This window comes from Peromyscus californicus, unplaced genomic scaffold, assembly GCF_007827085.1.
Source record: "Peromyscus californicus insignis strain IS unplaced genomic scaffold, ASM782708v3 Scaffold_3__1_contigs__length_106647218, whole genome shotgun sequence".
In the NCBI taxonomy this organism is placed as follows: domain Eukaryota; kingdom Metazoa; phylum Chordata; class Mammalia; order Rodentia; family Cricetidae; genus Peromyscus; species Peromyscus californicus.
The window spans coordinates 23,672,233-23,791,262 of record NW_026294551.1 but is presented as its reverse complement, the minus strand read 5'-3'; the positions used below and the strand labels follow the sequence as shown (position 1 = coordinate 23,791,262).

Genomic DNA, 119,030 nt, shown 5'->3' with positions numbered 1-119,030 from the left:
CAGGGTCACACAGTGGCAGTGGGGGGAGGGGGATCCGCACTCAGGGTTTCTCCTTAACCCAGGGTTCTTGACTGGGTTCCTGAGGCTCCAGAAGCATCACATACCCCAAGGTGATGGGGCTTGGAGGTGGGTTCCCACCCGCTCCCTCCCCAGCCTTAGCAAGGGAGAGTCAAAGGGAGCTTTCCCTGGAGGCCCTAGCCACTTCTAGGGCAGCCGCTAGGTGGCAGCAGCTGCTCACTTATCTCCCTGTCTCAGAGCGGGGCCTTGGCCCACACCTCTTCCCTAGTAATTTTCTAACATGGTTACTTAGTTGAATAAATGTAACATACTTGTACATAGGCTCCCAAGAACCAATATATGCACCTGGGAGGCAGAGGCAGGAGAATTACCCCCAAGTTCAAGGTCAGCCTAGCCTACAAACACAGCAAGTTCCAGGCTAGCCTGGGCTATATAGTAAAACTTTGCCCTAAAAACCAAAAACTAGGTTATTGTCACATGGCAATGTAGAGCAGGAACAAAGAGAAGGGCAAGTTCAGTACATTAATAAATACTTTAAGAGAAGAAACCCAGGGAGGGGGCTGCATTAACAGTGCCAGAGTACTTGTCCAGCATATATTGGTCCTGGAATCTCTCTGTCCCCAACACAAAACAAACAAAACCCAGGAAAATTAGAGTGTGGGTAGATGTAAAAACTGACATATCAACGTCCAAAAAATAAAACAGAACATTGTTTCACACACAAAATAGGTAAACTGACAATGTTACACTTTTTATTTTTATTTATGTGTCGGTGTGTCTTTGTGTATGCAGATACCTCCAGAAGTTAGAAGATGGCGGGTCCCCTGGGGACGGGGTTAGGTGCAGCTGTGACTCCTGACGTGGGTACTGGGAACAGAGCTTGAGCCCTCTGGAAGAACGATGCATCCTGAACTACCCGGCCATCTCCCCAGCCGCTCAAAGTGGTTCTCCACTGTGTAAATGTCAACAGGACATTCCAAACGTCGTATGTGCTGAGATGGCTGGTGAGATGGTGGAACCAGGAAAGGAGCTTGCCACCATGCGGGCAACCTGAGTGTGAGCCCCAGGACCCACGTGACGGGAGGAGAGAACTGACTTCCACAAGTTGTCCTCTGGCCTCCACATTCATATTGTGGACACTTAGATATCCTGTAACAAAATATTTTTAAAGCTTTGTCTGACAATTTTGTGTCTATTTGAAGTCTTCAGCTTCTTTCTACCTCGATTTTTTGTTTGAGAATTTCATACTTGCAGCTAGGCGATGGTGGCACACGCCTTTGCCTTTGATCCCAGCACTCGGGAGGCTGAGGCAGAGGCAGGTGGATCTCTGAGTTTGAGGTCAGCCTGGTCTACAGAGTGAGTTCTAGAACAGCCAGGGCTACACAGAGAAACAACTGTCTCACAAAACAAAACAACAAAAAAGAGAGAACTTCATACTTGCATATAATGAATTTTGATAAAATCCACCCCATTCCCACCCCTTTCAGCTCCTTCCCTTACCCCACCCCAGCACCCCTCCCTCAACTTCATGTGTTCTTTTTAAAACCCACTGAGTTTACTTTGTCCTGCCTGGATGAGCATGGGTGTAGGACCACCTGCTGGAGCATCCCTGAAGAAAACTCACTCCCTCTCCAAGGAGCTAGGCACTCCTCAAGCACTCCAGCAAACTGAACCTCTCAGCTAGGGGTGGGACTTGGTGAGCCCCCCTCCCCAACCCATGCTGGGATTTTTTCTGGATTGACTTGAGTCTACCTTATCTTTTCGGCTGGGTCTCTCTCTCACTGAGCCTGAAACTCACAAATGTGGCTAGACAGGCTGGCCAGCAAGCCACAGGAATCCCCCTGCCTCTGTATCCCAGCACGGGGATTGCAGGCGTGCACCAGTGGGCCCAGCATGCTTAGGTGGATGCTGAGGATCTGAATGCAGATTCTTCTGCCCACATGCCAAACGCTTTACCAGAGACTACACCATCTCCCCAGCACTTACTTGCGACTTTTTTTTTTAAACTGCGAGATGATTGATCTTGAGGTTCCTAGTCCCTTTCTACAAAATGCTAACAGGATGTCATCACCATGACAATCTGGAAGAGACCCCTATATTGATGAGGAACTACAGAGTATCTTCCCTGTGGAGAAATGCTGGTCATGGACTGTCTTTACTGATCCACAGTTCATCTCTGTGAAACAGTTTCTCAAGCTGTGGCACCAATGATATTTTTTTTTCTTTCTTTTTTTGAGACAGATTTCTCGACGTAGTCCTGACTGGTTTAGACTCTCCTCACAGAGCTCCACTGTGTCTCCCAAGTTCTGGGACTAAAGGTGTGCATCACCACCTCTGGACTTTTAAATTTGTTGTTGTTTTTTGAGACAGGGTTTCTCTGTGAAACAGTCCTGGCTGTCCTGGAACTCACAGAGATCCTCCTGCGTCTGCCCACTGAGTGCTGGGATTAAAGGCACGTGTCACTACCTCCTGGCCTTAGTTTTTTTTTGAGACATTGTCTCTCCATGTAACCTAGGTCTAGTAGTGACATTTTGGGTGGGATTTTTTTTTTCCTGTGAGAGTTTGTCCTGAGCCTCACAATGGTTAACAGCTATGTTCTATGTTGGTTTTGCTGTGTAGCCCAGGCAAGGGAAGGGGGATTTAAGCTGGCAAGACAGGTCTTTAGAGGGAGCTAGCAGGGCCTGAACAGAGGCTGTGGGGGAGGGAGCTCTAGGCACAGCTGACCCTGGGCGCCTTCTGCAGGGCCACAGGGGAGCCGGTGACACAGGTGACTGAGGAGCTGAAGATGGCGGGGGACGGCAGCTGGTGGAGGTGGCCCCACCGGGTGGTAGGGCCAGCCGTGGAGCGGAACAACTAAGGAAGGCAGAACTGGTTCTAGGTCGCTGGTTACCCCCACCACACAGCCACTGCTCGCCACTCCAGCCACATTAGTCTCTTTGGTGGCCCTGGCACGTCTCCACCTCAGGGCTCTGGCACTTGCCACCTCAAGGCTTTTCTCGGAAACAGCTTCGTGACTGACCCCTGAAGGGTCACCTCCTCAGGGACATCACTCTCCCCTTATCTTTTTTTTTTTTTTGATGTCTTTCCCCCCAGAGTTGCAGCAGCCCAATAGCCCAACATCTGGATCAGTGCTGCAGCCCAACATCTGGATCTGTGCTGCGTGTGGCCGCCACTAAGCCACGTGTGCTGGATGGGCTGGTTTGAGCGTGTAAAGTTCACACAAGATCCGTGTGAGAGGAAGAACGGGACGCCTCTCTGTGATGCTTCTGAACACCGACGACGCGTGGAAATGGAGCGGTTTGGGGTAAAGCCGTTTAAAGAAACTACCACTGACATCAGTCTCGGCTCTTTCCATTCGCTTTTTTTAATGGCTAAAGGAAAATGCGAATTACATTGTAAATTGGACGCAGTGGCACAGGCCTTTCATCCCAGCACTTGGGAGACAGAGGCAGGCAGATCTTCGTGGGTTCCAGGACAGCCTGGCCTATGTAGAGAGACTCTGTCTTGAAAACCAAAACCAAACAAAAAAAAATTAACATTGTGCCTCACGTACAATTGTACTGAATGACGCTGACCTTGAACCAGTATTGGCTGAGGGACTTATCTTTGGAAAACGGCTGGACGCCCACATCTATGCTTGTGTGGAGGGGTCCAGGCTGTAGCCAGACATGTCCACCGGGATCGTGGACATGAGCGGGGTGATGGTCACCTGACAACCCTTCATTTTCTCTCCCCAAATATCTACTATATGCCGTGCCCAGGAGACAGTGCAACCATGCAGCAGAACGGTGGGGGATGGGGTGCCTGACTCCAGCTGAGGGCAAGGAAAGCCCCTGCTGGGGGGGGGGTGCGCTTGTTTTCTTCCAATGAGACCAAAGGCAAAGGCAGGCAGCGGGGGTCAGAGCTTCGGAGAGTGAGACTGTACCGGAGGGCATGTCTAAAACTGGCATCAGAAGTGGGCACGGTGTTTGTGAGGAGCAGAAACTTTAGCCTGGTGTGACAGATGGCGGCGGTGGAGGCCTCGCCAAGGCAGTGCAGGAAGCCTGGGGGAAGGGCTGGTTGTACCCCAAGGACAGGGACCTCCCAAGGGCTAAGTAAGGCTTGGAAGAAAGCCCTCAGGAGGGGGATGGGTACATGAAGGACAGAGGGAAAGCAATTTGGGGTGTGCAGGGCCTGGGCAACAGATCTGACAGAGCCTGAGGTCAGGATTGATCCCTTGGTCCTGGTGAATTCAGAGTGGCCACCCAGGCGATGAAGGAGGAAGGCGGGTGAGGTAAGGACAGAAAGGGATGAGGTATGGACTGGAGAGACGGCTCAGCAGTTTAGAGCACTGGCTGCTCTTCCGGAGGACCCGGGTTCAATTCCCAGCACCCACATGGCAGCTCACAGCTGTCCGGAACTCCAGTTCCAGGGGATCCAGCACCCTTACACCAATGAACATAAAACTAAATTAAATCTTTAAGAAAAAAGGAGGGGGGTGAAGTAGCCATGTGGCTACTCTTCCAAAGTCTGTGCTAGAAGAATGGCTAGTTGTAAGGGAAAGGGGACCTAGGAACCTATCAGTCTCAGGGGCAGCTTTCCCTAAGGATGGAAAGGCCTCAACCATGTTTGTTTACAGAGTATGGCGGGTGGGAAGAGAGAAGATGTAAGCCAAAAGAACACACTGCCTGTCTTTATCTTCCGACTCTCCTCCCACTCCGTTCCTGTGGGGGAACACCGCTGCCCTCACAGGCGGCAGGGTTAGGTCAGTAGGGAGGAAGCCATTATGGCTACCACTAGCATTGGGTTCTGGTAGTGAATGACAGTGTTAGCAGATGCACACACAGAATGTGTGTGTACAGGTGTGTACACAGAGCTTACGCAGGATGCATGCATCCATGCACGTGCACAGAGCCCACAAGGACATCCATGGGCATGTCTGTGCACACATGCACGAACACAGGTCTGTACCTCCTCTTACTTGGAAGGTGTACACTTGTGTGCACATGCATGTGTGGACCCCTCAGAGGGGGGTACACATGCAAGCATACACACACAGCCCACAGAGGTTTAATGTGCACGAGCGTATCCAGGTGTGCATGTATGTGTGCACAGAGAGCCCACAGAGAAGTGAGCTTCTCTGAACAAGCAGGGGACCTGGGAATGCTGCCATCACTGCTGATTTCACCCCTCGATACAACCATCAGGTCACCCACTGCCCTTGGCCCGTCCGCTTCCTCTCCAGGCTCCTGGCATCCTCCCTTTCCGGCTGGGAACACAGCACAGAGGAGCCTCCCTGATGCAAAGCACCCCCCAGCACGCTGCTGCAACCAGCGCTAGGAAGTGCGACGCCACCCCGACCCGAAGCCCGGCGGTCCCTCATCTTCTGCTGGCGGGTGGGGCGGGAGGTCCCCTCTGCTCATCTTCAGCTCAGGCAGGGTCCTACGCAGAAGCCACTTCTCGCTTCTGCCTCCACCGACCCCCGCCCCGGTGCTGAAGGTTCGGCCTGGGACCTCGCCGCTAGATGGCCAGGTCCTGCCGCACGGTGGCCAGCGACGCCTTGCTGTGACCGCTGCCGCCCTCGCCCTCGCTGTCGCCGGCCGGTGCGCGGTGAGCGTAGGCGGGCGGGCCGAAGGGGTCGGGGTCGGCTCGGGACGAGGGCAGGGCGGCCGGGGCCGGGGCCGGGGGCAGCTTGGCGCGCTGGCGACCCTTCCAGAGCAGGTGGCCCAGCTCGGCCACGCTGAGCAGCGCCGAGAGCAGCCCCACGGCGAAGTAGAAGACCACGAAGACCGTCTTCTCGGTGGGCCGGCTCACGAAGCAGTCGACGGTGTGCGGGCAAGGCGGGCCGGCGCACGCGTAGTGCGGGGCCACGCGGAAGCCGTAGAGCAGCGCCTGGCCCCCCAGGAAGGCCAGCTCGGCGAGCAGGCGCAGAGCCACGCTCAGCAGGTAGCAGCGGCGCGCGCGGCGGGCGCGCAGGGAGCACGGGGCGCACGGGGCCTCGGGGCGCCCGCGCGTGCACGCCGGGGCCGGCTGCGCGCCTCCCGCCTCCTTGCTGGCCTGGTGCATGGAGTAGATGACGAACAGCACCGGCGGCGCCGACAACAGCAAGATGTGGAAGAGCCAGAAGCGGTAGTGGGACACCGGGAAGGCGCGGTCGTAGCAGGTCTGGCGGCAGCCCGGCTGCAGCGTGTTACACACGAACTCCTCCTGCTCGTCCTCGAACACGGCACCTCCCACCGTGGCCAGCACCAGGATGCGGAAGATCAGCATGATCACCAGCCAGAGGCGACCCACGAGCGGCGACTGCAGCTGCACGGCGTCCAGCAGGGAGCCTAGGAACGCCCACTCTCCCATGACGCTGGGGACAAGGGAGAGGGGTAGTCAGGGGCCGGGGTGGACTGGACCCCTGCCTCCCCCCCCTCCACGCCCGCCGCAATCTCTAACCTTGGAGGGCACCCGGGGTCAGAGATTTTGTGGGGTTCAATGAGTTAATATCCGAGTGTGAGGATAGTAGGTGAGTCCATCCTCGGCTATGCCATCCCTTCATCTGGGCATAGAGAGGTGTTGAGGAGGGCTTCCTCCCCACCCCGCCCGGGCCTGCTTGGCTGGACCCTATGATCTCTCAGATTCTAGGCTCTTCTGCAGGGCCAGCCCCTCACCCCGCCCCCGCCCCCCTGGCTCTTGGCGCCAGGATGATTTCTAGGAGCGAGAGCGGCTGCTGGAGTCCGGAATGCCTCCTTCCATTTGAGACTCCTGGGAGCAAGGGGAGGGCCGGGCCGGGCGAGCCCCCACCGGCTCCTTTCTCTCCCTCCTCACCGTGAGAACTCCTTTCAGCGTTGGAGGCTGACACAAGAAGCCTGTTCTTAGGAATCTCCCCGCGCCTGATCCTCCCTTTCCTCTCCTACCTCCGGCCAAGGGGAATGGGAACAGCCCCCTCGCACCTCCTCGCTGACAGCGGTTGTCAAGCATCTCCTGTAAACCTCCGCTGACACACGGAACACACCATGTCCCTGTAGACCCTTGGTGGCCTCTCGATCCTCCGACCCCACTTACCCTGGGGCCTGTGCTTAGAGCTGAGCGTAGGACCTTGGGAGACAGCTGGGACCTGTTCCTCTTGGTCCCTCTTTCATTTTCCTTTTTGGATTTGGCTGGGATGGATGACAGGACAGGATGGCTGAGAGGGGCTAGCTCTCCCCCTTCTCTTAAAGGGACAGGGTGACCCTGCTGTCTGGCTCCACCCTGGGAACAGACCCAGGGCCACACCCCTTGCTGGGTTCTTCCAACCCTCCCTTTCAGCCTTCACCGCCCCCCCCCATGCCCATCTCATAGTCATCTGGTGATGGACTGAGGTTAACTAGAACCACACCTTTTATTGAGGGGGCCAGGGGAATCATGGAACCTTTCCCCCGACAGACTCCCCAAATTGAGGACTAGGTCCACACAACTGACTGACCCCTTTTGAAGGAACCAGAGGCAGATATCTCAGTTTTGGGGAGGCAACAAACATCTGATGGTTTTTGGCTCTGGCTCTACCACACTCCACCATGGATGAGCCATTTGGGTTGTTTGGGTCAGGAGCTCTGGGTTGGTCACCTGAGCCAGCTAAGCTCCAAGGTTCATCCTTTTTTGTTTGCTCTGAGACAGAATCTCACTGTGTAGTTCAAGCTGGCCTGGACCCTACTATACAGGCCAGGCTGCCCTGGAAGAGTTGATCCTCCTGCCTCAGCCTCCTAAGTGTCAGGACATTAGGTATGTACCACCACACCCAGCTGCCCATCTTAATGCTCAGGTCTCAAGTATGTTACAGAAACCCGAAGCCCCGAGCCTGGAAGAACTCCGTGTGGACAGCAGGAAGGTGTGGAGAGTGCCCGGCTCCCGTGGTTAAGCAAAGGCTCTGGTCTCTCCAGCAATTTCTAGATTGCCTGTGAGGAGCATGGCGCTTCATAAGGTCAGCAGCAGTCAGAGCTTCCACCACGGGTTCTCCATTGAGTGTCTCCCAACATCTAGGATTGGGGATATGCTGCCAACGTAATTAGGAAGATCCGTGACAGGGGGCCTGAGTGGGCAGGAGGAGAGATGTTTTCTTTGTCCCTCTGGTCTAGCACAGTCGTTCAGTCTTCAGCACTCAGGTGGGGGGCACTGTTCACAGCTGGGGAAGCAGAGACTTAGCGAGTCACAGATGTGCAGTCAGGGAATGGCAGATCCTGGCCTCACACTCAGCCTGAAGAGTTTTCTGGAGCGCGTGCTCATAGCACGCCAGGGACCTGTCCTCTCTAGCCGGGCTGGACTTCCCCAGGGTCTTGTGGGGGCTGAGGGGCCAGCACTGGGGGAGGCTGTGCTTCTTCCTGGAAGGGGAAGGTCTCTGAGTCCTCACATCCTCTGTACCGTTTCTCCCCGAGTCAGTCACAAAGACCTGCGTGGGTTTCTGTCGGTTAACGGGGGTCCCTAATGGAAAATGTCCTCTCTCCCATTGGTTCGGTCAGGGGTCCATCCCAGCCTGGAAAAACTTTCGGTTAACTCCAGCTTGGGTGTGCCCTTGGACATTTCCACCCTCCTGCAGGGTCCCTTAGAAATAGGCCTGGGGGTGGGGGCGCTACCCTGGATAAAATCCAAGCAAATAGCACGTGCTGGAGCCCCACATTCTGAAAACAGGATGTGAGGTGGGGCACTGTTGACCTCTGCCACTGGCTTCTGGCAGAGCCGCTGTCTGCCCTGTCCTCAGCCGTGGAGGCTCAGGGTCACGTCTCATCTCTCCTTGCTGCCCGTGATGGGCCCAGCCCAGCCCTGCCGGTCCTGCTTCGTCAGCCTGGAAAAAGCCCACCAGACCCCACCCCACCCCACCCTGTGTGCCTGCAGGGGGTGGAAAAGTGCCACAGTGGTGGCTAGGGTGGGACAGGAGGTGGAGGGCCCCTGGTCACCCTGCCCTGTCCCCCCGCTAGCTCCTGATGCCAGAGGAGACGCTACAGTAATCTGCAGGACCCAGTCCCCTGCCCAGATAGCACTGGGCAGCTTGGGAGGTGTTGCTGACAATCCCCAGAACTGGCAGCACTGGCCCTTCCCGGCCCTGCTTGAAGAAGGGCTGGGCTGAGAGGGTCCTCCCCTGTGTGTCTGTGTCCCAGACACCTCCATCTGGCTATCGGGCTGTGGAGCCACAGCCCTGTATCAGTCACACGTGGACATACACAGGGGCATGTCTGTGTTTGTATCTAGGAAGTTCATAACGGTGCTGTACCTGACACATGGCCGCACTTTGGAAATGAAACAAGCCACAAATGGCTGTATAAAATCATCATTCCTGGCCACGACGAGGCCGACTCAGTGGTATTACTGTATTTGAACTTAATTCCTACTTCCTTTCCCTCCCTGCCTTCCTCCTCGACACCAGCCGTTAGATATTTTGTCTGGTCAGCTCAGCATTGTAAGCGATACAAGCGGTGGGCGCTGGGGTGCTACCTTCTGTGTCACCCCCAGCACCTAGAACACTTGGGACCGTGGCAGATGCTCTGAGCTATCCACTGGGTGGATAAAGGGCAGTGTGAGGGATGGCGGCATGCTTGGAGTATCCCTGACCCTGCCAGATGCTCACCCCGTTCTCCTGGGCTTCGGTCCAGTAAGCGCGCCATTCGGTATCAGATTAGCACACAAAATGTACAGGCCTGGGCAGAAGGCCGGCTCCCAAGTGGGGTCAGGGGTTTGGGTGGGGAAGGGGCGGGTGTTCCCTGGTTCTTCGGTAGCCCCCTTCCAACCTGCACAGCTCCTGAGCCTTTGACCCCTTTCCACAGCCTTACGTCCCCTCCTCCCAGGGTACCTCATGCTTGACCTTGGCTTCTACACTCTACACCTTCTGAAAGTTCTTAGAGTTAGAACCCATCTCTCTCTCCTGCCTGGATACCTCCTTTGGCTCTGGAATTCTTTCTTTCTTTTTGTTTTGTGAGACAAAGTTTCTCTGTGTGGCCCTGGCTGTCCTGGAACTTGCTTTGTAGACCAGGCTGGCCTCGAACTCACAGATCCCCTGCCTCTGCCTCCCTAGTGCTGGGATTAAAGGTGTACGTATGCCCAGCTGGCTCTGGAATTCTTTACTGTTTGGTTTGGCTGTAGCAACAAGAATGCCAACCAACGGCTTAGTTAACCGGAAGCTAGTGTCTTCCTTACTAAGAGGGCAGAGGACTGCACTGCCATGCGGTAGACACCTCACCTAAACCCTGCTCCACACGGTGTCTCGGAGAGTCCAGGACTGCCCTGTATCCATTCTTCTGACACATCTTTAGCCAGAATGGGCTCCTATGTCCACTTTTACAGGCAAATGGAGGATGGGAAATGTATTTTAGGGGACTGTACATTCAGGAGGGGGAATATAACCCTCAGACTCATGGGTCTGCTGGTGCTGGCTTTCCACACTGGAGCGGGCACTGGGGTCACTTGGTGTCCCCAGTCTCTGTCCTCACCAGCTGAGGAAGAGGAGCTTTCTTGGTCCGTCTGGTTGTTACCTTGTTCTAGACCCTTCCAAACCACTGCACTTCTGGGCCTTTCTTCATGTGCAGCTGAAGGCCCCGACCCCTCTCCCTCATTAACTCCAGTGAAGGCTCGGCCTCTCTCATCCCTTCACCCCACGCTGGGAATGCAGCCTTTCTCCACACGGGCCCATCTGAGTGAGCAGAGAGCTTAGAGTTGGAGGTAGCGCTCTGAGATTGGGGTGAGGAAGGGCTTGAATGTTTCCTTTCCTAAGATTAAAAAAAAACATTTTAAGGCCAGGTGGTGACGCACACTTTTAATCCCAGCACTTAGGAGGCAGATTTCGGAGGATCTCTGAGTTTGAGGCCAGCCTGGTCTACAGAGTGAGTTCCAGGACAGCCAGGGCTACACAGAGAAACCTTGTCTTGAAATACAAAAGACAAAAACAGAAAAAGACTTAAAAGGTATGTATGTGTGTGTGCTCTCATGGGTGGGTGCACATGTGTGCAGGTGCCTGCAGAAGCCAGAGGATCCCCTGGAGTGGAGTTACAGCTGTTGTGGGGTGCCCTGGGGGAGGGGTGGTTGGTGCTGGAAGCAGAACTTGAGGCCTCTAGAAGAGCTTAACCACTGAGCCACCTCTCCAGCCCCTTGGCTTTTAAAATCATTATTATTATTGTGTGTGTGCCATCACATCTATGTGGAGATCAGAGGACAACTTTGGGGAGTCGGTTATCTTCTTCCTCAATGGTTCTGGGGTGCAAACTCAGATGGTCAGGCTGGCTTGCATGGCAAGTGCTTGTACCCTGAGCCATCTTGTCGCCTGACCACTTTTAAGTTTTTGTTTTTAGCCAGGTGTGGTGGCTAAAATGCCACTTGACCCTGTAGGAGGCTGTCATAAGTTCAAGGCCAGCTCAGGCTACCTGTGAGCCTGTCTTTTTAAAAAAAGATGAGCCAAAAAAGGAGGAAAGCGAGAAGGAGAAAAGGAAGGAATATAGGTAAAAGATAGATAGATAGATAGATAGATAGATAGATAGATAGATAGATAGATAGATAGATAGATGAGCCAGGCATGCCTTTAATCCCAGCACTCAGGAGGCAGAAGCAGGCGGATCTCTGTGAGTTCGAGGCCAGCCTGGTCTACAGAGAGTTTCAGGACAGACAGGGCTACAGAGAAACTCTGTCTCAAAAAAAAGAAAAACCAAAACCAAAAAATTGTTTTTATACTTACAGGTGTGTGTGTGTATGTGTGTGTGTGTGTGTGTACACGCATGCATGCACACGCGCACACACTACAGTATGCACGTGGAGTCACAGGACAACTTGACCACTTTTGGGAATTATTTCTTGTAGTGGATAGCCATTCCAGCTTTGATCTGGAAGTTCCAACCCCTATTGAGGCTTCGGTAACTGTCACACCTACAAGGCGGGGCCGAGAGAGGACCCTGAAGACCCGAGATCTGGATGCGCCAGCGCTCTTGGTTCCTGGACCCTGGACACAGGAGGTAGACCGAGCAGAGTTCTCCGGAGAACACTGCCGGACTGTGCCACACCTTTCCCAGACCCTGTTACCTATCCCTTCACTTGTGAGTTACCCCACAAAATAAACCTCCCTTTTAATTACGTGGAGTGACCTTAATAATTTCACCAATATCTTCTCTCCTTGCAGCACATGGGTCCCAAGGATTGAACTCAGGTCATCAACTGAGTCATCTCAATACCTACACTCCATCTTTTTAAATTTTTCTTTTTTTTTCTTTTCGCTTTTTTTTGTTTTTTTTAGACAGGGTTTCTCTGTGTAGCTTAGGAGCCTGTCCTGGAACTCACTTGGTAGCCCAGGCTGGCCTCGAACTCACAGAGATCCACCTGCCTCTGCCTCCCGAGTGCTGGGATTAAAGGCGTGCACCACCACTGCCCGGCTATTTTCTTTCTTTCTTTTTTGTTTTTTTTTTTTTTTTTTGAGACAAGATATCTCTACATGTCCCTGACTGTCCTAGAACTCACTCTGTAGACCAGGCTGGTCTCGAACTCACAGAGATCCACCTGGCTCTGCCTCCTGAGTGCTGGGATTAAAGGCATATGACACCATGCCTGGCTCATCTATCTATCTATCTATCTATCTATCTATCTATCTATCTATCTATCTTCTATCTCTCTGTCTCTCTCTCTCTTCTATCATCTACCTATATTCCTTCCTCCCTTCCTTCCTTTTCTCCTTTTCCTCCTTTTTTGGCTCATCTTTTTTTAAAAAGACAGGCTCACAGGTAGCCTGAGTTGGCCTTGAACTTATGACAAGCCTCCTACAGGGTCAAGTGGCATTGGTGTGTGTGTGTGTGTGTGTGTGTTATTAGGGGTTGAATCAGGTCTTCATTCAGACTACGGAAGCACTCTGCCAGTGAGCTATATCCAGCTTGGGACTAGAGAGATGGCTCAGGTATTAAGAGAACCTGCAGAGGACCCGGGTTTGGGTCCCAGCACCCACATGTCAACTCGCATCTGTAACCCCAGTTCTAGGGATCCAGTGCCTTCTGTCTTCCTCAGGCAGGCACCAGGCACACATGTGATGCACAGACATATATGCAGGCAGAACACCCAGACACATAACATTTAAGGAAAAACAGACAAACAGAAGAGAAGCATCTTTCAAAGCCCCTCCCCTCGAAGTTGGTCTGAGGGACTGATGTTGGGAAAGGTCAAAGTACAGGGATCCAGGTGGTAGTGCAAATGGGTAATTCCTATACTCTGGATGTTGAAACAGGAGGGTTGCAAGTTCTAGGCCAGTCTGGACTATAGAGCAAGACTGTCTCAAACAAAACAAAACAAAACCCCTGCATCTCTAATTGTACCTATATGTATACAAGCAGCCACAGTCGCTGCACACTGCCTGGTCCTGGCTTTCATTGCCCCAGGCTTGCGCTCCTGTAGTTGATGTGGTCTTGAGAGCACACTGAGGTCTTCTCCAGCATCTGTCTAGGAGGATGCAGGCAGACTGAAATCTGGTCAGCCTCAAACCAATGACAGCCATGCCCTCCCTGAAAGCAGTTCTCTATCCAAAGGACTGAGCTTGAAACTTTCTGGAAAGTTCTCGAGAGTCACTGGGGTCAGAAGGCAAGATCACCTGTAGACTGAGCATCCTTTCCTCTAGCCAAAATGACGTTTACTGGTCTACCTTTTGATTTGAACTGGGGCGATCTGAGGTAAGAGAGTGTAACATTCACACCAAAGAAACACATCTGATTCTCCAGGAAGAATGTAAGGGGAGTCTAAATGAACCTTGTGTTTGGAAAGACAGCTCTTCAGTTTGTAGAGTTAAACATGGGACTCGGTGATCCCATTGCCAGGAATTCCACCCACTATGAAAAAAGAAAAAAAGCGTGGAATGGATACTACTATACAATTCACATCAGCTTTACACATAACAGGCCCAAACTGGAAACAATCCAAACGTCCATCAACAGGTGAATGGATCAACAAACCCATACAATGGAATAATACTCAGCAATAATAAAACTATTTTTTGTCTGTTTTGAAAAAGGAACCACTGATACATGCAATGTGGGTACATTCTAAATTTTATTTAAATTTTTTATTTCATTTTATTTTGAAGGCTTGGCATTCGTCACCATGCTTGGTATATATTTGTAATATTTTTTGTTGTTCTTGTTGTTGTTGAGACAGTTTTACTATGTAGACCAGGCTGTCCTAGAACTCACAGAGATCCGCCTGCCTCTGCCTTCCCAGTGCTGGGATAAAGGCACGCACCACCACCGCCTGGCTGTTCTGTAGTTTTAATTTTATGTATATGAGTGTTTTGCCTGCATGTATGTCTGTGCTCCACATGAGTGCTTGGTGTCTGAGGAGGGCAGAGAAGGTATTTGATCCCATGGAACCACCATGTAGGTGCTGGGAATTGAACCCTGGTCCTTTGCAAGAGCAACAAATGTTCTTAACCATTAAGCCTTCTCTCTAGCCCTTAATGTTCATTTTTAAAAATCATTATTGTGGGGTGTGAGGGTACATGTGCCATGGCAAACATGTGGAGGTCAGGGGACAATTTTGTGGAGTTGGTTCTTTCCTTCCTCCATCTTTATTCGGGTTTGGGGGATCAAATTACATTTTTAAGTTTGTACAGCAAGCTCCTTTACCCACTGAGCCATCCCCAGCCCCTGACAATATGAATAAAATTCAAAACATCATACTAAATAAAAGAAGCTAAGCACAAAAACGTTGACTGTGTTATTCCATTCCTGGGAGGTTGTGGAGCAGGAAAAACTGACCTGTAGTTCTGGAAAGCAGAGCCATGGTTGGGTCCAGAGGTTGTTTGAAGAGCATGTTAGCAAAGCCTTTGTCCCAGGCGAACATGGTGGCACATGCCTGAGATATGAAGATCAAAGCCTATCGGGGCTAAAAAGCAGAAGCCCATCACAACAAACAAGAAGCCACCTCGTTTTCAGTTCCTAAGCATGTGATCAGTTCTCAAGTTCTCTCCAGCCCCAGGGTGCTGTTAAAAGTGCAGACATGGTGGTGCGCGCCTTTAATGCCGGCACTAGAGAGGCAGAGGCAGTGGGTCTCTGGGAGTCTGAGGACAGCCTGATCTACAGAGAGTTCCAGGACAGCTAAGGCTACACAACACAGTGAAACCCTGTCTCGGAAAAAAAACCTCCCCATCCCCTAAAATGTTTCTGAGCCCCACAGTTCTGGGGTGTGCTCAACACTCTGTAGTTTCTTTCTTTAAAAAACAAAAACTAGCTGGGTGGTGGTGGTGCACGCCTTTAATCCCAGCACTCGGGAGGCAGAGGCCAGCCTGGTCTACGAGCAGATCCAGGAAAGGTGCAAAGCTACACAGAGAAACCCTGTCTCAAAAACAAACAAACAAACAAAAAAAACCCAAAAGAACCCCACCACGACCAACAACAAAAGCTATGTGTATGGGTGTGTTGCTTGCATGTCTGTGCACCATGTTTGAGCAGTGCTGGCGGAGGCCAGAAGGCATCAGATCCCCTGGAAGTGGAGAACTGGGGTCCTGTGGAGGAGAACAATGTGCCATCCCTCCAGCCCTAAAACTCTGTATTTCTAAGAGGCTCCTAGGTGATGCTGTGACTGCTGGTCTAAGCACCACACACTGAGAAGGTTTCCAGAAGGTAATTATGCTGGGTGTGGTGTTGCTTGTTTGTAATTCCAGCCTTAGGGAGGTAGAGGGAGGAGGATCAAGGAGTTCAAGTTCATCTCTGGCTACTGTGTTACCTAGTTTGTCAGTTTAACACCTAGGAAGAAGGAACCTCAACTGCCTGTAGGCAAGTCTGTGGGCGATTTTTCTTTTTTTGATTAATGACTGATATGGGAGGGTCCAGCCAACTACGAGCGGTGCCATCCCTGAGAAGGGGCCCTTTGTGGTATAAAAAAGGTAGCTGAATGTGGGCCTAAGAGCAAGTCAGTAAGCAGCACTCCTCCATTGTCTCTGCTTCAGTTCTTGCCTCCAGGTCCCTGCCTTGTCTTCCTTCAGTGATGACTGTAATCAGGAAACCAAACAAGGGTTGGGATACACTGTTTTTTTTCCACCCCACCAACCCCATTGGGATACATTTCGTGTGTGTGTGTATGTGTGTGTGTGTGTGTGTGTGTGTGTGTGTGTGTGTGTGTCTTTTTTTTTTTTCAGAGCTGAGGACCTAACCCAGGGCCTTGCGCTTGCTAGGCAAGTACTCTACCACTGAGCTAAATCCCCAACCCCTGGGATACATTTCTAAACATTTTCTCTTTATTCTTTTAATGATTTGTGTGTGTTGAGGGGAGTATGTCCAGGAGTGCAGGGATCCCCGGAGGCCAGAGGTGTTAGATTTCCTGGACCTGGAGCTCCAGGTGCTCGTGAGTCACCTGATAAAGGTGCTGGGAATTGAACAGGTCTCCGTAAGAGTTTAAACTCTTAACTGCTGTGTTCTCTAGAACCCGTTTTTGTTGTTCATCTATTTTTGAGATGGGCTAGGCTCATAGAGCCTCTTGGCGCTGCCGACTAGGTGCTAGGATCCCAGGCATCCCCCATCACACGTAGCTCTTGCTCAGACAGTTTACCTAAGTGGAATTACTAAGAAAGTGTTATAACTGGATAGGTCCAAGTAGCTCACCTATCACTGTCTGTGTTTGCTTTTAGGGTGCACGTTATATGCATGAGTTCGGGTGGGGGCATTCACCTGTACAGATGTTAGAGGTGGTCAGACTTTACTGGCCATCTCGGCCCACTGGAAACACATTTTCTTATCTTTTGACATTAAATATTTAGTCTTGGGTGGATTGGTAGCTTTGGTACAATACCCAGAACACACACCAGGCTCTGGGTATGAAAAGTAAAACTCAAGTGTATCTGGAGTCAATTTTGATATAAGAGGTTAAGAAAACAATTGGATCTATCACTTTTCTAAACAGATTTACCAGTTTCTCCAATAGAATTTTACTTATTTTATCAAGTAGTTGACTAAGCTATCAAAATGGCTAAAATGGGCATCTTTTTAAGATACATGACTTTTTTTTTTTTTTTTGAGACAGGGTCTCATGTATCCCAGGCTGGTCTGGTGAATGCCTTCAAGTCCCAGCACTCAGGTGGCAGAGGCAGGAAGATCTCTGTGAGTTCAAGGCCAGCCTGGTCTACATACTGAGTTCCAGGACAGCCAAGAAAGAAACCCTATCTCAAAAAACAACAAAACAAAACAAACCCAAATAGCTCAAACTTAACAGAGAATGGCCTTGAACTCCAGACCCTCTTGCTTCTACCTCCCTTGTGCTGGGATTACAGGCAGATGTTACCATACCATATTTACATGGTGATAGGGACTGAATCCAGGGTCTCGTGCACATTCAGCAAGCACCCTACCAATGGAACTACATCCCTAGCATGATACTTGCATTTTTATAATTAACTCCCTGAGTGCAGAGGACATGGACAACTCAGCAGCCATGTATAAGATTCTGAGTAAAACTGGACCAAGCTGGGTGGTGGTGGCGCACGCCTTTAGTCCCAGCACTCTGGAGGCAGAGGCAGGTGGATCTCTGTGTGTTTGAGGCCAGCCTGGTCTATAAGAAACCCTGTTTTGAAAAACCAAAAACCAAACCAAACCAAACAAAAAACCCAAAACAACAACAACAACAAAAAAAAACTGGATCCAACTACGTCACACTGCCACTCTTTTGGATACTTCACCCAGCCAAAGACTGTCAGTTTTGGCAGAACATGGCTGTAACCGTTCTAAAAGGGAAGTGAAGAAGCTGTATTTGCCTGGAGAGGATGTAACGTGGGTTAAGATAAGAAGAATGAATGGCTTACAATGTTTAGAACATTTATTAAAGTACAAAACTGGTGGAATTAAACTGAATAGAAAGACATATTAAATATTTACAAAAAACATTGACAATAGCACTTAAGTAACATATACAGTAGCATAGAGAGGTCTCGGCATTCACAAGCTGGAATTCTGGAGACTTGCACTGGACCACACTTCACGACTGAGCATGTAGATGTAAGCCTGAGCAGCTCTGCCTCCTCCCTGTGATCTCATGTTTAAGAGGCATCAAAAGGAAAGTCAGGATGCCATGTAACTGGCCTAACTTTCTTCTCCCTGCTACTTGTGCTGAGGTCATGGAGACATGGTCAAGGTGACTTTCTCCAGCCTTTGATGATGTTTAAAAGGGTATGAGTAATTTCTCATGGCTTAAACAAAAATGCATCAAGGTTGAGCACCGTATCTGTACTAGAACTATCCAGTTCTATGTGATGGACTTCTTACCTATACAACAGAAACAGAAACACTCATATCCAGTGGAAACAGGAAAAGAGGCAGAGGGGCACTTTTGAAAACATACCCATTTTAGCTTAATATACGATCAATAAATTCTGTTAGGCCGAAGTGACCATATAATTATGTGGAATTCAAAAGAATTTCAAGCCAAGATTTTAGAGACCAAAGAAATAGACACAAAACATAGACAAGTCAGAGAAGAAACCACGTCATGAGATGGTTGGTTACCATTGAGACAGTATGTAGAGTACAAAATTAAAGGCCACATGGGCCCTACTCACTAGGATAGTCTTAGAAAAAAGTCTTCCCAAAACTAAATTCAGAGGGGGTTAGGGAAGAACTTCAAGTAACTTTAAAACTAACCGGGCTCAGTAAAACCATTCCTAAAACAATCCCCTCACCCATCAGAAAAGGTCATCCTCATCCGACTCCTCCAGGTACTTAATAGGCTTCCTTGCTCGTCCAGATTTGGCTCGAGGAGCCACAGTCTCATCTAAGTCCACATGGAAATCCTGAGTCTCTCCCTTGAGTTTCTAAAAAGAGAAGATGCAAGTAATTTGCATATGGTTAATGCACTAGGGTCATTCCCCACTGCTCCAGAGTACTTCACCATCTCCAACTAAGTAGTAAGAAAAAGGCCCAAAGCAAATGTCTCACTGACTGACAGATTTAACTTTCCTACAGCTAAATTATACCAGTAATGAATTCTGAGGGTTAAGTTTACTACCTTAAAAATATCTCAAAGTCTCAGGGCAAACGGATTAAGCAGCAATACCTTGCTCGTGGCAGCCTTGGAAACTACTTTCTCAAAATCAGAGTCTGAATCATCAGAAGAAGACTGCTTCCTTTTGCGGTTGCTCTTGGCTTTGGCAGGATCAGGCTTTTCAGGGCCGTGAACACTCAAGGCTGAATCGGATTTGGTTGCCTTTGGTACAGCTCTCTTTTTGGTACCAGCAGTGCAGGTTGAAGACTGGCCTGTAAGTCAACATGGGTACTGGTCATAATCACTCTTTGGTGAGTTTTCTCATAGAGAACTCTCTTGACCATCATCTTCTTTTTTGAGACAAGGTCTCTCAATGGCCTGGAGGTCCTAATTAAGCTGGACTGGCCAGCAAGAAAGCCCCAGGGACATATACCACTTACACCCGGTTTATGCTGGTCTGGGGATTGATTCTAAGGCTTATATATTCTAGGCCAGCAATCTACCAACTGGCCACATCCCCAGCCTTGATTTCTAAGTTATCTTACATGGATTACTTCCAACTGCTCATAAATTCTTTCCTTACGTCATAGAAATGAGCTAGATAATGTTTGGAATCTGAGTAATGTACTGATTTTAAACTATTTTTTATTTTGTTTTTCTTTCCTTCCTTCCTTCTTTCTTTTTTTCTTTCTTTCTTTCGAGACAGAGTTTCTCTGTGTAGCTTTGGTGCCTATCCTGGATTTTCCTCTGTAGCCAGGCTGGCCTCGAACTCAAAAAGATCCTCTTGGTTCTGCCTCCTGAGTGCTGGGATTAAAACTATCACCTGGCTATTTATTTTTATTTGTGTGTATTGATGTCTTGCCTTCATGAAGGCATTGGATCCCCTGGAACTGGAGTTACAGACAGTTGTGAGCTGCCATGTGGGTGGCTGAGAATTGGACCCTGGTCTTTTGAAAGAATAGCCAGTGCTCTTAAGCATGGAGCCATCTCTCCAGACCCTACTTTCTATTTTTTACTTGATAATAAAGATGTAAAAGACACCACTCCCATTAGGATACCATTAATTTCATCATCAATAGATATTTTCAGAATAGAAATTAACACTGATTTGGAAAAGCTGGTTAACACTGGTGGTCAACCTTCTAACAGACTCAGGCTTACTTTTGGTCACTGTCTTCTTTGCTGCCGCAGTCTGTTTGGAAGCAGTCTGTTTGGAAGACGGCTTTAACTGTTCCTTTTCAGCTGGGACGTCAGCGGCAGGAGGGCTTGGAGAAGCTGGCACACTGTCCTGAACATCACTTTCAAGGTCAGCTACTCCAAACAGGAAGGGAAATGGTCATAACATTAAAAAATTCCGCCTACTCCTCTGTCCCTGACATGTATTCCCATTTTAACTACCTTTCTTAGAATATTTTAAATACTCTTAGAACTTAGCTGAATTTTAAATTTTTAGTTTTTGGGAGACAGCGTTTTGCTATATAGTACAGGTTGGCCTTGAACTTGTAATCCTTCTGCCTCTGAGTATTGGACAACAGGTGTATGTTTGTTTATGTGGGTGCTGTGGCCTGAACTCAGGTCCACACATTTGCTTAGCACACACTTTACTGAGACATCTCCCAGTCTCCCATGAACCCAGTCACTTTACTTCAATACACACCAGACGTGGTACTCTTCTGTGCCTTCAGTGTCTTTGTCCTATTTCTAAAAAAGAACACACAGAGAGAAGGCGTCCTGAGAACCAGTTCTACACGTGTCAAATAGATCAACAAACACACCAACACTATTATAATAGCTATGATCAAAGTCTGTGATAGATACAATTCTTACTTTGGGGGAATTTTGGTCTTAGGTGGACTAGTATCTAATGGGAAAAAATCTTCATCTTCATCCTTTTCCTCAAAACCTGAGAAATCTTCATCTGAATCCAAATCCACTGTGAATTTGGCTTTTGCTGTTAGGAACCAAAGAAGATACAGACATTAAAACATAGGATGACTAACATTTTATTTATTTTTTATTTTTTTACTTTTTTGGTTTTTCAAGATAGGGTATCTCTGTGTAACAGTCCTGGCTATCCTGGAACTCATTCGGTAGCCCAGGCTGGCCTCGAACTCACAGAGATCCACCTGCCTCTGCCTCTCAAGTGCTGGGATTAAAGGCATGTGCTGCTACCACCACCCAGCCATTTTATTTTTTTAATTTGTGTTTTTTGTGTGTACTTGTGTATTACCATAGCACTAATTTTCTTTTATATGCATGAGTGTTTTGCCTGCATGTATATTTGTATACTATGTGCATGCCTGATTCCTGTGAAGGCCAGAAGAGGGAGTTAGATCCCCGGGAACTGGAGTTATGGTCTGTAGTGAGCTGCCACATGGGTGCTGGGAATTGAACCCAGGTCCTCTGGAAGAGCAGCCAGTGCTCCTAACCACTATGCCATCCCTCCAGCTTGACTTAACATTTCATGAATATATATAAACTTCAGTTTAACTACATTTCTTTTCTTCTGGTTTTTCAAGACAGGGTTTCTCTGTGTAACTCTGGCTGTCCTGGAACTCGCTCTGTAGACCAGGCTGGCCTCGAACTCACAGAGATCTGCTGCCTCTGCCTCCTGAGTGCTGGGATTAAAGCTGAGCACCATCACCGCCCACCTCAGCTTCAGTTTAATATTCTAAAAGATGCTTCAATTTTTCAAAATTTGACTCACTGTTCTAACAGGCAATAATTTTTGGAATGAAGTACCCTGAAGTTAATTGGTCATTCAAATTTTACAGCATAGCTAGCATGTTCTATGTTTTTCCTTACTTGCAGCTCTTCTTGGATCTTTTTCTCGTGGAGGGACATCAAAATTACTTTCATTACTGCTCATATCTGATTCAGAATCAGACCAGGGGTTTCTCTTTTTCCCTTTTTTGATGGGCTTAAATGGCAACGTAGTTTGCTTCTTTGCCATGGTATCTACAAAAGAGATAGGGATTTTATTTACACTTTAAAAAAAGTTTTATATTATTACATTTATTTGTGTGTATGTATGTGTGTGAGAGTGCACTTGAGTGAAGGTCAGACCAACAGCTTATGGGAATTGACTCTCTCCTTCTGCCATATGGGTTCTTGGGATCAAACTCAAGTTGTCAGTCTTGATGGCAAGCTCCTGTACATGCTAAGCTATCTCACTGGCCCAGAAATTAACTATGTTGATATACTGGTTTCTTCATTACTATCTACATACTATAACGGTGCTAAGGGTACAATAGTGAGTAGAAACACACATTTTCTGTTCCTATAGAGTACAGAGTTTGGTCCTTTAATCCCATAAATAAATGATGTTTTTATAGTAAATAATGTGATACAAATGACCGACCATGAAAGTTCCTTAAGAACTAGATGCCTGAGCTGAGATCTCAGATCTGGATGGTCACCAGGAGTTAATTAATTCCTGTCATCCATGCTTGCTCACACAGATTATAAGGGCAGTCTCAGGCATTATAATGCTTTTTTTTTTTTTAAAGATTTATTTATTTATTATGTATACAGTGTTCTGCCTGCAGGCCAGAAGAGGGCACCAGATCTCATTACAGATGGTTGTGAGCCACCATGTGGTTGCTGGGAATTGAACTCAGGACCTTTGGAAGAACAAGCAGTGCTCTTAACCTCTGAGCCATCTCTCCAGCCCCCTATAATGCTTTCAATGCTTATGAATTTGCTCTCACATATCCCTTTCGTAGGCTGTTGAAGCCAAGGAAAAACAAGATAAACAAGGTGGAGGGAGGATGGACTACTTTAGATTCCAACTAAGGAATTCAACTCACTAACTCTATGACAAGAGTCTCTTCTAAAATAAATCAAACAAAGACAACATAAGGTTCAAATATAATTCACATACAACCTTCCTTTACAATACTTAATTCAGCTCTACAAAAATACTAAATATCTATGTAGAACATATTAACAACAATTTAGAGTTTGTAACATCTTGCCCAACATGCAATACCTGGCTCTTTCTTCTGCTTCTTTGCTAGTCTCTGTTTTAGGCCTCCTAGTTCCAGACCATCCTCAGCAGGAATGCCCTCAGCGTTTTCACTCTGAAAGAAAGCAACATGTAAGAACCAACAAATCCCAGCAGGACAAAAACACTCAACTTCTCAGCGTTTGGAAGAATAAAGTCAAACATTCATAAACATACATAGATACAGAAACAAATACAGTGAACAAATATATTTTTCTTTGGGTTTTGGTTAAGATATCTAAAATACGCAGGGCAGTGGTGGTGCGCACCTTTAATCCCAGCCCTTGGGAGGCAGAGGCAGGTGGATCTCTGTGAGTTCAATGACAGCCTGGTCTACAGAGTGAGATCCAGAACAGCCAGAGCTACATAGTGAAACTCTAGCTGGGAAAAAAATAAAACAAACAAATCTAAAATCAAGAGCTAGAGAGATGACTCAGTGGTTAAGAGCACTGGCTACTCTTCCAGAGGTCCAGGGTTCAATTCCCAGCACCTACATGGAGGGTCACATCAGTCTATAACTCCAGTTCCAGGAGACCCAATGTCTTCTGGTTTCTATGGGCACTGCATGCATGTGGTACAGACACACATGCAGGCAAAACATCCACAGACATAAAATACTAAAGGAGACCCAAATAAAGGTATAGTTATGATCTTTAATACTTAAGTATTTCAAAACATTGGTGCTTGAGAAAGGAAAGCTCATTAGATACAGGATAAATTCCAAAAAAATAGGTTTTAGAGCACTGGCTGCTCTTCCAGAGGTCCTGAGTTCAATTCCCAGCAACCCCATGGTAGCTCACAACCACCTCTAATGAGATCTGGTGCCCTCTTCTGGCCTGCAGGCATGCATGCAGGTAGAATATTGTATATATAATAAATAAATAAATCTTAAAAAAAAAAAAAGAAAGAAACTTAGATATAATTTGCTCCACTGAAAAAAATATATTACACTACTTATTTATGGTCAGAGGTCAGAGGGCAGCTTGCATAGGTCAGTTCTCTTCTTCCACCATGTGAACTGAACACTGACCTAATCTGTTCCATTTCTAAAGACAAATTTGCTTGAGGTATTACCTTAATCTTCTTCCTAATTTTCTTTTCTGCCTCTGCTTTCATCTCCATGGTGACGTGGGGAATGACTCTCTTTCCCCGGGGAGAAGGCAAGACTTCCGACACTTGTCCTTTCTTCCCCTTGGCTTTCCCCCCCTTTCCAGGAAGTCCTACTTGCTCGTCCTGTTTCTCCTTGGCTTCGACAACCTATGAAAGGGAAGTAGGAGAACAGAGTTGTAGATGAAGACAACATGACACCTAAAGGCAGTTATTAAACAACTTTAAGATTTACAACTTAAGATAAATGTTGATCAGCCTTAGGGACGGTACCACGTGGCTGACTTTGGGAGGGCAGAGACAGAAGAATTAGGTGCCTATGACTAATGTCTTCACTTAATCTTCTGACGACAAGATGGAAACCGTGCTACAGGATAAACTATGCATAGACATAGTTGTTGTATCAAGAAACTAAGGATTGCTAAGGAGACTGTAGTAACAAAGGAGATTCTGAAACTGAGTGGCCACCTCTAAGCGTGAGTTAACTCTAGCGCTTTCTTCTGTAAAAGTATGAATTTTGGTCTATTTCTTACCATCATTTACTTTATGCTAAGTAGAATTTACTAATTTACTGTTCCTGTCCTTCTCTCTTTAAAGACATATTATCATTACTGCATGTGTGTGCATGTGCTTGCCACAGGCAGCATGTAGAACCGGGAACCCCTTTGTGGAGTGGGTTCTCTCCTCCTCCCACCTAGTCTGGGGATTGAACTGGGGTGCCAGGCTCGTACAGCAAGTGCTTCCCCTGCGGAGCCATCCTGGCTGCCCTCTGCTTCTGTTTCCTTGTTGTGCAGGATGATGGCCTCCATGTCCTTGTGTCTGAGGATGACCTTCAACCCATCTTCCTCTCAAACGCTAGGATTACAGGCATGTGCACCACGCTCTGCTTAGTATGTTCTTTTTTGTTTGTTTTTTTCGAGACAGGGTTGGCCTGGAACTCACAGAGATCCGCCTGCCTCTGCCTCCTGAGTGCTGGGATCAAAGGCGTGCACCACTACCGCCCAGCTTAGGTGAGTGTGTTCTTCCATGTTACTATTTTTTGAAGTGCTACCCATAGAGGGCAAAAGTTTGCACATGTGTGGCAAGTGCTCTACAATTGTATGGTATTCCTAGTACTTGGATTTTGATAGGATCTTACAACATATACAGTTCAAGCTGGCCTTGAACATGTTGGGTAGCCCAGGCTGGCCTCAAACTTGTGATGTTCCTGCATTAGTCTGAGATTACAGGTTTATTGTCTATGTGGCTACTATATCTAGCCTTTTCATTATTTTGGATGTCTTCCTCCTCCTCCAATATTTATTTCTTCTTTTATCAAATGTGAAGTTTCTTGATAAAAAGGCTTGCTGCTTGAGCTGGACAGATGGTTCAGTGATTAGGAGACCTCACTGCTCTTGCTGAGGATGAATTCAGTTCTCAGAACCCAGACTGGGTGACTCACAACTGCCTGTAACTACAGCTCCAGGGGATTGGCACCTTGGGTCTTTGTGCACCTGCACTTACCCAACCCCCCTCCAACACACAAACACACATAAGAAAGTGAGTTCCAGGACAGGCACCAAAACTACACAGAGAAACCCTGTCTTGAAAAACCAAAAAAAAAAAAAAAAAAAAAAAAAAAAAAAGAAAAGGCATGTTGCTGGTCTCTAAGTATTAATATATAGCCTTTATAAACACATACCTCCAGTTCTTCAATGAAAACAGCCAGATCTTCCTTCCACAAATCTGATGGACTCTTTTTCTTTAATGTGTTGAGCTCTTGTTCCTTCATAAGATTACCAAAAAATTGAGATAGTAAACATGTACAAATAGTATTTTTAAACAGAACACAGTTTATTTTTCCCCTATCAGAACAATATTAAACATTGGTCATCCCATTGTATCTACAACTCACCTTTTCATTTCTTTGTTTGCACAGTTCATCTTTCTTTTCCTTGGTTAGGTACCAAAGGGGCATATCAAGAAGGTAGTTGAAAGTTGGTCCAGATTCTGCTACGGAGTCACTGTTTTCATTGTCACTTTCTTCATTTTCTTCTTCGTCTGGAACCTAAGGGATGAGTTAAAACATAGACTATGAAATACAAACATACAGGGTCCTTGATTTTTTTTTTACTTGTGACCTCTAAAAATGCAAGAAAACAGATTTTACATTTTTTAATTAAAACTTTCCCACTTTCATTCTATGTGTATGGCTGTTCTGCTTGCATGTGTGTCATAGCCGATAAATAAATAGAATAAACATATTCAGACCTTAGCCAGTGGCTAACAAAGAATTTACCTTTTGCTGAGCTTCTTTCCAGGCCTTCACAGGATCGGAATCATATCCTCTCTGAATGAGAACTTTAATTAACTCTTTCTTAGGTTTATTTTCTATTAAAAAGAGAGAGAGAGATAAGCTTGGAGCAAGATTTTAGAAAAAGGATAAGGTGTTTCTACATTAAGTCAAAAGATTAAACAGGAAATTCCGAGGCAGGCAGTGGTCCACACCTTTAATCCCATACTCAGGAGGCAAAGGCAGGTGGAGCTATGAGTGGAGCCTGGTGTACAAAGAGAGTTCCAGGACAGCCAGGGCTACACAGAGAGACCCTGTCTGAAAAATCAGAAACCAAAACCAAACAAACACAAACACACAAAACTGGAAATTCAACTGTCTATATTTTGCCTATATTTCTGTCCAGATCATAGCCAAATTTCTGTGAACCAGGACAAAGTTGAATTACCTGGGGACATTTAGACTATAGAGAGGCTGAAATCTATGTAACTCTCTAAAGGACAGAAAAGAATCAAAGCCTCCACTTCTGAAGAGGCTGTGACTCAATTATGGTCTCTGGCTTTTATTTCAATGTGTCACTGGTCTAGGCTTTAGCAATCTGCTCAAAGCTTGATGCTCTTAGTCATAGTACCACACAACGTACTCTTTCAGTGTCTGCTCTAGTCAAATATGGTTTGAGGGACAGTCAAAGTCACTAGCAATATAGTTTTGGAGTACCACTGTTCATCACTTAACTTGACAATGGTTACATGTTTGTCGTTTTGGTTTTTTTTTTTTCTGAGACAGGGTTTCTTCATGTAGCCCTGGCTATCCTGGAACTCGATCTGTAGACCAGGCTGGTCTCGAACTCAGAGATGTGTCTGTTTTTGTCTCCCGAGTGCTGGATTAAAGGCGTGTGACACCACTGCCCAGCCTAGGTTTTATTTATTTATTTTAAAGATTTACTTATTCATTTATTATGTACACAGTGTTCTGTCTGCATATATGCCTGCATACCAGAAGAGGGCAACAGATCTCATTATAGATGGTTGTGAGCCACCATGTGGTTGCTGGGATTTGAACTCAGGGTCTCTGGAAGAACAGCCAGTACTCTTAACCTTTGTGCCATTTCTCCAGCACACCCCCCAACACCCCCAAGCCTAGGTTTTATATGTTTTACCTACATTTACGTATGTGCACTACATGTGTGCCTGGTGTCTGTGCAGGCCAGAAAAGGGCATCAGATCTCCTGGGGCTGGATTTATGGATGGTATTGAACTACCATGTGGGTCCTGGGAACTGAACCTGGGTTCTTTGCAAGAGCAACAAGTGCTGTAACCACTTAGCTATCTCTCCAATTCCTTAGATTACATATTTAGACCCTTGGTTTTTTTTTTTTTTTTTTTGGTTATTGTTTCAAGACAGGGTTTCTCTGTGTTGTTTTGGTGCCCATCCTGGATCTCACTCTGTAGACCAGGCTGGCCTCACTCGAACTCATAGAGTTCCACCTGCCCCTGCTTCCCGAGGGCTGGGATTAAAGGTGTGCACCACCGCCACCTGGCAGACCCTCGGTATTTATTCTGCAAGAAGATTGGGCCATCCTAGTATTTCCCAGTTCCAGTCAGCCAAATATAACCCTCCCTTTCTTTTTTTTCATTCAAGTCATGTTTAGTATCATTCATTTTAGCCTTGCCTGAAACAATAGCATCTATGAAATAAGTTGGCTGATATGCTAGTGCTTTTAAGTAGGTATGAAAATAAACATTAACTGTTAAGCTAAACATTTTTGAGTACTATGAGAAAGTTAGTCTTATCACCAGTAACTGGTACTATTATATTTTGGGACTTCCTATAACTTATTAATATTGCTGGCTTTCACTGGGTGGTAGTGCATGCTGTTACACAGAGAAACTCTGCCTTGAAAAACAAAAAACAACAACAACAAAAAATTGCTGGCTTTCTTAGTTGGTTAGGCTAGAATTGGGCTACATCTCTGAGCTTCGTTCTTATACCCAGCTTTAGTGAAGATGCTTTTCTTTCTTTAAACTCTGCTAATTGCTTATGGAATTTCCAATAAAACAAAAATCCCTAAGATTTGTCTCTTTTTCAGTATTCTTTAAAAGATATTTATACCTTTCCTTCATTTTAAGATCAGATCAGTGTCTCTTCTTGTGATCAATTAGTTATACAAGGTCTTTTTCTCAGACAAGGTCCCATGGTCTCCAGGCTGGTTTAAAATTCACTATGTAGCCAAGGATGGCCTTGATCCTCCTGCTTCCTGTCCCCAGTACTGGAATAACAGATGTGCACTACTGGGAAGCTGATGCAGTTGTTGGACCTAGGACCTTGTGGATGTCAGGAAGGCATTCTACACTCTGAGCTACACCCCAGCCCCACACAAGATCTTTTAATTCTCTAGTCTCATCCTGTCTAAACATTCAGTCTTGATTTCTTTAGATGCTCAGTCTGGGGGTGGGGGAGGGGTGAGACTAATACAGAGTACATGCTTAGCAAGTATAAGGCCCTAGATTTGAGCCCCAGTACCACTACACCCCTACAAACAACAATAAACAATCTAGGAAAAACTATCCCGCACTTTAAATATTTAGTAGATGTTTACATACCAATGATTATTTTGCCATCTATTTTCTCTAATATAAAACGAGCTTGATTATTCAGTTTAGCAGATTCTGCACCAAGCATTCCTAGAAGCCATTCTTTTCTTAATCCATAATATTTAAGCCTGAGCTCAAAGAAGTCCTTCAGAATATCCAGCACAGTGTCATATTTCTTTAAGCAACCTACATGGTCAAAAAGCACCTGGAAAAGAAAAGATTCAAGAGATTCAAGCTATGAATCAATAAATTGGGTAACCGATATGCCCTTTAAAAATCAATTATTAATTGAAAAAAAACATTATATACATGGCTGTTTGCCTGTATGTTTGTATTGTAACACGTGCTTGCGTGCTGTCCATGGAGGCCAGAAGAGGACCTTGAATGGCTCAGACGGAGTCACGCAGTTGTGAACTGCCATGTGGATGCTGAGAAGTGAACCCAGGTCCAATGAACAAGCACTCAGCGCTCTTAACTGCCGAGCCACCTCTCCAGCCTTTCTTTTTGAGACAGGGTCTGACTACATAGCCCAGGATAGCTTTGGAATTCATAATGATCCTCCTGTCTCTGTCTTTGGAGTGCTAGGATTACTAGAGGGGATCCATGCCTAACAATACTAGTTTTGAAAGATATATCTCTTACAAAATAAGACATACCATAGAGTTGCAAGTGAGACTAGTCTGCAGTTTGAAGACTTTGTGTAGTCCCACTCTCTCTGCCTCTGCCAATTTTTCTTCAGTCATCTTTATGACAAACTTCACAGTGGTATCTGTATGGTATTCCCTATAATCTGTTATAAGAGGGGGTGTCTTCTCAGTGCCATTCAACATGGGTTCTAGAACCTGTTCTTTGTAAGTCTAAAAACAAAACAAAACACAGTAATCCTTTTGTAAGGAGTCTCTTGAATAGTCAGTCAACAGCAACAATAACATTTTTCAATTGAAAAACCAAGAAATCAACAGTTACTTACCTGGGTCCATGTTCTGACAGGAAGCTCTGAGATTTCAATGGTTGTTGAATTCAGAATAGCTACTTCTCCATTAATCACGTACTGATTTGAAGCCAGTTCTTCGATAGTACCTTTGAAATTCTTGTAGCTTGGGAGCTAAATTAACAACAATGAAAAAGTTTTCTAAATGTTAAATCACAAATATGTTCAACAAACAAATCTAAAGTATGAAATAAATCTCACATTTGTACACTTTATTGTAGAATGCACTCAACTATGCCTGAGGAAAAAACAAAGTTCCTAACCCAGAACACTTACCATGGGCAGAGGCTCTTCTCCATCCAATAGTCGTCTGATATTATTCACGACCTCACGGACATCAAAGTTGGGGATTTTGCAGGACCATCCGGTACCAATTCCCTCAGCACCATTTATCAGCACCATGGGTATAATAGGAATGTACCATTCAGGCTCCACACGCTGGTTGTCATCATATAAAAACTTTAATGTGTGATCATCTTTTGGTGGAAATAACAACCGAGTCAAAGGGCTAAAGAGAGCAGAGAATATCACTTAGTAAAATGGCCTTGGCACTTCTCAGTCAGTCGGGCATGGTGGCACAAGCCTGCACTCGGTGGCAAAGGCAGAGCCAGCTGGATCTATGTGAGTTCCAGGCCCATCAAGGAACATAGTCAGTCCTTGCTCCAAACCCAAACCCAAACCCAAACCCAAACCTGTCAAGCTCATGATTTAGTACAGGTAGATAGATAATGAACATGTATTCTGTAGGGCAGAATGCTAAAAAGGAAATTAGTAGAGCGATTACTCGGGGCACAAAAAATGACTTCGTAGCAACACATCTATAATCCTGGTACCTGGAGATGTAGTGAGAGAGGATTTTGAGTTTGAGGCTTACCTTGGATATATATTAAGACTGCTTCAAAAAACCCAAATCAAAACCATACCAAATAAAAAGAGTGCTGGGCTGGGCAGACAGCTCAATCTATATGCTAGCACAAGGACTTGAGTTTAACCTTAGAACAACCCACATACAAATAATAAGTGGAGTAGCACTCAGTTATAACCCTAGTGCCAGGCAAGTGAAGACAAGTGGACTCCTTGGGGCTTGCTGGCTAGCCTGGCAAGTACTAGGTCAGTGAGAGGTGTCGCCTTAAAAACAAGAAAGGGGGTGATGGCACCCAGGGTTGCCCACACATGCATATACACACACAGAAAAATGCTAACGTGGGTAGGGTGTTACAAAAACCACAACAGAAAGTATGAAGATTCAAAGCATGAGGCACGTGCCTGTGGAAAGCTGATACAGGGATTACTTCAGGCCAGGAGTTAGCTCAACCTGAATAACATATGAGTTCCTATCTTTCTTTTCTCTCCCTCTTGGTGTGTATATGTATGTATGTAATATATATATGTGTGTGGAGAGTGTTAATGTGGACACGTGGAAGTGTGAGGACAACTCTGGGTATCAATCCTTGCCTTCCACCATTGTGGGACAGGGTCTCCTGTTGTTTGCTACTATGTATGCCAGGTTAGCTTTTTGACATTGTCCCCCACAACATCAGCTTACAGGGACTCTCCTGCCTCCACCTTCCATTATGCCATCCGAGCACCAGATTACAGACATGTGCTACTGCACCCAGCTTTAAATGGGCAGCAAGCACTTTATTCATTGTGCCATCTCCTAAGTCCAACAGAGTCTATCTGGAACAGAGATGGTATGAAAAAGGATCAAAAGACATAGGGAGTCCCAGGGCAGACAACACACAAGGTCTGGGTGACTAAATTTACTCTGGGCAAGCAGCAGGAGTGAACCAGTGACCTCGTGTTTAAAACTAATTGGTGCTATGAGCAAAGACAGTGAGATGAATGCTTACTATTTTTCCAAAGCAAAAATCATGGGACTTGCTAATGAATTAGATAAAAAGTGTAAAGAAAAGAGTTAAGGGTGACTTCAAGACTTTTAGTCTAAAAAATGAGAAAGATAGCATGTTTTTTTGTAAAGACAACTAAGGGATTAAAAAAAAAAAGACGGCCTGGAGAGATGGCTCAGCGGTTAAGAGCACTGGCTTCCAGAGGTCCTGAGTTCAATTCCCAGCAACCACATGGTGGCTCACAACCATCCGTAATGAGATCTGGTGCCCTCTTCTGACCTGTAAGCATATATGTAGGCAGAACACTATATACATAATAAATAAATAAATCTTAAAAAAAAGACCTGCTGGGTGAACTGAGGCATGTCTTTAGTTCTAGCACTTGGGGATGCAGAAGCAGGTGGACCTCTGTGAGTTCAAGGCTAACTTGGTTTACATAGTGAGTTCCAGGATAGCCAGAGTTACATAGTGAGACTTGGTCTCAAAAAATAAATATAGACAAATAAATGAACTATTGCTTTTTTTTTTTTTTTGGGTCTTTTGTGTGTAAATGTATATGCATGCATGTAAATATCAGAGGTCATCTTTGGGTGCCACTCCTCAGGAGCCAACCACAAGTTTCTGGTTTTTGAGATAGCATCTCTCACCAATTTGAAGCTCCCTAATTAGACTAGGCTGGCTGGCTAGCAAACCTCCAGGAACCTGCCTGTCTTCACTTTTCCAGTGTTGGGATTACAAATGTGTGCCATTAGATCTCAATTAATAAAAAATAATAATTTTATGCGTACAGGTGTTTCCCTGCCAGGTATGCCTGTGTACCATGTGTGTGGCTTGATGTCCAAGGAGGCCAGTAGAAGGCACTGGATCCCTTGGAACTGGAGTTACAGACATTGGTGAAACAACATGTAGGTGCTAGAAACTGAACATCTTGGAAGAGCAGCAAATGCTCTTAACTGCTGTGCCATCTCTCCAGCCCCTATACCTGACATTTTCTCCACACCCGCCCCGAGACAGGGATTTCCTGCCTAGCCCTGGCTGTCTTGGAATTCAGAGATCTGCCTGCCTTTGCTTCCCAAGTGCTGGGATTAAAGGCGTGTGCCACTGCTGCCCAGCTCCGACACTTTCTTAAAATTCTGAGTTGTGGGAAGGAACGCAGATCTACCTGTTTGTATAGCCAGCACTTTACTGACTAAGCTAGTCTCAGCCCAGGATTTGACTTTGGAAGAGGTGTGTGTGTGTACTGTTTTGGGTTGGGAGTGGCTTTTCTGAGATAGAGGCTCACTCTGTAAGTTGAGACTGGCAGCAAACTCATGAAGCTCCTCCTTCTGCAGGGATTACAGGCTTGTACCACTATGCCCAGCTCGAACTGGTTAGAACACTAATTAATGAGAGAGCAGTCAGACATAAAAGATCAGAATTTATTTGATTATTCGAGAAATGAGTGTAGATAGAGTGATGAAGGAGTCCTTGGGGAGGCCAATGTTTAGGGTGGGAAAGAGGACAGGAACATAGAACAAAGAAAGTGAACAAGCATAGATGCCCAACCATTTCCAGGACAATGGTTGATAATTGCTGAGTGTTGTTGCAATGGTGAAGCTGAGGCTGGAAACTGTTTATAACATTGAATGTTTAATACTTTTGTTTCTTTAATACTTTTGTTTCTTACGCTTCAAAACTGGTAATGTCAAGTCACTAAAAGCAAACTCACCTAAGCATAGTAAAGATGTATCGAGGACTAGCTGAATCCTTGCCACCATGCAGCCTGGTACCAAACTGACCAATGGGTTGCAAGAGGTTCAAATTATTACTACCCACAAAATTCTGAGCCAAATTGATAATGGTCATCATCAGTGACATCTGTGGAGGGAAAAGAAAAATCATCAATCTGATTAAAGATGAAAATAAATGTGGGCTATGTGTGTGTATTCATTATTACAACTAAGTCATATAATAATCTTGTTAAGTTTTGAGGTTTAGATGTTTATACTGATGTTTTCAAGACAAATATATGGTAGAAGAGGTACCCAAACATAAGACTTCTAGGTATCTAAATTTTGATACCATACAAGTCATACTAAATCTTAGTTAAAAATCTATGAACATAACTTTACAGACAAGTATCCTAATAGGAATGTTATTTCTAGAAAGAAACTATTGGTTAAAAGGATAATCATACGTTTTAGTTTGGAAATATTTAACAAGCTTTTCTCTACTTGTACAAAATGTGTTTGGAGAACAACTTTCAATTATTTCTGCTTTAAGGCATTCTGGAACTGTTCAAGATTGTGGGTTTACCTCACCATGATGATAAGAGGACATTTCTGCCACTGACCCAGCTAACTGGGCAACCTTCACTTCTCGCTTGTCATTCCGTTTGAAACAAGTAAACAAAACTTTTCTCTGACCTGGTTTCAAACCTTTAAAGTGAAAGGACAGTCATTAGCATTTGCAATTTAGCAATTTCTGAGCACAAATCATCTTTTATGATAAAAACAGACTAAGACATTGACACTTACCATCTACCATAGATGGGATAGATCTTTCATTATCAGAATTGGAGAACAGGATAAGTTCCTTGTTTATGAAGTCATTATAGGTCAGGTAAGTAGTGGTTTGTCCATACAAATAATCCTAAGGGATCAAAGACTGCATTAGACCATCTGGTTGAAAATAAAGTACTGGTATTAACAACGCTTAATCCAAAAATAAAAACAATCAGAGCTATCATTTGTTCAATAATTCTTCAGTCCTTGAAAAAACGATAGGTGAGCCAGGCAGTGGTGGTGCATGCCTTTAATCCCAGAAGTAGGCAGATCTCTGTGAGTTTAAGGCCAGCCTGATCTACAGATAGAGTTCCAGGACAGGCAGGGCCACACACACAGAAACCCTGTCTCCAAAAACAACCAAAAAAGAACAATAGGTGTATGAGGCTGCTGCTAGAATAATAACATAGCAGTGTATAAAACATTAAACTTTTTTGGGGGAGGGGAGAAGTACTGAGAATTAAACTCCAGGCTTTCTATACACTCAATCTCAGCTGTTAGTCCAGCCTTTAAAGTTTTTTTTTTTTTTGAGACTCATTGTCTAGCCCAGCCTGGCCACTTGTCACTGACTTCATACTACACAGAATGGCACATACTTGTAGATGACTGATCGCATAGTAACTGTTTACAACAGCATCAGCATGAACATGTGAGAAATGCCTTGCTACATAACTTTAAGACTATATTCCCGGATGGTACTGATACAAGCCTTTAATCCCAGCACTAAGGAGGAGCTATGAGTTCAAGGCCAGCCAGGTCCACAGAGTGAGTTCTAGGACAGCAAGGAATACACAGAGAAACACTGTCTCGAAACACCTCCTACCCCAAAAGACCATATTACTAGGTAAGAATTTTCTCAATGCCTTCATAATCTTACAGGACCACTATTGTATACTATAGTTACTATATCAAACTTTTTACTGAAAATACTATTTAGCAATTTTAATTTGGTATAACATCAATTCTAAAGTCAGTTAAATAGCATATTGTATGGGGTATATTTAAAATTCTTACCTCAGGAAGGCCAAGTAACTTCCGCTGTCTTCTGTCTTCCATGAAGTGAGTTAACCATTCCTTTCGATCATCGACCTGTTTCTTACTAAAGGCCTACAGATTACAAGGTGGGAAAGATGTCACTGATGCTTACTGGTTCCAAAGATCTTTTCTTTACAACAAAACATCAAAAGTTCTGGTTTTTTTAATATCTAGTCCTGTCAGTGGGATATGCTTACCAGAAACATTTCATAAAACACTCTTCTGTGGAAATTAAACAGCTATAATTTGACCAGCTTAGTGGTGACTTCTGAAAGCAGAATGTACAAGTACAGTATGATTCAAACTCACCAGGCTGATTGCAGCATCATCTTCAGGCCCAGAGTATTTGAATTGAATACGATGTCTTTTCATATCTGCAAAATATTCCTTAGCTTCCTTTGATGTGCTGGTGCCCAAACCTATAGAGGTGAACAAAACAGGTAAGTCACCCCATATAGCCTTATAAAACACATAACAAAACTGAGAATTTCTATGTGGGTTTCATCACAAACCTTTGTAATATTTGACTTTCCATTTTTTATGATTTGGAGTAGAACTCTTCCATTCTTCAAACTCAGGAAGACTATAGAAAGCAATTTCTTGCTTGTTTTTAGACACCTATGATAAAAAGCACATCTCTATGGCTTTGAACATTGTAGGCTCCTCATATAACAAACATTACATGTCCAGAGTTACAGGTACACCCAGTATTAAGCACGGGCCTTAGAGTCTTTTTACATTCCAGAACGTGCATACCTTTACAATGGGAGTAATAAATTCCTCTAGAAAGCGATGTCTCAGAAGAGAGGGCCAGTTGTGATGGATAAAATTGATCAGCAAGCCTTTGATATGGGAACCATCTTGGTCCTAGAGATATTTGAAAAGCCAAACACAAAGAACTGTTTAGAAATAAAATTATGACTGATTTGGCAATTTTTCAAAAATTCTTCTATGCAAATTAAAAAAAGCCTATTCAAAAGTAAATTTATTTATCTTGTACAAGTGATTTATTATGATGTCAGCATATCTGATTGGATGTTCATTAGCGATAATGAGTAAAGCTCTTTTTATGGCAGGGAAGTAATGTAATAGGAAGACCTGCTTAGTGAGGTACAGTGTATGTGCTTATAGTTCTAGCCACTCTGTGGGCTGCTGAAGGTGCATAGCTGAGCCCACACATTTGATATCAGTTTAAAAATCTAAAAAAATCTGACCTGATCTGTCATAATCATTATTTTCCCATAACGAAGAGTTTTCAATGAATCTTCATCTTCATAGTTTTTCTTGTACTGAAGACCAACAATCTTGATGATATTGTTAATTTCAGCATTTTCCATGATCTGAAACACATATGTTGCTTGAGTGTTTTTGAGCCTCAGTATTTTGAATTATTACTTACACTTTCATAAATCAGATCTATTAAGATAAAACTTCAATGTATCCAAACTCCCATTTCTCATTCTCTCTTTCTGTGTGTATATGTGTATGTTACTAGGGATTGAAACCAGGGTTATGTACATGCCAAGCACACTCAATTTGTTCAAATAACAGTCTACGATATATTTTAAGATGTCCAATGAGTGAAGGCACGAAATACAAGCATGGAGTCCTACATTATAAACTAGATTTAGATCCCATCCCTCCCCTACAGCACTTTTGCAGTGCTGGTGGTTAAACATAGGGCCTTATGCATACCAGACAAGTGCTGCACTACTGAGTTACACTCTATTGGCCCTAGTCTAATTTCAACACTACTATTATAGCCTACCTGTTTATGAGAAGCTTCTCGCACATTGAGTATTTTTCCTCTAAGAGGAAATACCCCATATTTGTCTCTTCCAACTACACCAAGGCCTGAAACTGCCAGAGTTTTGGCTGAGTCTCCCTCAGTCAGGATAAGTGTACATTCAGTGGAGTTTCGACTCCCTAAAATAAAAATATACAAATTAATTTTAGTACATTTAACTCAATCAATCTCAAATATACTGATTTAGACATACTGCCAATAGCCTGCAATAAAGCAAAATAATTTATAACAAATTATCTTAGGAGTAAAGTGGACCCAACAATTATATATGTGTATGAATGTTTTGCCTGCATGTATGTATGTGCACCACAGAGATCAGAAGAGGGTGTTGGAGCCCTGTACTAGAGTTATGGATAATTATGGGCCAACAGGTGGGTGTTGGACCCCTGAACCTGGGTCCTCTGCAAGAACAACAAGTGCTCTTAACTGATGAACCAAATCTCCAACACTGCTTCCCATACACATTTTTTTACAGTTAAGGTTCATAGTAAATTAATACAGTAGTCTACTTTATCTATGGTTTTACTTGGAAAAAATTATTTCTATTATTTTGAATTATGTGTCTGTATGGATTTATGTGTATGTGAGTCCAGGTGCCTGCAGAAGCCATAGGCATTGGACTGCCTGGAATTGGAGTTACAGGCAGTTGTGAGCCATCCAACATGAATTCTGGGAACCTAACTTGGGTCTTTTTTTTTTTTTTGGTTTTTCGAGACAGGGTTTCTCTGTGTAGCTTTGTGCCTTTCCTGGAACTCACTTGGTAGTCCAGGCTGGCCTCGAACTCACAGAGATCCGCCTGGCTCTGCCTCCCAAGTGCTGGGATTAAAGCCGTGCGCCACCACCACCCGGCTCTAACTTGGGTCTTATACAAGAGCAGTATAAGGATTTCACTGCTGATCCAACTCTCTAGGCACCATGGATTTTCTAATTTCCAAATTTTCAATTAACAATAGCCTGAGAATACTAAGTAGAAAATTCAAGCCCAATTATGACAGCTCATGACTGTAATCCTAACACTTTGGAGAATGAGATAAAAAAATCATGAGTTCAAGACCAGTCTGGGTTACATAACACAATTATGTCTAAAAATACACTAAAATAGGGCCAGCTAGATAGCACCTGCCTCCAAACCTGACAATCTAGGACCCACATGGCAGAGAGAAACCACTTTTGTGAGTTGTCCTCTGACCTCCACACATACAAATTAAATCAGTATTTTTTAAAGATTTATTTATCTTATGTATATAAGTGCTCTATCTGCATGTACAACTTTATGTCAGAAGAGGGTATCTGATCCCACTATAGATGGTTGTGAGCCACCATGTGGTTGCTGGGAATGGAACTCAGGACCTCTGAAGAGCAGCCAGTACTCTTTAACTGCTTAGCCATCTCTCCAGACCCTAAATAAATATTTTTTTTAAGGTTCAAGAAATAAACCATTCCCTGGCGGTGGTGGTACATGCTTTTAATCCCGCACTTGGGAGGCAGACGCAGGCCGATCTCTGTGAGTTCCAGGACAGCCAGGACTGTTACACAGAGAAACCCTATTTCAAGAAACCAAAAAAAAAAAAAAAAAAAAAAAGAAATGAAATAAACAATTCATTAGTTTTGTCTGATGTTTCAAAACGTCATGTAATCCTACCTGGGACATCAATTATTACTTTATTCAAAGTGCTCATAAACTATTTGTCTGTTAGTCATTTAGTAGCTCAGTTATCAGATCATCTGTCGTGAATGCAAACTCAGATAATCATTATTTAGTAAAGAAATAAAACATCACAATGCTTATATTGTTTATCTCTCTCATTATATAGCTATGGCTAGCCTATAACTCACTATATAGGCCAGGCTGGCCTTGAACACAGAAATTTGCCTGACTGTGCTAGAGATAAAAATATGTCTGAGCTGGGCAGTGGTGGCGCATGCCTTTAATCCCAGCACTTGGGAGGCAGAGCCAGGTGGATCTCTGAGTTCGAGGCCAGCCTGGTCTACAGAGTGGGATCCAGGACAGACACCAAAACTACACAGAGAAACCCTGTCTCAAAAAACAAAAAAATACAAAAAAAACATGTCTGAACTTATTAATATCTTTTATGACATAACATTTCCCAGAACCTTCATAGGGTGAGTGTAGTACAATAAGACATAGTTATTATAGTACACATCACTTTAACTATTGTACCAGCTACTCTCACTATGCTTTTATCATTAAGTATCATAAGTAAAAGAGAAACATAGCATAATAGAGTTTAGTATTGTTTTTTTGAGACTAAGTTTCATTGTATAGCTCTGGCTGTCCTAGAACTCACTCTGTAGACTAGGCTGGCCTCAAACTCACAGAGATCCACCTGGCTCTGCCTCCCAAGTGCTGGGATTAAAGGTATGCAACACTAACGTCTGACTTAGTACGTTAAACTCTTAGATTAATGCCTTACAATATTTATGCTGCTGTTGGAGATTTGATATTATACTGCAAATGCTTGTTAGGTAGATTACTGTATTCTCTTTAAAATCATCTCAGTATTATTAAAATGACCCAAATTGGAAATAACCTAGGTATTCACTAAGAACTTGGTTAATTTTTTTGTTTTTTTGAGACAGGACTTCTCTGTGTATCAGCTCTGGCTATCCTGGAATCCAGTGTAGATCATACTGGCCTCGAACTCACAGACATACGCCTGCCTCTGACTTCCAAGTACTGGGATTAAAAGCACGCGCCACTATTGCCCAGTATGAAACTGGCTTATATTTTAAGAGAGTTATTCCGCTGAACATTAAGTGTTAAGAGAAACAGATCACAGTATGCTGCTGTTATTGAAGTAAACATTAAATGTGTACCTGCATCGTTGGCATCATCAAGTTTGGGGATTCCCTTGATTCTGTTATGTTTTACAGCTGAACACTTCTTGTTTAACTGGATTTGGGCCTTAAACTTCACCCAGTTCAGTATGCTTTCAACAATACCACAGCCAATTGCCTTCAAAACAGAAACATTCACGTTAGGAAAGATTCAGTCAAACATATAAGTTCCTAGGAAAATAAAATAATTTGAAAGAGAGCTAGGTGTGGTGCCATAAGACTTTGATCCTAGCACTTGGGAGGCAGAGGCAGACGGATTTTAGTTTCAGACCAGCCATGGCTAACCAGTGAGATCCTATCGGAAAACCAACCAAATATACAAAGCAAAACAAAACAAAACTCAAAAAAACTGCAACATTTATAGACTAGTCGAGGTGTGTGTGTGACATAGCAACCCCTGGATCTTTCGATGTTAGGGTCTTATCCCTGAAGAAGCTGATTCCTCTGGACTCATTCACTTAATACTTTTTATGGACTTAGGTTGTGCCAGGCACTGAACTACTTGTTGGAGATACCGGGGTTAAAATAAGTCAGGACTAGGGAGATGGCTCCTTGGTTATAGGTGATTGCTGAGCACTACCTAAGTAAATACCAGATAGGAATGGCAGCCCACTTCTAATCCCAGCCTTGGGGGAAGAGACAGGGATCTCCAGAGCAAACTGGCTAGTGAGGCTAGCCAGCCATATTGCCAGCTCTAAGTTTGATTGAAAGACCCTGCCTCACTCAGTAAGGTGGAAGAGGGATCCAGGATGATTCCTGAGATCAACGTCAGGCTCCACATCCATGCACATCCCTCACACATGTGCCTACACAAACAAAACATGCACACCACATACACATGAAAATACAAACAAAAAAAGAAACCAAACAAGTCATATCTGTGCCCTCATGAGGCTGAAAGATAACGTGGAAGATAGAAACAAAAAATTACAAGTGTGGCTTGGTGGCAGAGTCGCACACCTTTAATCCCAGCACTCACAGGCAGAGGCAGAGGCAGGTAGGATCTCAGTGAGATTGAGGTCAGCCTGGTCTACGGAGCGAAATCCAGGACAGCCCCGACTACTCAAATCCCCCCCCCCAAAAAAAAGAAATTACAAGAGTGATGAGTTATGATTGAGAAGTTTGCTATGTAATAATAATGTAAGTTTAATATTATACTGGAGCTATCTTAGCTGAAAGAGAGAAGAATGTAAAGGCTTTCAACAGAGAAGGGAATCTGCACTTTTCCTCAGTGGAAGATATTAAAGGATTTCAAGAGTGAAACCAGAAATGTCAGGCAAGAGCACTGTGGAGGGGAAGACTGGAAGCAACAGGAAGGTTAAGAAGAAGCTGTCACAGTGATCTGAAGAAGAGAGAACAGTGGGGGCTAATGAGTTATCAACAGATGTTCCTTACTAGTTAGATTAGAGAGAGGAAATAAAGGAGCTCCTACTTTTACTTTGTATTCAATCTAGTGGTTGGTTGGTGCTTTTTAAGTAAGGTAAGTTTTATTTGGTGCAGAGTAGAGTTCCACATACTGGGATGAGGTAATAGTTTAAGTGTATGTTTTTAGGAAATACAGACAAGCTGACGGTAAACTAACACCTAGTTAAGACTGATGAACCTGTCAGATCAGGGCCAGGCATGATGGTATACTGCTTAACTCTAGCACTAGTGGGTGCAAGGCAGGAGGATCTGGAGTTAAGAGGCCAGCCTAGGCTACAAAGCTAGACTGTTGTAAAAACAAAACACAGACTGAAGAGGTCTGAACAAGTATAGTGCAGCAAGCAATTTTTGTTTCTGCAGAGCTGAGGACAAGGAGAAATAAAATAAGACATTTCTAGTTTAATTTTCATGTAAGTACTCACAGCTTTGATGAATTTTTCACTTAATTGACATGTCGATCCAAAGCTCTTGGCTTGTAAAGTCATGTTTTCTTTTGTCTGAGAGTCAAATGTTGGGTTTTCGATCAAGGCATTTACAAAAATCCACATGTGATTTTTCACCTGTAATAAGTTGATATAGTCACCAAAATGTCTTTAAGCCCCACCCCATCTTAGTGCTAGGGACTGAGCCTAGGACCCTGAACATGTAAAGCAAGCGTTCTACCAGCAAGCCACCCCCAGCCCCTCAGTCTTCTTGCGTTAAGAGGAGGAAGCGCAGCGAACTCCGTACGCACCTGGTGTGCTTTCACTGCGACACCACCCTTGTTCTTCTTTTTCACCACATCCACCAGTTTACTCACAATCTGATCAGCTACATAATCAACATGTCTGCCACCCTAACGAAAAAATACCATTTTATAACGCCTCAGAATCAACCATACTTTAGACAAATGTTTTTTATATTATATTTAAAAAAATTAATAAAACTCTCAAAAATTACCTTAGAAGTAGCAATGCTATTGACAAAGCTAATTTGCTGGAAGCCCTTTTCACTCATTGTTAAGCACACTTCCCACCTTGGGTTGACTTGTTCATGCACTACTTTCAGTGCGTTACCGGTTTCATCTAACTTATCCTTCAAGTACATATCCACATAGCTGCGGAACCCTTTTACCTGTATAGGAATTAAAGAAGAGTGGTGTTAAAATAATGGGAAATTCAAACAAACACAGAAAAAACAACAGTGGAAAAATGGAATCACTAACAGACTAGGAGAGGACTGGGGAGATGGTTCAGTGATTAAGAGTGCTTGCTGCTCTTGCAGAGGACCAGCATTCAGATCTCAGCACCCATACAGAGGCTCACAAGGCATCTGATGACCTCCTGTGAACTTGGGTAGCAGGCATACAGAGGATGCACATACACATGTGCAAGCAAGACATTCATACATAAGTAAATACATTTAAAGTTAAATAGAATAAGAGTTGATATTTTTTATTTTAAAACTTTAGCTTATGTGTATGTGAGAAAGGGGTAGAGTAGGGAGAGAGAAATTGGGTATGCACATGCCATGGTATGTACACAGAGATGGAGAACTATCAGGAGTCAGTTCACTCCTATCAATACGGGTTTCTAGAAAACAGAACTGTTGAACCATCTTACTGACTTTAATTAAAAAAACAAGAAAATACAAGCTGGGCAGTGGTGGTGCACACCTTTAATCCCAACATTTGGGAGGCAGAGGCAGAGGCAGAGGCAGATGGATCTCTGTGAGTTCAAGGCCAGCCTGGTCTACAGAGTGAGTTCCAGGATGGCCAGGGCTACACAGAGAAACCCTATCTCAAAAAACAAAAAGCAAAGCCACCAAAAACCAACCCAAACCAAACCAACAAAAAACAAAACCAAAAAAAAAAAAAAAAAAAAATGAGCCTGGTGTGGTGATGAATGCCTTTAATCCTAGCTTTTGGGAGGCAGAGGCAGCCAGAGCTACATAGTTCTTTCACAAAACAAAAACAAACAAACAAACCAAAACCAACAAACAAAACAAAGAAAAACAAAAACTGTGAGCTGTCAACATGGCGCAGCAGGTAAAGGCACTTATGGCTAAGCCTCATAACATTGAGTTCAAGCCCTGGGACCCACCTGGTAGAAGACAACTGATTTGTACAAATTGTCCCCTGACCCCCACACACTTGCTGTGATCTGTGGTATATGCTATACACATACACAAAAGTAAATATAAAAAACCCTCAATAACTTTGTGTACATATGTGTTTATCCATGAAGACATAACTCTGGAGGCCAGAGGTTGACATCTGGATGTCTGCCTCAATCACTTCTCCAACTTATTTTTGGTATAAACTCTCTCACTGAACCTGAAGCTCACCATTTTGGCCAGACCTGAGTGCCAATGAACTCCTTAGATCCACCGGTGTCTGCACAGCCATGTGGCTCCACGCCTGGCTTTGTATGTGGGCCTTGGGATGCAAACTCAGGTCCTCATGCTTACATAGCAAACGCTTTACATACTGAGCTGTCTTCCCAGCCTAGGAGGATTTTTATAAACCACTAAAATGATATTCACTGGAAGGTTGAGAGGATGGTTATTTAAGGAAGAGAGCTGGGCTCACGCCTTTAATCCCAGTGCTCCAGAGGTAGAGCCAGGTGGATCTCTGTGAGTTCAAGGCCAGCCTGGTCTACAGTGTGAGTTCCAGGAAAGGCGCAAAGCTGCATAGAGAAACCCTGTCTCGGGGGGGGGGGGGGGGGGGGGGGGGGGGGGGGGAAGAGAGAAAAGTGAGAGAACAAAAACATTTAAGGGCTGAAGAGAGCAGTTCAGAGCACCAGTTGCTTTCCAGAGGACCTGGGTTTGATTTCCAGGACCCACTTGGTAGCTCACACACTCTTCTGGCCTCCACAGGCACTGCATTCATGTTGTACACATACATACACAGTCTAGGCAAAACACCCACATACATTAAAAATTTGAAATACAGCCAGGCAGTGGTGGCGCACGCCTTTAGTTCTAGCACTGGGGAGGCAGAGACAGACAGATCTCTGTGAGTTCAAGGCCAGTCTGGTCTACTGAGTGAGTTCTAAGATAGTCAGGGCTATGTAGAGAAACCCTATCTCAGAAAAAAAGAAAAATAAGTAAGTAAGTAAGTAAGTAAGTAAATAAGCAAATAAATAAATAAATAAATGGAATGAGATGATTTTTAAAAAGTGTGCTAGTCAAGTCTCTTTTCAGGAACTTATCTGAGAAATTATAAGAAAATGTGGGTGGAACACAAATTGTGTACTTGACAATGCTCACAAATTCCTTTGTAGCCTTATTACCCAGAAAAATACTCACTGGCAGTCTATTTCCATTGAGAAAGACTTTGACATCTTTAGTGGAACCAGCAACATCATATGCTCTTCTAACCATCAGTGCAACAATATCTTTGTCCAGGCTTTGCATTTTAAACTTCGATAAATCAGGCTGGAAGGTAATGCATGTATAATCTTCTCCATTAAAGGGCTTGAGTTCCATTTCACCAGCTCTCCCCATGTTATCCATCCATGTCTATGGCAGTGAAGAACAGGAAAGATGAAAAAGCCAATCCATTTCATAAACAAATGAGAAGCAAATAATTTAAGTGTCTATATTCTGGAAAATAATTTTATGTAGCTTACAAATTGTTAAATTTAACCAAACATTAATGTCATTATAAATGATTGTACTATAACTTAAAGACACATTACAAGATACCTATTGACTTACCTGTTTGAACATTTTCTTGTATTCTCTACTGGCTGTTTCCACAGTAAATTTGGTGCTGAATATGTTACACAGTTTGGCTCCATAGCCATTGCGACCACCTGGGCAAGTAAATACATAACACTACTTTATTATTCAACTACGATTCCTTTCTTATGTTTTATTCACTTTTTGAGTGCTAGAACAGAACTTGGCCTTGCCCATGCCAGGCCAGCAATCCACCACTCAATTTTCTTTAGTATTTTTGAGGTTTTATTTTTTATATATGGGGGTTTTGCCTGCATGTGCGAAAAAGGGTGTCCGATCTCCTAGGACTACAATCAGAGATAGTTGTGAAACACCATCCAAGTCCTGGGAATTGACCCTGGGTTCTTTGAAGAGCAGCAAATTCTCTTATCTGTGGAGCCATTACTCCAAATTCCTTAGCTTTCTTAATTGCTGGCAAAACTATTAAATATATGGCTTATTTTATTTATTAATCAATTTCCTCCTCCTCTCTTCTTTTTTCTTTGGTTTTGAGATAAGGTTTCTCTGTGTAGCCCTGGCTGTCCCGGAACTTGCTCAGTAGAAAAGGTTGGCCTGGAACTCTAAAATTTTTATTATGCTTTACATATATGAGTGTTTTGCCTACATGAATGTCAGTACACCACAGGCATGCCTGGTTCCACAGAGGTCAGAAGAGGGTATCAGATCCCCTGGAACTGGAGTTACATGACATATGTGCTCACAATTGAACTTGGGTTTTCTTTGAGAGTAGTCGATTCTCTTAATCACTGAGCTATCCCTCTAGTCCCCTAATCCCATATTTTTAATCTGCACATTACAGACAATTATTTAAAAGATGTTATTTTTTATAATTGTTTGTTATTATTAAAATAGTTATTTTTCAGCAATAAACATTATTTTCTATCAATACTTTACCTGTTACTTTCTTTTCATCATCGTCATAGTTACTAGAGGTTAAGAGCTGTCCAAATATGAGAGCTGGGACATACATTTTCTCAACTTTGTGTTCAACAACAGGAATTCCTTTTCCATTATTCCATATGCTAATTAAATTATTTTCTCTAAGAAAAGACAGAAAATTTTATTATACAACAAATTTTAAACTATGCTTAACATTTGAAAATAAAATACATAAGTTTCAATTTCATTGTGACTCTCTACACATATACCCTCCAAAAGCTAGCATGGTCAACTTTTTCCACATGCTTAGCTCCTAATATATCTGAAATAGCATCAAGGGGTGGGAAATAGAAACCTTTTCCAACACCTGTGTAGACACTGATAATGCTGAAAAAACACGAAATTTAAAAATACTAGGATAAACAAAAGAAAATGAATTATACTCAATTAAAAGGACAAAATTAGGAAATAATGATACCCTTTCAAGAGGATTATCTGTATATTCCTATTTCCCTCTAGTTTTCCCACCCAATAAAACATACTGAAAAACATTAAAAAGGAAAAAAATTACCAATAGTAAACAAAACTGCCCTGCTTGCTAACAAAATGTTAGTCACTCTTTTTAAAATTATGTATGTGTGTGTGCTTATTTGCACATGAGTGCAAGTGCCCACATAGCTCAAGAGGCACTGGATCCCCCCCACCCAAAATGTGGGTACTGGCAACCAAACTCAGGTTCTCTAAACTGGTGATCCATCTCTCCAGCTCAGTTACTAGGACTTTTATCTTACTTATTTTGGGGTTAATTCTCAGAAATATATATATATGATACAAATAATAATACTGGTTTAATATTATCTGTAAAAAAAAAAACAAAAAAAAACAAAAAACAAAAAAAAACAAAAAAAAGACCAGCTAAAACTAGCTCAACATTCTTTAAAAGATTGTTAATATGTAGTCGTCATTAACATATACCCCACAAGAGCCTTAAGCATAGTTTAGGTCAGCACTGATCAGCCTAATTAAAAAAAACGTGAAATAGGCATCCTGACCACCCCACAAAGGAACATGAGCATTTAAAACCAGAAATGTAAACCCAAATTATTCTCTACTACCACCTGCTGGTTTGCTGTTTCAATAGCATCATCAGAAAAGAAACAAAAAACCAAAAAAAAAAAACCTTTTAGATTTTTAGACAACTGATCAATTATTGCAAATGCTAGCTGAACTACTGCACTATTTAGGTATTAAGCGTTACGTTTATAAATTATTTTGAAATGGTTCAGAGCAAATATGGAAATTTGTTTTGTTTTGAGACAGGGTCTCACCAATTAATTCTAATTGGTCTGTAACTCACAGAGATCTCTCTGATTCTTCCTGAGTGCTGAGGTGAAGGGTGTACACTATCATATGGCAAAGTGTTTTTGTTTTGTGTTTTCTGTAGTACTGGGGCTCAAACCATGGACTGTACATATGCTACCACCAAGCTACACTCTCAGCCTTTTTTAATTTAAAACTTTTATTTGGGACATGGTCTCAGTACATGCCTCAGCCTCCCAAGCAGCGAGGATTATAGGCCTATACCACCAGGCCCAGCAAGGAAAACGGTTTGACGACACTGGGTATGGGGGGTGCTCACCTTTAATGCCAGCACTTGGGAGGCAGAGGCAGGTGGATCTCTGAGTTTGGCCAGCACATTGAGGTTACACAGCAAGTTCCACCTTAGCCAGAGCTACACAGTGAGACCCTGTCTACAAACAAACAAAAAAAACAACAGGAAACAAACAAAACTACTGATAATTGTTAGTTTTAATTGTTGAGTACCCACAGGCTGTTCATTTTAGAATCCTGTCTTTCTGTACTTTTGCAAACCTTATTTTATTTTTTTCCAGACAGGGTTTCTCTGTGTAGCCTTGGCTTTCCTGGAACTCACTTTGTAGAGCAGGATGTGCCTGCCTCTGCCTCCCAAATGTGCTGAGATTAGAGGTGTGATGAGCCACCAAGCCCAGCAGGAACCTTAATTTAAAAAAAGCTATCTTCACTAGTAATCAAAGCAAACACAAATAATCTGAACAAACAAAAAGCTCACACTTACGGATCAATTGTGACTCTAATACAGGACATTTTGGGGTCCTTTGTTTGTTGTCTGCAGCATTAACTGTAAGAAAATGAAATGCACACTTAGAAGACATTAAACTGCTTTAAAACACACTAGTTCTACAATATAGAAAAGTATATTCACAAGTAACAAAAGAATAACAAGGCGTTAGTTTCTATAATTTTTCTTGAGACAGACTCACATGTATTCCATGCTGACTTTGACTTGCTATGTAGTTAAGAAGAGTCTTGAACTTTTGATTTTACCGCATCTACCTCCCCAGTGCTAGAATTACCACCTCACTGTTTTACTATGGAAGTTATATATTTATTTTTATTTTATGTGCATTGGTGTTTTGCCTGAATGTATGTTTGTGTGAGGGTATCAGATCATGGAGTCACAGACAGTTGTGGGCTGCCATGTGGGTGCTGGGAATCGAACCCGGATCCTCTAGAAAAGCAGACAGTGCTCTTAACTGATGAGCTATCTCTCCAGCCTCCTATTACAGCAGTTTTTTGTTCATATTATTGTTTCTAGAGAAAAACTTAATTTTCTGGACTTTATAAGACTTCACTTTTTTTTTGAGGCAGGATCTAGCTGTCCTAGAACTCACTATGTAGAGAGATCTGCCCATCTCTACCTCTAAGTGCTGGGATTAAAGGAGGTGAGCTACTACATCCAGCCTGACTGCCTCACTTTTGACAACTAATTACTTAAAATAAGAGGAGTTATGTCTACAGAGGGGTTTGGTATGAATGATTCTTAAGAACTTGACCAGTACACCTTTATATAAAAATATTTACTTACCTAGAATTTCATCAAAGATTTTATACAAACCAGGAACAAAAGTTACTTCCCTATAGTTAATGCCAACGTCTTCATCGTAAACCCACATTTGCTAAAAACAAAACAAAACAGCAAAATTATTTTTATTTATTTATTGTTTTGTCACTAATCATCTAGTCTTTCCTTTTCTTTTTCCCCTTTTTTTTGAGTCTCACTGTGTAGCACTGGATGGCCAAAAACTGGTTACATAGACCAGGCGGGCCTCGAACTCAGAGGAGATCCACCTGCTTCTGCCTCTTGAGTGCTGAGATTAAAGGCATGCACCAATATATCTGGGAGTAGTCTTCTTAAATAAAGGTTGAAATATATGTGTGTGTGTGTGTGTGTGTGTGTGTGTGTGTGTTACCCTATGTGCACAAATAATAGGTCAGTTCCAGTGACAGTAAGTTATGTACAAACATTAACCTGAAAAAGTCTGTCATCCAACAACAGCTTGGTTTTACCTGGGTGACTAATTCCACAGAGCCAATGTAGGTATCCGGAGCGGAGCAGTATATGCTCCAGTTGTGTTTTTTTCTGATAGATTCTTTCAATAGACATTCTTTTCTTGGCATCTTCATTTTTCTTTTTGTTCATTTGCATATTTTCATTTACAGGCTAGTCATTGGGGGAAGAAAAAGAAAACTGATTTTCAACCACAACTTTATCCGAAATGATCAACAAAAATATCTACGAGAATGATAAACTCAATACGCTATATCAGTTTGACATCTGTTTGTAGGTGCTGGTGAGTTCACAGTTTTGAACAAGCAGTTCCACTAAAATCCTTGTAACTAGGTTCTAAGGTGTGTGTTGTGTGTGTGGTGCCAGGCAAATGCTCTGACCTCTGAGTAAAATTCCCAGACCTTTTTGTGTTTGTTTATTTGTTTTTCCTGTTGCTGACTTTAACAGAGGCGCTTAATTCATCCTCCTGCCTCAGTCCCGGGGGCAGCTGCCATTACAGTCCTGCCCCACTAGGTCCGGCTACAGGGGTCCGTCTAAAACAGGTATTTCACCACGTCTAACAAATATGGCAATCTCCGCCTTGAACAACATCTTTATGTGAAAAATTGCTTTCACCGAATGGGCAAACACTTCCTGATGGCCCACACAGCCTCGGGGAGGTAACTAACAGTCGGTGCTATTCAGCCGGGATGCTAAGCAATGCAAACCCCGGGCCACACGCTGTCACACCCGGCCTCAAACAGGACGTTTTTCCAGCCACTCGGTCGGCCCGCTCCTCGGGGGGGGGGGGACTGTCGGGCTCTGCACCCCCCGAGGTGAGAGTCATCCACATCAAGCGGAGGGCAGAGAAGAAAAGAAAGAGGGCCACTGAATTCAGTGACACGCCGCCTGGAGGTGCCCCGGGGGCCACTGGGCTACAGACCTATCACGGGACGCGTGGGAGCTGCCCCCGCGAACAACAAACACGCCCGGCCCGCAGGAAGTCAGTTTGGACGGTATCGGGTCGCCAGGAACTTCACCCCGTCCACGAGCCCCCAAGGCCTGGGAGACGGGGTTGACGGGATCCCAGGCGGTCGCCGGCCAGCCCGCAGCCCCGGAGCCTCAGCCCTCAGCGGCTGCCACGGAGGCCGCGGAGACCGGCGTCAAGGCTCCGCCACCCGGGACCCCGCCCCCCCCCGCGGGCTGTACCTTGCAGCGGTGACAACTCCATGGTGACGGTCCCGAACCGGGCGCGAGGATCCCGAGAGCGACTGTAACCAGTGGGAAACGCGAGGGCACCCGCGACCAGGACGCTCCGCCACAGACGCGCGTCGTCGGTTAGGATAGCCTTCCTAGTTTCATTCGAACCTTCGCCTAGCCCGCCCAAATCAGAGGAGCCTATCACCGAATCGCTCTCATTAGCTCTGTTTTAGAGGGACCAATCATAGACGGTCTTTTATTCACACCACTGAACAGGCGGCCTGTTCGAATGAACCAATCAGGCGAAGGAGGGCGGGAGCATCTTCAAAATAGACCAATAGTAGTTGTAGTGGAGACTGACAGGAAACCTGACCAATGAGAAAGGCCATGTGCTCCGAGCGGACTGCTCTGAGGAGAGGAGGCTCTTTGGCTGTACAAAGCGGTTTCCTCAGCTATCCGGCTGAGTAAAACGATGTAGAAAAGGCTGTTCATTCTTTATCTCAGATTCGTTGAGATTACAGAAATTCTCCCTTAATCCTTATGTAGGCAGCGAGAGGAATGAGAATTATCCCCACCCCCAGAAAAGAGCACCAGTTGGGTTAAGGCAGCGGTTTCTCAATCTGTGGGTCTCGACCCCCTCGTTTACATCACGATTCATAAACAGTAGCAAAGTTACAGTTACGAGGTAACAACGCAACCATTTTGTGGTTGGGGGTGACCACACATGAGGGACTGTATCAAAGGGGCGCAGCATCAGGAAGGTTGAGAACCACTGGGTTAAGGAAACCGTTTCCGGTGACAGCCCCACCTCCCCTTCGATGTATTTTCAATGAAAAGAAAGTTCTTCCGCTGTGGTCTGAGGCGTCTCTCCATGGAAGGGTGGAGAGACGCCGTGCAAAACCTCTGGGAGCATTTAGCATCTTCTTGTGGAAGTTAAATTTTAGTATTTATTTTCCTTTTTGAGACAGGGTTTCCCTGTGTAGCCCTGGCTGTCCTGGAACCGGCCGGCTCTGTAGACCAGGCTGGCCTCGAACTCCGAGAAGTCCGCCTGCCTCTGCCTCCCGGGTGCTGGGATTAGAGGCGTGCGCCACCAGGGCCTCCGCCACTGCCACCCTCCTTATGTATCATTAGGTATTCCATGTTTATGAGTGCTCTGTCTGCAGGTATGCCTGCACACCAGAAGAGGGCATCAGATCCCATGATAGGGAGGCGTGGGATAGACACCGTGTGGTTGCTGGGAATTGAGTCAAGACCTCTGAAGAGCAGCCGAGTGCTAGGTTTTTGTTTTTGTTTTCAATTTAACTAATTAAATTTATTTATTTATTTATTTGTTATTTATTATTTATTTGTTTGTTTGTTTATTTATTTATTTTTGTTTTTTTTCGAGACAGGGTTTCTCTGTGTAGTTTTGGAGCCTGTCCTGGAACTCGCTTTGTAGCCCAGGCTGGCCTCGAACTCACAGAGATCCGCCTGGCTCTGCCTCCCGAGTGCTGGGATTAAGGGCGTGCGCCACCACTTCCTGGCCCTTAGTGTTCGATTTTTACAGGCAGCTGTAGAGAGACCGAAAGCGGAAAGAAAGAGAGACTTGGTCTGATGGTAGGCAGAAACCATGTTTATTCACGATGAGGGAGCATCTGGGAATGACGGGACCGGAAGGCATCGCACACAAAGTGAATTCCAGGTTTCTGCTAGATGCTAGTTCTTGGAGGACAGGAGTTGGGACTGAGTGATGTGGGGGAGGAGGCTACCATGCCTAAAATGTGCTGATGGAGCTCCTCTAGCCGGAGCAGTAAGGGCGCACGCCTTTAATCCCAGCACTCGGGAGGCAGCGGCAGGTGGATCTCTGTGAGTTCGAGGCCAGCCTGGTCTACGAGAGAGAGAGAGAGAGAGAGAGAGAGAGAGAGAGAGAGAGAGAGAGAGAGAGAGAGAGGGAGGGAGGGAGGGAGGGAGGGAGGGAGGGAGGGAGGGAGGGAGGGAGGGAGGGAGGGAGGGAGGGAGGGAGGGAGGGAGGGAGGGAGGGAGGGAGGGAGAGAGAGAGAGGAGAGAGAGAGAGAGAGAGAGAGAAGAGGAGAGGGGAAAGAGAGAGAGGAGAGGGGAGAGAGGGGGAGAGAGAGGAGAGAGAGGAGAGAGAAGAGAGAGAGAGAAGAGAGAAGAGAGAGAGAATCCTGTTCCTACGGTGAGGAATCACAGATAAAGTGTTCAACAGATAAAGTGTTCAGCGCGCATGACCTAGAAAAGTCCATTGCTTGAAGTGCTTCTTTACCACTACCCTCACCTCCCCACCCCCCCCTTACACACATACCCCCACAACCACCCCCATCCCCCACCCCCCCACCCCCACCCCGGCCTTTCAGGACTGGCTTCCCTGTCCATTCTACAAAACTGCCTTAACATTCCTGTCTCTAGGGAGTCCCCTCTGTCGGTCTTTTTAGATGGAAGCTAGATTCTCTTAGAGTGTATTTGCATTCGCATAAGCACTTCTTTAATAAGCCATCTGGCTGTCTTCTCCCGGGGCTGTGTTGTTTCTGTTTCTCTCCAGAGCAGCAGCAAGAGGTTAAGGGGGTCCTGAAGGCTCCCTGTCTCCATCTTCAGTCTGGGGGCACTCCTGGAGAGGAAGCGTCATTTCTTCCCTGTAGTGGACCGATGGAGTGGGGATTCTGGATCTCTCTGTCTCTCGCTCTCTGTGTATCTGCCCTACCCGCCCCCCCCCCCCCCCCCTTTACTGCGAATAACAGCTAAGTATTCTGTTGGAGTAGACCAGGACATCCCCAGGGCTCCCACAGAGTTCAGCCTCTGGGTGGCTTGTGGCTAAGGGAGGTAGAGGACCACATACCAGAGAGAAGAGTAAAGGAAGTTCCCGGGAGGTGACTCCGGATCATTAGTCCTCAAATCTACTGAGAAGTTCCCTTTGGCAGTATGGACAATCAACAATTAAATATCTAGAAATTATGAATGAAATCCCACAGCGGTGCTGTGTTGGGGGCCGACCCCGGATAGCTGTGTCTTGAATTTTGTGTGACCTTCCTTACTTTATCAAACCTTGCAAAAAACAGGTTCCTGGCCTAACCTCGGGCTGTACAACTTCCGGTAGTACGTGCTAATCAGTTAGCTGCAGGGGCCTGGGACCAAAGCGACCTCACCCTTCCTCAGGAATTTTTCATTCTCTCTCTGCTTTCCCTGCTCCCCCTCCCTGCCTGAAGCCCTGCTTATAAACCTCAATACCCAGTCAATAAACGAGACCTTGACGTGACTCAGACTGACTCTGTCTTCCTTAATGCGCCTGGTCTCCTTTCTCTCTCGCCCCCATTGATCTTTCAGGAGGTGCCTCCTCGGGTCTCCCCAATAACCTGGCCCGCGGGACGGGTCAGTGCTGAGTTGCACAGTTTTTGTTTGTGATTAGATTATTAGTGAAATACCTGTAGAGAGATGGAATGCGGAGAGGGCCTTGGTTTGACCTTGGGTAGGACCATGTTTATTCCCAGCCACAGGGAGGGGGTATCTTTGTCACCTACACGTGAGGATGGCCAAAATGCCTCCTGAGGAAGATAGGATGCGGATGCAGCCCCTTAGGGGGAGAAATGACTTCTGTAGTCCACAAGGGAATCTGGGAAGGGTAGTTTCCAGCAGGAAACCATCCTAACTCTGAAAGGATATAAAAATGCAGGGCAGAGGCATTATAGCTGTTTTCTGCTGAGGAGGATGTTAGAGCATTTGCTCTGAATCCATGGGGTGGGGATGGGATGGGGGGGCTCTGGTCACGTAGCAGGGGTAGAGTCTTAACTATGGGTCAGGTGTTCACTGTTCTGTATTCCTGAAGATAGTGAAAAAATAATTATTAGAGGGCTGTATGATTTGGTTACAGAGTAAAAACTGAGAGATTTTTCTGGGAAGATTTGAGGAGATGGAGGAGCGGCAGCCGCAGCAGTGGAGCGGGCTGGTGATTCAGGGTGACAGTGACAGGTCCCATTGTCAGGGTTGCTGCACTGAAATGAGCCAGCAGAAGTAGCAGCGAGCTACAGAGCATCAAAGGAGAAAACAGGGCCAGGTGGTGGTGGCGCATGCCTTTAATCCCAGCACTCGGGAGGCAGAGGCAGGCGGATCTCTGTGAGTTCGAGGCCAGGCTGGTCTACAGAGCGAGATCCAGGAAAGGCACAAAGCTACACAAAGAAACCTTGTCTCAAAAAACAAACAAACAAAAAAAAAGGAGAAATGCAAAGAATTGCATGGTGGAAGGGATGAAGGTCTCTCCACAGCATATCTAAGAAGACTTTTTGCAGATGTATCAGGAACAAGCTGTTGTGTGTGTGGGGGTGCGGTGCTATTGGGGAGAGCTATTGGGACATTTTGTTTGGGTACAGGGTGAAGTTCAGCAAGCAAAACATTTAAAAGACAGGGTAAGGGGGCTGGGGAGATGGCTCAACAGTTAAGAGCACTGGCTGCTCTTCCAGAGGACTTGGGTTCAATTCCCAGCACCCACATGGCAGCCTCCAGCTGTTTGTAATTCCTGTTCCAGGGGATCCGATGCCCTCACACAGGCACGCATGCAGGAAAAACACCAATGCACATGAAATAGAAATAAATAAATTATTTGCCAGGTGGTGGTGGCAATGCCTTTAATCCCAGCACTCAGGAGGCAGAGGCAGGCGGATCTCTGTGAGTTCTTGGCCAGCCTAGTTCCAGAACAAGCCAGAGCTACACGGAGAAACCCTTGGGGGGTGGGGGGAGACAAGTTAAAAACATAAATATGAGGATAAAGAGGAGGAAAGAGCGATGCACAGGAGAAGGAGCCGGAGGAGGGGGAACCAGAGGTTTTTGTCTGGTCCCTGTGTCTTTAGGGCCCATGTCAAACCAGTTAGAATTTGTTGGTATGAGGCAGTATTAGTCATGAAGGAGGTCACAAATCCCATCCTTAGCAGCAGTCAGAGCTAGTGTTTTGCTGGTGGTGTTTTGTTTTTGTGTGTTTGTTTTGTTTTTGAGTACTTTAACAGTCAAGGAGTCCAGCTGGTCCTGAAGGATGTTAAGCTGATCTGAGCTGGTGAGACAGGAGTGAACTGGTGCAAAGAAGGCTTAAGTCCAGCTGTTTTAGTTCTGAGTCCCCAAAAACAATGTCCAGAGTGGCAAGAAGAGAGAGGGATGAGCTGACTAGTCCATGGCCCATTAGTCTTCCTTCTAGAGGTCACCTGAACTGCTTTCTGTAGACGGATTTTTCTTTTGGGGCCGCCAGCTTACAAAAAATGACGTGGAGACTTATTATTAATTATGAAAGCTTGGCCTTACTTAGGCTTGTTTCTATCTAGCTCTTATAACTTACATTAGCCCATACTTTGAAATCTACATTCTTCCCCATGCTCATGACCTCATCTCCATTTTGCCCATCCTGCTTCCTCTCCATCTGGCTGGCGACTCCGCCTTTCTTCTTTCCAGAGCTCTCTCTGTCCAGTAGTCCCGCCTAATCCCTCCTGCCTGGCTATTGGCCATTTAGCTTTGTATTAAGCCAATCACAGTGGCCCTTCTTCACACAGTGTAAAGGAATAGTCCACAACAGCTTTCAGGGATTTGGGGTGTCAGTCTTTCCAGTAACTTCTTCGAGGCTGACCAAAGGGCAACAGGGGAGCAGCCATGAAGAGTGCCTCAGAAGAGGATCCGTCCGAGGAGGGGCCATAGTAACCCTAACACTTGGCTAAAATCCAGAATGTAAGTCAGGAGGTAACAACCGTACAACTTTGTAGAGAACATCACAAGACAAAGTTACAGGAGGAAAGCTTTTACACCAAGATTAACATCAGTCAGTATAACGTATGGTTAGATATAAAGTTAACATAAGGTTAAAGGCAGTTGTACAACTGACTGGACCGTGACCAGAGTTCTGAGAAGGATACGGTAATCGTAGATAGTTGTTTACATCAGACTCCTGCATAAGGAACACACACCTGGAATCTTTGTAAAAGAAGTTGGTCACCGGGCGGTGGTGGCACAAGCTTTTAATCCAGCACTTGGGAGGCAGAGGCAGGCAGATCTCTGTGAGTTCAAGGCCAGGCTGGTTTGCAAAGCGAGTTCCAGGACAGCCAGGGCTGTTATACAGAGAAATCCTGTCTTGAAAAAAACAAAAAAACAAAAACAAACAAACTCAAACAAAAAAAGAAGTCAGTTAAAGTTAATATCCAAGGAATGAATCTGAACAGAAAGTGTCTAAGTGACATTACTTGCTTCCAAGTATGATGAGCTTTATATATTTGTTTCAAATGTTAACAATACCAGTTCAACAATTTATTGAACAAAAACAGACAGAGTATTTTAAGTGAAACACAATTTTTGGTTAGAAACAATTTGATAGGGCAGAATTTTTAAAATTGGGACTATTGCCTTAAATGACCATATCTAATATTTGAAAATAGGACAATACATATTTTTGTTAACATCAAATTATTATACCTATATTCCAAGATTATAGAGTAGATATATTTTATATTGTCAGACTGTGTGAAGAGACATTTTAATTTAAATTATGTTACCTAAAAATGAAATGATTTTCAATATCCAAATTAAAAATACTCCCAGAGACAGTGACTGTCTTGCTCTCTCATTAGGCACTTCTCTCGAACTCTCTAGAACATCCTGAGTTATTACCTGAGGCAGTGACTCATGTCAAGAGTAAATGATTCATTTTGCAAAGTATACACTGAACTGAACCAGAATGTTTTTCTAAAATTAACCCTATTAACAGAACCTTTAAAAAATCCCTACCTTTTCATTCCATACACTCAACCAAGAGATTGAAAGCCGTCAGTCATGCCAAATTTGTAATGAGTATTCTTGGTTGTGAGCCTAGCCCTTAACAGTTGAGCCATCTCTCCAGCCCTGGAACAAATATTTACATGTAACATAGACTGAATTAATAAAGAAGGCTAGAGCCATCTCTTTAGTCCTTTTGTCGATGGACAAATCTCTAGGTCACCACATGCTGACAGAGGTAGGCATATTCCTTAATATTCAACTTCAAGACAGACTGGTTGTTTAGACGCATAATTTGTACAACAGTGTAACCATATTACATGAGCCTCTGCCTCCCCAGTGCTGAGATTAAACAGGATATCATGGGGGCTCAGGTCTGCCTTTGAACTCCTGAAGTAGTGGAGGATGACCTTGAACTTCTGGTTCTCCTACTTCCACCTCTGGAATGCTGGGTTTATAGGCTAGCTCCACCCCAACCTTTTCCCTCTTGATCACGAAAGAAGGGAAGCCGCAGGAGCTGAAAGGTGGGCATGTTCCAGATCCAGAGGAGTGTTAGCTGGAATAGACGGTCCTCCCCTCGTTTGAGGAGAAACTACAGGTGTTTTTGAAAGCAGGCTGTCCTGAAGCCTAGCCATTGGACCTTTTCAGAAGCCCTTCTCTCTCACACCATGCTTGCTTGTAGGTTTGCCTGGCTAAGAGCCGGATGTGGAGAGGTGGAGAGCCTGGAAGAAGAGTTCCCATTGGCTAGTGGATGTCAGGGAAGAGGAAGAACTGTTGTGAGAAAACACCACGACCGAAGGCTTGGAGAGGAAAGAGTTTGTTTCATTTTACAGTTCTCAGGTCACACTCTGTGATGGAGAGAACTCAAGGAACGAACTCAAGGCAGGAACCTGGAGGCAGGAACTAAAGCCGAGGCTATAGAAGAACACTGCTTTGGGGCTTGCTCCCCCTGGCTTGTTCATTTCTCTCTTACATACCCAGGACCACTTGCCTAGGGATGGCACTGCCCACAGTGGGCTGGTCCCTTTCACATCAATCATCAACCAAGAAAGTGCCCCCACAGCCTTGCCTATAGACCAGTCTTAGGGAAGTATTTTCTCAATCGAAGTTCCCCTTCTCAGATGACCCTACCTTGTGTCAAACTGGCAAAACAAGAACCAAGCCACCAACCAGGACACAGCAAGATCAGAATACCAGGTAGTTGATCCTGTGGCTCTGACTTTGGACTCCAAGTTCAAGGTCTTATTTGAGGAAGAGAATCCCTGGAGCGACAGAGCCCCAGACTCCAGTACATTGCCCTCAGACAGTTCTTAATACGACTGGGAGGAGTCCTAGATATATATGGCTTTGAGACCTGCCTCAGCTGTCCAGTTATTACCTCGTTCCGTCCTCTGATGAACGAATGAAGAGAGAAGGAGACTTAATTGGGATCTTTGGCTTCAAATCTGTCTTCCCTCTCTTCAAGTTTTTCCTTTCATGCTGTCTCTCCATTTTTCTGTGCCTTCCTGTCTCTCTGTGATATCCTGTGATTTTTTTTGTATGTGTTGTATTTGTAGTATATTCCTGTGAGTGTACAAATACACATGTACCTGTGTGTCCATACATGGAAGTCAGAGCAGGGCATAAGGTGTCTTCCTCGTTGCTCTCTGGCTTGAGACAGGGGGTCTCTTACTAAACAGGAAGCTTATCATTTTGGTTATGGTGGCTTACCGGTGAGCTTTCTCTGCCCTTCAGTACTGGCATTATAGGCATAAGCAGCCATGTCCAGCTTTTTATTGGGTGCTGGGGATTTGAACTCAGGTCTTCGTGCTTGCAGAGCAAGAACGCCTACCTACTGAGCCATCTTTCCAGCCCCTGTTTAAACCCTCTGTCCTTCAGCCTTTCCCTTGCTAATACTCTCTTCCCTTCTGTCCTTCTACTCCACACCATCATCAAATCTTTGAGTAAATCCACTCATAGTAATGATGTATCAGTTTATAACCCACTTTCTTCTATCTATAGCCATTAGTGTACATAGATGCCTTCTTTTTTTTATTTAAAAAGTTGAATTTTTTTTTATTTTTAGTTTATGTTCATGAGTGTTTGCCTGCATGTATCTATGCGTACCACGTGCATGCAGTGCCTGAGGAGGCCAGAATGGGATGTTGGATCCTCTGGAAGTGGAGTTACAAGCAGTTGTGAGCCATCATGTGGGTGCTGGTAATCAAACCTGGGCCCTCTGCCAGAGCAGCGGTGTTCTTAACGCTGAGCCGTCTCTCCAGCCCCCATCTGCTCCTTCTTAGCAGTCTTACAGAGTGAATTCAGGACCAGAATCATTGCTTTACAGACGTCAAAACTGAGGTCAATCTTACTGAAGAGGGAAGCTCACAGGGCCCAGCTGATAAAAACAGAGCTGGCCTCGAACCCTGGGCTCGGACAGCAGGAAACCGGGCCTCTCAATCTCATAGTTGTTGCATACAAATCCCGGAGCAGAGATCTTCTCCACTGTTGGCCTACTGGGTTCCCGCTACCATAGGGCCCAGTTTTCTGATGCTCTTACGTCATCATGACTAGGTAGGATAAGAATCTGACTCAACAGGTCTGGAGGTTTGCTACTGTGGAAACAACAGTGGGCTGAGGGAGTGAGGCCAGGCTTCAGGGGTGAAGATGGGAGCTATGTGATTAGGGGATTCAGGTACTATAGCCTTGTTTCTGGGGCCACATAGTCCTGCCCCTCTGCCCTGAACTGTCCAGTTCCCACCTGTCAGTCATCTTTCAGAGTGTTCCTCCTTCTGTTAGGCCAAGGACAAGACTGTAGCAGAAGAGATTCCTGGAGAGAGAAGTGGGAAAGGTCCTGGGGCTTCCCCCTGAGACCCTGCCTGCCTTCCCACAGCTGGGGTTAGAGCCTGGCTCCAGGGCTGTGTCTTCAGCACCCTGACTGAGAATACCAGAACTGTCAGGTTGGCTCCACAGCTGGCTCATTGGAAAGACACATCCGCCTTGGACACAGGGACCTTGGTACTGCAGCTAGAGGGACAGGGGCTTAGCACTAGCAGCATTGACCAATGATGGGAGGAGATGCTGCTGGGTTTGAGAAAAACCCAGGATTGTGGTACCTGTGTGTGTGTGTGTGTGTGTGTGTGTGTGTGTGTGTGTGTGTACATAAGCAGGTAGTGTTGAAGGCTGGGTTGTCTCACAAATAGTTTTAAATCACATTTAGTCTCATATGACCTTAGGCCAATCTTTTAACTGCCTGGAACTCCATCTATATCATGGGTTTATAGGGTTGCCATGGTAACTAATGATCACAATGGCTAATGTACTGACACCAACCCTGCCAGACATAGTGTTAAGTGAGCATCATCCCTGCAGTTTTGCCCAGTCCTCTCAGGCAGGGCTGACGTTATCCCTCAATTACAACCGAGAGCATTTGAGGATAAAGAGAAGATGTCACTTTGCCAAATCTCAGAGCTAATTAATAGCAAATCCAGGAATCACTTTAGGCAATTTGGCTTCCAACTCACTTGGCTGGTCATTGTTAATAATACTCACTGGACACTTACTATGTGTTGGGTACCATTTTGGACATTTTATATATATATTTTTAACTTAATCATTATAACCACCCTATGTAACATTAATTTTTTATGAAAGATGAGGATGCTGAGGAACAGGCTAACGTCTGGACTCTATTGGCATGAGTAAAGCCCACTCAGGCTGGTTTAAATGTCAGTACTAAGCCAGGTGGTGGTGGCACATGTCTTTAATCCCAGCACTCGGGAGGCAGAGGCAGAGGCAGGTGGATCTCTGTGAGTTCGAGGACAGCCTGGTCTACAGGGTGAGTTCCAGGACAGCCAGGACTACACAGAGAAACTCTGTCTTGAAGACTTAATTTTCCAAAACACTTTATTTGTTTATGTGTGTGTGTGTGAAGTTAGGATACTCCAGCACCCACGTAAGAGCTGGGTGTGGTCACCTGCATCTCTAACCCTAGGTGGGGTGGAGAGTGGGGCTGGCACTTTAAACAAGCCAGGTGAGCCATCAGTGAGCACAAGGTTCAGTGAGAGACCCTGTCTCAAAGGATAGGGTGGGGAGTGATGGTGGTCTAATGCAGCCTCTGCTTTCACACGCGCTTATACAACATCCATCTTCCTAGCAAGTGTGTGTGTGTGTCACACTCACTCACAATTGCAGTCACAAACACACATATACTACACCCTATATACACCAAAACATTAAAGTATAGCCTTGTCAACTTACGCAGATCTGTGTCTGTGAGACTTGGGATTTGAGGACCTTAAAGAATGGGCAGACTGCTGGGCGGCGGTGGCATGCCTTTAATCCCAGCACTCGGGAGGTAGAGCCAGGTGGATCTCTGTGAGTTCAAGGCCAGCCTGGTCTGCAGAACGATATCCAGGACAGGCACCAAAACTACACAAAGAAACCCTGTCTGGAGGAGGGGGGGAATGGGCAGACTACAATCTAAGGCTATAGACAGTTTTACTTCAGTTTCAGTGTATATTTATACACGAATATAACAAAGAAAGCCGTGATCCAAGGAAGGTGGAGTTCAGAAAAACATGTAAATAAATGCCAGCAAACACATACTAAATACTAACAGAGCAGCCCTTTCCCAGAACTTTCTCAGGACAGATCAATTTAAACACAATTGCCTGGCACGTACTATAGATTAGATTTGGGAAAGTGTGAAAGAAAGCAGAGGGCCACATCCAGATTCAGGGCACACTGAAGACAGCTCCGCATTGGGTCCTATAGCTGTGTTCTGACATCCAACAAGAGTAAACATGTCTTATGAATTGAATCTAAGTGTCTGTCCCAGGAGGCACGAAATCACATCCGAGAACAATCCAGGGAACAAAATGCACCTGAGGTAAAAGGCCCTCTGCCTTTTTTTCTGGAGACTCTCTCACAGTTCCCCAAGACATTGTTCGCCATGCGTCCTTCCTTTGACCATGATCCAACAAAGCATACGTACAAAGAAGTGCAGAAATGAAAAATATTTAGCTCAGTGAATACTCACATAATGGGTGTATGCACCAGGTAAATAAGTAATAATTGTTACTCATAGTCCATAAGTTTGTCTTCATTCTTCTTCCTGAAGGTAATTTTTATCATTATTAAAACTTTAATTTTTTGTTTTTGTTTTTGTTTTTTTTTTTCCTCGAGACAGGGTTTCTCTGTGCAGCTTTGCGCCTTTCCTAGAACTCGCTTTGTAGACCAGGCTGGCCTCAAACTCACAGAGATCCGCCTGGCTCTGCCTCCTGAGTGCTGGGATTAAAGGCGTGCGCCACCACTGCCCGGCAAAACTTTAAAATTTTTAAAATTTAATTTTATGTATATGGGTGTTTTGCCTGTGTATACGTCTGTGGAGGTCAGAGAACAAATTTTGGGAGTTCATTCTCTCCTTCCACTGTGGCTTCTAGGGGTCAAATTCCGGTGTCAGGATTACATGACATGTGCATCTTCCTGCCGAGGCAGCTCATCAACTCACTAGTGACTATATTTTTTTAAAGCTTGAAATGTATGAGTGTTTTGCCTACGTATATGTCTGTGCGCCACATGTGTGCCTGGTTTCCTGGAAGACAGAAGAAGATGTCGGATCCCCTAGAACTGGAGTTACTAACAGTGTTGAGTTACCATATGGGGACCAGAGACTGAAACCAGGACCTCGGGAAGAGCAGCCAGTGTTCTGAACCCCTGAGCCATCTCTCCTGTACCAGTAGTGACTGTTTCAAACAGTGCCTCGTGAACACACTTGAACACACACATTTGTATTGGGAGTGTACATCTAGGGGTGGAAGTATGGATTGCTTCCGGGTAGTTGGACACATCTGTCTCTTTACTGGCAATGTGAGAGTCCCCTTACTCTACAGCCTGGTATTGTCAGTGTTTAAAGTTTGTGCCATTTTTGTCGATATATAGCTCTTGACAGGGACTGATGGCTCCATTGAAGAGGTCTGCAAAGTGAGCAAACTCCTAGGGCAGGTGGTGAAGAGAAGTCACACAGCTGTGGGATAAGAATACAGGGGCCGGGCGGTGGTGGCGCACACCTTTAATCCCAGCACTCGGGAGGCAGAGCCAGGCGGATCTCTGTGAGTTCGAGGCCAGCCTGGGCTACCAAGTGAGCTCCAAGAAAGGCGCAAAGCTACACAGAGAAACCCTGTCTCAAAAAACCAAAAAAAAAAAAGAATACAGGGGTATGCATAGGTAGGTGTTGTTGGAGTCTCTGTATCTGACCCCTACTCTCTGGGGTTTGCTGAGTCCAAAGACCCTCTGTGAAGTCTCTCTAAGCTCGGAGCCCCTTTGGGTTCTCTCTTGGCTCGGAGGTCCCTCAGTAGAGTTTCTTTAGTGGGTAGGTAGCGCTTTGTTCCCTAGAGTTGGAGGGCTAGAAGGCAGGACCTGGAAGCCCTTGAGTGTGTGGAGGAGAAAGGGCAGGGTTTCCATTTCGAGTCTGGGCTTCTGCCCTTTCTGGCAAGTAGATGCCCTTCTCTAGACACAATGGGTATCAGGGAAGACAAGGCAATTGCTTTCTCTATCTGGCTCTGTCTGCCTAGAGTATCTGTGTAGAATCTTCTAGGTTGCTCTTTCTTCTCTCTCCCACCCCACCTTGAGACCTGAACCTTTGGTGACAGGTCTGGTACAGAGGCGGGAGTGTGCACAGAAAGTTGATATGTTACATACAGACCTTGCTGGGTCATCTGCTACCTGTGTGCCCTTGGGTGAGAACTCTGGGTGGTGACAGAGTTCTCAATGAGTCCAACATTGTTGACTTGACTTGTCTTCTGTATAGGCTTCAGCCAAGAGAAAGAGGTTTCATTGGTTCCTAATGGTCCTGAGACAATGAAGACTCTCCAGGGTTGGGAGCCATGTCAGAAGGGTGCTCTGGACTTTGCCAAAGAACTCCAAAATTCTGTCATATGGTGATGATGGTACACACCTTTAATCTCAGCACCAAGGGAGGCAGAGGCAGCTGCACCTCTGAGTTCAAGGCCAGCCTGGTATAGAGTGAGTTCCAGGACAGTCAGGGCTGTACAGAGAAACTCTGTCTCGAAAAAAACAAAACAAACCACCAAACACTCCAGAATTCTAATGTTCTGAGATTGCCAGAAGAGGACAGGGCTTCATAAGGCAATTTGTTCTCCCAATCCATGGTACAAATGGTAAAAACTGAAGTGAGGAGAAGGAAGTGTGACGAAGCCGGTAAGCAGCTGAACTGGCTGGTCTGGAGCTAGGAAACAGGATGTTGGCCAGTCCAAGTGCATATGGACTCCCCTCTTCCCACCTCTTTCCCTGCCTGGAGCCTCAGCCTGTCCTGAGGGAAGAGCCTAGGCTCTGGAGATGGGCTGGACAAGAGTTCTCTTTGTATTGTGGGGCCTGTCTGGAGGTCCTGCAAGTATGGAACCCTGGTGGGCAGGAAGAAGGCTGTCCTGATATGCTATTGCTTGGCCCACACGTCGGGTAACTGTGGGGCTGCCCTATCAGTACTTAGATGTCAGTGGATATGAAAGATTAGTGTAGACTCAGTGAAGTCCAAGGCGGTCAGGAGTGGGCTGGAAAGCAAAACTATAAGGAGGCCTGGAACATGATCCCACACCAATGCCACCTCTACCTGACCTCCGTGCTCAGCTTGAACTCTAAGTCATAGACTTCTGCCCTTGATGTTCATGTAGAATGTTTCTGACAGCTGACTGAGGCAGCAGTAAAGTATAGGAGTTAATTGTGCAGAGGACTCTCAATCCCAGGGTCGTGGGTTTGTGCCCCACGTTGGGTGCCATTTGTAGCTAAAGATTTTCTGGTCCTGCCTGGCCCACAGTCAGGACAAATCTCTCTCACCTGCCAGTCCCCCAGTCACTCAGACCCAATCGAGTAAACACAGAGAGACTTATATTGCTTACAAACTGTATGGCTGTGGCAGGCTTCTTGCTAACTGTTCTTATATCTTAAATTAACCCATTTCTATTAATCTATAAGTTGCCACGTGACTCGTGGCTTACGGTATCTTAAGATCTGCTTCTCATCGTGGTGGCTGGCAGCGTCTCTCTGCCTCAGCCTTCCACTTCCCAGAATTCTCTTCTCTCCTTGTCCCGCCTATACTTCCTGCCTAGCTACTGGCCAATCAGTGTTTTATTTATTAACCAATCAGAGCAACACATTTAACATACAGAACATCAAAGTATACAGCAAAGTATAGGAGTTAATTGTGCAGACTGGAAAGAGACAGCTTAGGTTCACATCTTTGTCTCTCTGCTTGCTATGTGACTTTGAGTAAGTTGCATAATCCCTATGTGCCTCAGTTTTCCTATCTTTTTTTTTTTTTAAAGATTCTTATTTATTATTTATACAATGTTCTGCCTGCATGTATGCCTGTAAGCCAGAAGAGGGCAGCAGATCTCATTACAGATGGTTGTGAGCCACCATGGGGTGCTGGGAATTGAACTCAGGACCTCTGGAAGAGCAGCCAGTGCTCTTAACCTCTGAGCCATCTCTCCAGCCCCACTTTTCCTATCTTAAAAAGACAACACTGATAATGCCTCTTCCATGATGCTTGTGTGGCACGGTCAGTAGTAGTTAAAGGCTAATCCTCATAATTATATATTTTGTCCACTCCATCAGACAAGATGCCCCCTAGGGCAAGCTTATCAGATTGGGTGTTCCCTGAGAACAGAACTTTTTTTTTTTTTTTTTTTTTTTTTTTGAGACAGGGTCTCATTGTGTTGCCCTGGATATCCTGGAACTCATTGTATAGACCAGACTGGCCTCAAACTCACAGAGAATGTACTGGCTCTGCCTCCCAAGTGCTGGGAGTAAAGGCGTGCGCCACAGAAGTCTGGGATTGTCCCAGTAAGGCAGCCAATGAGATCTTTGATCAAAAAGCCAGTGAGAGAATGGAATGGGAGGGGCTGAAGAGTGATGGAGGGATTTCTTCATCTGAGCACCAGGTTTCTTCATCTTCTCAGCTCTCAGGAAGCGGGGACGTGCAAGCTCTTGCCTGCCCGGGAAAGACAGCCTGGAAACAGGCTTGAATTTTGCTTCCCACAGGCTCGATATGGGAGCATCAGTCCACAAGGAGGCAGCAGTCAGGTGGGAGAACCGGCAACAAGCCCTGTGCCGTTAACTCTGCCTGGATTTCAGGCTCCTCTTTTTCTTCTTCTTTGAGATTGTAATGGTCGAATGGTCGGAGTCTTACTGTATAGCCCAGGCTGGCCTATCCTAGGTGCTGGGAGTAACCAGCATGGGCAATCATGCCTGGTTAAAATGACTTTGGTGGGGTGTAGGGATTTGAACCTGGGACCTCATGCATGCTTGGCAAGCTCTCTACCACTAATCTACAGGTCCAGTTCTCAGAACCCTTTCATCTATTGCCTCATGTTTTATTAACATTCTCTGTGGGTGAGCCCAAGGGTTTTGCCCGTTTCTCACTCTCTCTCTCTCTCTCTCTCTCTCTCTCTCTCTCTCTCTCTCTCTCTCTTCCTTTCTTCTCTCCCTTCCTTCTTCAGTGATGAAAATCACCCATTTAAATGTTAAGTGGGGGCCTGGAAAGAGATGGCTCAGCTTCCAAGAATGCCAGTTCAGGTCCCAGAACCAGTTCTCAGGTGGTTTACACCACCTATAACTCCAGCTCTAAGATATCTGATGCCTCTGCCTTTGTGAGTCCCTGCACACACACGAATACCCACCCTGACACACACACACATACTCACACACACACTCATATACATAATTAAAAATAAAACATAGCTGGGCTTGGGGGCACATGCCTTCAATGCTAGCACTCCAGGAGGCAGAGGTAGGTGGATCTCTATGAGTTTAAGGCTAACCTGGTCTACCTAGTGACTTCCAGGCCAGCAAAGGCTATATAATGAGACCTTGTCTCAAAATAAATAAATACTGATAAATCTTTTTTATTTTTGGTTTTTTAGAGATAAGGTTTCTTTGTGTAGACCAGGCTGGCCTGGAACTCACAAAGATCCACTTGCCTCTGCCTCCGGAGTGCTGGGATTAAAGGCATGTGCCACCAACACCTCTCTCTCTCTCTCTCTCTCTCTCTCTCTCTCTCTCTCTCTCTCTGGCCAATACATCTTTTTAAAAAGATGTTAAGTGGCAGACCCAAGCTCACATAACATTAAAAGGCTCTGTTACAACTTCAACTCGGGTGCTCTGGCTCTGACTCTTCTGTTCCTCCTATACTCCCTGACCAAATTCTACTGGCTGAGGGGGCACACTAAACCCTGAGAGTCTCCAGTTCAGTGGGGGAGACAGAGTCCTGCCGTCAGGAGAACTCCTGGTATCTGGAATGAGTTCCTAGCGGGGAGGTCTAGGAAGGACAAAGTCTGTGGTGTCTATATCATTCCAGGCATTTCCCTCAGGGGCCGTCTCTTATTGCAGAGTCCCCTTTGCTAGACGGTCCCTAGTGAGGACCAAGTGACAATACTGCACTGATAATCTAGTCTGACCTTGCTGAGACCAGCTTTATTTTTTTCTTGACCACAGAAGACTTGGTCTCAGGTCACCTCTTTAGTGAACATTTCTCATGCCCCATAGGTAGAGCTGATTGCTTGTGCCTCTAGGTCCCCATGCGTCCTATAGAAATATCTCCCAGGGCACCTGTACATGTCTTAGAAAACTTATTTTTGCTGGACACTGGTGGCGCATACCTTTAATCTCAGCACTCAAGAGGCAGAGGCAGGTGGATCTCTGTGAGTTTGAGGCCAGCCTGGTCCACACAGTAAGATCCACAAAAGCTACATAGAGAAACCCTGTCTAGAAAAACCAAAAAACCAAAAACCAAAACAAAACAAAACAAAAAACAAACAAGCAAAACAAAACTAAAACAAAAACAAACCCCTTATTTTCATTACACACTGATCTCGCTCCTTGAAGCAGAGTGGTTTTGGTCATCTCTTTATTCTCAAGACAACAGGTGCTTAGTGAACGTACCACATGTGGAGAGCAGTTCTTGCTCTCTGGCTCCCTGGGAATGAATCTAGGCAGTGATGGGAAGGACACCAGAGGATGGGTTGGGGCCAGAGGAGGTGCCGCGGTTGAGAAGTGGGGGCATCTGTCTCATTTAGAAGTCTGTACAGAACGGCCACCTTCACCAGCACTCATACTTCATCCCAGCGTTTCTACTCATCCTGGGTTTGCTGTCTGGCAGGCACTGGGCTTCAAAATTGTCCTTATGGGTCCATTTATTCCCACAGGAGTTCCAAGAGGTGGGTGGAATAGGGAGTCATAATCAACCTTCCTTTTAGCTAGAGATGAACTTCAAGTTCATCCATTAAGTAGGAGGCCGACTGGATTTAAGGAAGAGAACGGGGAGAGGGGGGCGGGAGGCAGGGACTGGCTTTTGAATCAGAAAAACGCTGGCTTCCTCAGGAGCTTGAAGAACCTGTTCTGTTTACCTTTCTCCAAGGCAGATGGGACAGGGGGGAGCCAACTTTATCCTTGAGATGTGACTGAGAGTCCTTGTGTCCGGCCCGAACACGTCAGCCCTCCTGCAGTCTTAAGGGTTGCCAGTAGGTGCCGTCAGTTCGCAACTTTTTGGTCTGGCCTTCAGGTCCGGGCTCTTGGCGCCTTTCTTCCTCCAACCGCGCCAACACTCTGCTTTTGCTGAAAGTGGGAGGTGGCTTAATCCCCCGGCTGAAAGACCCCTGCCCGGGGACAAAGAGCAGGAAGAGATCTAGGAGCTGCACCTTAGCTTGATTTCTCCTTAGAAGTTTAGGCCAGACCCTCCCGACCCCATCTACCCCCCAAATCCACTGAGCCTCCGAATATGCCCGGATAGAAATTAACTCCTTGGTTGGGGAGGATGGAGAGGCGTAAGGAGAAACGAGAAGGAAGGTAGGAGGTGGGTCTCTAAACCTATTCCCACTTCCAACAGGATTGCTGCGAGCCGTAGGGGATAGATAGGCTTATCAATAGGGTGTCGCCCAGGGGCGAAGTGGCGTCGGGAAAATGAAGAAGAGGCTTCCCATTCTGGAAATCTTTGACTGCCACCTACTGGGAAACGGTCACAATAACAATATAAATACACAAAGAGTGGTGCCCTCTGGGGTTGTTCAACGCACATCTTGTACACGGCCAACGTCAGTCTCCCAGGCCAGTCTCCTTCCAGAATCTAAGCGAGGCAGTAGAGGGGGAAACATCTAAGGAGGAAGAGGCTTGGCACCTTGTCCTGGAATTAGGGAAGCAGGGTGCAGCGAGAAGACTGCCGATCAGGAATCGCCCCAAACCTGGGGCCCTCCTGAACCCCTTGTAGAGTGCTTGACCGCCTTGCCCCACCTCACTCAGGGCGGTCTCCAGAGCTTGAGACTGGACGTACCGGGGAGTAGGGTGGGGTGGCCACCTCCGGCCAAGGAAGGGGACTGAACGCGAGGGTCGCCTAGGTGTCTGGGAAGGAATCCTTCGAGGTCGGGGTGGGGGTGGGGGGAACGGGACCAAGCAGCATCTCCTTCGCCTCCCCTCGCCCTGCCTCCCGCACCCATCCTCCGAGGGCTCTGGTTCAGAGGCTCAGAGGCGCTCTGCACGCCGGCCATCGCTTCCAAACGGCGCCGTTTTGTTTTGTTTTGTTTTTTTCGTTTTTTGTTTTCTGCGGAGCAAAGGACTTTCAGATATTCTAGCGGTGGCTGCGACTCAGGCCAGCGCCCCCTCCCCCTAACGGCCTCCTCTCCCGCTCCAGTTCCCCCTCGCCCGCCCCTGCTCTCCCACCTCAGGGACGGCGCTGGGGGTGTGGCCAGGGGGCCGGTATAAAGTCCCGGGAGCCGGTCCCGGGCAGCTGCTCAGCCCCCTGCCCCCGCCGCCTGCTGGGCCGGGCCGAGGATGCAGCGCAGCGCCTCGGTGGCTAGGCTCGCTCCGCTCCGGCGTGCTTGCTAACTTCCCCAGCTCGGTTCCCTGCCTGCCTGCCGGGGCCGCCCTGTGTCCCCGCGCCCTCCGGTCTGGTCCTCTAAGCGCACTGGGCGCTGCCTCCGGGTCCCTTGCAGCCAGCTCGCGAGCCCTCGCTCCCTTTCCGTGCTCCATCTTCGTCCTCACCATGCTGCCCTTCGGCCTCGTGGCCGTCCTGCTGCTGGCCGCAGGGCCTTGGCCGAGCTTGGGCGACGAAGCCATCCACTGCCCCCCCTGCTCCGAGGAGAAGCTGGCGCGCTGCCGCCCCCCTGTGGGTTGCGAGGAGCTGGTGCGGGAGCCCGGCTGCGGTTGTTGCGCCACTTGTGCCCTGGGCTTGGGGATGCCCTGCGGGGTGTACACCCCACGCTGTGGCTCAGGCATGCGCTGCTACCCGCCCCGGGGAGTGGAGAAGCCCCTGCGCACACTGATGCATGGGCAGGGAGTGTGCACGGAGCTGTCCCAGATCGAGGCCATCCAGGAAAGCCTGCAGTCATCTGGTAAGGCATACCTACCATTTCTTTACCACCTTTCCCAAGAGCCCTCCTCCCTGCAACTTGGCTCCCATCCTGGTTGGTCTGGAAGGCCCGTAAAAAGCTCCCAGTGAGTTGAGGAGAAGGGAGGTACGTGGCAGAGCTGACAGGCACAGCCAAGAAAACTGGCACTGAATCCCAGGGCCAGTTGTCACTGGTCAAGGGGAACCTGGTCCCATCCCTTCATCTCAAACCTCCCAGGTACTTCTTTGGGAAGAGAGGCCTCGGCCTCAGTGGTAAGCCTGGTTCCTGAGGCGATTATGGTAAGTTAAATGATCTGATTCAGTTATATTTGTCATCCAGAGCCAGAAAACTGCGATGGTGTGGGGGGTGGGGGTGGGGGGTGTTGGGATGGTCCCTTTCTGTTCCTGATCCAGGGTCCGATCCACACCCAGTTTCAGGTGAAACCCAAAGGTGTGAGGAACCAGTGATTTTTCAGTCATCACCCTGTGGTGAAGTAGAACATAAAATCAGAAGGACTTCAATAGTAAAGAAGGAGATTTGTATCTCCCCGAAGGCCCTCAACGTAGTGGAAGGCAGCGTTCTTTCTGCCAGGCTGGCACATCCAGGTTTCTCGCTCCTTCCTCTGGCAGGTGCCATCTGAGGGGTCTGGAGGGAAGCGCTGGCTGACAGCCCAGAGCTGCAGAAACCTTCATTGTTGGGGACTGAGAGGAGAGGAGGAACAGAGAGACAAGTAGACAGATTTTCAAAATGTCCCTTGCTCTGGTCTGGTAGTTACTTTTCTCTTTCTCCATTTCTCAGTGGACCTTTCTCAGTTTCTTCTGAGAATCTCTCTCTTGTCCCTTCGTGATTTCCTGCAGTGTCTGTCTCTCAACTTCCAGCTGCACCAAACAGTCCCGAGTTCTCTTTTTCTCGGTCTCCTGAGCCTCATTGGTTTCCTTCCCTTGCTCTGCCTTAGTCTGTTTTTCTGATGACCTCTCAGACTTTTGTCTCAGACTCTGTTGCTCTTTTGATGGCTCTGTTGGTGACTCTTCCTACATATCTGCTACCCTTTGGACGTTCTGTCTGTCTGTATCCCCCCTTCTCAACAGCCTGGCTCTCTCTGAGCCCTGTGTGTGCTCCTCTCTTTTCCTGGGGCTTGATTCTTCCATTGTTGCAGTCCGGATGCTGGGACTTCACCCCGAGCTTCCTGCTCTGGGTCCCAGACGATCCACTTCCTCAATCCTCAGCAGTTTATGAGTCCGAGGAAAGCAGGATGCAGGGAAAACAGGAAGGAGGTGGACCCCAGGGCTGCCTCTCTGCCCTTCCTGCCCCTGGGCAAGGAGAGATGGGTCAGCAGAAATATTCTGGGAGAAGTGCCAGACTGGCACCCAGCGTTGCTGGAGGGGGAGGAGGGTCCTGGGAGAGTGAGTCCTTGATCTTGGGGCAGTGAGACCAGGAGGGAGGGCTGCATTTAGGATGATGCCCACTTTGCTCTCTGCCAGCTAGTGAGCATCTAGCAGCAGGTAAAGATGGCTGGTCGTCTCCTCTCTCCTCAACTTGAGCACCAGCCAGAAGAGAGCTACAAGAGTCTTCTCTTCCGGTTGAACAGAAACATCCCTACATCGTGGAGGAAAAACCAATCCCCCAGGGGGTTAGGAAGACCCGGCACAGTTTCTCATTGTTCTGTAGATGTGAGGCAAGTCAGCTTCTAGAGAAGTCTAGGAATGGGGTGCCTTTAGGTCTGTTCTGGAATTCAGAGCTCAAGTCACTAATTCTCTCACCTCGTCGACTTGTTTTCTGCCCACACTATGGATACAGCTGTCTGAAGAGGTAAAAACAGAAACCAGAAGGACCCTGGAGACAGACAATTTTTTTTTCCAATACAAGGTTTTTCTGTGTAGCCCTGGCTGTCCTCGAACTCTCTCTGTTGACTAGGCTGGCCTCAAACTCACAGATATCCGCCTGCCCCTACCCCCTCAGTGTCAGAATGAAAGGTGTGCACCACCACCACCTGGCTGACATTAGACACTCAGTTGGCAAGCTATGGTTAATGCTTTCTAGTCATCTCAGTACTTCCCTGTCATGACCTGACACCTTTGCATCATGGGAGGAGTACCCACAGAGCCTTGCAGGGTCTCTGGTGAAATACTGAGCAAGGCTCAGCCCCTGTCTCATTCCTTACACTGTCAATAGGCCATTGTCCCTTCTCATTCTCCCGGTTTGGGACCTGGAACTCATTTGCTCAAAGGTGTCAGTCTATTCCTCCGCTCTTTGCTCTTGGGACTGAGCTCCAGATGATCATCTAAGTAAGTGGTCCTTTGGCACGAGCTCTCCATCTTATTTTTTTCCTCGGGGCAGGTTGTCCCTTCCATTTCCAGTCTGCCTTGCTCTCCTTTCTGACAGGTTGGGGATCAGCACTACCAAGGCCACCAGAGGTGGGGACCGGAGCATGCGTCATAAGTCTACAATTTCACATCCTCGACTCTTGAAATCCAAGAGAATGTTCGATGGGGAGGTCAAGCTTGGGACAGGGAGTTCCTAAACCAGGCATTAGGTCCCTCCGGGACAGGGTTAGGGAACAGGCAGGCTGGGTTAATTTTTAGTCAACACAGCAAATATTGTCCCTGCTTCAGTGCTGGGAATGTAGTCATGCCATGGAAACTGGGCCTTCCCCGACATTCCGTGCTTTAGGGGAGAGGGGAGGAAGAACATGGCTGCCTAGAGTTTTTCTTTAATACCAATAAAGCCCAAATTATTGATGCTCAAAGTGGCCAAAGACAAGTCTCCCTTCCTCTTCTCCACTTCAGTTTCCTCCTTGGTCAAAAGCCTCATCGTTTTGAGGTGTTTGGCACAGAGTGTAAGGTCACTAGGTTGGAGTGATGGTGAGGTGCAGATGAGGAAGCCAAGGGGCTTTGCAGAGCACAGGGTAAGGGAGAGTCCCAGGAGTGGAGAGGGGTTGCTTGTTTTTGCGGGGTCTCTTGTCTCACTAGAGGCCAGCAGCAGGGATCAACAGTAAAGGGCACCCCTTGATCAAAGTCTCAAAGAAACAACCTGGTGTCTGTCATGGGTGGTCTTGGGTTCTTCAGTCAAGGTCTAGGGGATGAAGGAAGAGAAAGGTATTTTTGGTGGGCAGGTGGGTGACTCTCCAGAACATGGCTGAAACGTCTGAGTCTGGGTGGCAGGACCCACTCAATTCTTAGCTTGGGCGTCTTGGAGGGGTCAGGGGCTGGTCCTGAAGAGAAATCATGGGGGTGAAATTAGGGAGCAGGAACTTCTGCCTCTACCGGAGCCGGAGCTGTGCATAGCTTCTCCCTGGGGGCTCGCTCCTTGCCCTGCTCCGCTGTGGAGCGAAGAGCAAGCCTTTACCATGGCTGGATGGCAGTCTGCCCAGCTCCACACAGGAGCTAGAGGAGAAGACCTGCTCCCCGTCGGCAGCTCCCCTTCCTAGACAAGCTTCTTGGAGACCTAACAGGAGGAGGGGTCTGCTTCCATTTCCTGCTCAGGAGCATCGGGACCTTGGTAGAGGGCATTAGAAGCTGGAACAGTGTCAGGAAGTTAATGTTTTTGAGAGGTCCCTAGAGATGGACTCTCCAGGTAAGCATGGATGGACAAGGAAAAGTTACAGATTAAAGGAAGAGTCAACAAACCATGACCAGAGAGACTGGGATATTAGTGAGTCCTGGCTTGGTCTATGTTTTTGACTAAGGTAAGGTCAGAGTACGTGAGTGGGTGTAGATGTGCACACCTGGACGAGCATGTGTCTGAACTTGTGATTGTCCGTAAACATTTGCGGTTCTGTGTTGGTGGGTGGATGTGGACTTAATCTGTGTTATGCCCCAAGACGGATTAGAAGCTACTCTCCTAAAATGGTGGGCTTTACTCTAAACGTAGATTCGAACCAGGGGTCACTGGGCTAGGCCATGGAGACACCCATGCTCGGGGCCCATGCAGGCTGCTGACTCAGCTGTGCCCATGGCAGGCTTCTGACTCAGCTGTGCCCATGGGATGCTTTAATTCTGATGTCAGTGTAAGCCATGCTTCTAGGCTCACTCTAGCCCCATGTAGCTCTAGGTTTCAACAAGCTACTCAATTGTTCTCCTTAATGGAGAACATCTCAAATGCCCACGGATAAGCCCCCAAGGACTCCTCATGGTTGGCTTCTACTCACAGAAATGCCACATTGGGAAGCAGAATTGTGGTCAAGTCTCTGGGTCACCTTTTTCTGGACTCTTGAAGGCTCATCATATCAAAACTCTGGGACTGTAGGGTGGGCGTGCTCTCTATCACCTGAGGCAACTCCTTTCTTTAAAAGCTCCTAAACAAAACTGAAAAAAAAATATGAAGGCTAGGGGCCAGATTATAGTGGCACCTGCCTATAATCCAATACTTGGGCAATGGATAGGAGGAAGGGGATTCAAGGCCAGCCTCAGCTATATAGCGAGTTTGAGGCCTGACTGGGCTACATGAGACCCTGTCTCCAAACAAAAGAAAAAGAAGAAAGAGATTGTAGGGCTGGGATTGTAGTTTAGGGATAGAATACTTGCCTATCTCCTTACCCCGCCCCCACCTCAAATTCTTCCTTACTCCTTGAACTCTGAGCCTAAAAACATTTCATGTTTACCAAGAAGAACCAGAGACTCTGTGCAAAGCCATTCTGATTGTGAAAAGACAGCGAATCAGAGAGAATAAACAGACTGGAGTTATCACGTGAATCCCCGGACTACCCTCCATCCTCTTTAACTGACTCTCTCAAGCTTGATGTAGGTCTGGGGCCCCCTTGGGACAATCCTTTTGTCACCTACACATAAGGATGGTTGTGTCTATCTGCATCGTCCATTTCCATTCTTTAATTCTACACCAGTACTTCACTCAGGACAAAATCTCCTATCCCTGGTGAGTCAGTTTTATTTGGGTATGGAATCTTAACAGGTTTTTTTTGTTTGTTTGTTTGTTTGTTTGTTTTTTTATGGTATAGATCCCTCCTTGCCTGGTGTCCCTTCATCAGCATGCTTCCCTTCCCTTATCCCCAAACCAGAAGAATAAAATAAAAACCAACCCCCCCCAGCTTTGGCTAGGCAGAAAAACACCATTTGACCCAGAGGCAGCTCTGGGACTGTTGCCATGTATGGAGGAACCTGCTAACTCCTCAGAAAAAAAAAAAAAAAAAAAAAGTCCTGACGCAAACCAGATGTAACCTCCTGTCGGCCTGCCAACATCTGGAATGCTGGCAGGAGCTCTGCACTTGGGCCTGCAGTGAGCTGCCAAGTCTGAGCATTTCAGAGGTGGCTGTGATGTGCTGAGAAGTCTTTCCAACCTCCTTCCCTCTCAGCCTTGCATTCTGGCCCTGGCTGCCAGGAGGGAGCGGCGGCATGGTCACGATGCCGAGCCTTCTGGATGGCGCAGCTCCCATCGAGCCTTCAGGAGGGGCCTTGGAGACAGGGTCCAGTTTCATGATTCGCATCTCCAGATAGCACTTTGCCTGTTTCTTGGTAACTCGTTTGGTCATTGAATGGGGCCTCATGTTTAAAGATGTGAGGTAGACTGGAGAAATGTATGTGCTGCCTGTTTTCTTTGTTCTGGGGGGGGGGGGTCACATGGTTTCTCTCTCTCTCTCTCTCTCTCTCTCTCTCTCTCAATGTGTGTGTGTCTGTCTCTCTCCTCTCTCTGTCTCTCTCTCTCTCTCTCTCTCTCTCTCTCAGTGTGTGTGTGTGTCTGTCTCTCTCCTCTCTCTGTCTCTGTCTCTCTCTCACGCAGGCACACACACTAACAGACCCAGACAGTGCGAGAATTTTTAGGGCCAGACTCCTCGCTCATGGAAAATATGATTTTGGCCCTAGGGATCCCTGGCAGGCTCAGCCAGATGCTGAAAGAGCAGGGAAGGAGACAGGAAGAGTGAGCAGATGGAGAGGGGGATGGTGGGAGGAGCTGAACAGAGGGGGTAGAAGATCCAGTAGTTCCCCGCTCCCACTGCCTGCCTCAGACCTCCCTGCAGGGCCCAAGGGATCCCCCCTGCCATCTGGGCGGCTGCAGCTGGTGACTTTTCTGAATCCTGAACTGGGTGGGGTGAGGAACAAGTCAAGGTCTTCAAGAGGAATATTCTTCCAAAGACATCCAGAGAAGTGGGGTGGAGGTGGGGGCTGCTCCTGTTTCAGGCTCCATGGAGACTCCCGATGGGGGAGGAAGCAGGTGGGGAGTTGGAGGAGTGGAAACCTCTGTTCTTTTCTGATGCTGACCTCTGCCTTTCTCCCTACAGACAAGGATGAGAGCGACCATCCCAACAACAGCTTCAACCCCTGCAGTGCCCACGATCATAGGTGCCTGCAGAAGCATATGGCCAAAATGCGAGATCGGAGCAAGATGAAGGTCGTGGGCACACCCCGGGAGGAACCCCGTCCTGTGGTGAGCACCTCTGACCCACAGATGTGTGGGCCTAGAGAAATTCCATGACTAGATCTGGCATATGTTCACCTAGCAAACACAGAAGCCTCCTGGGTGTGCAAGATGTACCTCATGAGAGCCCAGGGAGGATCCCCATCTCTCTCTGTGATTCCTTTTCCGCTCTGCACATAAATATGACGGAGCTGAGTTGACTGGCAAAAGCAGGGTCCAAGCTCCCTAGTGTTTCTTTTTCCTTTCTTTCTTTCTTTCTTTCTTTCTTTCTTTCTTTCTTTCTTTTTTCTTCCTGTTTTTTTTTGAGACAAGTTTTCTCTGTGTAGCTCTGGCTGTCCTGGTACTCACTATATAGATCAGACTAGCCTTGAACTCACAAAAATCCGCCTGCCTCTGTCTCCCAAGTGCTGGGATTAAAGGCGTGTGCCACCACCGCCTAGCTTTTGGTCCTTTTTCTCGGATTCTCTGCCAAGTCTTAGAAACAAAAGGGTTTAATAAGCTGGCCATAGCAAGAGGATTTGGGATCCTACTCTAGGGTCTGGCTAATTGTTCCAGTGGACTCAAGCCTGAATGTCACCTTGTCTGTTCCTTTTGCTTAGGCCTGTGAGTTCCCAAGGCCTCTTCCCTTCCCACTGCCCCCTTTAAAGTCTCTCTCTCTCTCTCTCTCTCTCTCTCTCTCTCTCTCTCTCTCTCTCTCTCTCTCTCTCTTGAGAGACAGGATCTCACTTTGTAGCCCAGGCTGGCCTAGAACTTCCTATGTGAACCAGGCTAGCCTTGAACTTGCAATAATCCTTCTGCCTCTGCTTCCAGAGTGCTGGGATTGCAGATGTGTGCCCCCCCACCACCTGCTTTAGTGACCACCATTGTTAGCTGAGCCAGAGTCTCTGCTTCCGATTCTTGTGCCCCTGCCTAGTACCCAGGCTTTGACTCTTCGTACAGGGCCTTTAGCCCCCTTTAAGCTCAGAGCCCCAGTTTGGTCTTCCTGCCTCTCTCTTCTGCTGAGCACTTTTGTTCCTCATTCCCCAGCCCCAGGGTTCCTGCCAGAGTGAGCTGCACCGGGCCCTGGAGCGGCTGGCCGCCTCTCAGAGCCGTACCCATGAAGACCTCTTCATCATCCCCATTCCCAACTGTGACCGCAATGGCAACTTCCACCCCAAACAGGTGGGTCTCCCTTCCTGCTGCGAGGTGCTGGACTCCCCCTCCTCCTTTCCTCAATGTAGTGCTCCTTGTCTCTGAATGTCTAAAGCTTCATCTGGGTTTAGGGATGGAGCCCAAGTTACGAGAAGTCAAGGAGGAGAGAGCTCACAGTTCCGCAGCTGAGCTCAGATTCCCGGGGGCAGTAAAGATGGAGGTAGAGCCCGGTCTGGTGGAAGCAGAGGAGAGGGGTCAGGAGAGAAGGAAGCAGGCTGTGGCATCACGTTCACTCACTCCTTCAGAATGCCTGGCGTCGCTGGCATGAACAGCAGGGGCAGCTTGCTCCATCTGATCTGAGCCCATCAGGAGGGTGGTATATCTGGGCAAGGGACAAGAGTGTCTTATGCTGAATGTGGTCTGGGGAGCCTTGGCCTGGTTCTCCCCTAGGTCATGTGAATGTAGGCACACTTGTCGGCCTCCCACTATGGAAATGTCCCCAGCGTGGGCTGCTACTCAAGCAGCAGAGGCCTCACTAGGAGGATAACACTACTGTCCTGGGTCTGTACATCCCAGTGTGGCAAGGTGAGGGTGTGGCGAGGTTGTGTGTCCCAAGTGACGGGCCAGAGAAGGTTCCTCAGAACCAGTGCCTGGCCTATCTTCAGCCTTCGTCCCAACACAAATTCCATGTCTCAGTTCTTAATAGCCCCCACCCCTTAATTAAACAAACCAAACAAAAACACCTGACCATTTTTTAGAGTAGTTTTGGGGTTTGTGGAAAAACAAGGAGAAAGTGCAGGATTATCCAGTTTCGTCACTTTAACCATAACCCCTAACCCAACTTCAGCTGTGGTCCTGATGCTGCTACCTTCACCCTGACTTGGATCCTGCTCCCAGCTCTAACCCCACGCTTCCAGTCCCATTCACGACACACCTGAAGCATCTTCAATGCACCCAGCCTTTACAGTCCATCTGTGCCTTGAAGTCTGAGGACCTTCTTAGGTCCCTGACCAGAAGGTTCTAGAACTTCCCTTGGACAAATCTCCCCACTTCAGTGAGCTCTAGGGACTGGTGCTCAAAAAGAGCCCTTGCCTTCAGATATCATGTTGGAGGAGCACCTGTCTGATCCGGGGGCTGGACTGGAGGTGGGGTGATCTACCTGGGCTCTTTTGGCCTTCCTGGGAGCTGACCTCTCACATCCTTGTCTTGACAGTGTCACCCCGCCCTGGATGGACAGCGTGGCAAGTGCTGGTGTGTGGATCGGAAGACAGGGGTGAAGCTTCCAGGGGGCTTGGAACCCAAGGGGGAGCTGGACTGCCACCAACTGGCTGACAGCTTCCAAGAGTGAGGGCTGCCCGCAGGTGGGGGGACTCAGTGCCCCCTCCTAGGCCCCTGTGCTCTGGGGGCTGTAGAGTTGACCTGGTATGGAGTTTTGGTCTGAGTCCCGGCTCTCTGCCTCTGGCCCTGCCCAAAGTTTCCCTTGGTGTATGTGTCTGCGTGAGTGTGTGTGCGTGTGTGTGTGTGTGTGTTTATGGGTGCAAGTGTGGCCCATGGGGTAAGCCTGAGCCTAGAGTACCCACTATGGGCTTACATAGCCCAAGAGGTCTGAGTGTAGGGACAGGAAGCCCCAGTGCGTTTTCAAATCAATCTTGAATTCATTCATTCATTCAGCCATCCGAAAATATGTATTGACAACATACTACATGCCAGCTTTAGTTTTCAACCCTGGGAGACCTCACTCTCATTTTCTGATTGTAGCATGCGAGGTGTTCCTATAAGGTAACCAGAGGCCTGTAGGAGAAGAGAAACCTCATTCTTGGAGTCAGAGAGGAAGAAAGTTGTGACCACACTCCCTGTCCTCATCCTAGTCAGTGTGGGAAGGTGGGAAGTAGAAGAGGGCTTAAGGCTCATGAGACAGGCCTCTTCTCTCAAGCCAAGCTTTGCCCTGGTCCCCTGTTCTCATCCCTCAGGTTCCCCAGGGGCAAGAGGTGGAGGGACGGGGCCCATCTTTGGGTCTGGGACTGGGTTATCTGATTGATTGCCTGGCAGATGGAACTCTGCTGTGGGAGAGGAAGGCCTGAAGGACAGGGACCCGGGGGGTGGGGTCATCTCTTTGAGCAGTCAGGAGAGAAGAAAGGATGGAGGGTGGCTGTGTGTGCCTGATGGAGAGGATGAGGATGCTGAGGACCTGCCCTGGACCCCCTGTGGTTCCTGGTCATGAAGTCATCAGGATGACCCTCTCTCCCCAGCTGCCCACTGCCTGTGACCCTGCCTCCCTCACCCTATTTTCCTTCCCTGGCACCTCCTGTCCCACTTCCTCTACCCTCCGGGGCATTTTCTGGCTTGCCTGGATAGACTTAGAGACCTGCTTGTTGGCTGTGATGTCTTTTCATTCAATTTTTTTCTTTTTTTTAAAAAACAACAAAAAAAAAGAACAAAACCAAAAGATAACTGTTTGATTTATTGATTTCTTTCCTTCCTTCCTTCCTTCCTTCCTTCCTTCCTTCCTTCCTTCCTTCCTTCCTTCTTTTCTTTTTACTAGGGATGAATCATGGGTGGAGGGAGGTGGGCCCTGTGTGGTCTCCAGACCTTTCCTACTTGGTAGGGGACTGTTGCAAACCAAATGTCCTCTCCCCCGGGGGTCTCCCAAGGCACTCACACTGGAGGTGGGATCCTGAGGCTTTGGAAATAATGGCCTAGGAAGCCTTATGGGACCATAGCTGGCTTCTAAATAGGTACTCAGTGGAGTGGAGACATTATCTAGGGTTTGCACAGCATGGGTTCACAGCTCGGTTTAGCTTATTCCTTTAGATGGGGATGGGGAGGACACACTGCGCTTGAGGGACGGGAGGGTGGTGGTAAGCCACAGCACATTCCACAGCTCTGGTGTCCTTGTTCTTGACTGGGGGATGGGCATGCGCCAGCATTCGGTCCTGGAAGAGAGGGGACCCTTGACTTGAGACTCTCAGGCCCAGCCTATGCTTCAGAGCTTGTTCCCATGTGGCTTCATAGCCATCTTCCCATGGCTTTTACAGGTCCATATGTACATAGCTGTGTGATGAGTGCAGACAAGACACACACCTGTGTAACTGGTATCTGGGCTCCATGAATCTGTCAAACAGGAGACTGGAGATCTGAATGACGGGAGAGAGAATGTGACATCCATGGAGTGTACTTCCATTGTAGGGCTTGAGGGGGGTGTCTAGTGCCAGATAAGAAGATGTGGGCTATGGGCTGGAGGGATGGCCCAGAGGTTAAGAGCACTGGTTGCTCTTCCAGAGGTCCTGAGTTCAATTCCCAGCGCCCACATGGTGGCTCACAACCATCTGTAGTGAGATCTGGCGCCCTCTTCCTGCAGGCATACATGCAGGCAGAACACTGTATACATAATAAATAAATAAATCTTTAAAAGAAGGTGTGGGCTTTGGAGGGGTTCCACATTTTGCACAAACACCCCCTCTTTTCCTGGATAGTTTGTCCCATGGTCTTGGGGCCAGGTCCCAAGCGTCAAAGCAAATAAAAGCAACACAGTGTCTGCACACTCCTGACCTGGCCTCCACGTGTCCTTGAATGGTCCTTCTAGTCCCAGAACCAGCAACTTAGGAGAGAGGAGGTGTTAGTTTTTCAGCTGCGTTGTGTGCTTACCCTGCAAGGAAATGCCACAAAACACGACAGAATCCGCTAACAAGAGTTTTATTAAAGGTAAAGGGACAGAGAGTGAACAGGCCTGTGGGAAACACGTATGTAGAGAAGAAGGAACCGGGAACATGGCGCCAGATTTTAAAGGCTGGGCGTGGACAGATCAGCGTCACTACTACACGCAAGCGCGTAGATCACATGGCCACGTTGCGCGCCTACATGACTAGTGGGGCGTCACGGATCTTGGTCACGCGAGATGCCCTGACCCGGAAATGGCTATCCTGACCTGGACCTGGTTAGGTGGAAGTGTCTGCCAGGCATATGCAAACACGCCTGACCGTGGGGGCTTGTTGTAAATCTTTCAGAAGGCAAGGCCCAACCTTTTTGTTTTTTGTTTTTTTCCCCTGAGACAGGGTTTCTCTGTGTAGCTTTTGGAGCCTGTCCTGGATCTCGCTCTGTAGACCAGGCTGGCCTTGAACTCACAAAGATCTGCCTGCCGCCTCTCTCTGCCTCCCGAGTGTTGGGATTAAAGGCGTGCGCCACCACTGCCCGGCGAGGCCCAAACTTTCATGTCCTTGTGGGGTCACTGCACCTTGAGAACTGAAGTCCTCCACAAGAAACTGTGACTTCTGGGCTAGCGAGGTGGCTCAGTGGGTAGCGGCATTTGCCACCAAGCCTGGGACTCACGTGGTGGAAGGAGAGAGTCAACTCCTGCAAGTTTTCTCCTGACCTCCACAGGCATGCAACGACATGTGCGTGCCTACACGTTCACACATGACATCCTCCTTCTGTCTGTCTCTTACACACACACACACAAATATGCAAAAAATGTTTTTTCCCTCTGGCTTGGTCCAGGGGTCTGAGTGGGGGTCCTCCCTTAGCTCACCCGTGCCCTGGCCTTCAGTTTCCATTTCCCATCTCTTCATGGAGATCAAACCCTGATCTGCTGAGGGTGGGTCAGCCTCTGTCCTATCATCTCGAAGGGTCCTGAACTGCAGCCTCTGCCAATCCCTGGCTCCTTCCAGGAAAAGCCTACCATCCCAGCCCTTTGGCCCTCTGCCGCCAAGCGCCTCCAGGAATGCCACAGGTATGCAAGGACTTGCGTACCTCCAGAGGTCCCCTTCCTGGAAGGCACGTGGTCGTTTGGCAAATGACCCCAAAACATCCCTGGCTAAAGAAATTCCCACACTGTTTCAGGTCTTTGTGACAACGTCACCTCCGATCTCGGGGAGAGCAGAGATGGAGTGGCTGGAAGGAGTTGGGAGGCCAGCAGCTGCTGCGAGGCTGGGTCCTCACAGGAAGGCAGAGGGAAGGGGCAGTTGTAAGTATGGCAGAGGGGGAGACAAAGAAACCAGCCTCTGGGCACACCCACAGTGGGGGACAGATTTCCCCTCAGTCAGCCAAGGGTCTAATTAGATCCTGCCCACTCTGTGTCTGAAGCCCTGGGGGGGGGGGGTTGGGGAGGGTTGAGGTCAGAGGGTAGAAGTGGGGGATATGCAGATAATTAGAAACATACTCTTGTGAGTGGCAGGCGCCATGAAGACCACCACTCCCCTCCCCGCCTTCTTCCCTCGGGTCCACAGGTCATCTCCCCACCCCCACCTAGACAACCCCAGCCAGGCTGACAGGAGCCTGTGAGGCGAAACTCCAAGGGACTGGCTTCCCAGGCCCTTACACAGTCTCTAAAGTGCAAACAACATATTTTCACCATGCAATGGTATTTAATTACACGTAAAAACAGAGCCATTAAACGGAAATTAAACCCTTGTTGGACTCACTTAATTCAGGGCATGACAAATTGCTTTCAGCGGAGGCGGCTGTGCAGTTCCCCTGGGGTGGAGTTGGGGGAAGAATGGAGATGAGCGGCTTCCATGGCTGGCTCGGTCCCCTCCTTCTCTTGGTCCCCTTGCCAACTCTAAATCCTGAAACTGGGGCCAGAATCCTCTTCCTAAAGACCACCCAGGCCAAGGGGGAAGGCTCTAGATTTACTAAGGATGACAAGGACAGGAGGTTGGGAAACCACTGTACCACCATTCAACGCAGTTATAGACACCCCAGGCTATATGGATGGTGAAGCCCAGATGGGACAGGAATCCAGGGCCAGGATTAGGACCTTGGCACCCAGCCTTGACCATGGATGCTGGGTCTCCCCCCACCCCTCCCTGGACTGATATCCTTGGCTCCTGGGCCTGGAGAGAAGTTGGGGCTGTGCAGTGTGAGTTAGAGACCAGAACTGACCTTGGGTGACTTTCTGGGGGGACAGCTTGAGAGTCAGACACTGGAATCAGGCAGACTAGGTAACTCTCTAGTGAGAGGTGGGTCGGCTGAGGCCTTTCGTAACAGGCCCAGCAGAAATGAAGAGCTTCTAAAGAGATGGTTGTGGCTCTCAATTGGACTATTGATCGGTACAATGACCCCAAAGAAATGGGAGATTCTCTAGGAATATTATGCTGGGAGAGGGAAAAGGTGTCATTTGAGGGTGGAGCAAGGGGTGGGGGTGTGTGCTTGTCTTTCAGAAAGAGACTTCACACAGTTCTAAAGACTTGTGAGACCACCTTACAGAATGAGACCAAAGCCCAGACAAGGATGGCTTGCTGGCGGGCAGAACCACACCTCAGCCAGGACTGCTTACATGTGCCTATCTTTGGCCCTCTACCTAAACTGTAGTCTCAGTTAAATCCTCTGGAAGGCAGACTTGGGGGCATTCTCTGTATCTCTTTGAACTTCTTTCTGGCTCTTGTAACTGGCTTATTGAGGACAGGTAGCCAGAGTATAAGTTGTGACTATTATGATATTGCTCTTGAGAGACACCCAGCTGACCGGACCAGGGTGTCCCACGCGTGAGGGAAAACATGCTGGGCAGATGTAGCGGCGGGTGGCATGTCATTCACAACCCACTTGGAAATGAGTTTATTTGATAGAAAGATAGGGAAAGACAGAAAGAAGCGGGGAGGGGGTTGAGGGTGCACGCCTCGTGGGAATGGAGAGAAAGAGAGCAGAAGAGAGGGAAGGGAGGGGTTTTCCCTTAAATCAGGTTTCTACATCAGGACGCAGGGCAGCCCCAAGGGGCGGGTTTCCAAGGGGTGCATCAGAATATTAACGGTGACCCCCAAGTTTGCAACCACAAAGGGACAGAGACACACTTGTCATTTTACTCCAAGGACATTTTTCTCCTCTTCCCACTTCAGCGGCATCAGCTGCTTTTCACCTGTTTCCTCTGACAAAACAAGCCTTTTGCTAACGTGTGTGTAAGACACATGTGTCCACAATCTGCTTATGATAACTGGCAGTGTTCCCTAAATTTGCACGGGATTTGAGAGTTTGATCGTTGGTGCCTGTACTGGCTGGTTTTATGTCAACCTGACGTAATAAGTTAGAGACATCAGAGTGGAGGGAGCCTGCCTCAATTAAGAAAATGCCTCCATGAGATCCAGTTGCAGGCAAGCCAGTAAGGCATTTTTTAAATTAGTGATTGATGAGGCCGGGCGGTGGTGGCGCACGCCTTTAATCCCAGCACTCGGGAGGCAGAGCCAGGCGGATCTCTGTGAGTTCGAGGCCAGCCTGGGCTACCAAGTGAGTTCCAGGAAAGGCGCAAAGCTACACAGAGAAACCCTGTCTCGAAAAACCAAAAAAAAAAAAAAAAAAAAAAAAAAAAAAAATTAGTGATTGATGGAGGAGGGCCCAGCCCATTATGGGTGGGGCCATTCCTGGGATGCTGGTCCTGGGTTCTTTAAGAAAGCTGTCTGAGCAAGCCATGATGAACAAGCCAGTAAGCAGCACTCCTCCATGGCCTCTGCATCAGCTCCTGCCTCCAGGTTCTTGCCTTGCTCAAGTTCCTGTCTTGACTTCCTTTAATGGTAAACTTGAAAGACCCTAACCCTTCAGGCTTACACCCCCCAAGCCCCAGGAGAATAAGGAACTAAAAAGAAAACTAGTTCCAAGGGCCACCTGACTCAGCCACTACTCAACCACCCCTGCCACAATGTAACAATGTAAAGAGATCTCTGTTAAGAGATGTGCTCAACTGTGACTGGGATAGTTGCAAGTGTTCCAGGAAGGACCACTGTGACCTTTGTGTAAACTCCACTCCTGCCCTGATACCCCCCTTGAGGTTTAGGGAAGAATGTGCATGCGGACGTGACTGTACCCACTCTGTGATCACCCTGTGATCAGGCCATGAAGTTGTATGGAAACTGTAATCTTAGGGCTTTTGTGGGTTTTTCCTTTAAAAGCACCCATGTGATTGCAATAGGAGCGACTCTTGCTCTCTGCAGCTGAGTTTGCCCGACTGTACAACCGCATCAATAAACACCTCTTGCTGTTGCATCAACTGGATCAGAGTCTGGGTTCTTGGGGCGCCCCCTTGAGAAGGTAGTACCCTGGGCCTGGGGTCTATCAAACTGTGATGTGGAAACCTAAGCTGAATAAACCCTTTCCTCCCCAAGCTGTTTTGGTCATGGTGTTTCATCACAGCAATAGAAACCCTAACCAAGACAGAGCTATAGACTTATTCTTCGAAGTCAAAGATTCTAAATTTTGCTTTAGAAATGGCTTCTGGCCAGGTGTGGTGCTGCATGCCTTTAATCCCAGGACTCTGGAGGCAGAGGATCCCTGTGAGTTTGAGGCCAGCCTGGTCTACATAATGAGTTCCAGGACAACCAGGACTACATAGTGAGATCCTACACTCCCACCCCCCAAAAGAAGTAGCTTCTGTATACTTTTTCTGTGCCAGGAAGTTAATTGTTGCTGGTGCTGACTCTGTGTATAAATAGATGCCGTTTAAACTTTGTAAGCCTTCTAGGGATTGATACTAGATATTGTAAATCTGCACAGTTACTTAATTTTCAAAAGAGTTTTGCTCTTTTTTTAAAAAAAACTTATTTATTTTATGTGTATGGACATCTTGCCTGCATGTATGTTTGAGCACTACTTGAGTACCTGGTACCTACAGAGACCTGGAACTGGGGTTACAAGCAGTTGTGAGCCACCTTATGGATGCTGGGAATTTAACCTCTTTTTGGCCACCTTGTGGGTGCTGGGAATTGAACCTGGGTCCTCTGGAAGAAGAGCCAGTGCTCTGAACCACTGAGCCACCTCTCCAGCCCCTCGTTGGTTGTGCTTTTGAAAAGACTTGTAGCTAACTATTGTCATCAGCTGGTAGTTGCGTTGTTACAAAAACGTATAACCAAACTGTCTGTAGCATTCGAAGTATGGCTTCTGGCAAAGAAAGCATTTTTTCAGATGCTAGAACAGTACCCAGCAGACAAGTGAAATATGTCTGACCTATGGGTCATTGCTATACCTCGGTGGCTTAAATTGATCCTAAAAGCATTTACTAGCAATAACTCCTTGACATTTGCCATTTACCCATCCCCCGACCTGGGATCAAATCAGACCAACCAGGATGAATCTCTTCCTGATAGCACGGGACAAAAGAGAACAAACCAGATGGTTAATCAGCAATGTCTTCAGAGAATGTCATTCAGTGACAAGTGAGGAAGTCATCAGCACCGGAATAAAGTCACACTGGGCACGGCAGCTGAAATAGAAGGATCAGGAGTTTGAGGCCAGCAGAGCACTAGCTCACGATGAGACTCCGTGAGTCTCAAACAAACAAGGGGCGGAATAATTAGTCCGTTAGTGAGACACTGTGCATTTCCCACCCTGGTGCAGTAACTCTCTGGGCTGCAGCTGCGTGTTCTCTCAAGGCTGACTGCTTTTGGGGTCTTTCTCCTTTGCTACATTGTATCTCCCTTCTAAGCTTGCTCTCCTCAACACTTTGGGTTTCTACTGTAAGTCTGGACTTCCTTACTCTTTCTCTAAAGTATCCTTTCTCACCACGGGGCTGCTTGTCTGCCAGGTGGCTGACCTCCATGCTGGCTTAAATGGCATAGCTTTTTCCCTGCTCTCCTCCATTCTCTGGGCAGCTGTTGAGGTTTACAGCTTGCCTGCCCTGGGCAGTTTTCTCTGAAACTAATAAAATTGTCCTTGAGCTTCTATTTGAGTCCATTCTTAAATTTCTGTTTTGTTTTGTATTTTTTTGTATCAATGAGACTAAGAACTCCAAGAAGGATCTCAATTTCCCCTTAAGCTTCCCAGCTCCGCCTGTGTTCTTTTGTGACCTGGGAACCTGTTCTCCCTATCAGAATCAGATGTTGCTTATCACTGCGACTGGAGAGCAGGAAAGGCAGGGGACACCTAAGAGAAGCAGGGGCATGGAGATAAAAGAGGTTGGTACTTCCCTTTCTCTGGTGGCCTGGAATGGACAGGGTTAGCTGGTGGAGAGTGGTAACGGGGAGGGGGTGCAGCTGTGAACATCCACTCTTGAGGCTTGGGTGAGCAGTCTTTACCTCATGGGAGCAGCACTCCTTGTCCCCACTCTGAGGCGGAGCTCTGCTGCGGGTTGCTAAGCAGGGAATGACCACTCCTGTCCTCGGGTCCCCCGGTGTGGCTTCAAGGTCAGTCTCCTCACCCTTGGCCTCCTTGGCTCTGGCCGAGAGGTTCTGATACAGGGCGGGTGCTGGAGCGAGCGATCTGGAGCCTGGTGCCTTCTCTCGCTGCAGAGGCTCCCTCAGATGCCTGGCAGCTACATCAGTGCTTCAGAGCTGGGCCTCCATCTAACTGCTTGCCCGGAGGCCTTGAGACGGAGGTGCCCCAGCTGGATGTGAACAAGCGTTGTGAGCTGCTCCACACACTCAGGTTGCTGAGAGAGGGAGATAAAGGTGCAGAACAGCTGCCCAGGCCCACAGCAGGGGGCTGGCCAAGGCAGGCTTGGGTGCTGGCAGGTGGGGCTAGGTGGAGGAACTTTTGGTGGCCTCCTCTTCCTCCTCCTCCTCTTCCTCCTCCTCCTGGTGTTTGAGCCGGAACTTCCAAGCCAGAGGAACTTGGAGGGAGGGGAGTAGGAGCCTTTCTCCACCCAGGGGAAATTAGACCAGACTGCTCAGGAAATCAATGCAATTTTCCAGCATCACAGAAGGTTAGTTGGACAATAGTTTGGGTTTTTTTTTTTTTTTTTTTAATAAAGAGAGAAATCCAATCGCTTTTGGCCGAGTTGTTTTTTGACTTCATTTCTCAGCCATAGCTGAAGGCTTCTCATTCAATGTGACATGTGACTGCTTGGTGACCCTGGCCCAGGGGTCAGGCCAGGCCAGCTGGAACCCATGCTCCCTGGGTCTGTGACCACCTCTTTCTCAAGAGTCTTACAGTGGGGTCTGGAGGAGCCTCTGCAGGCTGCCCCAGCTGCTTGTCCCCAAAAGAGAGAATGAATTCTGGAGCTGGTGAATCCTACATGCCAGGCACAGAGGGGTTTATATGGTGGTGCACGCCTTTAGTCCCAGCACTCAGGAGACAGAGGCAGGTGGATCTCTGTGAGTTCAAGGTCAGTCTGATCTACATAGCAAGTTCCAGGACAGCCAGAGCTACATAGTGAGACCCTATCTGGAAAAACAAAAACAAACAAAAATGTCTATAAATTAGGGCCTTGAAATAGGTACTGAAAATGTCCCCTCTCTCCGCCCCCCACAACAGTGAGTAGGAAGGCAAGATTGCCCCCAGAATGCAAATGGCCCTTGTAGTTTTTTGTGGAGAGTGTTCTTGGAGCCCTAAGAAGGAAAAAGACCCTGCAGGCTGAGGCAGGGCCACTTCCAATCCTACTCTGTACAGACGATGGACTTGTGGGGGACACAGGCAGCTTCGGGGAGAGCAGGGAAGTGTCACATCAGAGGAGAGACAGCCGGGTGTAGGCAGGTGGAGCAGGGCCAGCTCTGTCTAGCTTGGTAGCCAAGAAGACCAGGGCTGGGGGCAGCAGCCTACGTGAGCGGTCTTTTTTTGTAGCTGAGCCAGTATGAAGATGGGTGGGGGTGGGTGGGTGGGGTGGGGGGTGGGCATGGACAGGCCTAGACACCTGCTTGTCTGAGCCACAGATGAGCTGGTGGCAGAGCAGGTGAGGACAGACGGCCGGCCGGGCAGTATTCTTATCCCGACAATTCACCAGGCGGCTGGAGAGGGGATCTGTGGGCACCTGAGTGAACAGAGTCACTCAGGCATTCATTCGGAAGGCAGCACTGGCAGGAGGGGTCACTTGGGGAGATGGAAGGGGAGGCATGCAACTTCTAAAGGGGAGCCAGGGCCCCACGTGAAAGGCACGGATGTGTGAGCATCTGGGAGGTGCCTGGGGCCACAAACCTGGGCCTTAATCCTGGCTCTGATACACTAGGCTCTGAAGCAGAGGAGGGCTGTGGGAAGGATTACTCTGACCCTGTTTTATACATCCTCAGGAGCTTCCCTTTGATTGCCCCAGGTTTCTCACACACAGTTCTCCGGCCTCTTTACTATCTATCACCCATGCCAGCCTCAGGGCCTTTGCACGTGCTGTTCCCTCTGCCTGGATCACCTCGTTACACTGTCGGCTTTTTAACTTTCTGCTCAATGTCACCTCCCTTGGCAGCTCCTCTGCTATATCCTATGTATAGCACCCCCCCCTTTCCTTTTATTCCTTTCCTCTTTATTTTGTTCCCTCCTTCTTTCTCTCCCTTTTGTCCTTTGACAAGGTCTCACTCTGTAGCTCAGGCTGGTCCAGAACTTACTCGGTAGACCAGGCTGGCCCTGAACTAATGGTAAGCCTCTTTCTTTGGACTCCTGAGTGCTGGTTCTAGGCACCAGCCACCATGCGGGTGCAGCTCATCCACCTTCCTTTTCAATGTCTGTGTGTTTCCTTCACCATGCTTTCCCAAAACACTTACTTCTCTGCTTACCTAAAGCACATGTGTTCTTACGTGTTTCCCCTTCGCTCTCCTGAGCCTGGCACACGGTAGATACTCAGTGAGTGTTTGCTGAATGAATAAACAAACGATAAAAAGAGAGACAGCTGAGCAAAAGCTTACTGGTGGATGTTAGGGCAGCAGAACCAGGGGATTCTTGTCCTCTCTTCTCCTGTCCTGGCCCTGCTGGGTCTCAAGGATAGTTTTGGTGGCGGGAGAGTGTGCTTCCTTAGGGATTCACAGTGAAAGGAGCTCTGATGTTTGAACGCCCCCAAGAGTGGGAGGCTCAGGGGCAGACGTGCCAGTTTCCAGGTAGAAATAGAAGGGGTGGGTTTTTGGAGTGTCCTGAGCAGCTGGAGCTGGTGACAGAGGGTGTCTGTCCTCAGTACCCCCATTTCTTCACTCCCTACACTAGAGCTTGGCACATAGTATTTTTCATTCTTTGGTTGGTGAGACAGGGTCTCACTTTGTAACCCCAGGAGACTAAGCTGACGGTTAACTGTAAGTTGACCCTCCTGCCTCCCGGAGTGCTCTACCCACTGAACCATCCCCTCCTCTGTGTGTGCACTGCCTGGCAGGACCAATGCTTTCTAAGAAGTGTGAATTCTCTCCCCTCCCTGCAATCACTGGGATGAACCTGTGTGAGCTGTCTTTGAGGTAGGGAGGGTGTCCCGCAGAGCCCGGCCATGCTGTACCCTGATCTCCCCACCTAGCTTCCAGGGTTATGGGAAGTCAGTATCTAATGTCTGAGGCCTCTCGATGTGGTTGTTTGTCATAGTAACCTGCGCTGAAGGTGACGGGATCTCCAGTCTGGTTTTTTTCCACATGGTCCTCCTAAATTCACGGAGAAACAAGGACTGAGGCCCAGACCAAGCAGGGTTAGAGCCCCTCTTCCAGGCGTTTCTTGGCCTGCTCTGAACTCCGAGTTCTCACAGATCCCTTACCCTCTCACACTCCTCCCAGCCCTGGCCTCAGATCCTGGCTCTTGCCCCACAGCCATGCTTCTGAAGCACAGAACACATAGTAAACCTTTTAAAAGAAAGAGAGAGAGAGAGAGAGAGAGAGAGAGAGAGAGAGAGAGAGAGAGAGAGAGAGAGAGAGATTAGCCTCAGGACCACTGTGTGCTGTTGAACAGGTTGTACAACGCACAGGCATCGCGGTAACGCATTTGGACTTCACCCTAAGGTAATAGGGAGACATCAAAAGCTTTCCCCACCAAGAATAATTACTTTTTTTGGCCCATGTGTATGTAAGTGTACTGCATGTGTGTCTGGTGCCTATGGAGGCCAGAAGAGGGTGTCAGATGCCCTGGAACTGGAGTTATTCGTGGCTGTAAGCTGCCAACTTGGGTCTTCTGTAAGAATAGCCAGGGGTCTTAATAGCTGAGCCATTCTTTAAAAATGGGGAAAAATCCTTCCCTAGATTTTTTTTTGACCAGGCACTGAAGGTCCTGGTGGCCCTGGACTGCCTTCATCTGCTCCTTGTGGACTTTACATGTAGCCACATTGAATACAACACGTTTTCATACTCCTGTGCTTCATACACACACGTTTACCTGCCGAAGGATGCTGGAGAGGAAGACTGGCATGGACCAGAAATTCAGTTTCCCTGCTACTTGTTGGGCAGGTGACCTCCAAGCCTCAGTTTCCTAATCTGAAGAGTGAGATTAAACATAAAACTCACTCCTCATTGCAGTGAACACATAGGAGCCCTTCCAGTAAAACGTGGTTTCTCGAAGGGTGGTGGCGGCACATGCCTTTAATCCCAGCATTCCAGCCCTCCAGAGGCAGGTGAATCTCTGTGAGTTCAAGGCCAGCCTGGTCTACAGAGTTCCAGGACAGCCAGAGCTACACAGAGAAACCCTGTCTTGAAAAAAAAAAAAAAAAAAAGAAGAAGAAGAAAAGAAAAAGTGTTTTCTCACAGCTGGGTGTGGTGGTTCATGCCTTTCATCCTAGCATAGAAGGTTCAGGCAGGAAGACTACCATGAGTTTCAGACCATCCTGGGCAGCAGAGTGAGACCCTATTTCCAAAACAAAATAAAAATTTAACAACAACAGGGCAGGGGATGTGGCTTAGTGGATAGGGCCCTCATTATGCAATATTGAAGCCTAGAATGTGGGTCTCCAGGACCCACATAAAGCCAGATGCAGTAGTCCACATCTGTAATCCCAGCATGCCTATGGGGAGATGGGAAGCAGAGGCAGGAGACTCTCTGGAAGATCTTGGACAGCGAGCCTGGTGTACAGAACCGTGAACAACAGACCCTGTCTCACACAGGGTAGAGTGTGGGGATTTACATCTAAGATGGTCTCTGACCTCCACACATACACAATGCCATGCATGTACCCATACATGCCTGAATTCACACACCCACACACATTAAAAACAACAACAAAAACCCACAAAAGATCCACTACCAAGGGGGCTGGAGAGACAACTCAGCGGTTAAGAGCATTGGCTCATGAGGTCCAGTTCCCAGTACTCTACAGTGGCTCCCAACTGTCCAACTCCAGGGGAGTTCCAATACCTTCTTCTGGCCTTAGTGGGCAATACATGCACAGGGTGTGTTCAAGTACGTCACTCCGCTCTGTTGGGTCCCCTTTTCTATTCAGGATACAGGAGATAGCTCTGAATGTCCAAGACCAGCTATCATGCAAAGAAACTTTATTTTCCATGAGGCACATGGGTGGTGGTGGTGGGGTGGTATGTATGTGTGGAGGACTCCCCCTCCTAAGCCTAGAATTGGGCACTAACTGGGAAAACTTTGCTAATATCCTTTGGGCCCTGATCTAATGCAAGGGCTGGTCTTAGCTTGTACCTCTAGCCTAGCACCCCCCACCCCGAGTCTGATGTGCTTTTCCTGAGTGGAAATCATAATCCCTCAGGTCTGACCTTGGCCAAAGACAATGGTGCTCTGTGGGCTGATAGGAAGGGGCAGACACTTGCTCCACATTGAGTTACAGTGGGTCTCTTCTGTGAGCTTCCTCTTGCATGCCATGGAATAGTCTCCTAAGGAGGCAGGCGGGCTGGACGAAGAGCAACAGCTTTTGCAGGGCTGGCTGGGTGTAGGAGGGAAAGGGCCCAACTTCTCCAACCAGCGGGGGAAGCCGCCTCTTTGCATTCTTGACTCTCTGCTGCCCCCTTGTGGTTATAAGGCTGGCGATGCCACGTTGAGCAGGGGGCCTCGTGTGTGTGTGTGTGTGTGTGTGTGTGTGTGTGTGTGTGTGTGTGTGTGTGTGTGTGTGTGTGTGTGTGTGTGTGTGTGTGTGTGTTTGGGGCTGGAGCAGAGAGATGTACTTGTATCTCTACTATAGTAACAGGGTCTCTCTTCCCCATCTATCAGATGTGGGTTACAATGCCAGGCAGCCGTGATACCCGCTCTGGGGCATTTGATTATCAAGAAATTGAAAGCAAAGAGGGGTGTGGGGGGGTGGTATTCATTTGCAATGCACTGGGAAGGAGGGGTTAGACAGTAAGAATATGAGCAGTGTCGAGTCTTTTCTGACCATGGGGACAAGGGTCTTCTATTAAGCTAGCCCCAGGGCCACAGCCAAGCGAGCCTTCCGACTCCTAGGCCAACAAAGCAGAAAAGCTGAAAAAGCTAGACAGGAGCACAAGCTTGTAACTGTATAGACTAGGGATCTTTTATTATGCTCTTAGGAAAAAGATCCCAAAACCTTGGTAAATTATACCTAAAATCAAAGGAATCCAGAAAGTTCCACCAGATGGCTAGGAGCGGATCAGACTGCAGCAACTAGATCTCAAGATGGGAAGATATCTTGACTACCTCACTAGAGAGGGCCACACCGACAGAATCTTGATTGCAGAGTGGGAGAGGCAAGGGGTAGGAAAATTCACCCCCGTTCTGTACTCAGGCTCGACTCTGACAACTTTCCGACCGGCTGCATCCGATGGGTCCCCCAGAGCAAGCTAAAGTGGGTTGCATTATAGTACATGCATTGTGGCTGCCAGGTCTGCGCTGGCTGAGACCCTTGACCCTGTCTCTTCATCATAGATTTTGGATTGTAATCGCCTGCTCTTCCCACAGCAGCTCTTCTTGGAGTGGTACCCCCAGGCCCGAGTTGGAGTGTGGTCTCTGCAGTGAAGGTTTTGATGCTCATCGGGTGAGATTTGAAAACTACTGAAACTCGCCCCCCCCCCCCCCCCCCCGTGTGTGTGTGTGTGTGTGTGTGTGTGTGTGTGTGTGTGTGTGTGTCCACTTTTTCTCAACAGTCTCATGTCGCTAGACTGGCCAAACTCATTATGTAGCTAAGAATGACCCTGAACTTCTGATCAAGGATTCACCGCTGTGCCAAGTTTACGGTGTTGGTGATCCAGACTAGCCCTCGGCCACGTCAGGCAAACACTCTATCAACTGAGTTACATTCCCAGTCCCTAATGAAAACAAAAGAATCCTGGGCAGGTGGCTCCCCAGCAAACAGAGGAAAGAAACAGGTGTGAGGGAAACGGAACATGTCCCCAAACTGCACACATCATTACCAGCTTCCAACCCGGAAACCCACGGGTTCTGACCCAGCACCCGCTGTTTGCCATGAGCCCGGGGTCATAGGTCCCTGGCTCAACCTGCCACGTAGGAAATGTTCAAGCTAACAAAGCCAGGAGGTCATTGCAGGCATTCTACACAGGGAGTCTTGGATGTGGGTGGGCTTTAGCAGCATGGAGGAGCACAGTCAAGGTTCCCAGCGGAGTCTCTGAGGAGCAGCTGTCTGGTGGATGGGTCTCTTTTTATAACTGAAGAGACGGAGGCCCAAGAGCTGGGTGAAGGTTACTGCTGAGGGTCACAGCAGGTTCAAAGGCTTCAACTTGATCGATCCTCAGGTCCAACGGTCAGGTCTGTCAATGTGGCCATAGCTCCATGTCTAGGGCAAGTCTCTTGAGATGTCAGGGAAGGTACACAGGCAACTCCCTTCTCCTACACCCTGTCTGTGTCCTGAAGTAGAGCAGTCACCAGGCTGATGACCTGGAAAGCTGGCTGGGCCGCGTCATACTCTGCGAAGAGGTGGCACACATTCTCTTGCGGCTCTGTCTGGCTCTTGGCCACAAACCCAAAGATCCTGGTGAGAGAAGATAAGTCTGTGGGGTTGTGGGCTAGTGAGACATCCTGCTGAGGGGAGGGCTGGAAGGGAAGGACACTCAGCCTGAGCCCAACTGTCTCTCCCCAAGCCAGCTGACTTCAATATCCATGTCTTGTGTGTGTGGTGTGCACCTGTTTGTGTGGACATGGCATGTGTCCATACATGTGCGTGGAGGCTGATGTCGAGTGTCATCCACAACTACTCTCTACTAATTTTGAGACAAGGTTTCTCACTGCATCTAGAGCTCACTGATTAGCTAGGCTGGCCAGCCAATGAGCACCAGGGATCCGCTGGTCTCTGCCTCCCTAGCACTGGAGTTATAGATAGACACGCTGTCTGGCTTTTTACATGGGTTCTGGGATCTGATATCATCTCCTCACGCTTGAGTGGCAGGCATTTTCATCACTGAGTAATCTCCCCAGCACTTTCAGCACCTTCTTATAACCGGGCAGCTAAAGAAAGAAGGTGCTTCCCCTGTCAGACTGGGTGATCACTTATTTTAGGCTCCGGGTCTCCATTTTGAATGGGGCTTCCTAAGGACAAGACTTGGAAGCTCCATTAGGGCAAGGATGTACTTGACCATCATCTATATACCTCTGAGATACAATCTGTGCCTTTGGCATGACACCTAAGACTCCAGACTGGGGGATCTTGTAAGAGCCATACCACAAAGGCTCTGAAGAACAAAAGGGGAGCTCCCTTCCTTCCTCTCTCCCTCTCCTCCTCCCTCCCTCCCCTCCTTCCTTATTTCTATTGAGATAGGGTGCTGTGGAATAATCCTTTTGTACACTGTGAAGATGTGTTGCTCTCATTGGTTTAATAAAGAGCCAACTGGCCAATAGCTAGGTAGGAAGAGGTTAGGCGGGAGAGCCAGACTGGGAGAATGATGGGAAGAAGAAGGGCGGAGTCGCCAGCCAGATGCAGAGGGAGCAGGACATGTAGAAAATGAGGTAACAAGCCATGAGCCATGTGGCAGCATGCAAATTAATAAATATGGGTTAATTTAAGTTGTAAGAGCTAGTTAGTAACAAGCCGAAGCTATCGGCTGAGCATTTATAATCAATAATAAGTTTCTGTGTAGTTATTTGGGAGCTGCCTAATGGGACAGAAACCTCCACCTACAATAGGGTCTCGCTATGTATCCCTGTCTAGCTAGCCTGGAATTGACTACAGAGACAAGGCTAGCATGGAACTAACTATATAGACCAAACTGGCCTTGCACTTATAGTAATCCTCCTGCCTCTGCCTCCTAAATTCTGGGATTACAGGTGTATGCTACCCCACCTGACCCACCCTCCTTCTGTTTAGTCTGGGTCTCTGGTACAGGGCCGCCACTGAGTGGTGGGAGGGGCTTACCTGGAAGCCTTGTGGTACTTTTGCCACCTGAAAGAAAGGAACACGACAGGGGTGAGCGATGGGGCTCTGCCCTGCACCTCAGGACCCCAGTGAACAGTGGGAGCTACGTCTCCACCTCTGCCATGCCCCACCGGGCCTGATTCCCAACCTCTTAGGGTTCACAGGCTGTCTCTGCTATTTCAATCCCAGAGTCAGCAGATACTGTGGAAGGCAGCTAGGCTTGGCACGGCCTTCTTAGCTCGGCTCAACCTAGAACTTACTTCCGTTCCTCAGGGTCCATTCCACAGAAGCGGAGGGTGGTGAGTGGATAGTGTCGTCGGAAAAACAGCCTGGGTGGATGCAGGAAGAAAAGCCAGGCTGGTGAGGGCCTATTCCTATGCTGTGCCCCCATTTCAGGATTTCTGGTTCCCCTAAAGCTCCCCCATCCTGTCCTCGTAGGGTTCTTAAAACCTGCATCATGCTTTCTCTCTCACTCCTGGGACCGGGCACACAGGCTGCTGCGTCTTTCTCCTTCCGTGGACTACATCTGCCTTATGCTCTTATACTGGGATCTTCGGCTGCCCAGGCCCATGCCATTCACTTTTTGAGGCCAGGGGTTACAGCTTGGTCTACTCTTGCCCTCCTGGTTAAGTAAGGGAAGGCCTTGGCTAGATTGAGTCCCCAAGTCCCTGGGTGAGCTCATTCCACCCTGTGTCTGAGGAGTCATTAGTGACTGGCCGACACACAGACTTAATCAGCACCCAGTGGGAACTGCCTAACTTCATCCCTGTTGGTCTCAATGAGGGAGGCCTAGGGAAGGCAGGGATCTTGTCTGGTATCACCCAGCATTTGCCAGCCCTTTCAGATCTGGGGCCCTGACCTCTGTCCCCAGCCTTCCCTCCAGCTCTGCTCTGTTAGCCTTGCAGCCCAGGAGCTAGGAGAGGCCCTTACTTCCTCTGGACATCTGTCAGAGTGATGCCCTGTTCAGTGACTTTGAAATCGACCAAAGTAGGTGTGGGGGGGACATCCCGCTCCAAGGTGATTGAGATGGCCTTCTGCACAGCCAGGGCTCCGCTCAGGGTCTCCACACTCACAGAGTTCAGGTACAGCGTGTGGCAACCTGTGGGATACAGATATTGATTAAGCTAGATCTGTAGCCAAGGTTTTATAGTGTGTGTGTATATCACTGGGCTTGGATCCTTCCTATGCCCAGGGACAGGAACGGGGCAGAGGGAATGGCTTTCTTCTTCAGAAATCCAGTGGGATCCTCTTAGAGCCACAAAACAGACTAGGAGTCCAGGGATGACCAAAACTTCTTTTCCTCTACCTATGGCTATCCCACCCCCTTGACGAGAATAGGGAGAGAAAGAAAGAACAGGAGGAGGGGAGCCGCTGTGCTTTGTGGGAGGGGACCACAAAGCAGGAGCCATCACTGAGTGCTAATGGATGCTTGGCCTCTGGAAGTGGGGACCTTTGAAATTCTTATGGTTCAGATCTCATCCCCCACAGAGGGTCCAGGAATCTCAAACACAGAGAGACCTTATTACAGATATGTGTACAATATGTGCAAGGGTGTCGGCTTACCAGACCCCCCCTCCCTGTGCCCAGTCCTCTCTCCTCCCCCCTGGCCCGCGGCGGCAGCCTCTCATCTCTTGGTTTATGAGACTGAGGAGGGGGGTGTGCAGCGGGGCTGTTAAGGCTGCAGAAACAAAGCAGTAATGGGAAGCATGTGTGGGCTTGTGTGAGTGTGTGTGTGTGTGTGTGTGTGTGTGTGTGTGTTCGTAGGGCTGGGAAGTGATATCCGGGTGCAGTGAGCCTGGTGCTTCCCCTATACTACTCACCAGCTGATATCTTCAGGCAAGAGGTCTGGCCGTGTGTGGGGGAGTCCAAGGCTGGTTCTGCGCCTCCCAGTTCTGAACAGAGGCAAAGGAAAATGCCCCAGGGGAGAGGGAGGAATGAGTGGACCCCTCTCAGGGGAGCAGCCCTCAAGAATCCCTTTGAATACCTCCTACAGCCGCCCCCACCGCCAGGAAGTGACAGGCTGGGAAGCCAGGTGTGAGTGCCTCCATTAGAGAAATGAGGACCACTTTGCCTAGCTTGCAAGGCTTTTGATCCCTTCCCACCTCTACCCTCCCACCTCCCAGGTCTGGGCCTGCTGCTCTGACCTTGCCCTCACAAGCCCCTGACCTCTTCTTTTGGACCCCGCCCCCCACCCCCAGGCTCTTTGTAGAGTAGGGATGCTGTGTCTCCACGGCTTGTTTAGGGCTCTTCCTGCTCCTTCTCCACTTCACTCCTGCTCGACTGAGATGACCCCCTTGGTCTGGGAGCTCGGGCTGCATCGTGTGGATGCGGCTGCTGACCTGAGCCTGGGGTGGACTCTGTGGGCCTGTGGACCAGCTACTTAAGCCTAGAACCTCATTTATTTTCCCTCCCTCTCTCTTTTCCTTCTGCCTTCTTTTTATTCAGTCTTTTCGCAGAGTGCTAACTGGACTGGAACTCACTACAGAGCCTCAAGTTCCTGGTCACTTTGCCTGAGCCTCCCAAGTGCTGGGATTATAGGTAAAGACCAGGACCTCATTACCTATCTACGAAATGGGGCTATGGGTAAGAGTTATAAGGGTGGTGGTAGTGGCATGTGTAGGGGGAAATAATACCAGACTTGTTCATCCCAGCTGTTGGATTTAGGCGCTTTAATCCTTTCAAAGGCTGTTGACTCTCTAAGCCAGTGGTTCTCAACCTTCCTAACGCTGCGACCCTTTAATACACAATTCCTCAAGTTGTGGTGACCCCCAACCATAAAATCATTTTCGTTACCACTTCATAACTGTAATTTTGCTACTGTTTATGAATTGTAATGTAAATATCTGATATGCGACTCCTGTGAAAGGCTCATTTGATCCCCCCCACCCAGGGGGGTCACGACCCACAGGTTGAGAACTGCTGCTCTAAGGTCTATTCTGGGCCAGGCACTGTGGTGTAAGGCTTGTCTGAACAATCTCATTGAATCCGGGCGCTGACACTTTGGGTATGTCTAAAGAGGGTTGTTCTTATTTGTGTATGTGGAGGGGAGAAGGGGCAACCTTAAATTCTCACAGGTGGGAAAAGGAGAGACACGGACCTAATCCACAGCAGGCAAATGTCATACTGACCCTAAAAAAATTCATCAACAAGGGTGAAGTGGCCGCTTTTAGTGAGAGCCAACGGGTCTGACCCAACCCCCTACCTTTCTGTGGGATGGAGAGTTTGCAGGGCAGGGCCAGGGCCATGATGGAGTGCTGGCACACGAAGGCCGAGAGGCTCCCTGCGAAGGAGCAGGAAGCCCGAGTGAGTAAGGCTTTCCCAACCCCCCTTCGTGGTGCGGGAGACCATGCCCCAGAGGCCCCGAGGCTGGCGAGTCTTACCAAAGTAGGGCTCCTCATCCGCTCCTTTCAGGTGTACCCCTTTGGCTGAAGACTCGACCAGGAAGTGACGTATAAGGTCAGCGCTGTCCTCACCTAGACCAAGGGAAGGGTTTGGTCTCAGAGCCCGGTGTTAGCTAAAGCCTGGCCCACATGACCCGACCCACTTCTTTGGGTCCATTCAGAGGCTCGCGTGCTAGCCTCTGCCTCCCTGTGGAGCCGCACGTAGGAAGCGTATGTCCATGGGCTCCAAAGGGGCAGGGCATTGCTCAGAGGAGTCTGTGTTTAGAAATTCCCCCATCCCATCCCAGCTGCCATTATTTCCCTTCAGCTCAGCCCTGCAGGCGCAGGGCTGGCTTTGACAGGCATCAGCGTGCCCTCTGACCCCGCTGTGACCCCAGCTTCCTCCTCCATTTGAGCTCATTGCCTCTTGAAAGGCTTCCTTGCAAACCAACACCAGCCCCAGAGGTCGCTGGTCCCCCTCACTCCCCGCCCCATGCTGTGGCTGTAACCCATATTAAGCAATCTCTCTACCACTGAGCCAACCCCCCAAACCCTTGCTAAGAACACGAGGTTGGGTGCTCCATCCTCAGTCTGTGTCTTAATTCCTCCGCTGGGGGTCATCCCCTGAGACTCAGTCACAGTTGTGCTTAAGTGACACTTTGTAGCAGTGTCGGTTACTGTTCTCATCTATCTCCCCAGTGAGGTGGTTTCCTCATGTGAGTGACTCCTCTACATGCCTGATTCCTTACACAGGGTCTGGTATGTGGTAGATCTCTCGGAGAGGTATGTGTGAGATCATAGGACAGCAAACATACTACCACACATATGTTATTAGCAATTACACATGTGATAAGCTCTCTCACACAGGATTAGTTTTTTGTTTTAAGACAGAGTTTCTGTGTAGCCCTGGCTGTCCTAGAGCTCGCTCTGTAGACCAGGCTGGCCTCGAACTCAGAGATCCACCTGTCTCTGCCTTCTGAGTGCTGAGATTAAAGGCCCCGCCCAGCAGGAGGAGCTATTTATTAAACACATGATAAATTATTACATGAATGATAAGATATTGGAAGTGTGATAAGCTCACACATACGTTAGTCACATTAGGTTCCTGGAGGTAAATCCGGGCTAGGCAGGAGAGCCCAGAAGACGGCAGCCTGAGGAGAGGCTAGGAGTTTCCTTCTGTACCCTTCCTCAAGGGTGGAACAGGGAATCTGGGGAGTCAGGGGCATCTCAGCCTTTCAGAGATGCTCCTCATGGTGCCTAGGTGCTAGAAGGTGGCTGGGGGAGCCAGGAGGAGGAGCCAGGAGGGGGAGCCAGGAGGGGGACTCTCCTCCTGGGAATCATCCTGATAGTCACTGCCAAGCTGGGACAGAGTCCACCATGGTGAGGATTCTGAGGTGATCAAGCAAAAGGTACGTACCTGGTTGGTTTGGGGCAGATGCCGGCGTCTCCTGTACCTTCAGGGCAAGGCCGAAGGAGCCTCGGTAAGAGGAACTGTCTCTGATGACGAAAGCACCTGGCTTCTCCTTCCTCAGCAGATCGATTGCTGGAACAGTCTTTGGTTAGAGGCTCAGCCACTCTAGCCCAACTCTCTTCTCACCCCCGCAGGGTCCTCCGAGAGAAGTCACACAACCTCCTATCCCCAGGAAGACCTTTCTCCCGCGTCTACTTTCTGCAGGTTTTGCTTACTTCCTATTTCCTAATGAGGCCAGCAGGCCACCCACCCTTCCGCAGGCTGCTGTTTGCCACTTTCTTTATCACATGACCCAGGGCCCCGTCTGCCTGCTGCACGGTACAGGCCAGTCACTGGGTCACTTGTCCCCTCCAGTACAGTGCTGGCTTTACCTTGCTCTCGAGTGATGCTTGGCTTAAACCAGTATTTTGATGTGTCCATCACGAACTTCATGGTGGGCTGCATGTCCTTGGCAGGACCTGGAGACAGGCAGAGAAGAGGCACTCTGTAGGCTGGGTAGAGGGTGGCTGAGAGACCACCAGAGAGAATGCTGGAGACCTGTCTTGCTCCTCTTCCCAGGGATTCTATTCCACTCATCCTTTCTGAGCCCGTCTCCGGGGTCTCTCCAAATAGCCTAAAGAGGAGAACTCAACTGGAGCTGTAGCTCAGTGGGTAGCGTGCTTGCCTAGCATGCACGAAACCCCAGGTTTGACCCCTAACACAACATAAAACCAGGAGGGATGGTTCTTGGCTGTAATCCCAGCATTTAGGAAGCTGGGGCAGGAGGATTGCGTTGAGGACAAAGTCAGCTTGGCTACAGAATTAGGCCCTATCACAAAAGCTCGAAACAGTGTTGGCAGGATGGCCCAGTGGGTAAAAGCTCTTGGTATGCAGGCCTGACAACCTGAGTTTGACCCCCTGAACTCACGTGCAGGTGAAAGGAGAGAAGCCACTTTAAAAAGGTGTTCTTTGAGTTTCACATGTGATCTGTGGCCCGTGGGCCCCCAGGTGATAAAGTCTCGTTGTTGCTATTTTAAAGGCATAGCTGAGGTGTGATTTTTTTTTCCTGTGTGGGTTGCTTTCAGGGCAGTGAGCCTTGGACTATAGTGCACTGCTCACAGACACAGGAGTCATTCTGGGAACCCCCGAGGAGGAGCCTGGCTCTGCCTGCAGATGGCTGAGAGAGGAGAGTCTGGGACACCGTCCCTGGGTCTCTGCTCATGGGAGGTGTGTGCCTCGAGGGTGCTGCGGCTCAGCTTGTGTTTACAGCTTCGGGTTCTCTGGGTGTCTATAGTCACAGGCTCCGGGAAGGAGGATGCTTGTTCTTTTGTGGTTTTCAGCCATCTGTGTTGGGATGCATCGTCATCTCCATTCCCTGCTTGCCTCTCCACCCCCGCCCCGAACCCCCCCACCCCGCCGCGATGTTCTTGTCATTCATGAACGAACGGCATGGCACAGCGAGGAATGACGCACCTCTGCCTCTCCTCGGGATAGCCAGTTAGTCACCAAGCCTCTTCTTCCGATGGCCTGAGGGTTGTCTGGCTCCGTTTCCTCCCTCACCCCAACTGCCCAGCCCTGGTTCTGCCCCCATAATCCTGCCTGACAGCTTCCAGGGTAAGCCATTACGTCTACACTGCTGACCCCACCTCTTCCTCTTTGCTTTGTTTCTTACTATAGGTCCCAGCTATCTCTGCAAGGAATGCCTTTTTTCCCTTCCTCTGGTTGCTGACTAGCTCAGATGTCACATCCTCCATCCTTCAAGTTGCCTAAGCCACTCCATCTGTCACCTATGAAACGTCGATACCTCTGTGAGAACCCTACTCTACGGTTAGTCTTGGTTTGGGCCACTCTTTCTAGATTGTGTCCATCTGTGTGTTCCCGTGTGTCCTCACACCCTGGCACAATGCTTGGTATACCAATATTGTGGTAGTCAATAAAAGAGGGTAGTCAATAAAAGTGTCAACTAGCTGTTGTCAAGTCCCCTTGGTCTTTGACTAGTCCCCTTAACTAAACCCTCTGATGCTGAAGATGTTGGATTACAACGTACCCTCTGGAGATGCAGTGAGAGGACCATCTGGTAGAGTCTGGTTGTGGCTCTTGGTGGCCTGACAGGGGTGACTGGGAGATGCAGCCCCAGGCGGGAAAGAGCCCTGGTGTCCTAGTGTCCGCTGGGCTGGGGGAGACTGTGGTTCTGGGCACCCATTGATTAGCACAATGGGTATGTCCACCATGGAGTTGGTGACAGATGCGGGGCAGCTACTGGCCTGCTCCCTGGCTACTGGAGGACAGTGGGCTACTTGAGACTGGACCATGTTCGGTATAGAGTTGTTGCTGGGAACCTGGGCATCACTGGGTCTCACGCACTGGGACCCTCGGTCCAGGCTGTGGAGGCTGGAAGCGGAGCTGGCTGGACTTCCCAAGGATCTTGAAGATGACGGATAACTGGAGAGGCTGGAGTGGAGGAGGGACTGACTGCTACAGAGAAAAGTAGACAAGTATTAGGACGTTGGGTGGTGACTCGGGGCCAGAGCTATGTTCTGGAATCTAGCCATCTGGGGGCCCCAGCTTGAGTCAAATAGAGCATTGCATACACCCTTACCCCAAACCCAGAACAAAGAGCACCCCCATCTGAATTCCAAGGGTGCAGCAGGGTGCAGAACCTCCCTAGGATTGAAGGATCTTTTGTCATTTAAACTAGCCAGTGGGATTAACCTCCAGCCATTAGTCCAGCCTGGATTTTCTCGGCTTTCACCGACAGGGTGGTCTGACTGAACCATCACAGACAGCAGGATCTCCACTACTCATCACTCTCAAAAGGCCTGCAGAGAGGCTGCGGCACCTGGGCCGGACATGTTTGTGGCTGGTGCAGGCAGAATGTTCTAGCCGGAGGAGGTAAACACCACTAGGCCAGCACACGTGGTGGTGGGATCTCTGGCTCCTTTGCCAGGGACTGCCTTGGCCAATGCCTTTGGAGTCGGTGTGTGGGACTGAGGTCTGGTGGGTTAGTCATCCTGAAGCAGTATGTGCAATGCTACTGTGAGGCCTAAGACCAAAGACCTGGGGCCACGGAAAGAAGGTTCAGGGGCTTTGTCAGTGGCGCAGGGAGGGAGGCTTTCGTTCCCCCAAGTCTGTGCACACCCTGAGCTGTGCTTACTAATTTAAAAAAGTATTTGTTTTGTGTGTGTAAAGGTCTTGTCTGTGTGTATAGGGCCTGTGAAGGTGGGAGGGGGCACTGGATCTCCCAGGACCAGAGAAACAGATGGTTGTGAGCTGCAGTGTGGGTGCTGGGAACTGAACCCGGGTCCTAGGCCAGAGCAGGCAGTGCTCTGAACCATTGAGCTACCTCTCCAGCTCCCACCGCTGAATTTTAATAACCTTCCCTCCAGATGGGTCATGTGAGGGCTGGGAAGAAAGCAGGTGAGTCTCAATAACGGAGTACTCCATTCTCAAAAGGTCAATGGAGGCCATGAACACTGAATTATGTTCTAAATGCTTTGAGGAGAATGTGAGATAGAAATGACTGTGACGGTAGAAAAGACGTGTATTTTTTTTGTTTTTTTGTTTTTTCCCTAGATAGGATTTCTCTGTGTAGCCCTGGCTGTCCTGGAACTCACTCTGTAGACCAGGCTGGCCTCCGACTCACAGAGAGATCTTACTGCCTCCACCTCCCCTGAATGCTGAGACTAAAGGAGTGAGCTGAGCCACCACAGCCCAGACAACATGTATTCTTTTAACTCTTGATGTCCGTGCCTTTTGCTCACAGAACAGGGTGCCCTTCTGTTGTGTGTGTGTGTGTGTCTCCGTGTCCACACGTGTGCTGCGACGCGTGCGAGGCCATGACCACGGAACTTACCTCCCAAACACGTAGCTGACGTCTGACGTGGGGCTGGCTGACAGCACGGAGACCCTGCTGCCCCGCTGTGGGGCCCTCGGCCCTTTCTCCCAACCTGGAGGAGTCGCCAGTGGAGAGCCTGAGCTCCTGCTTTCCCGGCCGGGGCTGGAGTTGCTAAGGGAAGACGGGGTGTGGGGAGAGGGATCCCTGCCCTGGTTCCCAGAGAAGATGAGGCTCTCGCTGCTGCTTCGGGTCTCTCGGGGGATGTCTCTGGAGAAGAGGAGGCTGCCATTGCGTGGGGAGCCAAAGGGTGGAGTGGCACATGGGCTGGAGCAGCGTTGGGGACCCTCGAGGCACCTTGATCTGGTGGAGGTCACTTCGATGTACTTTATATCTTTAGGGGGAGGGGGAGAAAGAAAGCATTAATGAAAGCCAGGAGCCAGAGAGGATTGTTGGGTGGAACACTGTCTGGCAGAGGTGATGGAAATTAGGGGTACACGAGCTGTCCCCCCTCTAGAGGGTCATGAATCCTGAGCCCCGGGGTACTGGGTGGAAGTGGGCATTCTATCAGACACACGGGGCTGGTGGGCTGACTCAGGCTTGCTGGCTCAGGGGATGTAGAAACAGTCTGGTTTGCAGTCACACACACTTGGGCGTGAATCTTGACGTCATCACTTTCTAGCCAGAAGGCACTGAGTAACTTTCCAGACCTCTCTTGGCCTCAGTTTCTTTATCTGCAAAGCTGTGGTCTACACCCAGCCTTCTAGGGTGGTGCTGAGGCGCAAACACGGGATGAATGGAGCCTGGCTCATGGCAAGGCCTCAAGGAAGGAACACTCCCTACCAGCTGCTCTTGGTGGTCCAAAGGGAGCCCCTCACTAGCTGAGATGGGTACCTTTGGCTTAAGAGAATGGAGTAACAGAGGTATTACTACACTGTAGGCTCTGAGAGAGAGAGAGCTGAGAGTGAGATAGATTTTTCCAGGACGCTGGCAAGTTTCTTCACTTACAAAAAACAAAAAAATCACCGGGTGGTGGTGGTGCACACCTTTAATCCCAGCACTTAGGAGGCAGAAGCAGGTGAATCCTTGTTGAGTTTGAGGCTAGCCTGGTCTACAGAGTGAGTTCCAGGACAGCCAAGGCTGTTTCACAGAGAAACCCTGTCAGGGGGGACGGGGGGACAAAATCTTTCAAGAAACAGTGTAGCCCCAAACTTCTCATGTAGCCCAGGATAGCCTTGAACCGCCTCTGATATCCTTGTCTCTACTTCCTCAGGGCTGGGGTCACAGGTAGGAGCCACCACCTCTAGTTTTCTGTGGCATCTGGAGTACTGGGGCTAGAACCCAGGGCTTTATGAATGCCAGGCAAGCCCTTTTACTGAGCAGCGTCCCCGGCCCCAACTTCTCTTTTTAGAAAGATGTTATACTGTTTATGCCCGTAACCACCTCTGACCCTGACAACGGCCCTTGGGCAGGCCAGATGTTGTTTTTACAGAGGAGGTAACCGGTGGTTGGAGATTAAGTGGGAGTGGAGTTGAGGCTTCTTGCCTAACTTTTAGCAAGGACAGGCCATTGCTAGCACGTAACACAGCTGCTCCCTGTCCTGTTGCGGCGGCTCTGCTGAAGTGCTATGGATCCCCATGTAACCATGAGAACTCAAGGTTCAGCTAGGCTGAGTGAGTCGTTCCACACCCGCCACACAACTGAAGGAGCGGCGGGGGCTCCAGTTTCTGCCCCTGAGCTGTGTTAGCGGCCTCTTCTAGGACCAAGAGGAACTCTTGGGGATCCCATTCCAAGCAAGGCCTTTCTGGTGCTTGTCTTGGTGTGTGGGTCTCTTGACCTGGTGAGGCTCCTAATCCCCAACTTCATGGGTCATAAAAAAAAAAAAATATCTAAGACCTTGCCTGGGAGCTGAGCAGGGTGGGAGGGACCTGAGCTGTGAGTCACCGCCCCCCCAGTCCTGAGGTGGATATGGCTGGGGTGGTGGAGGCTCCCACCCCATCCCTGGGGTGCAGCCGCTGTTTACAGGCCTGTGGGGCAAGTCCCGGCAGTGTAGGGTGGATGCAGGCGCCAGCCGCGGGCCTGGCCGGGGAAGGGAGGGCATGTGGGTGGGGGGAGGAGAGGCGGTTATTAAACAGCCTGCCCTTGGGACTGGCAAACAGCCTTGCCTGGCAGAAACTGCTGGAAAATGAAATGTGAGGACCTGATCCAAGGTTGGGGTGGGAGGTCGTAGAGAGGATAAGGGAGATGGTGTTTGGGTCTAGGAGCCAGGATCCCTCTGGGATGGGGACTCTGAAGGACAAGCCTAAAGAAAGGTGAACAGGAGGCAAGGGGTGGGGGTGAGGGGTGGGAGCTGAGTTTCAGAGGAGAAGCAAGTGGGCTTCCTCTAGGCAAATTCCACTTTAGGGAGAGAGACAGGGAACGAGGGCTTTAAGGATTCCTGATCCGCCACTTGGTAGGGGGTGGCTGAGGACCGTGGCGTCCTTCCTCAACCTCAGTTAACATATCTATAGAATGAAATCACCATGATTTCCTTCATGGGCAGATGCAGGAACTATGCATCACAGGAGCTAATCCCCACAAGAAAAAAAAAAAATCTGCGCAGCTGTGCGGAGGGAGTCAAAAGAGGATGGCCGAGCTCCATGGTTGAGCTTTACCAAAGGAGGAGAAAGGGGCAGGGTGAGCCTCTGCTGCTTCCTGATGACAGGGTCCCTCAAAGGAGATGGATGGGATGGCAGGAGGGAGTAGGGGGCGTGGGGGGGAGGTTGAATCCACACTGAGGATGTTAAGATGTAAGGGATCTCACCCAGAATTCCCTGCAGTGTCCTGGACCATGAGCACTTTCTCACCAGCAATAGTGGCCCCCAGGATGGTTTGGGGAGACAGAGATGGGCACAGCAGGCCTGCGGTGCAGGAATCTACCACTCTTGGGGAGGGAAGTCCCCTGAGAGGACGCTGAGTTGGCCCTGCTGTCTTAGGAGGAAAGAGTTCTGGGGTGTGAGAAGCATGTGAGCAGGGGCTGGAAGAGAGGACTGTTTGCTTCCTACCAAAGGGAACAAGGGAGATGAGGGCGCCTATAGTCCAGCACTCGAGACCGAGGTAGGAGGCTGCCTGGTTGCTGGCTAGCCTGGGCTACCAGGCAAGACTGTTTTTAAAAAAAAAAGAGGAGGAGGAGGAGGCAGCCTGGCAGAGGCCACTGCCAGCCTTTCTGCATTCCTTGTTCCTCAGAGCTGGATGGACCCATGCTTCTAGTGGCAGTCTGTACCCAGAAAATCTGATGGGGACCACTGCCCTGTCAGCCATCTGCTCTTCACCAGCCCTTCGGTGGAGGAAGGGACCAGCTGTCTTCTCCCCCGCACCCCACCCTATGCATGTGGACTCCTAATACCGATCTTGCCCCAACTGGCCTTGGCTGGGTGGAATCCCTGCCTTGGGGCATGAACATTAAAACCCCGGGCTGGCTCCTGCCAATGGTAATTAGGTCTAAAGCGCTTTCCCGCCCGCTGTGATGTGCCCATGACTGGCCTTCAGCAGCAGAAGGCTGCTGCAGGAGAAGACAGCCCCTTTAATAGGCTTGGCGGAAGAGGGGAAGCGATGGGAGGCCAGGATCCCCTGGTGGGTGCCAGAGGGCTTGGGTGCTGGGCTGGCTTCTATCTCAGAGTCTAAATCCGCCCCCCCCCCCCAGGGCTGGCTGTCCAGGCAATCCCCCACTCTACCATGTCTCAGTGCACCAAGACTTGTGACCAACAGGCAACAACAAGTCCTTTCTCTTCATCTCCACCGTACTCTTGGAGGTCAGAACACTTATTTTGTCCATTTTATAGATGAGGAACCAAAGACATAGAGGTGATGTCAATAGCTTGCATAAATAAGGTCGTAAGACCAGCCTGAACCTAGGGGTTAGGTTAAACTGGTTCTTTATTCGAGCCCATATTAACTTAGTTTTTCATCTTTAAATGGAGTCAAATTCTCAGCTCGGTGGGGTAGCATAGGAAGATTCCATACAAGTCAGGCATGGCAGTTCACACCTGTAATCCTAACACTTGGGAGGAGAAGACAGGAGGATGAGGAATTCAAGGTTATCTTGGGCTACTTGACATAATTGAGGCCAGCCTGGGCTACATGAGATCCTGTAGAAGATACTCAGCATAGGACAGGGCCTGGCATGCAGTAAATGCTCAATAAGTGGATGTCATCCTGGGTTCTGTGTGCACCTTCCGTCATTCCTGCTATGTGACCCCTGGGGACCTGACCTTTCTGTCTGCCCTATGGGTGGGTCTGCTGTTCCCTCATTCCCAGAATACAGTGGAGATTTTTCAAGTGTGGGGAACCGAATCGGCACCAGGGCTTTCCCGATCCCCCCGGCTATGTGTGCTGGTGTCTGCTTGCTCCAGCTTGTTACGAGCCGAAGACTGCCGATTTCAGATGTTGCTGGTTGCTGAACTTGGTCATTATTAACAACCGCATTCTGCAAACTGATAGTCAAGCAACTTACATTCAAAACAAAAGCTGACCAGTGGCAGTGTTCAGGAGGGGAGGTGGAGTGGTAGGAACTAGTCTGGGCTACACAGAGACTCTTATCTCCAAAAAAAACAAAACAAAACAAAAAACCAAACATATATGGAAGGTCAGACACACTCAAAACCCATACATCCCCATTATTTTACTATTATGTGTGCTTTGAGGTTTATGGCTATTGTATTGATACGGTGAGATTTTATTTTTTTCTTTTGTGCTGAGGACAGTTTAGGTTATCACTGAGTTGCATTCCCAGCCCTTCTCCCACTATAAAAACTTTTTTTTTTCCATTTTGGAGACAGGGCCTTGCTATGTAGTGCAGGCTAGCCTAGAAGTCAAGATCCTCCCCAGCGCTGAGGTTCCGGGTGTGTCCCACTAGCCCTCTGATGTATCTCACTGTTCTCCAAAGCGGTGGGCTACCCCACTTCCAGTTGTACACTTGGTAACGTCCTGACAGTCCCTCCGGATTGGGAGAATTTACACCCTGAAAATGGGCAGACGCTTCATATCAGGCCTTCTGCCTCCCAAACAGGGAGCCAGCATCCCACTTCCTGTGTTCTGTGTCTCTCTCATCCCATCTATTTCCTTTGGGCCTTTCCTAAGAGGTGTTCCCCAAACAGGGACTAGGGGTCACCTAGAAATCCTACAATAATTTCAGGGGACCACAGTTAGGCTATAAAGAGAAACATGAAGAGCTTAAGTAAGGCTCAGGGACTCTGCATTTACGAAGCCCTTACTACGTGCACATCATCGTGGAAACTGTTTACATGGGCTAGCACATCAAGTTCTCATCACACACACACACACACACACACACACACACACTACTGGAGTCTATCAGTTTCCAAACTCAGGCACCAGACAGTTGGATAATGAGGGAAATCTGTATACCTTTGGACAGCAAAGAAATCAGAAAGGTCAGAAGTTTGTTTAGGGCTGCATAATACTCCCCATAAGCTAAGGACCCCTGTGCCTCATCTTCCACAGAAGAGCCCTTATTTGCTTGAGCTCTGTCACCCAGCTCCCCTCCCCTAACCCCAAACCCTTACCTAAGGCTTCAGGTTCCTCCTTCTTGCTCCTTGAGGTGACGCTGCTGGCATGCTCAGTCTGGGGACCAGCAGTCCCAGAGGGAAGCAGCTGGAAGGTGGGGTCTAGTTCCAGGATCATCTGGTTGAGGGTCTCCAGGGAGATGTCAATGCAGGAGTCGAGGTCCTGGGAGGTCCCTGAGGCCTGCTCCCCGGGATGCTGCGGGAGGCAGGGAGCTTTGGCTGCTGCTTGCTGGAACCGGCCGGCGTGCTGGGCCTGCTGGAACTGGCCGGAGGTGCCTTTGCAGGGTGTGGGGGCCATCAGAGGCTGGGTTCCCCAGCTCTCTGTGGTGTAGTAAGGACACAGTGCTGGGAGGCCAGGGCTGGGGGCTGGATGCACGGCCATCCTGGATTCCTCATGGGGAGCCAAGCTGACCACGTGACCTCCAGCCAGCAGGGAGCTGGACATGATGGGGCAGGGAGTCCAGTGGTTTACTTCTGGGTTCTGATCAGCCTCACTTCTACCCCAGAGCTGTATCCTGCTCGCAAGAGCTCCAAGGACCTGAAAGAGGAGGGTGGGATCTGAGTGACCTCTGTAGGGGAAGCCCCTGCCTGGCTCTTCAGTGAAGGACAGAGCGGCTCATTCAGGTAAAGACTCCGCTGGCTCCCTGCCCCTGACACTCACTAGCTGTGTAAGTTTGGACAAAGGAATTATTTTTTTCCCTGTCTTAGTTTCCTCTTTTGAAAAACGAGCTAACGTTAATAATATGCTTAGGACAATGCCTGGTATAGCTAAGCCCATGCAAGTGGTGGTTAAGGGACTTAAAAGGATGATTGCTAATCACTTATTATGCCATGTGCATATTTCTAAATGAACGTTAGCTGATGTCTGTGAGAACTACCAGGTTCAGAGGCTCTGAGAGGGCTACATAAAGCCCTTTCAAGGTGTTCTAACAACCTGATGAGGTAGGTACCACTATTATCCCATTTTGCAAGGAAAAGAACCGAGATACAGGGGCCTGGCTCAACGATCGCGTAGGTAACCAATGTCAGAGCAGGACTGGACCCCAGGCTGCCTGCTATCTGATAAATGGATAAGCAAAATGGATAAGCAGGCAGGCAAGCAGCTGTGAATAGTATCACCGGGGACTCGGGGACTTGGGGGAGATTCTATGGCGCTGCTGGGAAGGCCAGGGAGGACTTCTGTGGAGAAGCTAGAGGACATGCAAAACCAAAAAAGAAGGAGCTAGCTGGGCCTGGCAGGTAAGAATGAGGAGGCGAGGCAGTGTTCAAAGCAGTGTTTGGCATGTGTAAAGGCCCAGTGGCCAGATGGGAGGTCAAAGGTATCCAGGAAACAGAGGCGCTTGGGATGGAGGGACAGGTGGGGCAGGTGGGCTAGCTAGGTTCTGCTGAGACTCTTAGGCTCAGCTCAGGGCTGACAATTCAAACCCTGGAGGTAAGAGAAAGCCACGAGGGTGTTTTTTTGAACTGGGTAGTGATACGATCGGATGACGGTCATTCCCTGGGTGTTCATCCAGAAAAGTAAATGTCCTAACTTTCTGTCTCCTTTCCTGTGGAGAGTTCTTCCCATTGTCTAACCTTGATGCTACATACCTGTTTCTCATAGATTGTGTTGGGGAGGAGGTGAAAGGTCCTGGGACAGAGCAGTGAGAAAGCTGGGTGGGACTGGGACATGCTGACCTTAGTCCTTCTGGCTTGCTGCCTGCCTCCCGTGTCAGAGCGTGAAGCCTCAAGGTGCTGCACGAGAAACCACTGGACAGTTCTGGGGATGACTTAGACATTGGGGCTTACAGAGTTCGGCACCCTCATAAGGGGTTCCCAGTTACAGAGCACCCATCAAGTGCCAGGCACTGGTCACCATGCTGTGTACAGCTGCCCCTGGTCATTCAGCCTTCTTGCATCCATAGCCTCTGTCCTCATCCATTGTGCCCCTGAAGACACCCAGACTCACCAAAGTCAAGAAAGCTCTAGGGATTGGGTGTGGTGACATACCTGTAATGCCAGCACTGGAGAGGCAGAGGCAGGAGGATCAGGAGCTGCACAGTAAGTTGGAGGCCAGCTGGAGATATAGGAGACCCTGTCTCAATCCCTCATGCCCCAACCAACCAACCCACCCACCAACCAACCAACAACAAAACCCCAAAAGCAACCAACAGAGGCTTCATCTCTGGGATTCAGATCTAGGCCTTGGCCCTTGTGATCTTAACTCCTTCGGCCACATGGAGTTCAAAGGTAGAGGGGACAAGGAGATGGGGCCATAATATGCCAAATGACAAAAAGCCAAGCCCGTCTGCACCTCCACCCGATCCCTGCTCCTCACCCCAGGCTCCTATGGCTTTGTTATCAGACTTCTTGGCTGGGTCCTGGGGTGGGGGTGCATGCTGATGTGGGGAAGCCATGTGGGGAAGCGTATCCATAAACGGCAGTGGAAGGGAGCTGGCCTGAGCGCCTTCCTTGGGGGCAGTTGAGGACACGGAGCCCAAGACACAGCTTTTCCCACATAGTCTCCAAGAGTCTAGGGAGCCAGGCGCAGCTTGCAGGGTTCACTGCCAGCCCCATAGAGGAAGCTGGGGACACTGGGCAGAGCGCACTGGAAGCTGAGTATCCCCCACGACCAGGACTCAGGATTGCCCACGTGCTTATCCGGAGGTTGCCTCTGTGCTCCTGTGGATAGGACACCTTCCTCTCTGGACTGATCTCAAGTCAGACACTTGACCCTATTTCCCAACAGTTCCGAGCAGGGAGAGCTGACAAGGCTGAGGGGCTTGCCTGGGCTACAAGTGCGTGTCTGGGGGTTCATGGTGGGTATTCTTGCCTCTAACAGTCCGACACGGTCACCCTGTGCTTTTTGTCACAGGTGGATCTCTCCTACCTCAGCTCCTTTTGGGATTCTGGAACCAACGGGTACATGGAGAGGCTGAAGACAGGAAGTGCTTCTGCAGGTTCTCATTTCACCTTCCAAGTCAGCCCTGGCCCCAGACACAGGCTCTGTCTGCCCCTCTGGGATGTTGCTAGACACTCCAGGCACTCCCAGGGCAACTTTCTAGCTGGCTCCTTTCTGCTCTGAGTCTTAGGCAGGAGTGCCTGGGCTCAGTGTGTGTGTGTGCACGCGCGCGTGTGCGTGTTCGTGTGTGTGTGTGTGTGTGTGTGTGTGTGTGTGTGTGTGTGTGTGTGTGTTAGGAAGGATTCCAGTTAGCTCTGCCCTTTTTACAGCTCCCTCCTACCTTCTCTTCTTCAGATTCTAGCTTATTCCTTTCCCTCCCTCTCCCCCAAACTCTGGGGGCAGGGAACTCCTGGGGCCCTGGGAAAGCCTTATGGTCATTCTTTGCTTAACTCTTTACTTATCCTCTCCCTGTACAAGTCCAAGCAGAGGATGAAATCCCAGACTCCCCAAAGCACAACCCCAGGATCCCCATCATTTGAGTTTACCTCCTCATTGTCTCTTGCTTCCCCAAGATCCAGGAGGCCTCCCCTGGGGCATCAGGCAGGCCCTGCCGGACAGTGGACAGCCTCCTAGTCCTGCCTGTCTCAAAGCTTAGTGCTCTGCATGGGAGTTAGGACGCCTGGGTCTGTCCAGGCTCTAACCAGGTGTCCAAGACCCCAGGCCAGCTTCTCCCCTGCACCCCGACTGGTGATCTCTTTATGAGCTGGACTGGGTCCCCCCTACCCCAGTGAGTAAAGGCACTTACCTGTGCGCGGCCCCTGCTGCCCTCACTTATGGCTCCCAGAATCAAACTATGCTGAGCCCAGGTAAGTTACTAGAGTAGGCGCCAGCAAACCTCAGGACCCGCCTTAAGAACAGCCCGCCCTCCGCCCGCCCCCTTCTCCCCTGAGGCCCTACACGTGGCCTTGACAGCGGCCGGCCCCGCCCCAGAGGTGTTCCAACCGCTCAGGTGGGGCAGTCTCTGGTTGGGAGGGGTGTGTGTGTGTTGGGGGGCAGGGGCGTTGCGTGGCGGGCTGGCCTGGCAGGCGCCGGTTAGGGTGTGTGTGTAGGGGGCCCCAAGCTCCCAGCTTGGCCCTTCCTATGTACCATGTGATCAGGAGGATGCCCAGACCAAGGTGTGCGGCGGCTTCCTTCGCCCTGTGGTGAGGAAACAGTGGGTTGGCAGAGACAGTGAGAAGGGGGAGCTTGGGTCTTGGTAAACGACACTAGTGGAGACCTTTCCCCAGACCTATCCTGTGGATCTGGACGCCTCTGTTAGGTTCACATGCTGTCTTTCCTAACCTTCTGTCCTGTCAGAAGGCCACCTCTAGCCTGGGAATGAGGCTTCTGACACCAGGGAGGAAGCTGGAAGGCCCTGGAGGGCTTCTTGTCCTGCTTCTCAATGAGTCACCCTCCTAGGAAGTTCTGTTAGGTGGAAGGCGGGAAGTCACCTCCTCCCTCCCCATGACTCCAACTCCCTCCCCGACAGGGGTCTTCGGGATGTTGTGAGGCAGTGTCCAGCCAGGATGAGTGGCAGAGCCCCATCTGGGCAGGTTTTGAGCCTGGAGACACATGGTCACACCAGCGGGCTGATCTTGAGGGTGAGCTGCCCAGCGTCCCTCTTAGGCTCTGCAGTCTGCTTTCTGATGCCCTGTGGTTTTGCAGAACCACCTTGAGCCAGTGTGCCCGCCACAAAAGGAAGCTGGACAAAGTGGTACAAGGTTTTTCTTCTGAAAAAGTAGCATTGAAAGGGGTCCGCAAGTGTCCTTATGATCCGGCAGACACCAGCCTTGGTGAATACAGTGTATCTATGAATGAAGAAAATGGAGAGCCGCAAGCCAAGGCAGCCTTGGTCTGTAGATTTTTACTTCACGGGCAGGTGGGAGGAACAAACGCTGAGATTCTTGGGTGGAAGGAGGGGTGGGTTACATGGAGGAGAAATGGCCTGAAGCTGTGTGTAGCTCAGTTGATACATTGCTTGCCCAGCATGTAGGAAGCCCTGGATATTTTTCTCTCTGAAGTTAGCACTTTTGGTTCACAGGCAACCACTTCTTTCAGCTTAACGGGCCCAAAACATTGATTTCCGTTTCAGTTGCCCCCAGACCTTGCCCAGCCTCTTCTGCCCACCCCCTGCGTTCGACACAACCAGCATTCTTAAGGGGATGCTGTATATGTATTGGTAGGACTGTCTCCCTCACTCTGCTGCCCTGATGGGTTATGTTCTATCATCTGCACACCTAGGGTAAATCTCTTGTTATGCTGCTTAACTCTGTTTGGATTTGACAGTATTTTGGTGAAGGATTTGGCACCTGTACTCATGAGGGCTAATGATCTGTCACTGTTTTATGCTTGTAATATCTTTGGCTTTGGCATGAGGGTAACGCCGGACTCATAGATGGAGTCGAGAAGGACCCCTCTGCGGCCATCTTCTGAAAGTGAGTGAGGAGAATTGGTGTGACTTCATCGTTAACTATGTCGGACCCTTCCTTCTGCAGCGAACGAACTGGTTCTGATGCTTCCACATTGGGAGATAATTAATTACAAGTACCTCCTCCCGATCCCTGGATTCCACACCAACCAACCGAGAATTGGACAAAATTGTATCCGTACAGGCTTCTTGTCAATATCTCCTAAGCATAACCACTATTTTAAAATTTTACATTATAGTAGATATAAGTAATCTACAAATGAGTTACATACATGAGATGTGTATAGGTCCTATACACAAGTACACCATTTTATATAAAGGACTTGAGCGTATGCAGATCTGAGTAAGGGAAGGAGAGGGCTCCTATGACCATCCAGTTACCTGTGGACCGAGAGACAGGGTGATATTTCTTTAATACACATACATAGCTCTTTCTCTTCTTTCTGATTCCCACCCCCCTCTTTCTCTCTTTTAACAGGGTCTCACTACATAGTCCAGGGTGATCTGAAACCCACAACCTCCTGCCTCAGCCTCCAGAGAGCTAGGATTATAGGCATGAATCGACATATTCTGATTCATCAAATTTCTTTCTTAGCCTCGGACACATTATTCCTCTGGTTTGTGTTCCACATTCTTTTTTTTTTTTTTTTTTTTTTTTTTTTTTTGGTTTTTCGAGACAGGGTTTCTCTGTGTAGCTTTGCGCCTTTTCCTAGAACTCACTTGGTAGCCCAGGCTGGCCTTGAACTCACAGAGATCCACCTGGCTGTTCCTCCCGAGTGTTGGGATTAAAGGCGTGCGCCACCACCGCCCGGCATGTTCCACATTCTAACAGAAGGGATCCCCCAAGTAGAATGTTTGAAGATACATCTTTAAAAAAAACAAAATCGGCCGGGCGGTGGTGGCGCACACCTTTAATCCCAGCACTCGGGAGGCAGAGCCAGGCGGATCTCTGTGAGTTCGAGGCCAGCCTGGGCTACCAAGTGAGTTCCAGGAAAGGCGCAAAGCTACACAGAGAAACCCTGTCTCGAAAAACCAAAAAAAAAAAAAAATCTTTACTCTTTTTGATGTTTCCTGTACTTTCCTCATGAAAGAAGAGGGAAAATTGATTAAATAAACAAGCAAAATTTGTTATTTCTGATAGTTTTTTTTTTCTTGTAGGAACTCCATTTTGTGAGCATGTGTTCAATCCTGCGTGGGTGTGTCCTAGTTAATGACTGTCAACTTGACACAGCCTAGAATCACGTGAGGAAAACAAGTCTCAACTGAGTAATAATTGTCTTTATCAGGCTGGTTCATGAACATGTCTGTGAGATATCGTCTTTATTGATGGAGGAAGGCCCAGCCCACTGTGGGTGGTGCTGTTTCTTGGGCAGGTGGTCCTGAGCAACTATAGAAGAAAATGAGCTAGGGCATCGCCTGTGAGGCAGCCAGAGAGCGAGCCAGCCAGCAGCATTCCTTCGTGTTTTCTACCTAAGTTCCTGCCCTGACTTCCCGTCTGACAGACGTGTAGGATGAAACAAATTCTTTCCTCTCCTAAGTGGCTTTTGGTCAGAGTGCTTTATCACAGTGATAGAAAGCAAACGTGTGTGTGTGTGTGTGTGTGTGTGTGTGTGTGTGTGTGTGTGTGTGTGTAGGCAAGAGATCAACTGCAGGTGTCTATCAGGAGGAGCCATCTACCTTGCCTTTATTTTTGAGACAGGGTCTCTCAATGGGACCAATTAGGGTAGGCAGGCTGGCCAGCAAGCCTCAGGGATCCATGTTTCATTACCTCCTCAGCACCGGGATTACATGGTCATGCCTCTGCACCCTGGTTTTTATGTGGGTGCGGGAGACTGAACTCAGATCCTTAAGTTTTCATGGCAAGCACTTCACTGACGGAGCTACCTCCCCAGGCTCAGAGAACTCCGTCATTTATTTATTCAAATACATTCATTGAGAACTCTTGCGTTTAGGTAGGCACAGGATACAGAAACGAAGGGACAAGGTTGCCAACTCCAAGGTGCTCGCTATGAGGAGGAAAGGCCCCTATCTCAGCCTGGTGCTAGTCTCCCAAGGACCGGAGCTCCACTATCCTACCTGGCGGCCAACAGTCAGATGCGGCTTTTGGGTTAATCCACACTGAGCCGGGCTTTGGGGTAAAACGTAATTCAGATGTTAATGGCTTAGCACGAAAGATGTAAGATACATTATTCATAATTAAAAGCGTATCTATTTGTTGTGTGAGGTGGAGTGGGGCTTTGTGCCACCGTGTGCGTGTGGAGGTCAGAAGACAGCTTGTAGGAGGCAGTTCTTTCCTTCCACCACATGAGTTCTGAAGACCAGTCTCGGGTCACAGGGCTGGGCAGCAAGGCCCTTTTCCCTCTGCTGAGCCATCTCCCTAGCCCTCTTACTCATAATGCTTTATCTC

At 48.1% G+C, this 119,030-nt stretch overlaps 4 protein-coding genes across 4 annotated transcripts; 1 reads left to right on the top strand and 3 right to left on the bottom strand.

Moving 5' to 3' along the window:
• Positions 1 to 3,359: 3,359 nt before the first annotated feature.
• On the bottom strand, positions 3,360 to 9,642 carry Gjd3 (gap junction protein delta 3). Its single transcript, XM_052758588.1, has 2 exons — positions 7,051 to 9,642; positions 3,360 to 6,355 (listed from the first exon to the last, which is right to left on the bottom strand). The coding sequence occupies exon 2, from the start codon at positions 6,349 to 6,351 to the stop codon at positions 5,518 to 5,520; it is 834 nt and encodes a 277-aa protein (XP_052614548.1). The 5' UTR covers positions 6,352 to 6,355; positions 7,051 to 9,642; the 3' UTR covers positions 3,360 to 5,517.
• Positions 9,643 to 17,758: 8,116 nt separating this feature from the next.
• On the bottom strand, positions 17,759 to 49,550 carry Top2a (DNA topoisomerase II alpha). The gene is given in 36 exon segments (XM_052756422.1): positions 17,759 to 18,763; positions 19,006 to 19,205; positions 20,095 to 20,244; positions 20,591 to 20,634; positions 20,761 to 20,884; positions 21,739 to 21,891; positions 22,925 to 23,015; positions 24,014 to 24,196; positions 25,728 to 25,811; positions 25,941 to 26,093; positions 26,325 to 26,416; positions 28,922 to 29,117; positions 29,569 to 29,769; positions 29,883 to 30,017; positions 30,180 to 30,411; positions 33,462 to 33,610; positions 34,049 to 34,170; positions 34,270 to 34,384; positions 35,311 to 35,403; positions 35,641 to 35,750; positions 35,844 to 35,949; positions 36,088 to 36,198; positions 36,546 to 36,671; positions 37,100 to 37,257; positions 39,977 to 40,115; positions 41,845 to 41,982; positions 42,156 to 42,257; positions 42,362 to 42,535; positions 44,711 to 44,923; positions 45,122 to 45,219; positions 46,040 to 46,185; positions 48,120 to 48,159; positions 48,162 to 48,182; positions 48,930 to 49,020; positions 49,412 to 49,450; positions 49,452 to 49,550. Coding segments are annotated over 36 exon segments (4,557 nt in total). The 3' UTR covers positions 17,759 to 18,634.
• A 20,197-nt stretch (positions 49,551 to 69,747) lies between these two features.
• Positions 69,748 to 80,650, top strand: Igfbp4 (insulin like growth factor binding protein 4). Its single transcript, XM_052757702.1, has 4 exons — positions 69,748 to 70,702; positions 76,932 to 77,077; positions 78,095 to 78,229; positions 79,413 to 80,650. The coding sequence occupies exons 1-4, from the start codon at positions 70,354 to 70,356 to the stop codon at positions 79,545 to 79,547; spliced, it is 765 nt and encodes a 254-aa protein (XP_052613662.1). The 5' UTR covers positions 69,748 to 70,353; the 3' UTR covers positions 79,548 to 80,650.
• Positions 80,651 to 94,761: 14,111 nt separating this feature from the next.
• Tns4 (tensin 4) lies at positions 94,762 to 111,736 on the bottom strand. The gene is made up of 12 exons (XM_052756823.1): positions 111,276 to 111,736; positions 105,733 to 106,105; positions 103,927 to 104,354; positions 102,272 to 102,358; positions 101,847 to 101,972; positions 100,430 to 100,522; positions 100,252 to 100,329; positions 98,870 to 98,941; positions 97,980 to 98,148; positions 97,310 to 97,378; positions 97,050 to 97,076; positions 94,762 to 95,672 (listed from the first exon to the last, which is right to left on the bottom strand). Exons 1-12 carry the CDS (start codon positions 111,718 to 111,720, stop codon positions 95,531 to 95,533), a joined length of 2,109 nt encoding a protein of 702 aa, XP_052612783.1. The 5' UTR covers positions 111,721 to 111,736; the 3' UTR covers positions 94,762 to 95,530.
• Between the last annotated feature and the right edge of the window lie 7,294 nt (positions 111,737 to 119,030).

Bases quoted from the DNA above. Each gene is read 5' to 3' on its own strand.
- Igfbp4 (XM_052757702.1), top strand. From the start codon at position 70,354: ATGCTGCCCTTCGGCCTCGTGGCCGTCCTGCTGCTGGCCGCAGGGCCT. The intron at 77,078-78,094 runs GTGAGCACCTCT...CTCATTCCCCAG, and splicing joins GGGAGGAACCCCGTCCTGTG to CCCCAGGGTTCCTGCCAGAG. The intron at 78,230-79,412 runs GTGGGTCTCCCT...TTGTCTTGACAG, and splicing joins GCAACTTCCACCCCAAACAG to TGTCACCCCGCCCTGGATGG.
- Tns4 (XM_052756823.1), bottom strand. From the start codon at position 111,720: ATGTCCAGCTCCCTGCTGGCTGGAGGTCACGTGGTCAGCTTGGCTCCC. The intron at 104,355-105,732 runs GTAAGTTCCGTG...TTTTCTCTGTAG, and splicing joins GTCAGCTACGTGTTTGGGAG to CAGTCAGTCCCTCCTCCACT. The intron at 95,673-97,049 runs GTAAGCCCCTCC...TTCTCTCACCAG, and splicing joins AAGTACCACAAGGCTTCCAG to GATCTTTGGGTTTGTGGCCA.
- Gjd3 (XM_052758588.1), bottom strand. From the start codon at position 6,351: ATGGGAGAGTGGGCGTTCCTAGGCTCCCTGCTGGACGCCGTGCAGCTG.